General features: G+C 43.6%; 4 protein-coding genes and 1 long non-coding RNA gene across 9 annotated transcripts in view; 2 read left to right on the top strand and 3 right to left on the bottom strand.

The window, feature by feature from the left end:
* Positions 1–23,812, bottom strand: part of EBF4 (EBF family member 4) — a 63,028-nt gene extending 39,216 nt beyond the window's left edge. For 3 of the 4 annotated variants that reach the window (XM_081290185.1, XM_081290184.1, XM_081290186.1), the window contains exons 1-7: positions 23,469–23,812; positions 22,838–22,959; positions 12,023–12,179; positions 11,701–11,764; positions 11,473–11,528; positions 9,648–9,721; positions 8,506–8,574 (exon numbers count right to left, since the gene is read on the bottom strand). In XM_081290185.1, the coding sequence (XP_081146311.1) occupies positions 8,506–8,574; positions 9,648–9,721; positions 11,473–11,528; positions 11,701–11,764; positions 12,023–12,179; positions 22,838–22,959; positions 23,469–23,777 (851 nt within the window). In that variant the 5' untranslated portion in view covers positions 23,778–23,812. Of the gene's footprint in view, positions 1–8,505; positions 8,575–9,647; positions 9,722–11,472; positions 11,529–11,700; positions 11,765–12,022; positions 12,197–22,837; positions 22,960–23,468 lie in introns of those variants that run through there. The other variant, XM_081290187.1, reaches the window with a different exon arrangement.
* A 19,636-nt stretch (positions 23,813–43,448) lies between these two features.
* On the top strand, positions 43,449–48,240 carry IDH3B (isocitrate dehydrogenase (NAD(+)) 3 non-catalytic subunit beta). 2 transcript variants are annotated; one of them, XM_081291732.1, is made up of 12 exons: positions 43,449–43,524; positions 43,667–43,747; positions 43,902–44,000; positions 44,112–44,232; positions 45,743–45,803; positions 45,880–46,012; positions 46,121–46,254; positions 46,340–46,442; positions 46,540–46,686; positions 46,887–46,981; positions 47,091–47,151; positions 48,111–48,240. In XM_081291732.1, exons 1-12 carry the CDS (start codon positions 43,489–43,491, stop codon positions 48,189–48,191), a joined length of 1,152 nt encoding a protein of 383 aa, XP_081147858.1. In that variant the 5' UTR covers positions 43,449–43,488; the 3' UTR covers positions 48,192–48,240. The 2 variants fall into 2 exon arrangements, with proteins under 2 accessions (XP_081147858.1, XP_081147857.1); XM_081291731.1 differs by lacking the exon at positions 48,111–48,240 and adding an exon at positions 47,798–48,059.
* NOP56 (NOP56 ribonucleoprotein) lies at positions 48,239–53,435 on the bottom strand (the record flags this gene model as incomplete). The annotated part of the gene is made up of 12 exons (XM_081292829.1): positions 48,239–48,697; positions 49,369–49,506; positions 49,699–49,820; positions 50,053–50,207; positions 50,556–50,656; positions 50,842–50,993; positions 51,073–51,260; positions 51,629–51,827; positions 51,928–52,089; positions 52,725–52,839; positions 53,192–53,281; positions 53,409–53,435. The coding sequence occupies 12 exons, from the start codon at positions 53,433–53,435 to the stop codon at positions 48,329–48,331; spliced, it is 1,818 nt and encodes a 605-aa protein (XP_081148955.1). The 3' UTR covers positions 48,239–48,328.
* A 154-nt stretch (positions 53,436–53,589) lies between these two features.
* On the top strand, positions 53,590–55,306 carry LOC308647304. Its single transcript, XR_014021617.1, has 3 exons — positions 53,590–53,713; positions 54,177–54,305; positions 54,841–55,306. It is a non-coding gene; the product is annotated as an uncharacterized lncRNA (long non-coding RNA).
* Positions 55,307–62,258: 6,952 nt separating this feature from the next.
* On the bottom strand, positions 62,259–131,882 carry TMC2 (transmembrane channel like 2; the record flags this gene model as incomplete). Its single annotated transcript, XM_081292828.1, has 20 exons — positions 62,259–62,476; positions 64,133–64,250; positions 65,159–65,237; positions 74,580–74,705; positions 84,704–84,943; positions 85,698–85,765; positions 89,106–89,234; positions 90,028–90,177; positions 91,929–92,108; positions 98,408–98,596; positions 100,363–100,510; positions 102,504–102,646; positions 104,581–104,679; positions 106,961–107,067; positions 107,408–107,489; positions 113,757–113,847; positions 116,423–116,575; positions 119,647–119,959; positions 131,199–131,240; positions 131,849–131,882. The coding sequence occupies 20 exons, from the start codon at positions 131,880–131,882 to the stop codon at positions 62,259–62,261; spliced, it is 2,709 nt and encodes a 902-aa protein (XP_081148954.1).
* Positions 131,883–143,842: the final 11,960 nt, after the last annotated feature.

Raw genomic sequence — 143,842 nt, 5'->3', positions numbered from 1 at the left:
CCCATTAGAATGGCTAAAATTAAAAAGCAATCATTCCAAATGTTGAATAAGGACAAACTACAGTGCTCCTACACTGCTGGTAGGATGTAAAATAGTACAATCATTATAGAAAACAGGTTGTTTCTTATAAGTTAAACATGTACTTACCCTAAGATTGAACCCTTCTGCTCACAGGTATTTTATCCAAGAGAAAAGAAAGTATTTGTCCACACAAAGACTTGTACATGAATGCTTATAAAGTCTGATTTGTTACAGCCCCAAATTGGAAATAACTCGAATGAATAAAGCTGTGTGCAGTGGTGGACACCTGGCATGTAATCCTAGGTACATAGAGGCTGAGACAGGAGGACTGCAAATTAGAAACCAGCCCAGACATCACAGCAAGACCCTGTCTCAAAATTTTAGAAATTTTTAAAAAGGGTTCTGCAAGTATAACATAGTGGTAGAGCACCCCTGGACTCAATCCCCAATACTTGAGGGAAGAGAGGGAGAGAGAGAGAGAGAGAGAGAGAGGAGAGAGAGAGAGAGAGAGAGAGAGAGAAGAAGAAGAAGAAGAAGAAGGAGGAGGAGGAGGAGGAGGAGGAGGAGGGAGGAGGGAGGAGGGAGGAGGGAGGAGGAGGAGGGGAAGAAAGGGGAGGAGAGGGGATGAGTGGACAAACATAATTTGCCATATTCATACAATGGAATACTACTCAACAACATGAAGAACTTAATTATTGCTGCATGAAATAACAGACAAAACTCAAAAAGAAACAGTGATTAGTAAAAGAAGCTAGACGGAAAAGGAGTACATGCCAGGTAGCACGGTGCATACCTGTAATTCCAGCTACTCAGAAGCTGAAGCAGGAGAATCACAAATTCAAGGTCAGCCTCAGCAACTTAGCAAGACCCTGTCTCAAAGTAAAATAAGAAGGGAGTTGGGTGTGTTGGCACATGCTTGTATTCCCAGCAGTTTAGGAGGCTGAGGCAGGAGGACTGTGAATTCAAAGCCAGCCTCAACAACTTAATGAGGCCTGAGCAACTTAGTCAGATCCTTTCTCAAAATGAAATATAAAAAGGGCTGAGGAATGTAGCTCAGTGCTTAAGTGTCCTTGAGTTCAATCTCTAGTATAATAATAATAACAACAACAACAACTACTACTACATCTCCCATTTATTTATTTTAGACTGGCAAACCATTAATTATCAAAATCACACAAGGTCATTATAAGAAAAGAAAATTTCAAAAAATCACTGATGGAAATAAAAGCAAAAATGTTACACACATTATTGACAAAGCAAATATTGCAGTAAAGACAGGAAATCATCCTCAAGTTATCTTTATACTATGAGAAATTCAGTATTAGAAAATCTATTAATGTAGTTCATTAATAAATTAAAGAAGAAAAACTATATGATCAACTCAATACATGTAGAGAAAAGCAGCATGTGAAATTCAACATCATGACTTTAAAAAAATCCATCTTTGAGGAAACATAGCCACAAAATAGTTACAGTTAACAACATACTTAGTGGTGAAACTAAGTATAAGACAAGGATGTCCATTATTACTGTTTACATTCAAGGCTATACTTGGAATCCTAAAATGTGCAATAAAGCAAGAAAAAGAAAGAAAATACAAAAGGACTGGATAGTTAAAATAGGTGTTGTTTGCATAAGATGACTATATATGTAGAAAAATTTTTAAAAAGCAAATATAAAGACAAAGATCACATGCAAAAAAGTTGCATTTCTCTACACTATCAGTATAACAACAAGATATCATTTACCATGGCAATAAAATGTAAATGGTTCAGAGAAATAAATTACCCATACATCTGAATGATTCACCCTTTCATGCCTTAAAGTTCCTCCTCAATCTCCACCTTCCCAATTTGGCCTACTGTGACCACTACATTTAAAATTGCAGCAGCTCCTCCTGATTACTTTCATTTCTCTATTTTTTCCATTTATTACTTTCTAATTATTCTCATTATAATTCTAACTAATTCTTCTAATTATTGTTATTGTTCAACTCCCCTGTGTCTTTTCCCTCCATGAGAACAGGTAATTTTGTTCTTGGTTTACTCTTTTATACCTAAGGCCTAGAACCTGATATGTGTACTAGGTACCCAGTGCCTGGCATGTGGTAACTGATCAACAGGTATTTTTGAATAAATGAATGAATAAAAACCATAAGTATACATGACCTTTATTGGAAAAATGATACAACTTTATTGAAAGGCATGAAAGAAGAGCTACATAAATGGAGAGTTGAATCATATTCATGGACAGAAAGACTCAGTGGTACAAAGATGTAAACTGACATGTATGTTCATTGTAATAATGCTTGAAACATTAAGAGGGTGTGTGTGTGGGGGGTGGGGGTGGGTGTGCATCTTAATCAGTGGATTATAAAATTTATATGAAAATGCAAAAGACTAAAATATTCAATATTCTTTTGAAGAATGTTTAGGAAAATAAGACTTGTTTTACACCCTTTTACTACGTCAGTTTATAAAATTATAGTCCTTAAGATTATATAATATTAGCACAGGGATTATCATATTGACCAAAGGGATAAAATAGAGAGTCTAGAAACAGGCCTGGCAAGTAGAAGGAAACTTGATTTAGGACTCAGCAAACACTATCACTCAGTGAGAAAGGAGAAGCTACTTCATAAATGGTACTGGAATAATCAGTGATTTGTAAGTAGAAAATAATTACATCAATTCCTAAATCACACCACACCTTCAAATTAGTTCCACATAGATTTACAAATGTAACGTGAAAGGGAAAACTGTGAAAACTTTGGAAGAAAATATATATTTTTAAAAAATCCTCATGATTCCAGCAGAGGAAAATATTCGCTAAATAAAGCACAGAGTAAAAACCATGAGGAAAATAGTGACAAATCCAACTATATTAAGATACTTGCAATATACTACCCTGAGAGAGGATCTATAAAGGATCACTAAAACCCAAACAATTAAAAAAAATGGGGGACTGGGGTTGTAACTTAGTGGCAGAGCACTTGCCTAGCTTGTGTGAGGCACTGGGTTCCATTCTCAGCACTGCATAAAAATAAATAAAGATATTGTGTCTATCTACAACTAAAAATATATATATTTACCAAAAAAAAATGGGTAAAAGACTTTAGCATACACTTAACAGAAGCAATCAGCTTCATTAGTAACTAGGAAAATGCAAATTAAGGCCATCAGAAACTCCCTCCACACCCCCAAATTGGTAAACAATAAGAAGTTTGACATTATAAAGTGTTGGTGAGAGCGTGGAGCAACAGGAATGCAACACTGAGGTGGGGAGGGTTACTTAGTACACCCACCTTGGGAAACAGTTTGGCCTTAACTTAAGCTTTTACTCTTTTTACTTGTAAAGCTGATCAGGTGCATATTACATGACCTGGCAGTTCTAGACCAGGTTTATATCCTAAACAACCTCTTGTATCTTTTCAAATTAGGAGCTACAAACAAGAAAATTCCTAGCAGGTTTGCTTATAATAGCAAAAACTAAATATGACAATGTATAGCTTCAATATACAACATAGATAAATTTTAGAAATGTAATGGTGAATTTAAAAAGAGCATTGCAAAAGAACACTATAGCATGGTATCATTTTATAAAGTTAAACACAAGCACAACTACACAACATGTTATTGGGGGATTATATAATCTGCGATAAATTATTTTTAAAAGGCAAAGTCATGCACAACACAAAACTCAGATTATCTTTGGGAGAGGGATAAGCAGTGATCTAACACTGGGAAGAACTGGCTTTAGTGGTTTTTTAATGTTCTAATTGTGAGCTTGTCTGTAGGTTCACAAGTATATGTTAATTATGATGCTTCATGATTTCTATTTTGTTATATTTTTCTTTTACACGTAACACATAGGACATAGAAACTTAATTTTTTCCCCAAATGGATCAAATATTTAAATTTAAGCAGCAAAATGACCAAAGTACTGTAAGAAACTATATGATAATTTAAAAAAAATAACTGTGGGAGCTGGGGGTGTAGTTCACGGGTATACTGCTTGCCTAGCATATATAAGACTCTGAGTTGGATCCCTAGTAGCTTAAGAATAAAACAAAGTAAAATAATTTTGGAATGATGAAGCTTTTCTAAAAATAACAACGACGACAATAACAAACACAAATCTAAAAAGATTGAGAGATTGGGCAAATTTAACCATAAGCAAAGTTAAAATACAACTACCAACTAGGAAAAAAATGTGTGTAATTCATGAAAAAAGGACTAATTTCTTTCATATATACACTCCTACAAATCCCTAAGAAAAATGAATCCTTTATAGAAATATAAGCATAGGGTATGAGCAGACAGTTCCCAGAGAAGGACACACAAATAGCTTTCAAGAGAGTGTGCTCAACCTCATTCAGAGGTAGAGGACTGGAAGTCCCTGGGGAAACATTCTTCAGTTACATGGTGAAAGAAGAGTAGGGGTGTGGGGGGGGGGGATTATGGCCACCACCACTTGTTGAAGTCATTTATCAACCCTGAGATCACTTGTCTTCACTCCTTGAAGCTTTTACTCTTGAACCACTGTATCATTCTCAATCACTGGTCCTGAGATAATTCTTGGTGATTTCAGTATCGACACAGATAATTCTAACACCATTTCCTCTCCACTGATCTTGTCCCTACCTTCCCTTGGCCACATATTCCCAATAAATATGAACTCTGAATAATCCCACCTATAGGAAACTCACTCTCCAACTACCTTCCAGCATCCAGCTCAACCCCTGCCTAGTCCCTCAACCCCAACAAATTTTCAGCCCCCCTCAGAATCTATGTTTACTTTCCAATTTCCCTCTCCTTAACTAGCTTCAATCCCTTGTTTCATTTATGCTAATTCCCCCTGGCAGATTCTTTTCACTCTCTTGCCCTCTGAGGTTTCAAATCCCTAAATCTGGCAAATCCCTAAGTCTAGTTTTATGTAACCACCCACCTGTTCTGCACCTGCACCTGCACCTGTGTACCCCAACGTGGCCAGAGAGATTTCTCGCTAAACTATGACCACAAACCTCAGGCAGGTCCTTAGTGCTGCTGGACAGTCACATGACATTTCCCCGGTTTATTCATCCTCCTGGACAACTAAGTCATGCCCTCTAGTGTCTCCCTCTCCATCTTCATCCTCAGTTTCCTATTTCATGAGAAAATAGAACAATCAGGAGCTGGGAGCTGTAGCGCACCCTGTAATCCCAGTGGCTCAGGAGGCTAAGACAGGAGGATCCGGAGTTCAAAGCCAGCCTCAGCAACAGCGAGGCACTAAGCAACTCAGTGAGACCCTGTCTTTAAATAAAATACAAAATAGGGCTGGGGATGTGGCTCAGTGGTGAGTGCCCCTGAGTTCAATACCTGGTACCCACCCACCTACCCCCCCACACAAAAAAAGAAAAAAAGAATTTTTTTTCTCACCCTTGCATTGTGCTCCAGCCACAACCCTCTAAAGAGTTTTACTCTAAACGGATCCTGTGTTTGTTGTTTGTAATCTCTCTTCTCCCATTCTATCAAACTCTTGCTCCACTCCCCGACTCCACTGAACTGCTTCTGTTGACAGGCCTAGTACTCTCCAGGTTGCTAAACCTAATGGTCAATTCTTAGTCATTTTATCTTATCCACAAGCAGCATTTGATGTAGTTGCCTACCGCCTCCTTTTTTGGAATATTTTCTTTTCTTTTCTTTTTTTATTTTTTTATTTTTATTTTTTATTTTTATTTTTTTTGGAATATTTTCTTATCGAGGCTCCAAGACATGACACTGCCCTGATTTTCCTCTTATCTCACTGGCAACTTCTTCCCATTCTCCTCTGCTAATAATTCTGCATCTTCATAACTTCTAACTGGACACCCCAGCACTCGGTTCTTAGACCTCTCCTATTTTCTACCAACACTCATTCTCTTGCTTTTTATCTGCAATCTGAATCTTTTCCTTGGAATTCAGACTCGGGTTTTCAGCTTCTTTCTCAACACCCCCACCCGAATGTTTAGTAAGCATCTGAAACATTACATGGTTAAAACCAAACTGCCAGTTTTTCTGCCTGCAAACTTGCTCTGTTCAATATTGTCTCTGTAAACTCCAACCTTCTGAATTGATCAGATCTGAAATTTTTGACTTTGATACCGCTCTTCTTCATCTCCCTCCTTCCATAACAAAATCCAAATACTTTTTTTTTTCTTTTTGCAGTACTGGAGATTGAACTCAGGTCCTCATGGATGCCAGGCAAGCACTATACCACTGAGTTACAACCCAGCTTCCCCTGACCCCCTCCCCTGCTTTTTAAAATTCTGAGACAAAGGTCTAAGTTGCCCAGGCTGGCCTTGAACTTGCTTCCTGTTTCAGCCTCCTGAGCAGCTAGCTGGGATTATAAGAGTGCACCATCATGCTCAGCTCCAAATACTTCTTTCACCCTCCTCTATAACATCCTAGTTTCAGCCTCTGTTCTTTCTCACTTGTGTTATTGTAGTGGCTTCTTGGGCTTCCTAAATCATCTCCCTGACTCCTACAGGTCATCATCAGCAGAGCAGGTAGAGTGGTCTTGCTAAAATGTATATCATTCTTCTCAAAACCCCCTTATGGCTTCCATGTCCTCCAAAATAAAAGCCAAAGTTCTTGCAGTGTCCTACAAGCACGGCCCACATGCAGCCTACAAGTCCTGCAGGGTCCAGCCTTTCCTCCTGCCACACCCATTACTTCAAACACCTCCTCCATCTATCTATCCCTCTGACTCCAGCCACCTGGGCCTCTTTGCTGTTCCTTAAACATACCCTCCCCTAGATCCACACATGCTTTCTCTTTTATTTCCTCAGGACTTGGCTACAATGTCATCTTTTCAGGCAGCATTAGATACTCTAAAATTGTAATGTTCCTTTCCTAGGCACATTTTGATTTTTCTTTCATTTTTCTCCTTGTGTTATGACCATCTAACATGCTATATGTTTTATTCATTTAGTTAGCTTATGTCTATCCTCCCTTATCAGATTAGAAATCCATGACCCCTAAGCTTTCTTAGGGGGTCAAGCCACAGTACATACAAGAGACCCTAGCACAGAGGAGATGCTCAAAAATTACTGAACAAATAAACAAAATACTTAATTGGCCAGAGAGTGTGGAACGAGCATTCTCAGAATATGGGTGTGAATCCAAGTATTTTAACCTCTACAGAGGACAAATTGGCAATAACTATCAAAATTACAAGCAACTCAATGAGACCCTGTCTCTAAATAAAATACAAAAAAGAGCTAGGGATTTGGCTCAGTGGTTAAGTGTCCCTGGGTTCATCCCCAGTGCAAAAAAAAAAAAAAAAAAAAAAAAAAAAAAAAAAAAAAAAAGAAAGAAAAGAAAAATTATAAATGCACCTATCTTTTGACCCAGCAATTCTCTCTTTTTTAAAAATATCCTTTTATAAATTTACATATGTGTGAAATGACACAAGGACAACATAATTCAGTAGTGTATTTTTTATCACTAAAACAGTTCAAATGTTCAGCAAGAGCTGACCATTTAAAGAAATTATGGTGTATTCGTCAATGGAATCTTTTGTAGCAGGAAAAAAAAAAAAAGGAATAAGGAGACTTCTTGTGTCCTGATACAAATTCCCTGATTTTTTTTTTTCAGAGAAAAAGAAGGTCCTGCAAAATGTGTTTAGTATGTCATCATTTTTGTAACAAAAGTAAAGGTATAAAAAGGATAGAGAGGATAGAGTGCATAACTGTATTTTCTTGTGGGTTTACAGCATATTTCAGGAAGGATACATAAGAAACTGGTAACAATGGTTGCTTATTTAGAAGGGAATGGATGGGTAAGTGGGAGAGTGGAAGACATTTCCTGTAAACCCTTTTAAACATCTTGAATTTTTGCATCTTGTGAATGTTTTATCTATTAAAAGGAGAATAAGGTATGGCTTATGTTCCCATATGGGATGATATTTAAGATATATTGTTAAAAAAAGGTGCAAATGGGTGTGAACAGTATGTTATACAAGCAGAGGGCAGACTTAACTTTTCATTATGCTTTGTACCTTTTGGATTTTGTACCTTATCTATGCATTTCCTACTCAAAAAGAAATAAAATAACTTAAAGATGAAAATCGTGGAGAGAGAATGCATTTTCACATACGTCACCTAAGATCATCAGGTCTTAGGACTGAAACCTGCCAAGGATTCCCCACTTTTCCATGGGGGAAGCAGGTATTGAGAGAAGTCAAGTCAAACAGTGCAGAGGTGGACCAGGGACTCTCCCATGCCCCTCCTCCACCCTCTGCAGCCTCTCCCTGGGTGCTGGTTCACAGCTCCAGGAAGCTTGCCATCCGGGACTTCACTCAGGAGGCCAGGGATGGCAGGCCTCCCTGGTCCCTGGCAACTTCTCCCTGGGGTCAGAGCCACCTGTGTGGTGTTCTCGGGAGCTGCTGTGCTCTTCCCTCAAGCCCCTGTATTCTGAGGTTGAAACCAGCCCCGTAGCTCCAGGCCCCTCCCCCAGCTTGTACCTGTCAATAATGACTGGGTCTGAGGGTGTCTCATTCCTGTTGCCACAGCTCTTCCGGTCACAGCACCGACTGGAGGAAAGATGAGGAGGGAGGGGAGGAAGAAGCAGTGAAAGAGGGGAGAGAACAGTGTGCATGGGCGGGTAGGTACGGGCAGACCTTGGTGAGGGTGCCGATGTCCAGTCTCTGGGTATGGAATCCCTGGGTGCAGGGGCCCACTCCCAGGGTCCTGGGGGAGATATGCAGTGGGGGACCTGACAGGGACCCTGACAACTGAGTCCTGAGGAGAAGATTGGCTGTGAAGCCTTTGTCCCTAAAGTGCATTGCTCCTGGAGGACCTAGGACAGGGTGGGCAGCAGGCCACCTACAGGGTGTGTGATGTGTGTGTGTGTGTGTGCGCGCACGCGCGCGGGTGTGCACTGTTATAGAAACACCATTTCCACATAGAAAAGGGTTTGAATTGCATGCACGCAGCTCATAAATGATCACAAAGTGAAGCTGTTCATGTAACCAGCATACAGATCAGGAGTACCAGATCAGCACGCTCTAAGACCCTTGTTACTCCTCTTCACAAAGGTGGCCACCATCCCAATGACAGATTTTGGAACATGATTCTCTTTTCCACGCATCAGGAGCTTCCTGGGAAGAACCTGTGCAACTGGCCCCTGGGGCGATCTTGCTGGAAATGCCAAGTTCTGGGGTAACGGAGCCAAGAGCTGTGTTCTCACCCCGACCCTGTGGTCAGACAGCTGTCCCCAGATTCATGCAGAGGCAGCAAAGTTTCCTACCTCCAGTCTCAGAGCTAATCCCTGAGGCCTCTGGGCTGGCTGGCCCAGGCCCTGCCCCCCATCTCCCCAGAGCCCCTCCCCTGAGCTTTATTAGTTCAGCTTCCAGTGGCGGCAGGAGGCCTCTCTTACAAAAACACTTGGAGAAGCCACATAAACAGGCCAGGCTAATGGGGCCTCAAGGACCCTCTCCTCATCCAGCACTGTGCCCAGGGGCCTCACTCCTCTCACCCCTCCCCTCACCAAGCTCCCAGGGGTACTGTGAAGGGGGGGACGGCAAGCTCAGGGGGCAGGGACTGGCGGAGGCCTTGGCAACATTCTGGCAAAGGGGCGCGAGGCAAGCGACACAGCCCGTCTCACCTGCACATGATCTCGTGGGTGAGCAGCACTCGGCACATTTCAGGATTCTTGTCCTGCCCTTCATAGATGATGGCCTGGGGGAGGGGGAGCACACAGGCTGGAGAGGAAGGAGGCTCCTCTCAAGTCCAGGGGGAGTGCAAAGGTGGGCTGTGGGTCTACACTGGCATCTCCCAAGCCCAGGCTGAGGAGAGTCCCTGCCCCCCGAGAAGATCATGCCCTCCACCTTGCTCTGAGGGAGCCCAGGGGTGCAAAGCAGGAGGCTGGAGCCTGGCTGGCCCAGTGCAGAGCCTCCTACCCCCAGAACAGGGCCACCACCAGGGTAGCAAAAATGGCATGAGCTCGACAGATTGTGTTTATCTGCAGGAAGCTCTTTCTAAAGGTAGCTCTTCTTGGGGTCTGTGGTGATGGGGGTGTCTCCACTAGGACCAAGGCCAGGCTGCCGATGGGACAGACATGCTCCTATCCTCACCCTGCATCATATTCCTCCTCCATGCAGGTTGTTCCCACACTCCTAGTGGACCTCTGACTCTGCTCATGAATGTTGTCCCTCTTAGTTACCCTGCTAACTTATCAGATCCAAGGGCTGCACAGCTGCCTCTTCCCCCATCCTATCACCTCCCTAGGCCAGGCCAGTGTGTCTGGCTCAGACTCTTGGATCAGCATCTTCCCCAGCTTCCCCAGCCTGCATCTGCCCTGAGCAAGGGGTGAACTTCCAAGACTGCAAATCTGGCTTCCCTGTCTATAGCCCTCTGGGCCTCCCAGGCTTCCTCCTCTGTGGGGTCTCTTTCTCTCTGAATGTCTTTGAACTCCTTCCTCACTTATCTTCAACAAAGCCCCAATTTGTTGCTGCCTGACCTTCTTCTCCCACCACAGCGACCAAAGATTTCTGGATACAAACTATTTCTTCCTCTGCCCTGGGACTGGATGGAGGCTGCTAGAAGCCGCTGCCCATGCAGGACAGTTCAAGTGTCTACCTTGCATTCCAGGCCACTGATCTGGCCTGTTTGCAACTTGAGCCACTCCTGACCAGCAAGCAGTGTCTTTGAGAAGCCCCTAGACTTGGGGCTCTGCCTCACACAATCCATCAGGGCTTCACTCAGGTTTCATTTTCTCCAAGCTGCTTATGTTGGCCTCTGACCCTCCTTCCTGTGACTGTCACATCAGCAAGGAGCTGAGAATCTGCAGTGGAAGCTCCTGGGGCCTCACCCAGATCCCTTTACAGGACCAGAGCACCCAGCCCCCACTGCAGAGGGGCTGCAGAGGGCTTTCTCTGGAGAACTGCTCCCCAGAGACAGAGCTGCCTCTCCTGCATCCACTTCCCTTAGGAGGAGTCCCCAAACAATGACTGACTGATACACGGTGCAAAATCTTGGCCTCCTCGATTCAGGCTGGGCCAACACTGGTGCCATTTCTTCTCCAGTGCTCTCTGTGGATCAGTCTGTGGCCATCTCCTAGCTGTGCATCTTCCTGCCCTGCTCTCCTCCCTCCCCTTCTCCCCAGCCTCCCCCGACTCACCCCCGGGCCATATCCCCAACAAACTACTTGCACCTGAATTCTCCTCTTAGGCTGAGCTGCCAGGGGACATGACCTAAGCCAGAGGCTCACATAAATATCGTCATTTCTGACTAGAGGGAAAGTGCCCAATGGTCCTAGCTCCTACCCCAAGCAGGGGTGGGGACTGGAAGAGTGAGACTGGTGTGGATAAAAGGCACAGGGGTGGGGAGGTGGACAAGGACAGGGACTGGGATGAGGAGCTCACTCAGAGAGGAGGGAGCCAGGTCCAAGAAGAAGGTGGGACAGGCCTCGCATCCCCTGGCTGGCTCACCTGCTTAGACATGGAGTCGATGAGTCGCACATAGAGGTCTTGCTCTGTCCGAAGTCCTAAGGTGGGAAGGTGGAGAGGGTTGCTGTCAGGGTGTACCTGGGGCCTCTGATGACTGGATCACACCCCCACCCTCCCCACCACTGGCAAGGGGCATTGTATGTCACACAGTGCTGCGGTACTCAGGCTTCTTCTGGGTCGGGGCTGAGCAAGGTACTGGCCTTTGCTTACCATTGTTATACACCAGCCGCAGGCGGTAATGGATCCCGTTGTTTGTTTTCTCTGCCCCAGGCTCCTAAGGGACAAGAGGAGGAAGGTTGCCAAGGTACTCAGGGACCCTCGAGCCTCCTGTACCCATACCCTCTTCTCTAAGCCCACTCTCCTCCCTTTTAGCCATCCACCCCCTCTCTATTCATCCAACATCTATCCATCCATTTGCCCCAGTGTGTGTGTGAGTGTGTGTGTATGTGTGCATGTGTTGCAGGGTCGGGGGTCCCTTAAGTCCTCCCGTCCCTCCCAGTGCTGGTCCCAGGCCAGCCCACGAGCCTCTCACTCGGTCCTTCTCCACGAAGTCGATGAAGGCTGTACGCTCCACCTCCACGGGCTGCCCCTGCCGGTCATACATGGCCAGCACGAAGTGGAAGAAGTTGGATTTCCTGAGGTTGGAAGGGGGCTGCTTCTCAAAATGTGCTCGTGCCAGGCCCACGCCACTGCAGGAGGAAAGGAGCTGGAAAACCGCCGGAAGGACCCTCCAGTGAGAAAGACCCCCATGTCTCTGGCCAGGACCCGGCTCCAAGATGTCAAGAGTTTGGGCAAGAAATCAGACTACATGGGCTCTTCCACCGTGGTCTGGGCTCTCTTGGTCCCTGAATGAGGCCTCTCAGCACCAGGATCACCTGGTCTCCTGCCTTGGAAGCAAAGGGTACCTGCATGGGTGTCGCCTGGAGGCCTCTTGTCAGGCCCCCTCTCAGGCTTTTCCCTCAGCTCCACATTTTGAAAATCTGATCTCAGAAGCCAGAAGTACAAACCAACCCATCTTATTGACCACAGGCTCCTGGGACTGCCTGTTAGGGCAATTAAGGGGCACTTGGAAGGTTCTGGAACAAATTTCCCATTGAATCCTAGCCCACAGCTGAGGCTTCTATGAGCCTGTAGTATGGCCTAGGAAATGATGTCCCTCAAATTATCAGAGACATCAAACTGGCTTCAGGCCACAAGTCTGCTCAGTCTGGACCCTGGTATATGGCTGAAGATGGGGAATATCTTCCCCAGGTGTACAGAGATCTGTCTCCAGCCCAAAGAAAGACAACCATGGCTCCCTGGGGCAGGAGAACCTTCTAGTCTGACCTTGCCAAGCATTTTCTCCTGGCTCATCAGAAGCCATTCCCAGAAGCAAGGCCAGGGCAAGAGCAGAAAGAAGAGAAGAATCAAGATCCTGCTTGTCAAATACTTCCTGAATTCCAGTGGTGTACCAAGGTCTGGTGTACCAACAAATGGGACTGGAGTGAAATGCCTTGAAGGAGAGGCATTTCTTTCTTTTGTTCTTTCACAGAGAAGTGGAACATAGGACAAAGTGGTAGGCATTTCCCAAAAGATGTCACCATGTATAAAACTAAGAAATGCTAAAAAAAAGAAAAAAAATCGATTCTTTTTGTGGGAGAGGAGGGGAAAACTTCACGGACATGGTGGCTTTTCCTCTGGATTTGAGGAGTAAATAGGAGCTCAATAAGTGGAGGAGGCAACAAAACAGAACCAACAGCCTGAGAAATGGCTGGGCATGTGAGGGTTAGTGTCACTGGATCAGATTTCAAAAACTGAAGTGGAGGTTGAATGTGGCGGTGCATGCCTATAGTCCTGGCTATATATGGTAGGCTAGGGTGAATCACTTGAGTTCATGACTTTGAGACCAGTCTGGGTAACACAGTAGATAGACCCCCATCTCAAAAAAAGAAAGAAAAAGAAAGAAAGAAAGAAAGAAAGAAAGAAAGAAAGAAAGAAAGAAAGAAAGAAAGAAAGAAAATAAAAGAAAGAAGAAAAAGTGAAGTGAGGAGAGAAAAATTTGCATGGGAAGTCCTGCCAGAATGTGCAGGGTACCCAAACACTAGGAGAAGGAGTTTAGACTTTCTTCTCTGGGCTGTGGTCTTCCAAAGCATGTTCCTTAGATGTTTTGTGGCTCCAGATTCTCCCTTTAGAATGGGTTCTGTGGTCACAGTTGCTGGGAAATGCAGTTTCATGGCTCCCTGGGAGTCTTTGGGGGGGCCTTGAGATATCCTCCAGATTCTACTTGAGTTGGCACAGGCCAGTGTTCCCTCCAAAATGGTTCCTAATGATCCATGCCCTTGTGGAGTCTCCTCTCATATTGGGTTGGGATTGGTCTGTGCTGCCAATAGAATATGGCACAAATGATAGCATATAATTTCCAAGGCTAGATCATAAAAGCATTGCAGCTTCTGCCTTGTGCTCTCAGACTGTCACTCCAAGGAAGCCAGCTGCCATGTTGCGAGGACTCAAACTTCTCTTATGGAGAGGTCCACGTGGAGAAGAACTGAGGCCTCCTGCCAACAGCCAAGCACCAACTTGTCAATTTGAGCTACCTTGAATGCAGATCCATCAGGCTCAGTCAAGCCTTTGGATAATGGCAGCCCCAGCCGCCATCTTGACCACAGCCTCAGGACAAGCCCTGAGCCAAAACCGCCCAGCTAAGCTGCTCCTTGATTTCTCATTCACAGAAACTGTGTGAAATAAATGTTGGTTTTAAGCTGCTGAGTTTGGAGTAACTATTTTATGCAGTAACAGACAATTAATGCATCATGCTTATTCTTACTTGATAGGTACTTTTACTGGGGAGTGTAGTTTGGGAAACATGACTAAGGGTCACCAGAAAGTTCTGAAGGCAGGCAGAACTTAGAAGATGCTACAGGGGAGGACACAGTGTGGTGGACCAATGGGAGGCTGCTGTAGGGAGAGAATGAACTGCCCCAAGAGCCACGAAGACCAGCATCCCAGATGCCCACCAGAGGCATGCCACTGGGATAATGGCTGCCAAATCCATTCCTGCTGAACGTTTTTTACCATATAATTCCTCCCTCCCTCCCTCCCTCCCTCCCTTCCTTCCTTCCTTCCTTCCTTCCTTCCTTCCTTCCTTCCTTCCTTCCTTCCCCCCTCTCTCTCTTTTTTTCTTTCCCTTCCTCCCTTCCTCTCTCTTTCTTTCTTTCATACTAGGGATTAAACCTAGGAGCAATTATCACTAAACTACATCTCCAGCCCTTTTTATTTTTAATTTTTAAATTTTATTTTGAGAAGGCTCTCACTAACTTGCCTAGGGCCTAAATTGCTGAGGCTGGCCTCAAACTTGTGATCCTCCTGCCTTAGCCTCCCAACCTGCTGGGATTACAGGTGTGTGTCACCACACCTGGAATCTCCATATAGTTTAAAATCAATTAACTCTTTTCTATTCTAAGTCATAGTATCTGAGATGCCATGGGCCGGAGGGGCTTGTGTTTTTACCCATACAGATTACACCTAAATAATATAATGAACATTGTTCCTCCCCCCTGAGAGGGTGCTTGGGAGCCATATGAAGTGGTGATACAGGAGGCAGAAATGATGAGACCTCTCCTCCCCTGCTCAAGATGAGGGGGAGGGGCCAAAGGTTTCTTTCTCCAGGGATGTCCTGCTCCCTGCATTCTTCTCCATTCCCTTCCCCTTGGACTGTAGCCCTTTCAAGAGGAGGCCTTGACCAGCCCCTCCACCCACTTCCCTAACCAGCTGAGAGGCAGGGAAGCCCTAAGAGGGCTTTCAATCACAGCAGGTTCCTGATTATTGTTGATGAATATGCTAATGAGGTGCCAACCCTGAGCTCCTCCTTCCTGCTCCCAGCGCCAGCTTAGTTTGAGCTCACTAAGGGGAAGGTTCCAGGACTACCTAGTGGGAGAGAAGGCCAGAGGGGGTGGCATTGTGAAGCCATCCCAGGTCACTGCTGCCCCTTATTCTGACTTTTCAGCCTGGAAGTCTCCTGGGTAGTGGGGAAGGAGAGGTCAGAGAAAGAAAGACTTTGGTTGAGGAGGGGTGTATGCTGAGAGCCAACAGAATCCCCTTGGCCGCTCAACACACTCCTTCTACACAGAGGCCCTTGCACTACACACGCCAAATTCCAAATGGGTACAGAGTCTATCCTCTCCCTGCCCCCTATCTTTGGCAAATATCAGTCAGTCCTGGGTCCTGCCTGCTCCCAGCTCCTGCTAGGCCCCTGAGAACCAGACCAAGGAAGTCTGGTCTAAGCCCCAAGCCAAACTCCCTTCACTGGGCTTGGTCTCTCCATGGGAGGGGATTACTGGGGGTGAGGGAGTATAGGGACTAGGGGAGGGGAAGAAAGCAGGCTCCCCTGGATCTGTGGACCAGTATCCAGTATTGCAGGCCGGGGGCACAGTTCACTTGCCTGTGCTCTGCTCCACAGCAGGTCCTGCTCAGCTGCACTTCCCCTGAGGCAGCCCAGAACATCAACCTGACTTCCCTGCACTGCTCTTGGATCTGAAGCCCAATCATCCTCCCAGGCTCACAGGCATCCGCGTCTGGTCCGTGGGGCAGCATTAACTAGTTTTCATCTTTGAGATAGGATCATTATCATGGACGAGCACAGAATAGTATGAATGACAGCTCTAACCCACTCTGGACCTTGGGAGAACTACAGAGCGGGCAAGACATTTGCGGGCACAAGGCTGCTCTTGTCTGGCAAGTCTCCAGCTTACTTCCTTCATACCCCTGCCTGAGATCTCCTGAGATCAAAGTAAAAGGAGAGAACGTTTTGCTCTAAAGACATTCTAGTATTTCCTTTGGATAGGAGATAGAATGGCACAAGGAGCAGCCTGTGGGGAGGAACAGGAACTGGGAGAAAACAGGCAAGCTGGACGGTGCCTTCCTTCCCTGATTGTCCCCAAGACCCCTTCACCCTCAACCGTAGTAGGTGATGTATCCACATCTGTTGAATGCAATTACAAGCCCCAAAGGGACAGTCCTGGGAGAGGGAAGGTGAGTAGCAGATGCTCTTGTAATGAGAAAACAAATCAAGATTAAAAACCAGAAAGAAAGAAACAGAGATCACTCAAACAACTCAGGGGAGCCCATTGTTCTGAGGCCCCTGATAGGTACATCCTGGGTGCATGTTATGGGATAATGAGGTAAGGCACTTCAGCTCTAAGACTAAGAAACAGGGAATATGGATAAAGGCCAAGGTCTTTGATTCTGTGGTCTTCAAAATGGAGCTGCCCAGACAACCACTGGTGCATGGAAAGAAACTTCAAGATGTCTATTGATTTATACTCTTTATCTAAAAGAAAGAATGATGGAGGGAAGGGAGACTAGAGACCCCAAAGCCTGGAGAGGCGAGTCATTCCTTTGGCTTCCCCTAGAAGCAGACCCTGAGGCAACGATTCAAATACAAAGTTTATTTGGGCAGCAATTCCAGGAGTCATTGGGGTGAGCATGGGGTGAGGTGGTAGGGGAGACAAGATGAGAAGATAAAGAGTGCATTTACTGTTTTTTTTTTAGTTGTACATGGACACAATATCTTTGTTTTATTTATTTATTTTTTTATGTGGTGCTGAGGATCCAACCCAGTGCCTCACCCATGCGAGGCAAACATTCAACTACTGAGCTACAACCTCAGCCCTAAAGAGTACATTTTCAACAAGCTACTCCTTTGGGCAACTGGAACTCAATCCCATGGGGGAACTCTGGAAACACATAGAATACGTACACCCAGAGCCATGGCTGGGTGAGCTGGTGCATTTGTCAGGCAACTTCAGTCATTGATGGCTCCCAGGGCTGTTATTTATCTGGCACTTCCGGCCTGCCATGCAAATGGACAGAATGGGTTCTGCCTTCCTGTACAAATCCTCAAGCAAAGTGAAGCAGACGCTAGGAGGAGAAGCAGGCCTTTTACCAAGGGTCCTGAGGGGATATGGGTGGGAGACGGCCTACCAGCCATCCAGAGCGCTGGGTTATGAAGAAAGTCAGCAAAACTCCAGCCCTGAAGGCCTGTGTGCAGCCTGGCAGATCCCAGTTTATGACAACTGTAAGTACGCACTGCCCTTTAGCATACCCCATTGCTGGATCCCATGATTCAGAGACATTTCCTTTACTTAGTATCATTAGTGAACAAAGCACACCACATAAGCACCTTTCTCAGATAAATGCAGCACCGAGTGACAAAAAACAGCTACATTAACCACTTCTGTAAAGAATTACGGATTTCCTCACTTTCTTAAAAAGACTGTTTTAAACATGATGTTCAAAATGCTTTCCTTTCAACTCCAGGGACTACTGAGGTTGAAGGGCACTTGCTCCTGTACTAGATTGGGAGGAGAAAGCATTCACTTCTGTATTTCTCCCACACCCCATTTCACTCTCTTTCCATCTCCTGTTCCTAGCTAGTTCCAAAATCAGAGACTGTGTCACCAAAAAGATTTATTTTGCACACATACTTTTTGATCAGAGGAAACCTGCCTTGTACCAAACCATGGGTGTGCCTGGGCTTCCTGAGCACTGCCAAGTGACACAAGGCTTCACAGCCTTCGCCACTCAGCTGGTCAGATTAATAATACCCCAGAGTACACAGGGAGGCATGTGAGGAAATGGTGGGAGCTACAGAATATCTGGCTGCTATCGATGGGACCATTCACAGGTCCCTGGAGATGCTCTCTTTGCAAGGCTTAACAGGATTTCCTAGGGCTCTTCTCAGGGCAGCCTAGACCCTGCCAGGTCCCTCTAGTATAGATAAAGCCCCCCTTTTGTAGTCTCTGTTCTCTATCCACAAACCACTAGTGGCTCTTTATATCCTTGACCACATGCTTATTACAAATATGAGCAATTTAATGACAGCCATCCCAACCACCCCTCCCCCCCAGAAGACACATGACCTAGGCTGGAGCCCTGATCTTCTGCCTTCTTTCCCCCACCCCATCTTAGCTCATGCCCACCCTGTCAGCCCAAGGCTCAGAGAGGTGGCTCAGCCCAAGGCTTGAGCCTGATCCATCTTCAAGTCTGGGATGCTGGGGTAACTGTGACAAGCCCTGGGATCAACAGCAATGGAAGGCGACCTTTTGTTGGCCATCCTCCCCCCTCCATCAAGAGGGAGGAACAAAAAGTACAGGTCTCCTGCATTCCAGCCCTGGTCTAAGATTTCCCTAAAGTCCCTCTCTAAATACAGCTTTTTCTCTTTCCCATCCTGACATGACTTCATAAGTCCCCTGTTCCTTTCCTCCACATTCTGCCTTTCTCTAAGCACCCCATTGGCACCCACTCCTCTCCCAAAGGCATCCTCTGAACCCCTGGGACTGCCAATGATGATCATGCTGAGCCTGGTATTCCTGCCCCAGCCAAGATATATTGGCCTGGTCCTGCTCACCCCTCGACATGCCCAGTGCCACAAACCAGGGAAGATAAAAGCAGTAGCTCACAGGGTCACCCACTTCAGCAATGCAGGCAGAGGGAAGGCCTGGTGGCTAGAGGCAGCTGCCCACAACCTGTGTGCAGATGGTCCTGCTGGAGAGGAGGTTTGGGGCTGCAAAGGCTCCAGATCCCCTCTTCCCACTGCCTAGCAGATGTTCTGCTCACTTGCCCCAGGAAGCTGGTTCAGTAACCCAGGTCCCTGAAGGAGGTGGGGTGCAAGGGGAAAGAAGGCTCTCACTCTCTCCTTCTAGCCCTCAGTTCTACCTACAGACTGCCCACCCTGCCTCTCTTCTGCCCACCCTCTCTTCACCACCCACCCGCAGGCCTGCTTGCCAGGTCCCAGGCAGAGGAGCAGCTATTAATTATTAAAGCAAACAAAAGCATTTCCTAGCAGGGAGGCTGGCCTGCAGCTGCTTACAGGAAAGGCAGCCCCAGCTGGCTTCCCTCTCCGAGGCCCTGCTCATGGGCTAGGACAGGCTCATGGGAGAAAGCTGGCCTGGGTCCTCCAGGGGTCTCATCGGGGGAAAGGACTGGTCTGGGCCTTCCAGAGGTCTCCCCAGCCTTGGAAGCACAAGTCAAGGAGGAGGGAGCTGCCCCTGTGCTGATCCCGCCAGCAGAAGAATGTGGGTCTGCAGGGGAGGCAGGGAGAGTGGGCTGGGGCTGTGCATGTGGTTTCAGAGATAAAGTCCTATTGGTTCAGGTCAGGAGCAGTCACAGCAATGGCCAGGGGTCCTTGTGCAGACTTCCCTGGTAGGAAGATACCAGCAGGGAGAGAGAAGCCCTCTCTACTGGCACCTTCTTCACCTGCCTTGCCCTTGTCTCCTGCCTCCAAGTGATGGGTACGCAGTTCCTCTTCTCTCCCTACCTCTCTTGCTCAGAACTTTCCTTCCTGTGGGCACAGCCACTCTTATTGGCCTTGGGAAGCCTTCTGGGCCCTCTCTTCCTCACCCACCTTCTATAAAACCTTGGCATTTTGTAAAGGCCAAGTTCTAAAATGGGGGAAGGAATAGCTTCTCCAGTACCAGGTTCCTGGAGGCCACCAAGGTGAAGAGGGGAACCCAACAGAAAGGGATTTGGGAGTCTTCTCAGATTCACTCTGCTATTTTCAGCAGATACTCATTATCCCTTTGCAGACTGATTGAGCCTGTCTTGGGTGACGTGGACACAAGAATGAATGAGCCACCATCCTGGCCCTAGAGGAAGGCCCCAGCTGGCAGGGCCAGGAAGATAAAGACAGGCAGAGAGAACAGCAAACTCTGGCCTGTGGTAAGCATCCTGAGGGATGGGGAGGATGGGAGGGGACAGATAGAGCAGATGCTGGTGTGGGGGAGGGGTCTTGAAGGCTGCTGAGACTTTATTTAGGAGTATGTGGACACTGAGTGCAGGGGACTATTTTAAGAGAAGGTAGGACTTACTGGCAGTCCTGTTAATTTTCCACATTGTATGCCAAGTGTCATACACTGTGGAAGGAAGGCTGGGATCAGATTTTGATGGGCCGTGAATACAGGTTATCCAGGAGGACGTAGGGACAGGTAGAGGAAGCTCTCTGGCCTATGGTAAGCATCCTTAGATGGTACTAACTACCATTCCCCTGGGTAGGATGGGAGGGCACAGAGCAAGTGCACAGTGGGGTGGGTCACTTTATTTTTAATCAGGTCAGAGACATGATCAGAAAAAAAGTGGAAATAATGCTTTGGTCTGTGGTGCATGAAAGATGGTTTTGAGGGAGCAGTAAGAGGTGGAGGCAGGGAACCAGACCAGAAGGCTGAGCTGGCAAACCAGGGCACAGGTATCCTTCAACCCAGGGAGGGATGGGGTCAAGAGCGAGGAGGTATCATTGTTAAAAGTGGTGACTGTGGGATGGAGATTGGGACTGGGACACAGAAGGAAACATCCATAAGCCTTGACAACCAGGTGGCTTTAGGGTGAAGGAAAGGAAGACATCAGTGACAACTCTTCACTTCCAAACTGCCTTGGGGAAGCCAGCAGAGGCTGAAGAGGTAGGTGGGGACAGGAAAGGAATGTCCCTTTTTGCTGTTTTGGGATGGGAAGACCAGAGTAGAGAACTGACTAAAGAATAAAGTATCAATGGAGAGATGGCAGGACATGAGGAAGGATGAGGAGCAAGGATTAGCCTCTCCTTCTGAAAGTGGAGAAGAGATTCAACTAAATGTGTGGGGCTCTCATTCCGGGTCCTGAGACTTGGAAGTTTCTGAACTTGGAAGCAAGCAGCCTGAAGATGCCCCTCCCTGTTCAAATTGATGAAGGTTTCTGAGTCCTAGTGATGTGGCCCTGGGTAGTCAGATTGGACACTTCAACCCCACTCAAGAACCCTCCTGCTCAGACATCACTACCGATGATCCAGTCCTGGGCATGGGGCTCATCCCCACACTTTCTGCAACTTTCAGGATACAAAGCTGCTGTCTTCTTTGCATGTTTCCCTTTCAGCCAACCTACAACCTCTGGGCAGGGACAGAGGGAAAGATGAGGGAGAAAGAGGAACCTTGGATCTCAGAAACTCCACTGCAACTCCCCACCAGTTCTTGCAAAGAACTCTCGCTGCACAGCTAGTGATAGGGATAAGGATAGGCCCAGGTAAAGAAACTGAGCATCTCAAGTTAAAGAAAAAGCCAAAATAAACAGAAAAATAGGCAGGACACATATTTCTAATCATAGCATACATTAACAAACAAACAAACAAACAAAAACCAGTTAGTGGAGAAAAAGAAGGGAAAGAAATACACTAAAATGCTGACAATATTTGATACAGAGGCCAGATTGTGTGTGTGTGTGTGTGTGTGTTCCAGTTTTTCTAGAATATAGTTATGTCACTCATAAAACTTAAGGGAATTGATTCATCAGCAAGATGCTTTGTCCTTCTGAAGAGATCAGCTCTAGCCAGAGGCCACAGTGCTCCCTCCTGATGGCCCTGAAAGGATAGGCTGGCAGAAACACTGCTTGGGTTTGCACATGAAGTGATGTGTATGTGCGTTACTGGGTAAGGTTGGGGTGGATTATGAGTGGTGGTCCCTGGACAGGACTGGGGATGTGATCGTGGGCAGGTGTGCCAGGCCTGGTCTGCCCTGGGAACTCCCTATCAGACTCGTTTCAAGCGGCTGGACAGCCCAAAGCCCAGAGCCCACCCTGCTCCAGCTGTTTGCAGAGTCAGCCTCTCCCCATTCACAACTGGGGTTACTAAAAGTTCGGTGTTCCAGGTGCTGAAGGAAGCTAGTCAATAAGCCAAATCCTGGAGTCCATCCTCATCTAGGTCCCCACCCAGACCCCTGTAAGAGTCAGGAGAGATAGGCTTGGGCTCTGCGTTCCCAAGGGCCCCCTGCCTCCCGCAGGATCTAACGGAAAAACACCTGATGAAGAGGCAGGGCCCGGCCCATTCCCTGATCAGTGATCAGTGCATCCAGGCCCAATGCTCTCCTAATCCATTCACCACTCTTCGGCCCCTCAGCAGCATCTCTGGCCCTGTAACTCTGATGAGTGTGGGAAAGGAGAAAGTGGGCAGAGTCTCTTGTCTTGGCAGAAGACCGCGGAATTGGACAAGCAGAGGCACTGGGACTGCCTAAGAGGGGGTTGGAGGTTCCTAGACGGCTGGTGGCTTTGGGTGATGGCTTAGGGACTGCGGGAAAAGAGATTGCCTCCTCCTTTAGAGCCCTGAACCTCCGTGAGCAACCTTCAGAAATCAGAGTTCCGACAGCCCCGAGAGTGAAAGCAGAAGCCCCGCCCCGGCCCGCCCCATAACCTCTGGAGGAAGCCTAGGCGCTCGGGACAGGGGAAGCACGAGAACTCAAGGAGACCGTCCAGAGTTAGGGCTCCCTCCACCCCTGGCTCCAGCAACTAAGACAGCGGAGCGAAAGCGGCGCAGAACGGTCCAACCTGAGCGCGCTGGGTCTGGTAGAGCGCTTACCTCTGCGCTGCTGTGCTGGAGTCCAGGATGCCCGCCCCCTGCATCCAGGAGCGCACTGAGCCAAGGCCAGCGGGCAGCAGCGGCTCCTCCTTCAGGTTCAGCCCGCTGCGGGGCAGAGCGTCCTGCGCAGGGAACATAAGGGCGCGCGGTCTGTGGGCGCCTCCGTCGCCGGGGATCCGGTCCCGCCGAGGCTGTGGGCGTCGCAGTTCAGGCGGACCCGACGGCACCAGGCGCCTCCAAGAGTGCAGCGCAGCGCGGAGTCCGGGTGGCTCAGTGCGCGCTTGCTTCTTGGGCGCTCCCTCGGAGAAAGCGGGTCCGCGGGCGCTGGCGCTGTCCCCTCCCCTCCCGGGGCGCGGGGCGGGGAGATGGAGGGATTCCCCCGCGGCCTGAGCACTGGCGGGCGGACTGCGAATTGGGCGGGGAGGGCGGGGAACGGAGCCCGCACCCGGTCCGCACGGAGGCGCCCCAGAGGCGCGCCCTGGCGGCTGCCCGGGGCCGCGGTCGTCGGAGGGGGGGCCCGAGCGCCCCGGAGCTGCCTCCGGCAAGGAGGGGGCGCGGGGCTGCCCGCCCTTTCCCCCTCGTCGCCCCCACCTCCCGCCCGCCCGCGGCGCCGGCGCGGGGCGCTGATTACCATCCGGGAGGCGGAGGCTGCGGGTGCAGAGCTCGGCGGCGGTGGCGACAGTGGTGGCAGTGGCGGCAGGAGCAGCAGCAGCCGAGCGTCCCGGGGAAAGGCAGGGGCAACACCGGGCCAGCAGACGCCGCCACCGCCGGCGCCCCGAGTGCCCCGGCGTCCGGGCCCTGCCGCAGCCCCGGGCGGCAGCACCTGGAGCAGCAGCAGCAGCAGCCCAGCAGACTCCCCCCGGGGCCCGGTTCCCGCGCCGCCCCGCCGCGGCCGCCGCCGTCCGCCGCTCCCCGGGGCCTGGCCGCGGGCCCGGGCCATCCCGCCGCCGCCGCCGCTCCCGGGGGAGCGGGAGCCGAAGGGAGGGAGCGCGGGCGGGAGGAGGGATGTCGGGAGCGGGCGGGCCCAGGGGACTGGGGGCCGGGGGAGACGGGGGCGGGGCGGCGCGGCCGGCCGAGGGGCGGCCAGGGACGTGACATCATCGGGGGAGGAGCGGCCGGGCTCGGGCCGCGGCGGCGGGGCGGACCCTGGCGAGTCGGTCGCCGGGGTTGGGGGCTGCGGCCTGCGGAAGGCCGCGAGAGGGAACAGGTGGGACCGGTGGGGGCCAGAGGAGCCAAGGCAGGGAAGGTCTGGGTCTGCGCGGCTAGGGAGCCTGGCCCAAGGCGAGGAGCGTTCCTCGCCGCACTGGGGAACACCCACTGCCTCTAGGTCGCCTCCGGACGAAGCTCCAGCATCCTCACTGTCTCTTCGCTCTCCCCCAAGTACGCGTCGTACTCTTCACGTCCGACGTCTTGTTCCTGGACTTGCTCCTTTTTTGACACCTCTAGCTCTACTCTTCTCGTTCTCCATCCGCCCGGGCTGTCCTCCCAGCAATTCCCCCAGCGAACCTGACCTCGGTTTAACCTCGGCCAAGGACTTAAACATCTCTCTCTCTCTCTCTCTCTCTCTCTCTCTCTCTCTCTCTCTCTCTCTCTCTCTCTCTCTCTCTCCCCCCTCCTTAGGTTGGGGCCCAGACAAGCTGAGCGGTTTCCCTACACCTCCCATCCCTATTCTCCTCCCTGGGTTGCCTGATCATAAAGCGTTTTCGTAGCCCACCTGTGCCTTTCAGAAACCTCTTGATTTCTGATTGTAAATTGGACCTGTAGGTCTGTAAGGGCTCAGAGTCCAGCCTCACCTCTTCTTTCTCCCTAGCTGCCTCTCTTTGCAAAATCCATTCCTCTCTTATTAGTGCCTGGCACAGAATTCATCTGGCCCTTGACCCAGGAGCAGAGCCATTTCTGCCCCTCTCCCCACATTCTGGCCTGGTGTGTTCTGGCCAGGCTGTGTACAGGTCTGGAATGAGTCCAGCACTGTCCTGCAGAACAGCATGGTGGTGGCCTGCCTTTGCTGCTGCTGGCACTAACAGAAACCCCTGAAAATTATCTACCTGTCCCAACTGACTCCCATCCTCTTGTGAGGAGCCCCCAAGTGTGCAATCAGTATTCTGCCCCATTCTGACCCAGATGAAATGTCCCAGGGGACACTGTTCGGCCTCCCCCTACCCCAGAAGTTCCCCTAGGCCCTTTTCTGATCTCTCTTTACCATCCCTTCTGCTTCCTGCCTCACTGTCCATCCCTTGCAGGGGCTTCCACTTCTACCTCCATGTCTCCGCTTCTGGGCTTTTACCCTAGATAATGTTATCAAAGGATGGTTTCTTAACTCAATTCCTATCTTCATCTCTTTAGCCCACTCTCTAAACCTACTCTTCAGTGTGGCCTCTGGACCAGCAGCACTGACATCACCTAGGAGCTTGTTAGAAACATAGAATCTTACCCAGACCTGCAAAATCAGAACCTGCATACAAATGACATCCGAGGTGATTTATACATATTACATTTGAGAAGCAGGGCTCTCAAAATCTCCCCAAAGCTGTTCCATACTTGCTGCACTCCCTTCTTCAACCTTCTTACTTATCCCTGGCTCTCCTAATTTCCAGCAGGTACCTACCTCTCACCTAGTGAAGGGGATTCAGACAACCTTGCAGAAGCCTGCCAGCTCTCTCAGTGATTCACACTCATCCATGTTTCTCAGTCTCTTCCCATTCTTTCCTCTCCTCCCTCTCCAGAGATGGATGTGGAATCTCTTTCTAAGTCCCATTTCTGCTCTTCCTGAGATGACCTTTTAGGATCTTGATCTTCCCTCTTTTCTCTATTCAGATCTCTCCAGTTTTTTTTCTTTTTCTTCTTCCTTTCTTTTGCTCTTAGTCCTGCAGATTGAATCTAGGATCTTGCTCACACTAAGCAAGTTCTCTATCACTATGCTATATCCTCAGCCCCTTAAAAACATTTTATTGTGAATAGGTCTTGCTAAGTTGCCCAGTGCCTCAAACTTCCAATTCTCCTACCTCAGCCTCCCCAGTAGCTGAGATTATAGGAGTGTATCACGACCCTTCCCCTTTTTGGTACTGGGGATTGAACTCAGGGGCATTTAACCACTGAACCACATCCCCAGCCCCCCCCCCTTTTAAAGACAGGGTCTCACTGAGTTGCTTAGGGCCTTGCTAAATTACTGAAGCTGGCTTTAAACTTGAGATCCTCCTGTCTCAGCCTCCCAAGCCCCTGGGGTTACAGGTGTGCACCACTGCGCCTGGATCAGATCACCCCATTCTTAAAAGAATTTCTTTTGTTCCCATCTCTTTCTTCAGAATATGGGGAGAGGGGCAGAAATGGCTCTGCTCCTGGGTCAAGGGCCAGATGAATTCTGTGCTAGGAACTAATAAGAGAGGAATGGATTTTGCAAAGAGAGACAGCTAGGGAACTTTCTGAGAAAGTTCACAGGAGCACTCCTCCAAGGATGCAGCCCTAGCAAGCCCCTCCTGGAGCCCAGCTGCTTACTTGCTTCTGCTTTCAGACTCAGTGATCTCTCTGGTGCTCCAGGTCCTCTGACCTCCTGAAGCATGGGCTCACCATACCTCCTCCTCCTCCACCTCCCCCTCCTCCTCCCATGATCCTGGGGAAGCCATCCTGATGATCAGAGCACTGGCTGCTTCTTCTCCTACTCCCTAAGCATTCCAGGGCTGCTGCACTTGTTCCCTTCTCTTTTTCTCCTCTCAGAGGAGTGCTCTGTGCTTGCACAGTCTTAGAGACTCTTTTTGGAGAAATGATCTCCTAGCATTGGGCCTCTGTCATGCTTCTGTGTGTGCTGACCATCAACTGAGGACAGAGCTGGGCTAGTCCATGGCACAGGAGAAGAGTATCCACTTACAGGAAGTGTCTCTATCACATGTGGCTCTACATGTTGGCCTTGGTGGAGCTGTTTGGTATCCACACACTCATTTCCTAAAAACCAGTGCTTCCCTGTGCATGTCTCATATCACCTCCTCCTGCTCTGCACCAGGGTTGGGACTTGAATTATTTTTAATACTTTTCTGTCCCCTGTTTGTCAGGTTTTAAGTATTCTCTCTTCCATGTCCCTCTCCCTGACCCAGTGCTCACAGAGAATATTTTTTGGGTACCAGGGATTGGACCCAGAGGTGCTTAAATACTGAGTCACATCCTCAGCCCTTTTAAATTTTTTTTTTTTATTTTGTGACAAGATCTTGCTAAGTTGCTTAGGACCTCACTAAGCTGCTGAGGCTGGCCTCAAACTTGGGATTCTCCTGCTTCAGCCTCCAGAAATGTACTTCTCCAGTGGACTCCACCCTGGCTTGGAGGAGATATATGCCCTGTCCAGTCATAGCCTCCTCATCTATCTCCCCGTCAGCTGCTCACTCCCCAAACATCCTCCATCCTCCATCCTCCTGCTTGAATTGGGCCATCACCTGCTGAAGAATTGTTAAGAAGTGTCTTTCAGGGCTCCCCAAAAAGACATTTAGCAATTCAGCTTAGGGAAATTCTAGGTCCTTTGATGACTGATCCAGTTTCTCTTGCCAGCCAACTTTCCCTCTCTTCCCTTACGAGAGTTCCTTGTCCATCTAACATCTAACATGGAAATGCTCATCATTGCTCAAACTCAGTTCCCACACTCCCAGCTCCAAGTGAGTTTGTTTTACTGTCCCGTGCAGCAGGAATGCCGTCACTTAGGCAACATCTTTGTGCCAAGAGGCAACAGGGTCCCTATGTCTTTAGTAGTGTTGCATCATGTTTCCAGAAAATTCTTCCCAAGGTAGTTTTAGCAGACAGATACTCAGAATTAGGCTGTGACAGAAAGGAAATCAGTCATAAGTTGGGGCAGGCTCTTGACTTGCATGGGTTTTGATTCTGTCCCGACCCCATGGAATAGAAAGGAGCTGGCCAGGATGGCATAAGAAGGTTCCCAGAACCTGCAGCCCCAGAGAAGGGTTTCTGGGTTAGAGCTATAGATCTAAGGAGCAAAGCCTGTGAGTGATGAGGGCCCCAGATAGAGAGGCCAGTGCACGAATTCAGGGTTGGTCCTTGGGATCAGAGATGAGGATCTTGGCCTTAGATCCAGTTGAAAGTCCATTTCTTGGAATTCCATATGTTTTTATTTTGCATTATTTATCTCAGTTCCTTTGGCAGATTCCCCATTTCTACCTGCTGCAACTGCTTCATAGTCAGGAATTTGGGGGGCCTGCTGTGACTGTGAATACAGAATTGGAGGGGTGGTAGTGACAGAAGAGACTAGATCAAAGCCTACTGAGAATGTCACTCCCTTTTTTAGGCCTGGGTTCACCCTCAAAACCCAGGCTGGAGCCTCTGACCTCACCCTTCCCCTTCATGATATTTATGCTCTTGTCATGTGTTCAGTGCTAGAAAATAAGTGAAGAATAAAATGAGCCCTGTCCTTATGGAGCTCAAGGCCTGGTGGTGGGAGCCTGGAAAGCACTCAATATCACTCCAGAGTACTCGGGAGGCAGAGGCAGGGACAAATGCAGAAGAAGAGCCTTAGCCTGAGACAGGAGAAGGGCTTCTGGGGCAGAAGGATCAGCCTACAAAATGACAAGCTGAGATGAACCAGTGAATTTGCTGCACTCCCTTTCAAAGGTGAAGGGCTTTTAGCATCATGCTGGTGCCTGGCATGCCACACTAAGGGGCTTGGAATTAGTCTGACCGTAGAACAACATTTTTTAAGTCAAAAGGGGGGGGCTTCCCCCCTTTTTTGTTGTTGTTTGTTTTTCACCTGATGTACGGTTCAAACCATAGAAAACAGATTTAAGGTGGTGTATTAAGCTGAGCTACCCTTGCCCAGGATGTATGTTGTGCAGAAGCGCCCCCTGGAGGTCCCAGAATGTCAGTCTGGCACTTGGATTTACTTCCTGTTAATTACCTTGATGGGAATTAAAATGGAAGAATAGGAAAATTAAAGTATGCACTAGTTATGGCAACTCATGGAGTTCCACAGAGAAAACAAAAAAAGATGAGGGCCATTCCAGAAGGTTTCCTGCAAACTGTACTCCAACTCTCTGTTGACTCCTGAAGTTTCCTCAATTATTTCAGAAAACAAAAAAACAAAAAAAAACCACACCACAAGTGTTAGTCTTCCCTTCGGATCCACCCCACTCATGGCATCCAGGCTGAGTTATTTAATCTTGAATAATAACACAACGGCATCGATAATGGTAGACCCCTGGGCTGGAGAGTTGAGTTCCTATTTCTGATTTCTGGGCTGGAGCAAAGTCTGGATATGATCCCTCCTTATTCCTGGCTGTCCACACCCCTGCCAATCACAACCTCAAAGACTATCCGTCTCAGTCCTCACTGTGGAGTAGGAAGGGACTTTCTCTGTGCAACAAGAGAGGCCCACTCCATGGTATTTTGCAGAGCCCTGCTGTCCCCTTTTGTTCATTCTCTGGCTTGCAGAGAGGCTCCAGGGCCTATGGCTTTCTAACTTTACACCAGAACAGTACCCATCACTATCCAGGGCTGGCTACCCCTTAGGTATTCATAAGCAGTGGGAAAAAAAAATCTTCAACCAAAAGTCCACATATATGTATTTTACTGATGGAACAAGATCAAACACTTTCTCAGATTGCTCATGGGTGGGTGGGGCAGCAGGCAACAGGAAAGGAAGCCATCACCCCTGAAGTAGAGCAGGGCAAGGTAAAGGGTGAGGGGAGTGTCAGGGGATGGGTAGGACGGGCCTATTCCTCTTCTTTTTTTAAATATTTTTTTAGTTGTTGATAGATCTTTATTTTATTTATTTATACGTGGTACTGAGAATCGAACCCAGTGCCTCACACATGCCATGCAATGCGCTACTACTTAGCCATAGCCCCAGGCCCTGTTCCTCTTCTTTTCCTGGGTAAAGTGGGGAGAGGGCCTGGCAGAGGCTGATTCTTCATGAGGTTTAGTCTTCAGGATCTCATCCACACTTGCTCCTTCCAAGATGCCTTCAGGGTTTCTTGTGATGGTTATATGTAATTTTGCATTCACAATTCTGTATTCTTCTTAAGGACCTGAGCCCTCCAATTTATAGATTTCAGGCAAAACTTATATCTTCTAGTGGTATCTGGAGTTGGGTAGGAACAATTCAGGTAAGAAAGAGCAAAAATCTAAATTAGGACATGGCCAATGGGACATTTAAGGATGTTCAGGGCCAATGGTAGCTTGTCTCTAACAGTTGGCACCACATATTCTTGGCTAAACTTGAATATTCACACCAATATGTCACTCCATTCATCACTCCAATTAATATGATCAAGAGGCTGGGCCCACATCTGTTCAATTTGTTTCATATGGAATTTAGGGCTACTATCAAGAGAACTTCAGATAGTAAGATGAAGCCAATCTTCAGTATTAGCTTCAATCACGCCAACCCAAGGTTTCAGTCCCGGTCACCTATGAATATATTCCAAGGGACCTTTAGATCTTATTTTAGACAGCCAGGATATAGTCTAAGTCCAGGACATTATCCATTACAACATGCACAAATGATTTTTAGCTTATCTTTGATGTCACTACAATAATTATAGGAAGGAATAATGAGCCAAAAGTCAGTCCCCATGGCTAATAGAGAGACAATCCACACCCCCACATACAAACATACAACCCCAAAGAGTGACATGTCACTTCAGTTCAGGATTGGTAGCTGAATTTGATTTGGATCACCATGAAACTAGTTTGGTTCAGCCACATAGGATATGTCACCAAATAGCTGCAGCTTTGGTCACTATACATGAACTAAGGCCACTTGGGTTGCAGGAAAAGCACATGCATTTGTACCAGATTGAAACAAGGTTGTGCTGAATGTTGTTGTATATGCGTCATGGAGGAGCTTCCATATTCAGGAACTGCCATAACAGGGCACAACTGAATAATTGAGAACTGGCTTTGCCCAGATGCATTTCTCTGTTTTCATATCACCTGAGCAGCATGATCAATTTAGAGGGCGTTGGGTTGTTAGCTGAAGCTGCTGCTCATCTCAGATGGACCAGATGATGGTTTTGCGAGGCTGCAGTGCTGAATCTAGGGAACAAGGGGCACATTAATCCCTCCCCACTCTCTGTACCTTCCTGTGTCTGAAGGTGTCTTTTTACTAGGCCTCAATGGCTCTGAAAACAGTGTATGCCATTCCAGTAGCTATAACTTCATCTTTTTTCTAATCTTTCCCTAATCATACCTAGACCTTTTGGATGGGCTGGGCATGAGAAGGACTAAAGCCTTTTTAAATGAAATGTTCAGAGACTTGTTTTTTTCTCCCAACTTGGCCTGTGTGGGCTGGTGTGGGAGGCTTGGCACATGGTGTGCTCAGCCAAGTGGCCATTACCTTTGTGATCTAGGTCCACATTAATCCATCAAGAGAATCTAGGTGCTAAATCAGAATGAGAATTATGTTTGCCAGACTGACACCTGGAGTATTTACCAACCCGGCTGGCCTGGGGTTGCTGTTACAGAAAAAAAGGGGGAAAAAAAAGAAAAGAAAAGGAAAGGAAAAGGAAAAGCACCATTGTCAAGAATGATCAGATCCCAACCTTCAGAATAGCTCTATGCAATCTTTTATCCCTTTGTCCTGATAATTACCCAGCAAGAGGCCAAGAGGAGGTGATCCTAGCCTGGCAAGAAGTCGTGGCTTCTGCATCAGAACCTAAGAGCTCTTTGCATTGCACCTAGCCTATGGTGGTGCATGAGCTGCCATGTCTGGTTTGATGATGGATCCCGGCAATGATGGTGACGGTATGGGTTGGTCTTATTCCAGAAGGACCCTTACCATGGGCATCTCCATCAATGACCCAGGCTGTCTGATGGGCATCTGCTTCTGTTTCCACAATTTGTGGGCTCCAATCTTGTGAACAAGACATCTAAGCCATTAGAAATAGCAGAAGATGGTGGCAATGCGAGGCTCATCATGGGCTGTGTTGTTCAGGACTATCAGCATTGCCTTGAGTTCTGTCAGCAGCTCTGTGGGTCTGTTAGCTCATGCAGGATAGAAATTAAACTCAGCTAACAAAAGAGGTTAGTAAGAATTATATGTTGCATTGATTCACATAGCAGGGTGGCATAATGGCAAGGCAAGGTGTCTGCTTCATAGAATAGCAAGAAAATATGATTGTTCTATTGGCAGAGTGGTGAGGAAAGGTAGGTACCTCTTAGGTGGAATGGCAAGAAAATTAAGAGGTGAACAGCAGTGTATGTTTGAGGACTAGAAATTAGCATATTCATAAGTTACATTGCAATCTTTCATTGCAACTGTACCAATGCACACAGTTAAAAAGGTACCTAAAATTGTGTTAGGTCTCCTCCCCTGGACATATCTTTTAACATGTAGATGCATTTAAATGACAGCCTCAGTTACTTTGGGGCCAGCAGTTGTGTCAGATCTGTCGGCACTTGTTTAATGCTGTCCTGTTGTTTCTCCTGAAAAATGAGTGGTAGGGGAAGGTCCTCCTGCCATGTATTTCAAGCACAGAGCATGCCTTTTTTTTTCTTTTTTAATATTTTTTTAGACATTGATGGACCTTTATTTAGTTCATTTATTTATACATGGTGCTGAAAACTGAACCCAGTGCCTCACACATGCTAGACAAGCGCTCCCTCCACTGAACCACAACCCCAGCGCTGCAGTTTTTTTTTCTGACTCAACTCTGTACTTACCCCTGTACTTCTTCCTCACAGCCACTGAGCAGAGTGACTATGCCCCCTTTTGATTCTGCATAGTTGGCAGTAGGTTGAACATGGACACCATAAGGCATCAGCTTAGCCAAACCACCAGCATGCCAGACCAGGCACTGAGGGAACCCTCAGTGACTTGAGCTTTACTTCAGGTGGTGAAGTATGGAAAAAAATTTCCCCCACAGGGATTTTTGCTGCTACTTTTTCATGAAAAATCCATATAATGCTAGAGCCAGGGCAACTGTGCTTGCTCTTGAATGTAACATTTCTATTTGACAAGTAAGGATTTTTGTGCCCTTCTTTTAATAATCACAGGATCTCAGTTAACACATCTCAAGATGGGGGCTTCAGTATGGACAGTGACAGGACCTCAGGATCAGTAATAAGAGTAGTTTCCTTTTTAAAAAGGGGGAAAATGTGCTTGGTGACTATGTCCAGCAGGGGGCGCTGTTTCACCGAAAAATGACCTATCAGTAATCTGAGAGTCACTGAATGATAATGCTCTGATTTCCTTTCTCTTCTACACCGTTTCTTCTGGACCATCCAAAAAGGCTCAGGAAACACCTTTGCACCTGCAGCATTCTCTGAGTGAGACCGCTTTGATTCTTACAGGCAATCAGTGCAAGCCTGCACAACATCACTACCAGCGATACATTCAGCACTGAAATACATTCAGCAGTGGAAGCATTGAATTGAGCCAAAGTCCCAATAGTCCATATTACTTTAATTTGCCTTCTCTACTGCAAACTTTATTCAAACCCCATTAGTTGAACTTGGGTGATTTTTTTTCCATTAAGGGCAAACAAACCAAGGAGCTTAGTGTTGGTGCTACTAGTTGCAGATCATACAATTCCAGCTTGGAGAGCAGGAAATACAGGGTAGGTGGGCAACTCATAGTGGGCAGCTGGGAGGCTTTTATTTGTCCTTGGCCTCTAGTTTCAGAGTTGTCATTGCTGCTACTTCTCTCCCTGTGGACCTCTAGATCTGTCCAGAGGGTGCTTGAGCCCAGGGAACACTTTCATTTTTGCCCACCCTTCATTGCAGTCCTTGGTGCCTTCAACCATCCCTGCATGCATCCACATGGCTAGGTAAGATGGTGGCCCAGGACCTTGGGCTCAAGAGAGCTGTAAGTTTTGAGGTCCTTACCACCACGAAGCTCCTAGCACACTCAGCTTTTTCATTTAGGCAGCTGGGTAAACTGAAGAGGGAAGAGAGGGACCAGGGAGAGAACAAGACTGCCAGTAAGCAAGGCTTTGTGTTCACTTTTGGATGTGGGTGGCCACCTGTGGGGCTCAACCAAATAAATTTGTGGGGTTTTGATTCACCTAAAGCTCCATGTTAAACATCATGGTTGACACCATTTATTTCAGCTTTGGGTACTCTTTGATTCATATTGCCAGCCACGTTCATATTGCCTTTTGGGTGGGGCTTCAGGGCTTGCTCCCTAAATGGCATGACGTCACTTCCTCCCTCAGCATGAGGGAGCATGAGCAAGAACCAAGGCAGCATTCAAGTGACTACCTCTCACTTTGTGATTTCATTAAAAGGTAGGACAGTGTAAGACTCTTACACTTTCATCCTGTGACCCACTAGGGTGAGAAAAATTCACCAACATATTCCAGGAAGTTTTTTCGTATTCCCTAATCTGGTCCACAGGGTCCTTTCCTTCCTCTTCCAGAAAACCATGTGTATTTTAGCATCCCATCCTTGTTGCAAATGTCAGCATCTGGCATTTGAATTTACTCTGCTGATAAGTTAGTAATTAGCCTTTTACTGGTTCATGGATGCTGGCAAAGAAGACTCCTGGATCAGAGATGAAGGACTTTATTATGTGAAGAAGCCTGACAGTAGATGGGGCAGAGAGAGAAGAAGGGAGGGGAGGGGGGATAGGAAGGGGATAGGAAAGGCAGCAAAATACAACAGACACTAGTATGGCAGTATGTATAAACGTGGATGTGTAATCAATGTGATTCTTCAATCTGTACACGTGGTAAAAATGGGAGTTCATAACCCACTTGAATCAAATGTATGAAATATATGTCAAGAGCATTGTAATGTTTTGAACAACCAATGAAAAAAAAAGAAGCCTGATAGATATTGCATATGCAGTGGGTTTGTGTGGCATTGGAGGAACACCAAGCTTAGGGAACCCACCTGTTTTATAGTAGGATAAGCAAGCCTATACTTTATCCTGGAGGGAGATATTACCTCATTTCTCAAGGTTGTTCACTACAAAAATAAGCAATAGTATACTTAAAGAATAAATATATAATATGATATCCAGAAGTGACTGGTATAATTGAGAAAATAGGGCTGAGTGAGATGATAGATATTAGCAGTTTCATGTTGTTTGACCTAATATGTATATAGTAATTTAGTATAGATGGTTCCTGATTTATGATGTTGGGAATTAAGATCTTTTGACTTTACCCCAGTGCGAAAGCATATCTGTACAATCATTCTGGTTTTCACTTTCTGTACACTGTTCAATGTTACATGAGCTATTCATCACTTTATTATAAAACAAGTTTTGTGTTAGACGATTTTGCTCAACTGTAGGTTGGTGCATGCATTCTGAGCACATTTAGGGTAGGCGAGGCTAGGTTAAGTTATGATGCTTGGTAGATTAGTTGTTAAGAGCATTTTTTAAGGGGCTGGGGATGTGGCTCAAGCGGTAGCGCGCTCGCCTGGCGTGCGTGCGGCCCGGGTTCGATCCTCAGCACCACATACAAACAAAAGATGTTGTGTCCGCGGAGAATTAAGAAAAAATAAATAAATATTAAAAATTCTCTCTCTCTCTCTCTCTGTCCCCCCTCTCACTCTCTCTTAAAAAAAAAAGAGCATTTTTTAAAAATAATGAGAATCAAAGCCAGGGGTATCTACCACTGAACTATATCCTCAGACCTTTTCTTATTTTTTATTTTAAGATAGGGTCTCGCTAAATTGCTGAGGCTGGCCTCAAATTTGTGATCTTTCTGCCTCAGCCATCTGAGTCACTGAGATTATAGGCATGCACCACCATGTCCAGCATAAAAGTATTTTTTGACTTAACAATATTTTCAATTTATAATGGGTGTATTGGGATGTAATCCCATTGTAAGTTAAGGAACATCTGTTTTTCTATTTTCACCATTAATTTATTTTTCTTCCTTTTTTGTCTTTTTAGAGCTTTATAGTTATACATAGTAGTTGGATTTGTCCCTACAAACTCATATATGCATGAAATTTGATTTCAGTTCACAATTTCCCTTGTTCCTTCCCCTTTTTCCCTCTTGTCTTCCCTCCTTCCCTTATCCTTCTTTACTCTCTCTTCTAGACTTCCTTTCACCAGTCTATTAATTTGTATTCGATTGGTTCCTTATATAATCTTATCCTTCCCTCCCTCCTTTCCATATTTTACTCTAGCTTCTGTATATAAGAGAAAATTTTTGACCTTTGAGTTTCTGAGTTTGGCTAATTTCACTTGGTATGATATTTTCCACTTCCATCCATTTACCAGCAAATTCCATAATTTCATTGATTTTAATAGCTGAGTAGAACTCCATTGAATGAATATATATATATATATATATATATATATATATATATATATATATATAATCCATTCATGTATTGACAGGCATCTGGTTGATCCCATAATTTAGCTATTGTGAATTGTGCTACTATAAATATTGATAAGTCTATGTCACTGTAGTATGACGATTTTAGATCTTTTGATAAAATACCTAGGAGTGGGATAATTGTGTCATATGGTGGTTTCATCCTTAGTTTTGTTGAGAAATCTTCAAAGTACTTTCCAAAGTGGTTGTATTAGTCTGCAGTCCCACCAACAACATACGAGTGTTCCTTTCTCCCCACAACCTTGCCAGTATTTATTGTTGTCTGTATTCTTGATCATTTCCATTCTGACTGGAGTGAGATGAAAATTTAGTGTAGTTTTGATTTGCATTTCCCTGATTGCTAGGATGTTGAACATTTTTTTTCATGTATTTATTGGCCTTTGTGTTTCTTCTATTGAGAAGTTTCTGTTTAGTTTTTTTTTTTTTTTTGCCCATTTTTTTGATTGGGTTGTTTGTTTGGTGCCAAGTTTTTTGAGTTCTTCTTATATTCTAGGTATTAATCCCCTATCAGAGGAGTATCTGACCAAGATTTTCTCCCATTCTCTAGGCTCTTACTTCACATTCTCAATCTTTTACTTAACTGTTCAAAACTTTTTATTTTAATGTCATCCCCCTTATTGATTCTTGGTTCTATTTCTTGTGCTTTGGGAGGTCTTGTTAAGGAAGTCTGTGCTAGCACCTATATGATGGAGTGTTGGCCCTACGTCTTCTTCTAGAAATTGTAAGTTTTCTGTCTAATTCCTAAGCCTTTGATCCATTTTGATTTGTATTTTGTTCAGGGTAAACGATAGGGGTCTAATTTCATTTTTTTCTACATATAACTATCAGTTTTCCCAGCACCATTTGTTAAAAGACTCTCTTTAAAAAAAAACAAACAAACATGTTTTGGGCATCTTTGTCAAATATCAGACAGCTTTAGGTTTGTTGGTTTCTGTTTCTTATATTCCATTCCATTTGTATTCATGTCTATTTTGGTGCCAATACCATGCTGCTTTTGGTACTACAGCTCTATAGTATAGTTTCAGATCAGATATTGTGATGCCTCCTGCTTCACTTTTCTTACTTTGGCTATTCTTTGTGTCTTATTCTTCCAAATGAACCTAAGAATTGTTTCTTTCTAATTCTGTGAAGAATTTCATTGGTATTTTAATGGGGCTTGCATTGAATCTGTATATTGTTTTGGTAGTAAGGCCATTTTGACAATATTAATTCTGCCTATTCAAGAACATGGGATGTCTTTCCATATTCTAAAATCTTTTTTCAGTTGCTTTCTTCACTGAAACATCTGTATTTTATATGGTAAAAATTCTTACCTGGAGGAATGATACTGAAGCAATTAGCTAAACTTTTTGGAGTGAGAAAAAGAAACCTAAGTCTTTATCTCTGACTTTTTACAAAACTAAATTTCATATAGATTAATGACCTTAACTACACAAAACCATAACAGCATTAGAAAAAATATTTGAGAACACATTTATCTTAAAGTCAAGGAGGCCTTCTGAAGTAAAATTTATAATTTTGAGGGAAAAGATGGACACATTTCTGTATTATGTGAGATGCAGGTGTAAATAACACGAGCAAGCTTTAGGACGTATCATGAAGGGGCTGTAGGCCTCTTCTTCCCTTCCTTATTCCTGCTGATTGGAATGCTGGAATTAGAATATATCTTGGATCTGGAATAACTTTGGGAATGAAGGTCATGCAAAGTGGACTAGCAAGATAACAAGTCTGTGCCACTGGCATTGTAAAGGATCATTTCTGCCTTGGATCATCTATTGGTGAACTCCGTTGTGAGTGAAAATTAAACCCCCCTCTTGTTTAGGCTATGGGTATGTTGTATGTTATTTTTTTTTTTTTGAGGCAGGGTTATGCTAAGTTGCTTTGGGTCTCATGGAATTTCTGAGGCTGGCCTCTAACTTGTAAGCCTTTTGCCTCAGTCTCCCCAGTTACTGGATCACAGGAATGTAGAACCATGCCCTGCTCATAACTTAAATATTTTAAAAATTTACCTAGTGTCTAACTAACTAAAAACACTCTAGCAGAGCTGAGGTTGTGTCTCAGTGGTAGAGTGCTCACCTAGCATTCATGAAGCCCTGGGTTCAATCCTCAGCACCACATAAAAAAATAAAATAAAATAAAGATATGTATCCACCTAAAACTAAAACATAAATATTAAGAAATAATCTAGCAAATTTTTATATTAAAACTATTAGAAAATTGGGGGGGGGGTCTTCCCTGTCATTGATATCATCTCACTCATTCTTTGCCATCTCTGACCTCCTGGTCTTTCCCACTTATCAAGATATGACACTTGGACTCCTTCCAGAAGGCCATCCCCTTGCCTTGGTGAAAGTCACTATGCTGGTTCACTCCCATGATGACAAGACTAGGCCATCTAATATTATGGGTCTGAGTTCCATCTGCAGGGTCTCCTCAAGCTCTCCTTGACACATATTCCCATATTCCCATCTGCTCCACCTACAAAGTATGAGTGGAATAGGCTCCTCTCTTATCTTGCTTGCTCAATGACTCCCACAAGTACTACTCTTTGAATACGTTGGGATCTTTAAATTTTTTTTCTTACTTGCTTACTGATTAGATCTCTTCGGTCATCATTTACCTCCTGATTCCATTTTACCAGCAGTTATACAACTCAACTCCCTGTACCTCTCTCTGGCAGAATACCACTTTTGGATGAATCAAAGTTCTTGCTTTCTCCATGGAAACCACACACAACTGTACCACAATAAATTTTACAGTCACCAGCCTCAACAGGATCTCTCGTATTGCTCATAAATCTCCCTCCATTTCTTCTGGCCTTAGAATTTGCACCAATATTACTCTACTCCTCGCTATATACACTCCATCTTCTCACACATCTGCCCCTCTCCTTGTTCACCATGTTCATTCTCAACTCTACAACGTAACAGCTTCCTTCCAACCCCTCAACTGCTTCAGACATTAGTTATTAATTGCTTACAACCTCCTCCTTCTCTGGAGTGTTTTCCCTGATCCATCCAGGCTGAAGCAGAGTTATTAAACCTTGTCTCAAATTGGGACAACTTTGAGATATTATTCATGCTTCAGAGCTCCCCAGGAGAGCAGACTGAGGTCAACTCCAGCTGAGGCCACATCTTGCTTGGCATTTTCCCCTTTACTCTGCATACTCACATTTCTCCTGAGAACACTTATTCAATAAGTCACTTGCATCACAAGCCTAGTCTTGGGCTCTGCTTAGATGAACCTAAAACATAGCTTTTGCTTACATTCCCACTTTCCCCTGGAGTGTAGTTACTTCTCTTCTGTAATCCTGTTTGTCTTTCAATCATACATTAAATCATCCCTCTTCCAAAATTCGTTCTCAGATTGCAATCTTCAAGGAAGTGTCATTTATTATATAGTGCTTTTATGATTGCTCATGGTTGTAGAAAAAGACTCAGTAGATCTAACAGCACTGAAATTCTGAATGCTTTGTGTGTCACAGACCTCTTTGGAAGTCTGTTGAAGCCTGTGTATTCCTTCTTAGGGAAGGCCTTTTAATGGTTACAAAGAAAGCCTATTATGTTGGTCTATAGTAAAAAAAGCTACCGTGTAATATAGTAGTATATGTGCTGTTTTATTAATACATTAAATAGCATGATCTACCATTGGGTCAAATACTGTCAAAGTAGGGATGAGAGTAAATTATATTTTAAGATATTTGTCACAACTGAAATGGGTATGAAATATAATTTCTATCAGTTATAAATTCAAGGGCATTACAGATAGCACTATGATCTGAGACCTACATTCAAAATGAAAGGAAATGCTAAATTTCACTTAAGAGGTTGCTAAAAATTAGGATATGATTTTTGGATTTTCACCATTTAGATTCACCCAAGGACAAAGGACAAATGGAGCTTTATGGACTCCAGGTCAGGACCCCTGTATTGGAGGACTTGTAGCTCTAGGAAACTGACACTTAATTTACTCAGTCTCACACTGAACTCATATATGGGCAGATTATTCATTATTATGGCCTCTGGTGCTAAGTGGGGGACGTTTCATAACAGAAGGGGAAAAGATGGTATCACCTTCCTTCCCTGACTCAAGAGATTGGTTAAGGAACTTCTTTCAAAGGTCCTGACTGGATTCCCCCATTACTAGGCAGAACTGGTGAAAGATGCCTTTGTGGGGACTCAAGGCCTGAAGAACTTACTGCACTCACAAGGGCCTTTTAGTCATCTCCTTGACCTAGGTCAATTGGTAATCTCCATCCATCCTCTTTACCCTGGTGACAGACATATAGTGTTATATCAGCAAATATTTTTTGAGTGTAAATTGGGTTCAGATCATGCAGAATTTAGAGATGGAAATGAGTTCACAGTTATCCTTAAGAAAATTAATTAGATTATTAGCAGAGATTGGATAAAAATGGCATATGTTCTTTCCCACATTAAATGCTCTGAAGTAAATGAAAATGTAGTTTTATTTTCAAAAGAGTAAATCTTCCACTTTATATTCATCAGGGATTGGATAAAAATGGAACTTCTCTCTTCTCTCCTACTCTTAATGTCCTGAAGTAAATAAAAATGTTTTATTTGTAAAAAGGTAAATTTTCCACTTTTTTTTTTCATCACACATTGATCTGGAGAAGAAAAATGGTGGTAAACAGCAAGACCAATGTGAAAATTGGGAATCTACAGGGACAATGTGGTGGTGTTCTCTTGCTTATTTTATGGGGTATATGAGTGGAGGTGGAGGAGTATGTTATATTAATACATTATATTAACTCTAATAATAATCAACCTTATATTTACATAGTACTTTTCATTGGACCCAAACTTTTACACATTACCTACTATCATCTTCTCATCTTACTACTACAGAGAATATCCCTCCTCATGGAATTCAGATAAGGTCAAATAAAACTTGTGCAAGGTCCCTTATTAGGACCACTGCATCCTCTTCCTTGCACTGGGGAACACCCCGCTATCTGCTTGGTTGGATGAGGTACTTAACACCCAGAGAACCTCTCTAGTGGTTCTTAAACTTCACTGTATATCATCTGGATAAGCTGTTAAATATGGGAGTGTAGTTCCATAATAAGTGTATGTTCTTAGCCTATGTGAGGCCCTGGGGTTCCAACCCCGAGATTTGGATTCAGCAAGTCTGCATTTTAAACCAATACTCCTGGTCCACTTGGACAGGTGATTCAAATCCACACTTCCAGGATACTGGGTTAGGCATATCTTCGGATGCACTTTGTTTTTAGGCATAGCCACTTGAAAATAACACATGACTGGAGTCTCAAAAATCATACATCATAGTGAGGGGTAAGGGAAGAATAATACAAGTGGAAGAAATGATTTACAGTAGAGGGGGTAGAGAGAGAAGAGGGGAGGGGAGGGGAGGGGAGGGGGGATAGTAGAGGATAGGAAAGGCAGCAGAATACAACAGACACATTCTAGTGCACATTCTAGGCAATGTGTAAATCAATGGAAGTGTAAATGATGTGATTCAGCAATCTGTATACGGGGTAAAAATGGGAGTTCATAACTCACTTGAATCAAACTGTGAAATATGATGTATCAAGAACTATGTAATGTTTTGAACGACCAACAATAAAAAAAATCATACATCATCATCCCCTTTCGTCTCACATGTTCTGGCACCAAATATGGGCCTGCTTTGGGGAGTGCAAGTACTAGAACACAGTATTAGGGAAACAACTGCCCAGGGCAAAAGAAAAAGACTCTATAGGAAAAAACAAAGAGGAAAACTATTAACAAGGCAACTGGTGATATGGCCCACACATGTTGAAGTATAACATTAGAGAAACACCCCGAAGCAAGCATATAAAGCAGGGACTACTTAAAAAAGGGTAACATAGACTTTTCCCCAGAGGGAGATGGGGGCCGTAGCTGGTATCCTGGTATCGAAAGAAGCCAGGGTGTTTTGCCTTTTTATATGTCCTAGGCTTCCTTTGTTCTCCTGCTCTTTTCCCTTATCTTTCTTCTTCCTGCATACTGACTAGGCTCAGGACATGCTCAGAGTTGCTCGGAGGATGCCCAAAAGGTGAGAAGCAGATGAGAAACTGATGTGACTCCATTTTTGAGAAACCAGCCTCTACCTCAGAGCAAAGCCTGTCCAAGGAAGGGGGCATGTCCTTGGAAAAACCCACGGAGCACTCCTAAGCCCATACCCACCCTGCTAAGTTGTTTGTCTGCAAATAACAGGAGAGATCTGCTGCGCCAGGTGTCCCTGACTCAGGCTAGGTGAGGACCCATAGCAACCCCCTAGCAACCACCAATCTGCATGAGACAGGGAAAATACCTGGATGCCAGATAACCTCCTAGTAGTTTATGGTGGTTGATATCATGTTAGGAAACCATGTAGTTTAGCACATATACCCATCGTGGCTTAAACCAATCAGTTCAAAGGAATCCCCCTCTTGTACTAACCAATCACCCCTACCCAACTTGTTCCCGCCAGTGAATGTGCTAATAATGTTAAGAGTTGTTGTTTGATTTTCCCGCGGTATGGAATGATTTGCTGTGTGTTGTTGGGACGCATAGAGTATCCCCCCAAACCTATAAAATCTCACTGAACAAAGGACCAGGACTCACTCCTTGGGACCGCTAAGTCAGGAACGGTTGAGTCCAGGCTCCAGCATGCAATGAAGACTCTTGTGTGATTGCATTGGATTCGGCTCCTGGAGGTCTATTAGGGTCCCACGATAAGACCCGGGAAGGCCTGGATGGAGCAGCCCAAGACACATTAATTAATAACTTTTACAACTCCCTGTAGGGAGGGGCAATTACTGAGACAGGTTACCTTAGCAACAGGTTGGAACAGGGGCAGGTTCTTGATAAGGGTGGAGGAAGAGCTCTGAAGGAATTAACATTCCAATCCCCCCAGTCTCTGGATCTGACCCTTGCCTAATTCTGGCCTCACTGGCAGGTTATGAGATGGAAGGAGATACACATCCTCTCCCACGTGCTGTGTGGCGGTCCCTTAGTGACGCTAGGGCCTGACATAAGTATTCAGTGAGTACTGGTTAAAAAAATAACGAACATATATACACAAAAAAGATAATTTCCCAGCTTCATTAAACGCAGGTCCTCATCCGACAAGCACGGAGTCGCATATTCTCCTTTAAGGTTATTTGGAAATTTTGACATAAATTAAATATGGCGACTGGAAATAAAGCAATTGGCAAAATGCTTGGGTGTCCCGTGACCCTCCTCACAAAAGGGAAAGTGGGCAGGTGGCGCTGGTTCCCAGGAGACGGAGAACCACCAAGCTCTCCTGAGCACGCCGGAAGTCAGGGCCAGGGCCGCGCAGGCTTCTGCGTCACGTCCTGCGCGCCTTCCGGCAGCCAACATGGCCGCGCTGAGCTATGTCCGCTGGCTGACCCGAGTGAGCCCGAGGGCAGGGCGGGCCGGCTTGGGTGGGGGGTCGGAGGGTTCGCCCCAGGGTTTTCTGGAGAAGGCAAGGTCGTCGCAGTGTTTGGGGTCTGGGGGTCCCAGATTGCCCTCTTAGGCTTGTATGTCTGTTGTAGGCAGTGGTCTCCGCCCGAAACCCTGGGACATGGCGAGGTCTGAGTACCTCCGCTGCTGCTCACGCCGCTTCGCCAAGCCAGGTATGCGCGAGTTCCGCTCCGGTCTCGCCCACACCTCTCTCTATTCCCTGCTCGCAGCTCCCCAGGCTTCCCCCGCACCCGCGTCCTCCCTTGCCCCCCGCGTTCTCCCCTTCTCTCCCCACCTCAGCTCTGACTCTGCTGGCTGCTCTGATAGGCCGAAGATGTGAGGGTGGAGGGAGCTTTTCCAGTGACCATGCTGCCGGGAGACGGCGTGGGACCTGAGCTCATGCACGCTGTCAAGGAGGTGTTCAAGGTGAGTGTCCTTGAACATGACTGCAACAAGAGGTTGCAGAGAAGATGCGGGGTGTTAAAAAGAACTTGTTCGACTTTCACCTTGCACTTTTTTTGGGACCTGTCCCTGAAGGCTGCCGCTGTTCCCGTGGAGTTCCAGGAGCATCACCTGAGTGAGGTGCAGAATATGGCCTCTGAGGAGAAGCTGGAGCAAGTGCTGAGTTCCATGAAGGAGAACAAGGTGGCTATCATTGGTACGTGTGCCCCCTTGCCAGCCTGCCCATGTGTCATTTAAAGTCAAAAGAGCAATGTTCATTAAGTCCCTGACCCCATTCCCAGAGCTCCCACCACTGATACTTGGATTTTGTTCCTTCCCATTGGGAACCCAGGAGCCATGTAAATTGTCTCTGTAGGAAGTCCTCAAGGGTTTGGTGTCCATCCTGAGACTACATCATCTATCAAGTCTTATTTGTTGTGGTTCTAGAATGCCACTTCTAATGGCTCCTTTTCTTCTGTCTTCCCTTCCTCTGCTCTATTTTATTCACTTCATTAGATTTTTCGGCCCCCAGTTCTTCCCCTTTCTTTTGTAACAGATGTAACAGGTTTAGAAACAATGCTATGGTATTTCCTTCTTTCTTTTTAACATCATTTTCCTTGGAAAGATCAGCCTGACTTTTTCAAGCCCAACCTCTTAGCATAAGAAAGTAAGTTCTTTATATTGCTGGTCCTCAGCTTTTGTACCTTGGTTTCCACACTGCTTGTTTTGTGCCTTTTGACTGCCCTAAACTCTGTTAGTTTCTGAATGTATGTGTTGCCCTGATGAATGTAGTTCCCTGTGCCCAGAATGTTCTTCCTTTGATTCCACTTGTCATAATCCTCGCTTTCTCATGGCTTTAGTTTCCTAAAGTTACCATAAGAAACTACCACAAACTTGGTAATGAAAAATAACAGAAATTTACTCTCCATTCTACAAAGACTGAAATTTAGGTGATGGCACTCTGTTTGAAGGCTTAGGGGAGAATCCTTTATTGCTGCTTCTTGTTCCTTAGCTTAGGATGCAATTCTCCTGTCTCTCTGGTTTCATAAGGCTTTCTTCCCTCTGTATCTCTGTGTCTTTATTCTTTCTTTGCTCTGTAAAGATTTATCTTTGGGTTTAGGGCTTACCTGAATCTAGAACAGTTTCATCTCAAGATTTTTATTACGTTTGCCAAGATCCTTTTCCCAAATCAGGTCACATTCACAGATTCTGGGAATTAGGGCATGGACATAGCATAGGGTATGGACAATCTTCTTGAATGCATTGTGTGATCCTTGAAGGCAGGGGTCGTGTGGTTTTTTTTTTTTTTTTTTTAATTGATACCTTTATTGCCTGACATATAGTTGATTTGCAGTAAGTGATGACTGAGAAAATGTCAAATAAGTTGACATAGAATCATAAAGGAAGAATACCATACCATTGTTTCTAAACCTGTTACACCCAGGCTCGTTGAGGGAAAAAAAAAATCTGTTCTCCTTTTAGGTCATTTTGTAGTTTCAAACATAAGTATGGTGACTAAAAATAAAGTACTGGACTAAATTTTTCTTATTTTAACTGTATTATTCTTTGCTTCTTGCCTCCACAGGCAATTAAGGTCATGGATTTGGGAGTAGGAGTGGAAGTTGGGGGTCTGGGTTGCATTATATCCCTAGGGGGATTGGACACTGGTCTCTGCTCGCTTGGACTTACCCTTTGACTAACATTCTTCCTCCACTTTGTTTGTACAGGAAAGATCCATACCCCAATGGAGTATAAGGGGGAACTAGCTTCCTATGATATGAGACTGAGGTAAGTGGGTGGAAGGGCATGGGTCGGAGGGGTACTAGATACCAAGCACAGGGCTGATGGCTATGTCTGCCCTCAGGCGTAAGTTGGACTTGTTTGCCAATGTAGTCCATGTGAAGTCACTTCCTGGGTACAAGACCCGGCACAACAATCTAGACCTGGTGATCATTCGTGAGCAGACAGAAGGAGAGTATAGCTCTCTGGAACATGAGGTGAGGCCCCAGGAACTGGGGAGGGCCAGAACGGATGTAGGAGAGAGGTAGATCTCCTCTTCATCCTTTTTTCCCATATCACCCAGCTGCTTTTCTCTTCTCATTCAGAGTGCGAGGGGTGTGATTGAATGCTTGAAGATTGTCACTCGAACCAAGTCTCAGAGGATTGCAAAGTTTGCCTTTGACTATGCCACCAAGAAGGGGCGGGGCAAGGTCACAGCTGTCCACAAGGCTAACATCATGTGAGGGGCATATCTTTTCATGGGATAAGTTCCTGGGAGGTAGTCTGATTCTTGGCTGATTCTGTTCACTTTGACCCATGAGCAGGAAACTTGGGGATGGATTGTTCCTGCAGTGCTGTGAAGAAGTCGCTGAATTGTACCCCAAAATCAAGTTTGAGACAATGATCATAGACAATTGCTGCATGCAGGTAAGTCCCTCTCCCCATGTCTCTACTCTCATGATGCTGAGAAAGGGCAAGGAGTAGAATTCACTTCTCTTCTTCATGCCCACATCTCACTTCGTAGCTGGTGCAGAATCCCTACCAGTTTGATGTGCTTGTGATGCCCAATCTCTATGGCAACATTATTGACAATCTGGCTGCTGGCCTGGTTGGGGGAGCTGGTGTGGTCCCTGGTGAGAGCTACAGTGCAGAGTATGTAGTTTTTGAGACGGTGAGTGAGGTCACTTTCTCCTTTTGTCATTTATACCTGTCCTTTCTCCTACTTCAGGTCTCCTCTCATTTCTACCCATGTAATGATTCCCACTTCTCAGTGACCCTGGCCTGCCTTCCCTCTTTCCCATCATACTCTTTCTCAGCCTCGGCATATGCCTGCTTCCTCCCAGTAACTCTGGCCTGCCCCTCTCTCCATAGGGTGCCCGGCACCCATTTGCTCAGGCAGTGGGCAGGAATATAGCCAACCCCACAGCCATGCTGCTGTCAGCTTCCAACATGTTACGGCATCTCAAGTAGGTCATGGAGGCAGCGGGTGGAGGCTGGTTGTTGTAAGGGGAGCATAGGTGGGAAAACAGGTGACAGTGTTGTGGGCAATCTTAAGTTTCTTGTCTACATTGACAGCCTTGAGTATCACTCCAGCATGATTGCAGATGCAGTGAAGAAGGTGATCAAAGTTGGCAAGGTGAGTTTAGAAAGGTGCTGGTTCAAGGTTTTGTTACTGCTCTCTGGGGAACCTGCAAGGAGTCTCCTTTCTCTCCAGGTCCCCAGAACATCTTTTGCTCTGTGACCTCCTCAGGGCTGTTCTTACCCCCATTCTCTGGGCTGTTTCATCCTTTTGGTCTTTTCTGCCTCTTTTAGTTCCCATCTGCTGTTCCCTCTTTGCTGCCCCATCCATTGCCCTTTTCATGGTCATCTGAATGCGGAACTTGCAGTTCTCTCTCTGGGGGTGGAGCAATGGAGGGAGAGGCAGTCAGGATGAGGCACCAGCTTCATCTTGTCCATGCCTGGGAGCCCAGTCTTCATCTCCATTTCTCCTACCTGGTCTGTCTCCTTATTTCCTCCAAGGTAACCTCATCCTGATGTGCACTTCCCCATCTCACTTCCTGCTCAGCCTTCCATCCTACCTTGCAGCAGTTTTCCTAGTGGCTCAGAAGAGTGGGCAATATGCTCCTCACCTGGCTACCTCATTTCATCCCTGCTGCATTGCATCTTCTTTTTGGCCATCTGTTTTCTTGGGTTCCATCTCCTTGACTATGTATGCTGCCCTTATCTCCCTTCATGGGCTCTCTTCTCTTCTTCCCCACGGCTATTGCTGATGGTGGCTGTAGGTGCGGACTCGAGACATGGGCGGCTACAGCACCACAACCGACTTCATCAAGTCTGTCATCGGCCACCTGCATCCCCATGGGGTCTAGAGCTCTTTATTCCCTCCAACCTCACAAGGACCATACTGTCTACACATCCCTTCAGTACAATGGACCAGGGAAGACACCTTGAACCTCTAGACAGTGGACCATAATTGATTTCTGGGCAGAGCCTAGGTTGTCCTGGGGCTGGCTTCCTTAGGGAACTTATACTAGGCAGTGGGGGTTTTAAGGGGTGGGACCTAGGTCACAGGATGATGACACTTCTCCCCCACAGGTTCGAACCTCTGACATGGGTGGCTATGCCACTTGCAACGACTTCACTGAGGCTGTCATTGCTGCCCTACCCCACCCGTAGGTCCTGCCTATATTCATGTAAGGTGTTTCCCAATAAAACATGCATATCAGCTTTTGTGAATTTGTTTTTATTGGGGTTTGGGACATGGGGTGGGAAGTCACCTTGGGGTATGCCCCTCCCCCCAAGGAATGTCCGTTTTAATCTTGTGATGCTTTGTGCAATTTTTTCTTTTTCTTGGTGCTGGTTTTGCTGCTAGCAGCCTCTTCAGGGCCGCTGCTGACTGGCTCCTCCTTGGAAAAGAATCTCCTCTTTTTCTTGGAGACACTCCTGCTCACCTCCTCAGGCTCGCTAGCTGTTTCTTCCTTGGGTGAAGACTTCTTCCTCTTTGGAAGACTTGTGCTGCCACCAGCTGTCTCTTCAAGATCACTACTAACTAATTCCTCCTTGGAAAAAGATCTCTTTTTCTTGGGCTTGGTGTAAGAGACAGATGGCTCCTCCATTCCATTCTCCTGAGGAACCTCCTGGGGCTTTTGTTTTTTCTTCTTTTTGGGTTTTTCATTCATCTCCTAAAGGGGGAAAGGGGCAAACAGGCATAAGGACAGTGTTATCTATGGTATGTGCAATTCCCCCCCCCCATTAAGATGCAGCAGAAAACCAACTGCCCAGTGCTTTTGGGATGGTTGTTTAATGGTGTGGGTCTAACTTTGGACATCTACTGTCAGAAGTCAGAACTGGAAGGCTTGTAAAAAATTTTCTAAATAAATATGTGTAAGTAACCTATAGGAAACCATGCTGGTTACACTAGAGTGATCATGTAAGTTCCAGAGAAGAGACTGAAATGGTCACAAAAGGCACTAAAAACGAAAACAGGAAATGATTCTAACCTGGTGCATTGAAGAGCTAGCTCCTTTGTCCCCACCCCCACTGTGAACACAAACTTCTGGACACACATCTGAGAACAAGAGCAGGCATTGATACTACCCCCGGTTGAGGACTCCTGGGAGGCTGCGGAGGACAGAGCACACTTGCCCAGGAAACAGGTGTGTGCTACAGCCAGCTCTGGGCTCTTGAGCAAGTTCTCTCAGCACCTATCTCCTTCCTACAGAATCAAGAGGTAGTTAAAGAGATTTGGTCCAAAAGCCTGGACACCAGACCATGGCTTGACATGGCACATCCTTTGTTCTGTTGGGAGAATCCAACCTAAAAACTTCTGTGAGAGTGGATCTGGTGGACTGACCTCACACTCCTCTGGAGTGCTACTGCTATTTCCTGAAGATGCCAGGGCAAGTGCAGCCAATCGCTTTTTTTCCTTCTTTAAGCGCTTCTTCTCCTGTTTCTCCAGTTTCCTGGCAATCTCAGCAGCCGCTTCCTCTGCCTGGCAAAAAAGAAGTTCTGAGAAGGCCTGAAGATCTTGGCTTACCATAGTCACCTCTTTCTTTATTGGATCAGGCTCATTAAATCAGTTTTTGTTTTTGCCTCCACTTCACAAGGTCAGGCCAAGCAAGATGGTTCATCATCTCCAACAGCTACTTAGAGTTCTCTACCACCCTACAAAGCCCAAACTGACCTGAACCATTGCTTCCTTCATGACATCCAGATTCTTCCGTGGAATCTCTCCAGTCTCATAGAAGGACAGGCGCTCTTCAACTTGTTCTCGAAGCTTCTCCCCAAATACACTTGTAGGAACCTCTGGATGTGTATGTGTAAGTAAACAAAGCCTGTCAGCCCTCAAAGGGACAAACTATCCCCACCCCCATTCCCAGTATTCCCTCTACCCTCAGCTTTACTCAGACCCAGAGTTATCAACACTCACTAGGTGAACTGCTGTTGACGAAAAATATTAACCATCATTGTAGAAGCTGCTAGGGTAGTTTGCCTCCCCGGTTCCCAGCCCCTCACCCATAAGTGCCAACCTCCTCACCCATACCAGAGAAGCAATCGATTCGTGAGGCAATACTGCATTTGTTTGCCAGGTATCGGGAGATGCGGCCTTTGTTCTTGGCAGCTGCTCGGCCAATGAAGGTAGAATGGAAAATGAGTCCATATTTTGGTGTGTTACCCCTTGTCTTCAGGGCTCTGAGAATATTCAGCAGAGAGTTTAAGATCAGAAATTTCAACCCCATTAGCAGCTCCTCCCATCCCCTCCCCTCCAAGTCTCCAGAGTGTGCTTCAGGCTGGGCTAGACCCCAACACAAGCTAACCCATAGCTCCCAGAGGCAGAGGGAAGGCAAACAATGTCGCTGACCTGGAAACTTGGTCCCTTTGCTGGGCCCTAGGAATCACTCAGACACCAGGACTGGCCATCACCCCCATAGCAGAGGCCTGTATAGGTCAGGGAGCCCCGGTTAGCCATCACTGTGATCCCCAAACAAGTAGAGGGCACCAGAAGTGGCACCTGATATGGGCAGGTGCCCTCACTGGTACCTGAATAGGGCCTTTTCAGCCCCAAGGATCTGCACTGTGGATGCTGGATACTTGGCCAGGTTGGTGAGGCTGCCAGCATGAGCAATGAGACGTGCACCTACCTGGAAAAAGATTCAAGGAAGAATTCAGAAGTGGGAATTGCTGACTTGTCATTCAAATAACCCCTGCTTTCTACCCCCCATCAGGCACAACTGGGGAATATATATATGGTGGGTCAGTCAGGAAGTATAGCAGTGCAGAATGGTAACAATCCTAATCCCCCACTTTTGTATTCCCCATGACGCACCGCTTCCCCAATTAGGGCTGACAGGCTGGGGGCTACTTGGCTCATCTTGGAGCGCAGGTAAGTGTGTAGGCTCTGGCGGTATTCTGACAAAGACACCACACGACTGGAGAAGCTCTCGATGTTTATCAAGTCGATGGCAGATATGTCCATGCCTAGGAAACACCTAGTGTGAACAGAGGGGCCAGACATTCAGTCCCATACCTTATGCTAGCTGCCGGGCTCTGCACTGACCCATGGAGGACCGTGAGGCATCCAGAATAGCTTTAGCTTTGGCCCCATCCATTGTCAGCTCCTCCAGCTTCTCCAACTTTTCCTCACTCAGTTCTTTTCGGTTTCCAATGAATTGGGCAAGGCGGCAGTATGTGGCATTGTCATTGATGATCTTCACCAGTTCTGGAAAGTGATACCCGTACCATTCCCTGCAAAAAGGTATAATCACTTCCTGACCTAGCTGCCATGTCTATATAAAGCTGTAGCTTTAGCCCTCTGCCTACTCTGCCTGGAAGAAATGGAACAAGTCAGACTCAAATCCCTCCAGCAATTCCATGTTTCCCCATTCACAATGCAGACCAGGCACAGGGCCTGGGCTGAGGTGTACATGGGGTATGCTTACTTTGCCTCCCCTTTCTATACAGTCAGTGTAAGAACACAGCCTGTGGTAAGCATCAGGAGGCCCAGCTCCAGCCTACTCAGTTCTTCTACCCACAAGATTGTCAGCCCCAATTTGAGGGCTGATAGTTGCCTAAACTATAGGCCAAAGACTCCACTATCAAGGGTGGCCCCTTACCTGACACGCATAGAGAAAGTATTGATGTCTTTATCCAGTTGGTCCAAGAGGCTAATGGACTGGATGATCATGTTGTCCACCCGGTTCACATTAAACTTAACTTTGGCACGAGAATAGCTGTGTCCCAGCCCTAGTTGGGCTTTACAGGCTGACAGGTCGGTCAGACCCTTCACCAGATTATGGAAGTGCAGACGAACTCCTAAGAGGGGAGCAGGACTGTGAGCAAGCAGGAAGCTGCAACCTCAAGCAAGTTTTTAGACCCCTCTTAAAGATGTCAAAAAATGGCAGGAGAGCCTCACCTCGCAGGATCTCGGCTACCACACCTCCAGTCTGGCAGTTGTACCCTAACTCCTCCTGTATAGCAGCACCAATCTTGGGATCCCCAACCCCCAAAAGCACTTTCTTCTTTTTGGATGGCAGGTGGGTCTCCAGGAGCAGGCGGAGGTCCTCATGAACAATGCCTCAAGGCAAAAAAAATAGTTCCCACTAAGATGGTGAAGGATGTTTGAATTGTAAAAGCTCAGCTGATCATGCTGGTCCCCTGGAAGCATGCTGGGATGACATGCCTAGACCTTTCCCATTCAGGCATTGCTCAGAGACATTGAGACATCAATGATCACACTCAGGGGATTGACAGATTTACAAGTCATCACTGCAAAGCCTGGACCAACCATGGGAGGAACTGGACTCAGGTCCAATAGCATATGTGTAAAATGCATACGTGTAAAATACATAACTGAAAAATACATATTACTACCTTATTAGCCTTCAGGGACCAAATCCCATTTGCTTACCTACATTTACCAAAATTTAACTTTCTAATCAATTGAAAGTTAGAGACCCAGACTAGTGTTTAAACTTAAGCATAGCCCTCTCACCCCCAATTTTTAGGAATCATTTTTCTCTACAGTGCCCACAAGTTCATAAAACCTACATCCTGGATTATGTGCTTTAAATTACATCCTTCAGGTCACAAATACTGTCTAGCACAAACAATCCAAATGTAGAAAAGCAAATACTATAAACCCTCCAATAGAGTATCAGCAGGAACCACATCTCACTATCTCCTTGAAAGATTTGGCTGCGGCCAACTCACCTTCAGACACCGCATTGGCATTTTCCAAGGCAACCTGGGATGAGGAAAAGGGATTAAAGGCCACAAGACGGACAATGTTGTGGAACTTGCCCAGGCTGAGCACACATTCCTCCACCTGTGGGGACAAAAGAGGATGTATGGTTTCCTTCCTTCACTCTAGCCTCTGCGGTGCAGCATAGTAGTAATTATCAGCCCTAGACATTATTAAAATATGCCGAAGCCTCACCCCCACATCTCGGGTTCAGCTTTAATCCATTCGAGGCGGAATCTGGAGGCTTATTTCTAAGTGCTTCTTAAGCGATTCCAACCGTGAGTCAGGGTAAAGACCCCCTGCTCCAGAGCTTGCTTTCCCTGTCTAGCCCTCCCTAACCCGCGCGGCCGGCCACGTGGGAGCGCGCGGTGCATGCTGGGGTTCGAAGGCCCCAGGGGCTGCAGTGCAGCCGGGCTAGCCCACCCATCTCACCCACCTGCGGCAGTAACAGGCTGATCTCCTCCACTTCCTTCAGCGCCAGCAGCGCGTAGCCTACCGCGTGCTCGAACAGCACGTGTAGCAAAACCTGGAACGAGAGTCGGGGCGCAAAAGTCAGCTAGGCCCACGAGTCCCGACCCCGCTCCCAGAGCAGGCCCTGGTTTAGGCCCTGGCTCAAACTCTAATCCAGACCTAAACCACGGCCTTCACATCACCCACAACCCACAACCACTCCTCACCATGGCGCCTGCTCCCTGCCCGGCTCGCAATGCGGCTAGCAGGCTCTGGCGCGCGGAACCAGGATCCAGAGGCCACGCCCTCTACCGATTAGCCAATCAGAGGCTAGGGAAGGCACCATTCTCCGACTTCAGAGGGGTCCGCTGGAGTGGTATGGCCGCGAGGGCGGGCGGAGGTGGTGCCAAGCGCAAGCCAGCGGGGCTTTTCTGGCCTCTGCGGCTGCGTGGGCGGGTGCGGTTGCCGGGGACGCGCGGAAGCCGTCTTGGCCTGCAGGCCCAAAACGGTTTGAAAAGGCTCTTTTCCCAGTAGTGGGATCACTCCTGTTTTATTGTATAAGTGGAGGGCGAGAGAGCTCTTTGAAGTCGGGGGGCGGGAGGCATCATCTGAGCCAAGGTGACCATTCCAGGCTGGAGCTTTGTAGAGCCGGCTTCCCGCCGCGCTGGTGACTTGGGACCCCAGACACTCTCCCACGCCCCGGCTGCAGGTGCCCTCCACCCCCACCCAGGGAACCCCGTGAACCCCGTGAACCCCGTGGTCCGCGCGCCCTCCCCTCTTGCCAGGGACCGGAGCCTGGCCTGGGGCGCTCTGACGCAGACCCTGCAGGAAACATGGCTTCTCGCGGCTTATTCTTGCTTTTACATTTTATTTAGTATTATTCAATCAAAAAATGATGATGTCTGGCAATGCCGTAGAAAGGAAAGGCGATCCCATATCTTCCCAGGCCGATTTCTTGCCTTGCTTCATAGGACCAGCCTCTTTTGCGGGCCACGTGTTGCGCACAGTCTGGAGAGCGGCCCTAAATTCGTGTCGCGTCCGGTAGCTCTGAGTGAATGGCAGCTGCTTTCTTGTCGTGTAGGGCGGCTTTTGGCACTCGGGTGACGATTTTAAAATTACTTTTGCTTTCAATAACTAATATTAAAATTATAAACGCAAAACCTGGTTATTCTTAAGTAGTATATACCCTGTTTTTTTTTTTTAACATTCTAAGGGGATTTTTAAGATAAGTTAAATTCTATAAACCACATTTACAACTTTAATGTATTTTTATTTTCTTCTTAAACGACTCAATGACTTGAAAAAATCCAAGAACTTAGTTCCACTGATATGTTAAATCTAAAAGTATGATTGTAAATCTTAAAAATCTCATAATCTCAATATTACTTAGAGGTGTGGTTAAATTGTTATATACATATCGATTTATAATCACTAGTCTGAATCAGTTACTGTATTTTCATTTTAAAAATGGAATTGCAAAATTTAACATATTACATATTAGTGTGTTTAGAGTCTCAAACATTACAAATGTTTAACATGCAAAATTAAATGGATGATTTCAGACTAATGGAAAATAATGCTATGACCTTGATTTACTTGTTTCAATAGTTAATCCTAATCTTTTTGGGATTACAGGTACTTATCCACTAAGGAAAGAATTTTCAAGAAAACAGAATCCATGAATGGATTGCAGAACAAGGGTGTGGTGGCACTCGCCTGTAATCCCAGGCCGAGGCAGGAGGATCACAAGTTCTAGGCTAGCCTGGGCAACTTAGTGAGATCCTGTCTCAAAATAAAATTTTAAAAAAGAACTGGAAATGTAGTATAGCACTTCTGGGTTCAATCCCCAGTACCACACACACAAAAATAACAACACTAGATTGCAGAAATAATTTGTTCATTCATGACCAGTAGTTTAAAAATCAGAATAAAGAGAATAAGAAGTAAGTGTATGTCAAATAGAGTAAGGAGTATGTTATTGTGAGATTTTTGTTTCAGCTATAAATCTATATATCTCTATATACAGTGTATATACACTGTTATACACATAAATTCATATTTTCATATTTATATTTATGTGTATATACTTGCACTTCTGTGTATTAATTCAGGATATAAAAATAACCTGATAATCATTCAGTGAGCCAAAAGATTACCTCAGTTATACTTTGGGCAGATTTGAGCCTGCTGGCTTCAAGGATGCTGCAATGAAGTAGTTTGCTGACTGAAGAAAAGTGTATACTTTAAAAAGTGAGATACAAATGCTTGTGATTGAATGGAGATATGGTGTAAATACTAAAATAAAGTATTTCTATGACTTCCTCTCCTCCATCTCTTCATTATGGTATCTCCTGCTGATACTTATAATCCTGACCCAGTGGGCACCTGCAGTGTGTGATGTAGGCTGTCCCTTCCTTCCCCTTAGGCTGTTTGATAGGCTCACTACCACCACCAGAGTGGACTTTTACAAAACCTTTGATTTCCCTCATTCAAGCTATCTTCTCTACTGCCAGAACAGTCTTTCTAAGGCAGATTATCCATTTGTGTTCTATTTGTGAGTGTTCATAGTGGCATGAGGTAATGGATGAATTATGGGCCATAATATCCCAGGAACACCTGTGGTAGCTAGTCTCAAAAAATGGCTACTAACGATCCATGCCTTGGTGTATCAGGTCCTGTATCATTCTTTGAATTGGGCTGGGTCTCTAACTTTAGCCAGTGGTATGTGGCAGGAGTTATTCTGTGTCAAGTAGGCTTTGTCCTGTTGGGAGCCTTGTAGTTGCCCCATAAGAGGTCTACCTACTTTGCTGGAGAGACAACCTCAGAGGCTGTGAGACTACATGCATGGAGAGGAAGAGAGGTGCAGTCTTTCAACTGCCCCTGCCAAGAAAGTAGACATGTGTTCCAACCCCTGCCACCATCTGACTTCAGCCACCTGAGACTCCAACCAAGACCAGAAAAACAGATGAAATTTTTTATTTTCCATGATATATTTTAGCTTTAAGCACCACAATATAGGAGCAACTTGTTATGCAACAGATTGAGAATAAGCAAACCTGGGTTCAAACCCCAGCTCTGCTCCTAAGCTTTCATTTCTTCTGCAGAATGAAGATTAAAGATTTATTCATCCCTGTAACAACCCTTTACTGAACATCTATTATAGGGCCACACGTGAAACAGGGAATGGGAACTCAAAATTCTATCATCTTGCTCTTTTGTCCCTTTCTCAATAAATAGCATGAGAGCATTTCTTATTACCTATTCTCAGTTGAGTCCCAGTTCTCTCATTGCCTCCCATAGAATCTATAACACTTCATTTTTCTATACACCCACCTACAGTGAGGTGTTTTGAAGTTGACATTTGTTTTCTTTTACAGATGAGGAATCAACATTAAACTCCTAGTACTTAAGAAGCTTCCAACTAGAGTCAGGCAATCAGTCCTTCCAGCCATTCATTTTTAATGAATGTCTGTGTGTCTGCTGCATGTGAGGTGTCTTGCAATATGCTAGTAAGCACAACCAAGTTCCTGCCACTGTGGAGTTTACATTCTGGCAAAGACAGATCATCAAGTCAACGTGTAGCACATCTGGTGTTGATAAATGTTAAGAAAGAGTGTGTTATTTTTTTAGAGACCCTGAGACTCTATGGAAATGAACCTTGCAGAGGTCCAGGAGAATAACAACAACAATGGTAACCATAACCCATGGCCTCTGAGATTTTATGGTCATGGGAGACTATTATCTAGGGCTAAATTGCAGTGATAAGGAGGCTGACTGGAAAGCAGTTTGCCTCAGTATGCCTGAGGTAGAATTCAGGGCTAGAAGGGACTTTAACTATTCATAGGACAACGTGTAGGTCAGTGAAAGCTGGAGGATGGAGAGAATGAAAGCAAAAGACAGAAATAAAAATATGCTAAAGGTGAAAAATTTAACTTGATCAGTAATTAGGACTAAAGGATCTAGAATCTAAAACTATAAGAAGCTTTGAATGAAAGCCAGTGATGAAATTTTTGATTTTCCATCAAGCAGTTCAATCAGAGATTAATTTGGAGGTGATTGATGTGCAAGGTAGATTGCCTGGTGAGTTCCTGCTAAGAAAATGTCCTGGCCTGGGCAGCAGTTCTGAGTAGGGGATGTGTGTTTCCCAGGTGCGCTTTAGTTCAAGTTTAAGGCCATGTGGCACCTGGCGCTTTTTTTTTTTTTAAGACTCTTCACCCACTGGGTAGATTCATACACTATATCACCTGACCTTTTGCACTTAGCCCAACCTTTAGCTGTGTTGATTAGATGTAAATTAGAGTTTTTACTTGGGGGCAGCATCAATGGGGAACCTACAGAAAATAGAATATGCAATTTAAAATCCAGGCAATAATAGGGAGAGCTTTGGAAAAGGAAATTACATGGAAACATCACAAGATGGCGACACTTCACACTCATCTCTGAGTGAGAAAAATCTTCACATTGAATTTGAAAAGGCCTCTAGCAATTCCTGGGCTGTTTTCTCCAATAAGGAAAGAAGCCCCACAGAGTTCTTTGGTGATGAATTACATATATATGTAACATTCCTTTACATAGACACAGAAGAGTGAGAAGCATCTTGGGAAGGTCTTTGTCCCAGTGGTCCTACTCTTCTTTAGCATTGAAAAGCAGGCAGCTTCTGAAACCCAGCGGTTGATTAGGATAACAGGGCAAATGCTTTGTTCAGTAGATTCTGTTTGTGAACCTGTGGATGTCTGATTTATCCATGCCCGTCATGATACCTGTTATGTATTGAGCACTTAGCCTAGTGTGTGGCAAATGCATTATTTTTACATGCATTATTTTGCATTATGAGAATTTGTATAGTTTTCATTGCTTTTTTCTTCTCTTGGAGGCCCTGTCAAACTAGGAACGCTCTGAATTAAAATTTCCATATAAATTTTTTTGAATGTATAGATAATGTGGAATTTAGATCCTTGGTGTGAAAGGGCTGTCTTGTCAATCTAACTTCTCAAGGGACATTTTTCTCTCTTTCTGCCAAGGTCAAGAGAGAAAAATATCCTTTTTTTCATGGCAAATTTCTTTAACTAAGTTTCTTGTAGAGCAGGAGTGTACATCATGCTTTGAAATTAACTTTTGTTTCTCTGTCACTGCAACTTATTTTAAAATTGACACGGTTTGGGCTGGGGATGTGGCTCAAGTGGTAGCGCGCTTGCCTGGCATGCGTGCCACCCGGGTTCAATCCTCAGCACCACATACCAACAAAGATGTTGTGTCCACCGAGAACTAAAAAATAAATATTAAAAAAAAATTGACACGGTTCTCCCCCAACCCCTTGTTCCCTGCCTCACCTCTCCCTAACCAAGGGGAGAGCAAGATAAACTTTCTTCTCATCCTAGGCTAAGTTGTCTTTTTTTTTTCCTTGTAGTTGTAGATGGGCAGCATGTCTTTATTTTATTTACTTTTATGTGGTGCTGAGGATTGAACCCAGTGCCTCACGTGTGCAAGGCAAGCTCTCTGCCAGTGATCTACAGCCCCAGCCTGGCTAAGCTGACTTTGGGCAAACATACACCATAGGAATGAAGTAACTTTAGACTTCATGGATGGTGCCAGAAGACCTAAGAAACTGCTATCTTTCAAGGTTACAAATGAATTATGACCCCTGACAGGGCACACCTAGAAGATAGCCTTTGAATCACCTCGTTTAAAACCCTGTTCCCCCTGACAGGCAGAATCACAGACTCTGGGACAGGAGCACCCTTATTTATCTTGCCAGCAAAGCACAAAAACCTTTTCCTTTTTTTCAAAACTGTGTCCTTATTGGGTTGGCATTGAGGACAAGGACTGAGTTTTGGTAACATGAGGAATTTGGTGCCTCAGCTTTGGGCAGGACTTGATAAATACTTCAGAGTGTGCCTGAAGTGCCTTTACAGTTGAGTCTTCAACATAGTGGGTGCTGTTGGTACCCTGTCCCAATCCCTTTACTGGCTGGTGCATTAGCCCCCAGTTTCTGTTAGTGTATAAGTCAAAGGGAGAACAGTTATTTCCTTGTATCTTCACTACAAATGTGTTCCTGCTTACATGATTCTATGTAAAATGGAGGTCATCATAGAAATTAAGGGTCCTGGGTACCACTATTAACTAATCTGGTGGATTTCTCTCAAACAAGCTTTAGAGTGTTCTTAACAGAGGTCTTGCTAGTATTTGAAACACTATCTTTGGGGCTGGGGTTGAAGCTCACTGGTAGAGTGCTTACCTAGCATGTGTGAAGCACTGCGTTAGATCCTCAGCACCACATAAAAATAAATAAATAAAATGAATGTATTATGTCCGTCTACAACTAAAAAATAAAAAATAAACACTTCTGTCAAAATATGTTCACAAATTTTTTGAGAACTCTCCTTTCAAGAGATAAAGCCTCTTCCCTTGAGTGTGAGCTTAGACTTAGTTCTAATGAACAGAAAGTAGTGGATTTCTGAGACTAGGTCATAAAAGGTACTGTGGCTTCCTCCTTGTTCTCCCTCTTGTTGGGTCACTTGCTCTGGAGGAAACCAGCTGCCATATTGTCTGTACACTCAAGCAGCTGTGAAAATGTATCAAACAAAATGGAGTCACTCCTGTCATACTTTGCTAAAATGGAGTAGAAGGGCCATGGGAAAGGAAGGGAAACACTCAAGTCATCAATGACTGCTTCAGGAACTCTCTCACAAAATCACTACATTGAAACAGCCTGTTCTATCTTTAAGACTTTTTTTACTTAGCAATTGATTGATGGTGGAACTGCCAACTAGACCTTAAGAGCAGTGTTACGTAGTAACTTAATGCTGCTTGCCAATCAAACCTTGCCACCTCCGGTGAGAACCAAATGTGCTAATGAACTTTCTTTCAAAATAAATTGCATAGACTTTCTGTCCTAACAAAACAACCAAACCTTCCTTTGTTTTCCAGGTCATTCTGGCTGTACACATTGTGTCCCAGATTGCATTCTTATTCTTTGTTTCCAAATAAAATTCCCTTTGTTGGAGATTTGCCTGCATATTTTTTATTTGACTTTGACACAGCCCTATGGAAAGGTCCACCAGGAGAGTAACCAAGATCTGTCAATAGCCAGTAAGGAACTGAAGCCTCTCACCAATAGCCATGTGTGTGAGACATTTTGGGAGCCTAATTTTCAGTTAAACCTTCCAATGATTGTAACCAGGCTGAGAATTTGCCTGTAATATCCCAAATCAGAACTGCCTAACTAGGCCACTCCCAAGTTCTTGACCCACAGAAACTATACAACAATAACAAATATTTTTATTATTTGATGCTGCCAAGTTTCAGAATAATTTGTTATACCACAATAGATAACAAATACACCTCCTCCCATAAATTGTGCTTCATCAGACAGATGATTTGTTTGTTGGTTGTGTATGTTTGAGTGTATCGGTAGCCATTGGATGTAGAACAATAATCACTAAGAGGCTGATGGTTCAAGAAGGTACACCTCTCATTCCCTTCCCCAGGGGCTGGCTTTATCCCCAAACAGGATAACAGGGAGTGGGGAGGTTAGTGTAGCGGCTATCTGTGGGCTGACCAGTGTTGACTACTTGGGTTAGACTGCCTGGATTCCTGTGTGAGGAAAGATAAGCTCATGGCCAGGATGTTTTTTCCTCAAAAGAAAGCATATGACACAGGCAGTTGGGGGCTGGCTGAGGTTTCCATGGAAATGAGGCATCACAATACTTCCTTTGCCTGGAGATGGGCAGAGGTGTAATAATTTATTGTGTTTGTCTTGGTCATTTGGTCCCATTTCCACTCCATCACAGGTTGTGTATGAAGTTTTGGCTCTAAATTGGGAAAGGAAAAGAATTGGGAGGGAAATTGGAGATTATTTTAATTGTTTAGCTTATGAAATCTCTCTAAGATCTCCTTTTTACCAAGACTTTGCCTGACATCTAGGGTGTGGGGGATTACTCTGAAAGCCCGAGGGGACCTGTTTGGGTTGTGGCTATAACAGTGGGGTTGGCTGACTGAGGGAGATGACTCCCTTTAGAGCACTTGGAGAGACAGGGTGAAATGTCCCCTTAGGTCCTGAAGCCACACTGCTCACAGAGTAAAGGAAAGACCTGTCTGCAAGATACCAGGGCTGTTGGAGAGTCCTCGCCTGTGACTTCTACCCTGCTAAGCCTTTGCCTCTGCTGGCAAAGCCCTCTTATTGGTCTAAACTCTCTGACTTATGCCTACTAGGACACATTATGCACAGAACCACAATACGACACGAAGTAGACATATCCCCAGAGACAAGGCTCTGCATTGTACCCTTTGTAAAACTCTTCAAAGAAGCCATCTCCAAGATTCCTTATATAGTAAGCAGGTTTTCAAATTCCTTTTAGAATTTGGTGTATGAAGAAGACTTTTCTGTCTTAAGCAGTCTTTACATTTCTTTCAATTAGATCAGAAGGACTGTGTTACTTACTCTCTTGCTCCTTTGCCTTGCTGGTAAGAAGTTCCAATGCATTCTTTGGTGCTTAGTTGGCATCAGCTTTCCCAGGCTATGTGCTGGGGTGTCACCAATCTCCCTGCTCATATCACTGGACTTTGGTTCATTTACCTTTATTTTCATTTGCTTCTCCATCCTTCAGAGAGAGGTGATGATCAGAAATGAAGGCCTCTTCGCATCCTCCTTCGGTTTAATGGATTTGAAGAAACCTAGGTCCCAACATTTGCACCATAGAAAAAGTCTATAAGGGAGGTCACTGACTCCCCCACTTTGTCCCCAAGCCTGGGTCAAGGAAAATCGCTGGAGTAGGAGGCCCAGGGCTGCTGTAACCAAGATATTGGAAAGGGAAGTGAGTGTAGGGAAGGCTTTTGCTCCCCTAAATGCAGAGGAAGCCATCGTCCTTCATTTTTGGTAGCCCACAAGGGTTTGAGACTAAGTAATCAAAGTTCCTGTGTTAAAAGAGAGATGAGAAAAATGCATGTTTGTGTGAGAGGAGAGCCGAAGAGAGAAGCCAGCTTGGTATGTGTGAAAGGCGGGGCAGGGGATTCAAGAATCAGTCCCAGAAGCAGGCTCCCATGAGTCCCAGCTGTCAGTGGGGAGTCCTCTGAGCACTCTTTCCAGAGGTTGACCTCCAGGGATGAGTGTGAGACTGCGGTTGACCAGAATCTGGTCTGACTCCTGGGGGCCGAGATCCAGGGAGGTGTCGGGGGCCAGGGAGCAGGGTACTGCTGGTGGAACTGGAGGTCACAGGGTCCTGCGCCTTCTTGTCCAGGGTTTGGCTTTGGCTGGTAGAGTGAGGGGTGGACTCTGGAAAATGAAGACAATGAGGATGTGTGAGGTCATGTACAGTTTGAATTGGAACTCTCTGGAGCCACCATGCAGCGATGGAGATTTTAGTCCCATTTGGTGAGGTGACAGCTGTCAGACTCCCCTGAGGGATCTGGGAACAACTTGACTTGGTGTTTGCATAAACGGCCCCATTGGAGGACTGTGGTTTACTGGCTAAGGAAATAGATTGTGAATTCTGGCCTTAGGCTAGACTCTCTTATCCTGGTTTTTTCTAGAATATTAAATTAAATTCTAGAGTATTAAATTATTACAGTAGTAACAGCAGCCTCCTAGCATGACTGTCAGGGTCTAATATGATGATGGAAAGGAAGAGACTGTGCAAACTATTTGGAATCAGATCCAATTTCCAGTTCTTCACTCATTGTTTTTCCCCTCTCTTCTAACAGGGAAAGCCTGCTTTAAGCCATACCCAGTTCCTCTTCTTCTGGGACACAGAAATGGATGTTTCCCTTGTAGATGGGTGTGCCTATGCCACAGTCATAGGGTTTGTTGTGTATCACTTCCTCTAGGTCCTCCACTTGTACTAACTTGATGCAGGCAGAGAACCTGGATGGAAAGAGTCAGGTCCCCCCATTTTTGCTTATGGCCATCAAGTGGAAATACTTAATTTGGACTCCAGTTGAGTAGGATATGAACTTTTATTGTGTTTGAGCCATTAGCAAGTAAGGCCCATTTGTTATAGCAGCTAGTATCATTCTAGCTAATTCTTAAAAATAATAATAATAAATAAATAAAAATGTAATTGCTGAGAAATTGGAATACTTGTAAAAAAAATTCTAGCTCCTAAACTATCAGCCATTTCTTGTGCATCTCATTCAGTTCTTAAATTCAAGGCCCTCTGTATACTGCCAATGTTCAGAGACAAACCTTGGAAAATGGAATCAGAGATGGTCTTTTTCAACTTGACCTTTCTTATTCTGATGCTGGAGCTGGTCTGTGATCACTCCCCTTTAAAGCCTTGACACACTTTTTGGGGGAACTTCTTTTTTTTAATGTTTATTCTTAAGTTTTAGGGGGATACAATATCTTCATTTTACCTTTATGTGGTGCTGAGGATCGAACCCAGTGCCTTGTGCATGCTAGGTGAGCACTCTACCACTGAGCCACAACACCAGCCCCCAGGGAACCTCTTATGTAACCTTTTCTCATCCTTTTATTCTAGATATTCCCAGTGCTGCTTTTTTTTTCTTTAAGAATATACAAACTACTATTACCAACTAGTATTCATGTATCTGTTCTATGTGCCAGGAATTCTGTGAAGCACTGTGTGTGCACGTTCCCTTTTCATCTTTATCATCCCATGAGGTAGGGGCTAAAACTCCTATATTGACTTGACCAACTACATGTAACTAATAACTGTCAGCGTCTGATTTCAATCCCAGATCAGTCTGACTTTACATCATAGACTCTTTACACTTCTCTATATGGCCTTGTAAAAAGTCATTATCAGGGCTGGGGACGTGGCTCAAGTTGTAGCACGCTAGCCTGGCATGCATGAGGCACTGGGTTCGATCCTCAGCACCACATAAAAATAAAATAAAGATTTTGTGTCCACCTAAAACTAAAAAATAAATATATTTTTTTAAAAAGTCATCATCATAGAAAGAAATTTACCTTCCTTGGTGAGCTGCAGCTGGGTAGCATTTTTGGAGTTGCTTTTAGGCATGTCCTCTGAATCTCTGGCTATGGCTCTGCCTTTGACTGATTTGTGGCTCTTCTCAACTTCACGGAGCTACAGGGAAAAGAAAAATGCACTGTTGGTAGTGTCTGGAGGCGTGGGTGTATAAGGCTCAGAGTGCGGATGGTGAGAGCTAGAGAGAAGAGTGCTTTCAGTTCTTGCTGATTACCTTCAATCGCCTCTTATTAGTTCTGACAATTGAAAAGAAGAGCCTGAGACTCAGATTTGCAGTGTTCAAGGGAATACCTAATGCTTCAGTCCTCTGTTTCAATGGTTTTCTGTACCTGGGCAGGAACCCAGTGAGGTTAACAAAAGTGTAGGTGGGGAAGCAAAAGTGGACAGATGAGATTAATTCAAGAAGAGGGGCAGAGGAAGCAAGGACAGGACCTAGAGATGGTTGGCTCTGACCTTTAGTGTGTGTGAGAGCAGTCACTCTGTCATTGTCAGCTGGGATGTTGGGAAAGGTTGCCGTGTGTGAAAGGAACTCAGAACGCCCCTTAGACTAAGGGGCGCCACAATATGTTGTTTTGATATTATTTTTGTTAGTATTCATACCATTTTAGTTTTTGTTTTTGTTTGTGCTAGAGATTGAACCCAGAGCCTCATGAATGCTAAGCATGTGCTCTCTCACTGAGCTACACCCTCATACTATTAGTTTTAACCTCTAGGAATTTTTGTGGTATGTACCAGCATTGGTTGAACCCATGGACTTTCTCCTGATCTTGAGCAACAACAACCTCTCAAAAAAAAAAAAAACTGTCATTATTATTGCATAACCCGAAACTCCTCATAATATAAATACATGTTGTTGAATCTTACAAGGCTACTTTCTATAACAGATATTTTTGGATTTAGTTTAGAAGAAAGTGATTGAATAATACAATTGAGATCACAGAGCAAATTAACAAAAAACAAAATCATGACATCTTTTTACCCTCCAGAGTTAAATTCCCCAGACTCACCACTTGAATTTTCTTCCTCAGGTGGGCATTAGCTCGGGAAAGGCTTTTGGAAACTGAGTTTAGGTAGTAGATAGCCAGGCTGCAAGAGAAAAGCATGACTCCTGTGGGCTTGGGAATCTTGGAAAATGATGACCAGAGCTGGGTGCCTTGCTTGGAAAATAAGGTAGAGTTCCTAGGACAAGTGCTGATGCAGGGTAGGGGAGATCCTACCATCCTAAATTCTCTTCTCAACACTGAGAAGGTCCTGGACATGCCTGCTGCTTCTCCATATTATTGAGCATGGGCATGACCTGCATATCTCTTGTTCTCAGAGTGCTCAATAAAGTTTAGCAAAGGAATAGCCCCCTCCCCAGGGAAACCTGAAGAGGCAGGGCAGGAGTGGCAGGATTTCTTGTCTGCAGAAGAAGTTGGTCATGTTTCCTGGATACCTACCCTGTGCCAGGTTTGATGCCATGTCTCTCCCCACCCTATCTCATTGGTTTTGATGAAAATTCTATAAGTGGAAAGGATGGTTCTATGTTTGTAGATCCATGCCCTGGGATTCCCAGAGATTAAATGATTTGCCCAATGTCACGCCACCTTTTAGTACTCCTTGGAGCCCACATTTGAAGCCAAAACTCTCTCTACAATCTTCATGTCCTGAGAGAAGAGAGATAGAGGTGCTTAGGGACCTGCTCCAAGTTTGCTTAGAAACACAACTGCAGATGTCCTGAAAGTCCCCTCCTCAGAGTACTACCTGGGGTGGAGGTAGGACAAGTGCTAATTGTGGGTTTTGAGTCCATCCTTATTAGTCATTATCGCCCATGAATTTCAAGCCTCAGCTGCTCCATTTGGTCTTCTGAGTCTTTCCCTCAGGGTTAGATCACCCACAGCTGCCCTAATAGAGTTATCTCCAGCCAGAGGAGAGAACCACATTATCCCTGGAGCACAGTGTGTGTCTGTGTATGTAATATGAGCCCCTTGAAGCAAGAACTCAGAGGTCTGTGGGTGAGGGGAGAAGAGAAGGAAGGACAGATGAAGGGACTAATATTTGTTTTGTAAGCCATCTAGTCTGTGCCAGTCCTCGCCATCTCTTCTAATTAACTAAGTTTTAGGAACCAGAGGTCAGAGGGGTGACTTGTCTTGCTGAAGATTGCACACCTAGCAAATAATGCATAAAATGCTCAAGGGTGGCTGTGTTCCTTCTGAGGTTGTTTCCAGATCTAGCAATTCTATTTCCTGTCTGAAAGGGTCACATTGATGTCTGGATTTCATAATTTCCTTAGGAGGTCACAGAGAAGCTCAGGTCATCACTGTCATGTCATTACCCTTATGTCAGGGTGTTTGAAATCATGAATGTAAAGTGACATGCACGTGTTCGCTGCTGGCAATGACAGTGTTCAGGACACAGGGCAGACCTTCAAAAACGAGTAGTACATGAATAAATGAACAAATGAAAGGGTCCTGCATCTATGCTGGCCCCATCTACAGTGCTGGAGTCACCGTGGGTCTGCACCCACCTCCAGAAAGCTACTGCGGGAGTGCTGAAGGAAACGGGACATCTCAGAGTGTGGAGCTCCAGTTCCCCTAGGCTGACAGCCTGGCAGGAGCAGCTGGGAAACTGACCACAGACTCAGGGAAGGCTGGCTCCATCAGACCATCCTGGAGTTCAAGGGAGCTAGGATGAGGAGCTGCAGTGGTCACTTCTTGAAATACTCTCTAGGAAATCATAAAATAGGCAGAGACAAAGAAACATGGCTAAGCAACAAAAAGGATGATACTCAGATCCTCCAAGGCTACATAAAGTTCAGTCCAGATGTCAGCAAAAATGCCATGGTAAGGACCCATCAAAGCAATAAGAGCAATGGCAAAAATTATCAGAAACAACTTTTTCAGAATTCTGAAAATTGAAGGTTTTCAGTGTCTTTTAAAGGAAAACAACTGAATCTCCAGTGAGACCAGTGAACTTTATGAATTAAGTTGCCTTATCTCTCCCTCCTCCACCTAATTCTGCAATAGGTTTGAAAACCAACAGTCCCAAATCATGGTGAAAACCAGTAACCCGGCAGTTACTGGAGGGGGTCAAGTGGGGTCTCATTACCAGAGAATTGTTACTATTTGATTTATCTAGTGGTTCCCTGGAAGATGCCACTCACAAAACTGTCTTTTTTTGACCTCAGAGACTGACCAATGTGAACAGACTTTTCTCTGAGAGTGTTTGTCAAAAACAATAGGAGGTGGCTGGGTGCAGTGGCACATGCCTGTAATACCAGAGGCTTAGGAGGCCGAGGCAGGAGGATCGCAGTTGAAAGCCAGCCTCAGCAAAAGCAAGGCGCTAAGCAACTCAGTGAGACCCAATCTCTAAATAAAATATAAAATAGGGCTAGGGATGTGGCCCAGTGGTCTCAGTGGTCTAGTGCCCTGGAGTTCAATCCCTAGTACCCGCCCCCCAAAAAAACAAAAAACAATAGGAGGCAATTGTTGAACATTTGGCTCTGTGAGGTGTTAGATAACCGGGCAAACAATGGGCTAACCACAAAGCTTAAAGAAGTTGGGAAATGTGATGCTCAATGGGGAACTTTACAAAACTTTGAAATATTCCTGGGAATCTAGAGGGCCCTGTGCATGATATTAAAACTCTGTGCATGTCCAGGGTTCTGAACATGTTCAAGCTCTCAACTCTGACTAACCTTGAGGCACAGCACAAGCAGGAAGTGAAAATTAAGATAGAGTCATAAAATGCTTGTTTGAGTGTTGAAGGCATACTCCAATACACACACAGAGAAAGTTGGTAAATACTGGGAGCCTTGATGGTTCCAGATACATAAGAAAATCTCTATCCAGCCATTACCTGACTACTACGTTAACTAAGCACAGACTTTAGTGGCTTCATACAATAAAGAATACAGACTGTAGAATTATTTCAGAAAAGTCACCAACCAAATAATAACAAAGAATTGCAACAACTTACAGACCTGAGAGGGGAGTAGAAGATGATTTGCAAAGTTGCCCTACGTCATTTTAAAAAATATCGAGCCTTTTAAAAATATCCAAGTTTTAAAAGCTAACGAGAAGTGCAAAGAAACAAGAAATTATGATTTCTACACAGAAGAAAAGGTAGTCAAGAGAAACTGTCCCTGAGGAAGCTATGTTAGGCAACTTTGTGTTACTGTAACAAACAACTGAGATAATAAATTTACAAAGAGAAAAGGTTAAACATTTTGGAGGTTGCAATCCATGATCCATTGGCCCCATTGCTTTTAAGTCTATTAGTCAACACATGATGGTTTGAAAGTTTGGCAGAGCAAAGTTGTTCATCTCATGGCCAGGATGCCAAGATGGAGAGAAAGAGGATGGGTTGGGGACCCATTATCTCCTTCAAGGACATAACCCCCATGACCCAAAAACCTCCCACAAGGCCCTACCTTTTAACATTTCCACCATCTTCCAATAGCAACAAAGTGGGGAAGGATCCTCTACCACATAGCTCTTTAGGGGACATTCCAGATCCAAATGATAAGCAAAGCTCAAATGTTAAACTTACTTAACAAAGTCGAATCAGTTATAGTAAATATATTCAAAGAGCTAAAGGGTGTTGTTTCTCAAGAACTAAAAGATGGTAGGAAAACAATGTCTTGTCAAATAAAGAAGACCAATGAAGAGTCAGAAATCAAAAATAAAAGAACCCAATAGAAATTCTGCTGTTGAAAAGTTTAACAACTAAAATGAAAAATTTTCTAAAGGTGTTCAGCAGTATGTATGTATTTGAATTGACATGCAAGACATCAGTGAACTTGAAGATAGATCAATTGAGATTATCCAGTGTGAGGAACAGAAAGAAAACACTGAGGTAAAACAACAGAGCCTGTGGGACAAACATCAATATATGCCCAGTGGGAATCCCAAAAGGAGAGGAAGGATCATACAGAATATTGGAATAAATGATAGTCGAAAATTCCCTAAAGGTAACAAAATATATTAATTTGTGCAAGAAGCTCAATAAATTCCAAGCAGGATAAACTCAAAAAAGACCTAAACCTAGACACATAGCAAACTGAAAAAAAAAAGAACCACAAAAAGAATCTGGAAAACAGCAAGAGAGAAGCAACTCATCAATCGCATACAAGGGATCTTCAAAAAGAATAGGAAGTCTTTTTTTTTTTTTAAATCAGAAATCATGAAGGCCACGTGGCAATGGGATCACAAATTGAAAGTACTAAAAGAAGAATACTGTCAACAAAATCATATCTAAAGAAAAACTGTCCTTAAAAAAATGAAGATTTTTTACAATTTTACAATTCCCATAAAGTAAAATAGAAACAGAGTTTACCAACAAAAGACATTTTTTTTTAAGAGCAAGCCTGGATTAGAAAGTCCAGATACAATCAAAATATACAAAAAAAAATACAAAAAAAAATTGTAGTTGTAGATGGATAGCATGCCTTTATTTTATTTATTTTTATGTGGTGCTGAAGACAGAACCCAGTGCTTCACGTGTGCAAGGCAAGTGCTCCGTCGCTGAGCTACAGCCCCAGACCTCAAAAACATTCTTTACAAGAAATATTAAGGAAATCCTTCGGGTTCAAATGAAAGGACACTAGATGGATGGTGATCAAATCTACATGAAGAAATAAAGAGCAGGGGTAAAGGTAACTACATAGGCAATTACAAAAGACATTAGTGCTTTTTGTAAGTCTTTTTCTCCTAGCTGATTTAGCTATCATTCAGTATATAAAGACGGAATTTTATGGCAACAACAGCACAAAGGAGCAGGGGAAAGAGAAAAGTTGTATAGGAGCCAGGTTTGTATACTATTATAACTAAGTTGGCATTAGTTTGAGAAGTTTGCTATGTTAATTGTAATCCCCAGGGTAATCACTAAGAAAATAACGAAAACAAACTATAGTAAAAGAACTGACAAGAAGGGGCTGGCGCTGTAGTTCAGATCCGTGGTAAAGCACTTGCCTAGCATGCATGAGCCCTAAAGTTCAATCCACAATACAAAACAAACAAACAAAAAGAAAACACAACTAGAATGGCTATACTAACATCAAGAAAAAAGATTATTATTAGAGACAAGGACATTTTATAATGTTAAAGGGTTACTTCAACAAGAAAATATAACAAGTATAAACATATGTCCACTTAACACAGCCTAAAAATATATGAAGCAAAACTAAAATTTAAGGGGAGATAGACAACTTAGCAATAATAGATGGAGAATCAACACTCCACTTTCAGCAATGGATAAAACTAGAGAGAAGATCGAGGCAAGAGAAGATTAAAAGTTCCACCCAATGTAATCAACTCCTTTTCCTGAGAGCTCATTTCCCTGGAAGCACCAAAATAAATTAAAGGCTCAAATGCAATATTTATTGTCTTCCAGAATCTGGACCTACTTTTTCTAAATGGCTTATTATTATTTATCATTATCTTAAAGTCTTGGTGACTACATGTTTCAAGTAAAACTCTCAACTCATTTTTGGAAGTATCACCTCATTATTTACCTCAGAGATCAGCAAATTTTTTTTCTTCAGAGGGCCAAGCAGTAAATATTTTAGGTGTTGCAGACAATACAGTCCTTCTCATGGCTATTCAACTCTGCCTTGGGAGAACAGAGCAGTCATAGATAGTAAGTGAATGAGCATGGCTGTGGTCCAGTAAAACTACAAAAACAAATGTGGGCTGGATTTAGATTGTGGACTTTAGTTTTCTGATCCCTAGTCTATGCCAAAAGATTCTGGAATAGATGATCATCGTGCAGGCTGATTTCTGCACAAAAGGCACCTGGCTCAGGGGCTGATTTGAGGCTGAAATCCAGCTATGTTCTGTTTGTCATATGAAACCCCCTGTGTGGCATATCTCTGCCTGTTTTGCATAAACCACTAATTTGCATAAATATTCTAATTGCATAAATCACTCTGTGGGCTAGTGCTGACTCTAAATTCACCACCATCTTTTGAGGTCACATTTTTTTTCTTCTATAAGAAATCAAAGAAGTCAAAAAATCTGCATAAAAATCATCCTCAAACCATTGGTTAAATCTTCAGTATTCCATGAAGCCCAGAAGAAAATGGCACCAGGAAAACTAGAGAACTGAGCAGAGAGTTCAACAGAAATAACAGTAGTACTAGAGAAAGAACAGCCAATCTGAGGAAGGGGAAATTGAGCTTCAAATCTTGCCAAAGTGCAGGAGTTGGTAAACACCTTAGGCTTTTCACTTTTTTGCTATTGCAAACTGTGCAAACTCTGCTCCAACAAGCGCCTTGCCTATGAGTCCTGTGTAATTATTGAGCCCCCCTGAAAGACCATGCTCAAGAGTAAGGGTCACATTCTAGAAGTAAAGTCAGTGCCTTGGGATTAGGGAGAAACTGAAATAAACTGGTCCTGCAAAGGCCCAGCACCAACAATGACAGTTTATTTTCCAAAGATGGCCATAATATCTCCCATCTTAAATGTGTCTAGAATCTTCCATTCACTCAGCAAGTGATGGAGTCTGTATTCCTCTTGAACTCAGAGGGCCTTCATGACTGCCTCCATAGAGTATGGCGGAAGCAATGGGATATGACTTCTGAGACTAGGTTATAAAAATGCCACATATATCCACCATGTTCTCTTGGAATACTTGCTCCCGGAACCCAGCCACAATGCTGTGTGGAAGTCCCAGAAGCTTATGGAGAGGAACTGAGGCCGCTAGTCCACAGCCTTGCTGAGTTCCCAGCTGAAGTCAGCACCTATAGGCCCATCATATGAGGGACCATCTTGAAATGGATCCTCCAGCCCCCACTTGATCTGCCCCAGCTGATGTTGAGGCGAGAAGAAAAGAACCATTCCTACTGAATCTCATAAATTATTGTGGTTTTTTCAGTTTTGGATTTTTAAAAATGAGATAATAGCTAGCAGAAATACCAACCCTTGAAAGAATTAAGTGATTTAGTACTCCATCTGCCTTTCAGAAGAAAAATCCATCCTTTTTTGGAGAAAAATAACATTTCCCATAACCTTTACAATTTTTTTTTAATCCACATGTTTGGAACCCAGGCAAAATTACATGCTGTTTAAAATGGGATCGAATGAATGATAAAGAAAAGGAAAGAAATGACCATAAAAATATATGCTCAGATGATCCAGATTGTAGAATATCAGACAAAAATTGAGAAAATAACTATGATTCAAGAAAATAAAGATGGAAAATTTCACCAGAGTTGGAATTTATTTTTTTTCAAAGGAGTCAAAGAAAAAACACCATTTTGGAGAGCCATTCGGCAATACTTAAAGGATTGAAGAAGCACATACTTATGATCCAGGGATTCCACTTCTAGATATCTACCTTGGCAAAACTTCCACAGTTGTACAAGGAGACATATGCAAGGTGTTTGTGGAGCAGTTTCCTATAGCAGAAGTGGAAACAACCCAACTATCCTTATGCAGAGTAGTAGATAAACTGTGGTTTATTCATAGTATGGAACACAGCAGAGCCACTGATGTGTGTGCTAATTTATCCATGTGGAGAAATCCCCCAAATGGGATATTTAGTGCAGAAAGGTATATAATATGAGGCATTCAAAGAAAGTTTTAAAACTCAATAAATGAGCCGGGTGTGGTGGTGCCCACCTGTAATTCCAATGACTTGGAGGGCTGAGACAGGAGGATCGCCAGTTCAAAGCCAGCCTCAGCAACTTAGTGAGGCTCTAAGCAACTTAGTGAGACCATGTCTCAAAATAAAAATTAGAAAGGGCTGGGGATGTAGCTCAGTCCCAAAACAACAACAACAGAACAACAACTAAGCAAATGATAGTATGTGTACACATGATGAAGGCACAAAAACATGCATGAAAATAATTAAAGCTAATCCAAATAGTGGTTACTTTTAGAGAAAGAGGAAAAAAAGAAGGATTGGGTAGAGCTCTTCAGGTGTAACATTTTTTACTTTTAAAAAGGCAGCAAGTATTGAAAAAAAAAGTTAACTTCTGTTTAATTTTGTGCCAGTTTACCTGGTTGTCTGTATTATTTATGCTGAGGTTATATCATATATATATATATGATATAATTGAACCCAGGAGTTCTCTGTCACTGAGCTAACATTTCTAGCCCTTTTTTATTTTGAGACAGGGTCTTGCTAAGTTGTTGAGGCTGACCTCAAACTTGTGATCCTCTTGCCATAGCCTCCCGAATTGCTGCCACTTCATTCAGCTGAGGATATTTCATATTTTTAAAAGGGGCTGGGGATGTGGCTCAAGCGGTAGCACGCTCGCCTGGCATGCGAGTAGCATGGGTTTGATCCTCAGCACCACGTACAAACAACGATGTTGTGTCCGCCGATAACTAAAAAATAAATATTAAAAATTCTCTCTCTAAAAAAAAAAAAAAAAGCATACCAAAAAGTGTCTTCTTTTTCCTTTGATACTGGGAGTTAACCAGGGCCTTAAACATGCTCTACTCCTGAGGTGTGACCTCAGATGCCAAATGTTTTTTTTTTTTTAATATTTATTTTTTAGTTATCGGCAGACACAACATCTTTCTTTGTATGTGGTGCTGAGGATCGAACCCGGTCTGCACGAATGCCAGGCGAGCGCGCTACCGCTTGAGCCACATTCCCAGCCCCTGCCAAGTGTTTTTGTAACATAAAAGTACCTATGTTTTCATCAGCTAATTTTTTTTTCTATCACAGAAATTCAAATTTAAGAATCTTATTTCCTGCCTGTCTTCATTTCTTTCTTCCCTAGTTTCTTCCTTTGATACCAAGATGGGCATTGGTCACTATAGGGAATACCTAGATCATCAACTCACCACCATCCTTTCACAATGTTTCAGGGGGTCAGTGATGAATGAACCAACTGTTCCTGTGCACCAGGAGCTTAGTGGAGTAGGGCTGTGAGCCTTCTACCGTCATGCCCAACCACCTCGTAAGCTTTCAGAGACGCTCAGAACCCAGAGTTCTTTGATATTTCCAGTGAACCTTGTAGAGGTTGTTGAGAATACTCTCAAGTTTCACCATATCCCTTGGATCCTATTTTTCAGTGTGTTCCCTAAAAGATTGGCAATTGGCTCTATGCCAGAGGACTCTCCTTCTCTCCCACTGCCACTCCCACCCCTTGAAGTTATTCTATCCCCAAATTTCCAGGGAATTAACCAACTTCAGTGAGTCTCAATCACTGGGAACCAATGGGAACTGATCCCTGACCTTCAGGGAGGGGCAACTCAGACACGTGTCTTCCTGAGTCCCCAGTAGGATTAAAGTCCTTTATCCCCAGAGGTAGTCATACCCTTCCTTTCCCTTCCCAGTCTCAGTTACTACTCAGCTACTTGCATTTGAATTCTTTTTCAGGGTCTGCTTCTGGGGAATCCAGACTAAAAGGATGAAAAGGAAGGATATGCTGGGGAAGTTTCAACTACAGAGGAGGTTTCCATAAGGTGGATCCACGGGCCCAGGCTAACTTACAACATCAGCAAGATGGCTGGAATGATCAGTCCTGGATTGGCGAGGAAAGCAAAGATCTTGCCCAGGAAGGTCGGGAAATCATTTTCAATGGTCTCTTGGAGGACGTCATACATTCTGTTTTTCCCACTGGAAAGAGGAGAGGACACATTGCTCACATGGCACATACAACTGGGTCTAAGCCCCATGGCTCCAAAGCTGCTGCTTGCCACTGCTTTCCTGGAAGAACAAGAACCCTGCTTCAAATGGACTGCAAGTGACAAATGTCTTCCTTCAGGGGCTGCCATTTGGCCTAGAGGGTATAGCTGCTCTGCACTGTTCTTGCCCTTGTACCTCACAACCTCTCAAACTATATGGGTCTTCTCAGAAAGAAAAAATGGATTGTCTCATATATTCTAATTTGAGAAAATTGTGTGTGTTATAGCTCCAACATGGAGCTTCCTCTGAGTTCCCTGGCATAGGAAATACTCTCCAGGGGCCGACTTGATGGAAACTTCATGGTGCCTCTCAAACATACCCACAATTAGTCTTCATATATAATTCCAAGAAGTTGGATTGCCCAAGATAGGCTTCTGCACTATTCACAACTTTAATTTCAGTTTTCGTCCAATTCCTAATAATTAATATTCAGATTGACTCTACAAATGCCTGCCAGAGAATCCTGGGAGCTGATGGTTCTTGATTGGTAATTTCAGTGCTAAGAAGTGGATTGAGGGGTTTCAGTTCCTGCTTCAAGTTCTTGCTTTCCCCTTTATAAGCTATAGGACTAATTTCTTTCTTTCTTTCTTTCTTCTTTTAATACCTGCATTTATACCCTTGCTCTCCCTACTGGAGTTATATAATCAATTGTGGCTATCAAAAATGATATAAAAAATTAGGGGGGCTGGGATTGTGGCTCAGCAGTAGAGTGTTTGTCTAGCATGTGTGAGGCACTGGGTTAGATCCTCAGCACCACATATTTATAAATAAGTAAATAAAATAAAGATCCATGAATAACTAATAAAAATGTTTTTAAAAAATTAGGATGAAATAAAATTTAAAATTCTGTTTTTTAAACATAAATTCAATAACCCAATAATCCTGTGACTAAATTATATTAGAAGAGCAAATATGGAATGTTTTCACCATTATAGAAATATGTGATGGAAACTTGATTGTGCTGAAGTTTGATATCTTGAGAAAGATACTGAAAATTTCTCTGCCCTAGTCTATCTATCCACAACACATAAAAGTAGATATATGTATGTATGAATATACATATGTATGCATATAATACATGCATACACACATGCATATACATATGTATTAAATATCGTATAATACTAATATAATGTAATATGGTATTATAAGTGTAATAACAGTATTTGACTCAGAAGATTATTTAGAGAATATAGACAAGAATTCATATAAAATACTGAATGTGTTGCTGTTAAGTTGTAAGTGCACTCCAAAATGTTGCAGCTAGCAGCCTTATTGTTTTTTCCTTGTGTTAAATATAGATCAGGGTTGACAGACAATGGCCCATGGACAAATTCAACATGTCACCTATTTTTATATGGCTTACGATCTGAGAAAGGTTTTACCCTTTAAGTGGTTAGGAGGAAAAAAGATTAAAGAACCATGTTATTTTGTTACACATAAAAACTGAAATATGAAGTTCAAATTTCATTTTCCATAAATAAAGTTTAATCAGAACACAGCCCTGCTCATTCACTCATGTACTGTTGATGGCTGATTTTGTGCTGTTATGGTGGACATGAGCAGCTGCACCAGAGGCTGACTGTGGCTATCTCATTGCTCAGCACTCTTGTTCAGTTCACTGTAAATCACAGTGATGCTATTGTATTATAATCTGACAGCATTTGAAGTGTCATGTCTGTCACCATGTCCTAATGTTTGTTATTTTTATTATGTATTTTCATCATTATTATAGTTATTAACATTATTACCATAGTAATTGTTCAAATTAATGGGATTCACTGTGATTTTCTATATGTGCATACATAATGCATTGATCATAACTATCCACCCTCTCTATTCATGACCCTTCCTCTCTCACTCTTTCTCCCAGCACCCTTCTTAGTCCCTGAAAGTCCCTCTTAATTTCCTTTTGTGCCCATACCTCTTCCCTTTCCCCATTTCTAGTGAACACTATTCCATTCCATACTTCTCATATCATGACATTTAATTTATTTTTCACTATGAGTGCAGATCCAGCATATAAAAACAAGAAAAGTGAACTTCAGATTTTATGCTTTAAGTCAAAGTTGAGTGGATTACTTTACCATTGAAATAGATATTATTTTAGTTTCCAAGAGCTGCTCTGACAGGTTACCATAGTGGTATCTTAAAATGATAAAGCAGAAGTCTGAGATTGTTTCACAGGGTTAAAACCAGGATGTTGGCAGGTTTGCATTCCCTCCAGAGGGTGCGTATCTGTTTCCTTGCTTACCCAGCTTCTGGAGCTACATTCCATGTATTCCTTGGCTCATGTCCCCCTCTTCCATCTTCAAAATCAGTATAGAATCTTCGACTATCTCTGTGTTTCATGGTCCCATCACCTTCTACTCTTTCATAATCAAGTCTCTCTCTGCCTCCTTTTCATAAGGACACTTGAGATTTAACATTTACCTGGATGATCCACAATAATCTCTCCATCTCAAGATCCTTAACTCAATACATTGGCAAAGATCCTTTTGTTATATAAGCTAAGATTCATAGTTTCCAGGAATTAGGACCTGGATTTCTTTGGAAATCTGTATTAATCTTACCCAACTCCACTTTTTCCTCCTTACCCCCTGCTTTCCCATCCTTGCCAAATTAAATTCATCTTACTCACAAAATATATTCACTTCATCTCTCCAATTCCAAAAGAAATAGATGGAGGAAGGAAGGAATCACCATCCTGAGCTATTTTGAAATCCAACCAGCCAAATCCAGTAGATTGAAAAGGCCTGAGAATAATCCTTTGAATCCTTGGCTCCATCCTCTTTGTCTACAGATCCACCCTCCAGGACTGCAGTCCTGCCTTTGGAAATTATCCTTTCTTTTCCTTGAAGGGTAGTTCATACTGTAGCTGAGTGGATTTTTTATTTTTTATTTTAGATATACATGACAGGGCTGGGGATGTGGCTCAGGGGTAGAGTGTTTGTCTAGCATTTACAAGATGTGGGGTTCAATCTCAGCATGACACACACACACAAAAGATTGCTATATAAATGATAGTAGAGTGTATTTTGACATACATACATACATACATTGTGTATAACTTCCCATCCTTGTTGTTTTATATGATGTGGAGTTACACTGGTCATGTATTCATGTGTATTCATGTGTATGAACATAAGAAAGTTATGTCTGATTCATTCTACTGTCTTTCCTATTCCCATCCCCCAGCCCTTCCTTTCCCTTCATTCCCCTTTGTCTAATTCAAATAACTTCTATCCCTCCCACCATTGTATGTTAGCATCCACATATCAGAGAGGACATTCAGCCTTTTTTTTCCCAGGGGGGGGGGATTGGCTTATTTCACTTAGCATGATAGTCTCCAGTTCCATCCATTTACCAGCAAATGCTATAATTTCATTCTTTTTTATGGATGAGTAATATGCCATTGTGTACATGTACCAAATTTTCTTTATCCACTCATTTATTGATGGGTACCTAGGTTGGTTTCATAGTTTAGCTATTGTGAATTGAGCTGGTATAAGCACTGATATGGCTGTATCACTAAGGTATGATGATTTTAAGTCCTTTGGGTATAAACTGAGGAGTGAGATAGCTGGGTCAAATGGTGGTTCCATCCAGAGGAATTTTCACACTGCTTTCCAGAATGATTTCACCAACTTGTAGTCTCTCAAGCAAGGTATGAGTGTATCTTTCCCCCCATATCCTGGTCAACATTTATTGGTACTTGTATTCTTGATAATTGCCACTCTGACTGGAGTGAAATGAAATCTCAGTGTAGTTTTAATTTGCATTTCTTTAATTGCTAAAGGTGTTGAATGTTGAACACTTTTTCATATATTTGCTGACCGCTCATATTTCTATTTCAGTGAGCTGCCCATTCAGTTCCTTTGCTCATCTATTGATTGGGTAATTTTTTTTTTTTTTTTTTTTGGTGTTAAGTGTTTTGAGTTCTTTGTACATCCTGGAGATAAATGCTCTATCTGAGGTGCAGGTGGCAAAGATTTTCTCCTATTCTGTAGACTCTCTATTTACATTCTTGATTGCTTTATTTGCTTGAAGAAGCTTTTCAGTTTTGATACCATCCCATTTATTAATTCTTGATTTTACTTCTTGAACTTTAGGAGTCTTGTTTAGGAAGTTAGTTCCTAAGCCAACATGATGGAGAGTTGGGCCTACATTTTCTTCCAGTAGGTGCAGGGTCTCTGATCTAATTTCTAGGTCCTTGATCCACCTTGAGTTGAGTTTTGTGCCAGGTGAGAGATAGAGGTTCAATTTCATTTGGCTACATATAGATTTCCAGTTTTCCCAGCACCATTTTTTGAAGAGGTTATTTTTTTCTCTGGTGTATGTTTATGGTGCCTTTGTCTGTTACAAGATGACTGAATTTATGTGGGTTTGAATCTGTGTCTTCTATTCTGTTCCACTGGTGTTCATATATGTTTTTGTGCCAATACTATGCCACTTTTGTTACTAGAGCTCTGTAGTAGAATTTAAGATCTGGTTTTGTGATGCCTCCTGCTCCACTCTTGTTACTAAGGATTAGTTTGGCTATTCTGGGCCTCTTATTTTTCCAAATGAATTTCATGACTGCTTTTCTATTTCTATGAAGAACATCATTGGGATTTTAATAGAAGTTGCATTAAATCTGCATCCAGCTTAGTAGATTTTTATCAGCCTGTTTTCTGCCTATAAATTCTGGGAGGTCAAAGCTTTCCTCTACCTTGTCTTCACTTTGGCCCTTTTAGTCCAAGCTGGTAGCATTTCTCCTGTTATAACATTCTTAAAACCCTTACAGGTCTTCCATGTATGTCATGGGAATTCCCTCTATTAGACAAAAGGGTTTTATAATGTAAAATAATGTAAAATCTTTACTGGATACCCCTGCTTTATTCCTGGCTTCTGCTGGGATGATTGAGGGGGTCTATGAGTCACATGCTTATTCTTTGTGAATGAATATTCAGTTATTCAATACTACAGAAGCACTAGCAGAAGGTTATCCAGCTTCACGTTTCGCTTTCTTTTTAGAGAAGTCTTCCATCACAGTGAATCTAAGCATCTTTTGCAATGTGGATAGAGTGAGAATTTCTAAAAATCATCATCAGGTCCTGGTTTTTTTTTTGCCTATCAGCTCTTACCTCAATTTATCTCTTCCTTCTCATACTTTACCCTAAGCAGCATGATAGATCTTAAATATCCTCAGCTAAATATCCAAAGTCATTGCCCATAAGTTCAACTTTCCATACAACTGTAGGACACAATTCAGCTGAGTTTTCTGTTGCTGTATAACAAGGATCATCCTTCCTCCAGCTTCTAAAATCATATTCCTCATTTACCAGTTGTGTGTTTGATTGCAGGAGTTGAAGGAATATAACCAGAGAAAACAAACTTGTGTAAGACATTTATAATATACAGCAACAGCAATGTGCTTGAAGAATGGAGATCATTGAGAACAATAGCCCATTTAAAAATACATAATTTCAAGTGGTTTTTTCCTTGACTTTTGATGAGTTGCTGATACTGCTCAGTTGTTTGTTTGAGGATTCAATGCCAAGTTTGAAGTGACTGAGAAATGAACCTCTGAATATCCTGTGTGGTACAAATATGGACGAGAATATTTTCAAAGAAATTGCAAAGGCACCAATTCAATACAACCTGAGGGGGAATCTACTATGGTGTGCAAATACATGTGATAATGTTCAGATTATGTGCGGAGCAGGAAAAAAACCTTAGGTGGACAAATTTGCAAAGCTTACAAAATTTTAGGTATTTACAGCCTATGTTTATTCATTGTACTGTTCATCGGCAGGGAATTTTTAGGAAACATTTTAATCTATTATCTGCAATTGAATCAGTTGTGTCAATGGTGAACTTCATTTGTTCTTGTGCTTGTTTCTAATTTGTAAATTTTTGTCAGAAATAAAAACTGAACATCTTGACTTATTCTATTACAGAGCAGTTCAACAGCTCAGCAGTAACTTTGAACCTCTATTATGTAAACATTATCACCTTCCCCCAAAGAATTACATTTTTCTCATTGGCAGATTTTATTACAAAAATGATACATTATTATTATTATTACCAAATTTTGGATTTTGTCAATAAAAAACTTTATAGACATTTATTTCTCTCTTGTTGTATAAATAGCTATATAATATTCTTGGTTTTGCCCTTTGGCCTCAGTCTTACTCTGCTTTCTGTTGCTATAACAGAATTCCCAAGATTGGAAAATTTGTAAAGAATAGAGGTTTATTTTTGCTCACAGTTCTGGAGGCTGAGAGTTCCAGGATAGGTCATCTGCATCTGAAGAGGACCTCATGCTGCTTCAACTCTTGGTAGAAATGGAAGAGCCAGCAGGTGCATTTGGAAGAGACAAAACAGAAGGGACAGACGTACTTTACAGCAACCCTCTCTTGTAGTGACTGATCCAATCCTGCAAGTGTGAGAATGAACTTGCTCCCATGAAAATTAACCCAGTCTCATGAGAGAATGGCATTAATTCACTTTAATGACCTAATCACCTCTTAAAGTCCCAACCTCCAACAAACAACACTTAACCTTAGCAACTTGCAAAACCTAAGATATGTACAATTGGGCCTTTACAGAAAAATTAGTTGATCCTTGGTATAGATGATGCTTTCTCACCTCACGGTGTTGTTATAAGGATTAAATAAATGCCTCATGCAATGCCTGTAGCAAAGTAGATATTCCAAATACCTTGGCTACCCTCTTCGCTGGTAAGTGTTTTGTCACTTTGGGGATTATCAGGGTCCTTGGCACCTTACTTTGGAATTGTCAATGTCCTTGTTTCATTTCTTTGTCTTTCCCTTCTTCCTTCTGGCTAAATTAGCGAGGAGTTTTGTTAGAATATCAACAAATCCAGAGAGAAAGAAAAGCAAATTAAAATTATACCCTATCTATCTTAGATATTAAAAAAAAAAAAGATCTGGGTTACAAATAGACTGAAGTGAGTCTGGAGATACATCAGTAGCTATAATCCACAGCACCTCTCCTGTTAGATGTATTGAGGGACTAGAATCTATTGCCCTTCCTTATATTCCATGTTTCCTGGGATTGCTCCTCCTTTTCTTAAAAAAAAAAAAAATGAGTTAATTAATGAGTGAGGAATTTAAAATAGACATAGTGCTTAATGCTTCCACTTGTGTGAAAGTAATCAATATGCTTGTGTGCACCAAATGTAATAGAAGACTTCTCTAAATTGGCTTCAGATGTCTACTAGTTCTTGGTTCAGTGGCCACAGGAAAAGCTGAGCCCATGGTTAAGCCTCTCCCACTACCACCTTACTGTGATTTTGGCCAGACACCACAGATCTGCATACCTAGCCACATTCACACCTGAACAGGCTCTTCTGGGAGGAAACACGGGTGAAATGCTGGCCAAGGTGGAGCCTGTGCAGATTTGTTCTGTGGGCTGGTACAGTGTTTTTTTTTTTTAACTTGAATTAATTGCTGTAATAAAATAGAGAATTTCAAATAAGCATTCAGATTTCTGTGAAGATCTGGAAAGTCTGGTAATATCAGACTCATGTTTCTGATAGTAACTATTGACTGGAGATAAGCACCAGCTGCCCTTGACATGGTCAGGGCTCATGCTTAACAAACTCACAGATACATCTTACTGTAAAGTAAGCACTTCACAAATAAAAGCACACTAAATATTAATAACAACCCTGAAGTAAACACTAGCAGTATTTCCATCTTACATGCAATGAACCTGCAGAGCTAAATAACTTCCTCAAGATCACCCAGCTGGTAAATGACAGAGCTGGCTCTAGATTCTATTCTCAAAATCAGAGGGCTGGCAAATATTTTCTGAAGAGGGCAGGGTAATAAAAATGTTTGGCTTTGTGGGACAGATAGTTTTTGCAGTAATGACTCAATTCTGCTATTTTATTGAGAAAACAAACATAGGCTAAATGTAAGCAAATGAACGTAGCTGTGTTCCAATAAAACTTTATTTATAAAAACAAGTGGTGATCTGGATTTGGTCCATAGGCTACAATTTACCAACCCCTCAGCTATGCAGTGCTGCCCACCTCATTCATTTATGTCACCTGCCTGACCCTTGTAGACATTTGATCTGGTCCAAACCCTAAGTCCCTCCCTGTATAGCTGGATTTCTGTGAAGTAATGGTCTAGTTTGAGCATTGACTATAAACTACATATTCTCCTCCACACACTGGGTATAAAGCCGACAGAAAGGAAACAAAAAACATGCCTTCATGGGGCTTATGCCCTGGTAGGGAGAAGGCAATCCACAAGATAAATAAGCAAAAGGTGTGTTAGAGGGTAATAAGAGATAAAATAAGCCAAAGCAATGTGTGTGTGTGTGTGTGTGTGTGTGTGTGTGTGTGTGTGTGTGTTTATGAGACACTTTAGTTAGGAGCTCCAGGAAAGGGCTCATTGAGAACATGACCTTTGAGTCAAGACCTAAAGCAAATAAAAGATGGTTATGAAAATATCTTTGAGAAGACCATTCCAGCCATTGGTGGGTTTTGATTGGAAGAGTGAGAGGAAGAAGATGGTGGTCATGTTTCCTTCGAGTGCCATTTTCAGGTCACTTCCCTGGTGATCAGGATATAGGCTGTCAGAGATTCTCAAGGCAGCAGATGAAGCAAAAGGGGCCCAGGTGGTGTGGGACAGGGATAGCACAGGATTACTCACTGGCACAGGTGGGCAGCCTGTGAATCCCTGGTATTCATGTCCAGGCCCAGCCCTCCTACTCTTGCTCAGGAAGAGGTCAACTGAGGTGGTGGGGAAGGTGGTTGTTCCTTCAGCCTGGCATTACCGCCTTCTCTAGTTCACTGAGTGCCTTCTGTTCTAGAATGACACACCTTCCTTCTTGTGAACCCCTGTTTGACCAGATCACGCTCTGCTAGAACATTCCTGCAAACACGTTTTTTGGGCTCCCCCAACCATAGGCCCTTATCTAAGTGAGTCCCTTATAAACAGAGAAGTCCCAGATTGGCCTTTCTCAACGTGTGTTTTTTTAATAAGTTGGTAGTCAGGGCTGACACCGGAGTGAGGTGTGTGAGGCCCCAGGATGCACAATTTGAGGAGATACTTTCTGTCAGGGTTGCATCAGTGTAGTGCAGGGCCCCACTCACCTGTATCACCCTGCTTTCAGCTTGGGGTGACTGTTCATTGAGTGGGAGCAATAGCTACTATGTTATCATATGGCATAATTCCTGAGGAGTGCACATTGAGCATTTCTAAGTGAGAAGGTGGCAGACAGAAGGGGCAAAGTGTTCCAAACTGCTTTAATCCCAGAGCCCCTTTTTACAGAGTAGAGAGAGCCCTTTGTTTTCAGAGGGTCACACAGTTGGAAACACAGCAGTAGATGCACACTATTTCTCTATCTACCTCCTTCTACAACTATTGATCTTTTAACACAATATTCAGTCTCCTAAACTAGTTTGACTCATACCCGAACCCACAGTGCTGGCCAGTGCTCTTCAGACTGGGGGTGCCCAGTCAAGAGTCTCAATCAAGATCAATTGCCACTGCTTCACATCTGGATAGCACTTACACATTTATAGTCATTTCATCTTCTGAATATGCCCCATTACTTTTCTTATGGTAGAGTAATCCCAGGTGGTAGATTATTCAGTGTTAAAAAGTTGCCACGGTCCCATCCATATGGTAGTCATTAGCCACATGTGTTTATTTAAATTACAATTAATTACAATGAAATAAAATTAGAAATTCGGTTTCCCAGTTCCTCATTTCAAGCACTCAACAATCATGGGTGGCTGGTGGCTACCATATTGGATAGCACAGACATAGAACATGTCTATCTTTATGGAAAACTCTAGGGAAAAGCCCTGATGATTTGCCCAAAGCTCCATGGCCTTTTGCAAATGGACCTGAAACCAGAACCTGAATGCTGAGCCAGACCCTGCCTGGGGAGGGGAGCTGCACCTGAATGGGCCGCAGTCAAAGGAGGGTGGGAGGGACATGATGGTGTAGGCCACGGGCAGGAGGCTGAGGAAGAGCACCAGCAGCAGCAGGCCCATGTAGAAGTTGTTGGATCGGGAGGCTTTGAACACACGTTCATGAGGGACATTGCTGCTCATCACTGCCCAGCACTGGAAGTACATGGAGGTCAGCAGCCGCAGGACATTAATGCCCACCAGTCCCGGTGCATAGAAGGAGCCCATCCTGGAAGGGCAAAAACCAGACACCTGGTTGGCCTGGTAGCAGGAAAGGCTGATAGAGGAAATGGGATGGAAGGGTTAGGGGCATGAGGCCAAGCTGTTTCCCTGCAGGTTACAACTGTCCCATCCAGTATGGTGGTCCCAGTGGCAGGGGCTTCCCATTTAATGAGGGCATTTATCACCAAGCCATAGCCACCCTGTCCACAGGAAAGGGAAGACACTCTGAGCATTGCTGGCTTGGGCTCTGATCAGAACTGGACCACTGCCTCTCCACCAAGCATCCTGTCACCAAGGTCTCCATTAACAGCATTGCTATAGGACAATGGTTTGCAGGGAGCCCTTAGCACCTCCAAAAGCCTTTGGCTGAAGTTATGTAGCCTCCTCTCACTTTCTTTCCAGAGGAAAGTTCTTATTTCATTTACCTCCTCCCTCCTATCCTTCTTCCTTCTCCCTCCCTTTTTCTCCTCCTTCCTTTCCTCTTTTCTTTCTCCTTTATCCCTTCCTTTTCTCTCTCCCTCTCTCCTCTTTCTCTCCACCTGTGCTTTCATGGTAGCACTTGGATGAGCCAGAAACCTATCCTTGTTCTCATCCCGTCCTATCCTCTATTTTTCATGTGAAAGAAGGAAGCTCAGAGAGCTAAGATGACTTGTCCATCTTCCCCCAAGTTAGCTGTGTGACAAAGCCTGGGATTCTAGTGTTTTTTTTTTTTTTTTTGGCTTCCCAAATTAGGTGATCCTCAGATGAAATGAATAACTTACCAGATCATTCCCTGGTTGAAGATCAAACCCAGTACATTTCCACTAATATCAAACTCAGCATATGACGGCTAGAGAGAGAGAGAGAAAAACATGTTAGATGTTAGATGGTATCAGCCAGATGCTATTATCAGCCAACTGATGAAACCAAAATCACTCCATCTCACAGAACCAGCTTTGGTAACAGGAGAAGAAACTTAGGTTTAGGACTCTGTTTCATTAACATGTTTCAAACTTTTAAAAAAAAGTTTTGAAGTTTCTCTAAGCTGAAACATTTTTTTTCAATTAAAAATATGATAGTTTCTGCCTTTTAGGCTGACACTGTGTTCTTGGAAGGATTGTAGCCCCTGAAAGAACATTTTATCAAAGCTTTAACCAGAAATTTACCTTGATGTTGTAATCAAATGTAAATGTTACCAGTAATGAGATACAAATAATTAATTGAGGATTCAAATAAAAAGATGGCTTTAAAACAATCAAAAGGGCTGGGGATGTGGCTCAAGCGGTAGCGCGCTCGCCTGGCATGCGTGCAGCCCGGGTTCGATCCTCAGCACCACATACCAACAAAGATGTTGTGTCCGCCGAAAACTAAAAAATAAATATTAAAATTCTCTCTCTCTCTCTCTCTCTTAAAAAAATAAAAAAATAAAATAAAACAATCAAAAACCAAAAAAAAAAAAAAAAAGAAAAAGAAAAAGAAAAAATGTTCTTCTAACTCTCCTTTCTCCTCATTTTCTTCCAGGCTGAAAGAAGTTTGTAGGAACAAAAAGCTTGGACTAATGAGGTTTTCAGGTTGACTGATTTCCAGAATTTTGGTGATTTTTCTAGTATTTGGAAGACCCAGAAGTTATTGAGCACTTAGGAGACAGGAGTCCTCAGGAAGCATACTTTTACCCATGTCCCAATTTTTCTTCCAGAAACGAAAATTAAAAGGACAAGAATGAGAAAAGAAAGAATGAGAAGTTAGAAAAGAGATAAGAAAGTTCAGGAAATCATGGATCAGAAGAGGAAAGATTCATAACCCAAATACCTGAGGGTTAAATCTTTAGAATTTAAATTTCAATATTTTAAAATATTTTTAAACTTATCTACTGGGCTTTGTGCCCTGCTTCAGAAAATCTTCTGTACCCCCAAGATTATAAGTGAATATATGCTTTCTTTTAGAAATCTACAACTTCATTTTTTTGATGTTTAAAACTTTTATTCACTTCAATTATTTTATCTAGGTAAAATGAGTAAGAGATATAGTCCTCTGCCCACCCCTAGTTCAATTTTATATAATCCTTCTTTATCCCACTGATTTGAAAGACTCTCTTAACCTCAACAAAAGCCCCACAGAGAGTATATTTTTCTCGACTTTCTATTCTGTTTCATCAATAAGTGAGTCTATTCCCTGATACCCAGTTTTAGTTATTATAGCTTCATACTATATTTTAATATAATGGTAGGTCCAGTTCCTTTTATTCTGCATTCCAAAAATTTTTCCTAGATATTCCCACATATTTATTTTTTGAAGAAACTTGAGTATAACTTTGGGTCTTATTGAATTTTTAAATTAATATGAAGACATCTGGGCAATATTTTATCTTCCTATCAAAGAGATCATCTTCTTGGAGGATGAAGTCTTTTCATCCTGTTCTCAGACAAGATTGTGAAATTTTCCTTACCACTGAGGGGGGAGTTGAATAAACTTGTTTAAAACAATATATAACAAATTAAAATAAACTAAAAAAAGAAACAATGAAACTAACCTCTCAACAAACCCATCATTAACATAAAAAATAAAATAATGAAAATTTTAAAACAAACAAATAAAAAAACTGGTGGGAAAGCCAGGCACACCCATAATCCCAGCAGCTCAAGGCTGAGGCAGGAGGACCACAAGTTCAAATCCAGCCTCAGCAAATAGCCGAGGCTCTAAACAACTTGGAGAGAACCTGTCTCAAAATAAAAAAATTTTAAAAGGACTAGGGATGTGGCTCAGTGGTTCAATTCCTGGTACCAAAAACAATGATAAATAAATTAAACCAGCAGTGGACTAAAATAAAAAAAAAATGTGATAGATGGACTGGGATTATGGCTCAGCGGTAGAGTGCTCGCCTAGCACCGGGGGGACCCAGGTTCGATCCTCAGCACCACATAAAAATAAAGGCATTGGGTTGTGTTCATCTACACCTAAAAAGTAAATATTTTAAAAAATATGATAGAAATCTGCACCCTTACCCCTACTAGGCACCCTGCTGCAAACCAGGATGAAGGTTACACAGGTAATCAGGATATGGAGACTCTCACAGAGCTCAATTAAGGGAGAGCCCCGCTCCCAACACCAGTGAGTAATGGGTGGGCTAATGAGGTGTGGAAGAGACATACACAGGAAAAGTGAGCAGGCCAGAGGTTCTGCCAGACCAGAGAAGGTCACTGTGGAGGGGAGACGGCACATGTTTAGAATGAGCAGTTTGCCAGGTAAGTGGGGAAGAGGAGAATCCTAGGTGGAAGGAATGAGTCACAAGAGGTTTCTCAAAGCATAATCCAGATGGTTATTGAGTTTTTGGTGTGTTCTAGGATTTTGTAAAACATTAATATCCATCCTAGGATTTCAGTCTCCCTAAGAGTTGACACTGTGGGCATTTATTTCCTCCTTCCCTCCCTTCCTTCCTTCCTTCCTTCCTCCCCACCCCCCATTTGTTTTTATAATGAAGCTGAAAATTTATTGCCTAGTGGTGTCATAACCATCCTCACATGCTGGTATGAAAAACTCACGGTGCAGGTATTTCTTAACCAATCATCTGCACAGCACTGAAGTGTAAGGCCCACCTTTTCCCAAGGCAGAATGCCTCCCTTTCCTGGATAAGATCATGTTGGGAAAGAGCAGAGTTGCTTCTATGAAGGCAAAAAGGACCCTTAAAAGAGACACAGATCGTGGGGCTGGGGTTGTGGCTCATAGAATGCTTGTGTAGCATGTGCGAGGCGCTGGGTTTGATCCTCAGCACCAGAAAAATAAATACATAAAATAAAGGTATTGTATCCAACTACAACTAAAAAGAAATTACGAGAGAGAGAGAGAGAGAGAGAGAGAGAGAGAGAGAGAGAGGGAGGGAGGGAGGGAGGGGCTGTAGCTCAGCGGCAGGGCACTTGCCTAGCTTGCGTGAAGTGCTGGGTTCGATCCTCAGCATTTTTGTCTATAAAAATAGACAAAATAAAGGGGTTCCATCTATCCACAACTACAAAAAAAATAATTTTTAAAAAAGATCAAATACTACACCACTTCACAGAGCAGAGACTTCACAGAGAAGACACTTAGATTAAGCAAAGAAAGAAATGAAATGCACAAGAATGTATCTGGCTGTAAGTGCCAAAGAGGACAATGGTTGAAGCACCTTTATGTGGAGTGTCTATAAAATAGTAACCTACAAATCCAGCCTCCAGATCCCAGCACCAGCAGTAATTCATAAACCGGACAAAACAAGCCCGTAGGAAGTCCCCCAGCAGGATGGTGATGTATGTTACCAGCATGTCAGACACTGTCAGCCTCATGAATTCCTGCAAGAAGGAACACAGAAAAGGGGAGTGGCCAGGGTTTGACCTTGCCCTCCCCTCCCAATCAACCATAGCCATACAAACTCACCCCTACCCATCAGAATTCACCTCTGTGGTCTTCTGATTCTTCATGGTAGAGAGGTGGTGCAGAGAAAGGACCTCATGCTCTAGAGATTGCTTAATTTTCATCCCAGCTCTATAAATGACCAGTTGTATGACTTTGGAATAATCTTGAAACCCCTTGAACTTGATCATGATAACACTCTTGCAGGGAGGCTTGCTGACTGTGTGCATATTGCCTGGTACATGGACAATACCTCGTGCGCCATAATTATCATCAGTAAAACCTGAAGGCTCCTGACTTGTTTCCCCCATCTGCTCTGAGATGCCAGCTGTCCCCACTAGGACTAAACATGCCCATCAATCACCAGGAAAAGGAGCTGAATTTTTTTTCCATTTCCTACTATTTTTTTTTTTGTTGTTGTTGGTTTTTGGAGAAAATAAAATGAAGAGGAACCAAAAGCAAAAGAATTAAGCTTTCTCTACTTTTGTTGGGTATACGTCATTTACTTTTTTTTTTTTGAAAAATTGAAAGGATCCACCCCAACACAATGTTTAAGATAGCAAGTAGATTTGGAGTTCTTGGGGTGCAGAGGTCTACCCTCCAAATGATTAAGGAATTCCTGCTGGATGGACAGTGGATGTGTTTTCAGGGTTTTTCCTCAAATGGAAACATCAAGGAAGGAACAACAAAGAATTGAGAATAGTTGCCTTTTCAGAGAGCATAACTACTCACAATGCCCACAGCTGTCTCCCAGCAAGAACCCCGGGGCACATCTGCAGGGTGCAGGGGTGGCCGGAGGACACTGTCATTCCAACCCGAGGAGTTGTAGTAGTTAAACAGAGTCCAGTGAGTGATGTTCTTTATTATCTCTTCATTAGAAAGCTAGAACACAAGATGGAGATATGGGGCTGGAAGGAGCCAGGGATGGTCCAACTGTTTCTGCAGGAATCACACATAAAGCCAGCAGATGCCACAACCCTTGCCAACTAATCCCTGAGGGCCTTTGCAGAAATTCTCTCCCCAGCCCTTCAATCTACCCAGGAAAGGGAGCAATTGGCTGAAGTCCTCAGGTCTTCTCCTCTGAGGTTGCATCCATCTGTCCATCCATCTATTCATGAATCCATTCATTCTTTTTTGAGAATAATTTATTCAGGGTCGATTCTTGGTATACAAGATAGTGATGACAGGAATGACCAAGACAGACAGGTCTTCCCTCTGAAAGTTTACAGTCTAGTAAATGACAGAGGACAATGATGAGACACAGAAGACTTCCTGGAGACAGTGTCATCAGGGACTAACTAATTCAGAGAGAGGCAAGAGAGCATTGTGCCCGTGGAGACAAGGTGAGGTTCAGGAGGGAGGGGCAGTCTTCTGGGTCGGGAAGGAACCCAGAGATGAGGGTACAGGGACAGATAAGGGCCAGAGCCGGTCATTACCATGCTTAGAACCTTTCAGCAGTTTACCATTAGCCTCAGGTGGAAGAAGGGTAAAAGGGGTACCATTTACCACGTGGCCCTCTCTCGGCTCCCACTCTAATTTTTTTTTTTACTTCTTTCTCTCTACTCATTGTTTAGCCATCCTTCAGTTCCCTGTTGCCACTGGCTCCTCCTCTGTTTTACCCAATGTTTGCTACGATTTGACTGATGGAGATGCTCCTTGGGACCCAGAGAAAGTTTTCCACAGCTTATATCACTCTGTTCTGTAATTGTCCCTTCATCTGTTATTATTACAAGACTGTACTTTCTGAGGGGAGCCCTGTTTTTATTGTCCATTTCTCTGTCGCTATTACCTCCTATGCCCAGAATAAACCGTGAGTAAATTATTCTCCAAAATAAATAAATAAATAAATGGGAGCTGGGGTTGTAGCTCAGTGGTAGAGTGCTTGCTTCACATGTGTGAGGCCTGGGCTGGATCCTCAGCACCACATAAAAATAAACAAGTAAAAGTAAAGATATTGTGTCCATCTACAACTAAAAAATAATAGTAATAAAAGAATGAATGTGGGCTGGGGTTGTAACTCAGTGGTAGAGTACTTGCCTTGCATGCATGAGACCCTGGGTTCAATCCCCATCACCATACAAAACTAATTAAACAAAATAAAGGTATTGTATCCATCCTCAACTAAAAATATTTTTTAAAAAAGAATGAATGTACAGATGGCTGGATGGAGCCCTCCTCTGTGTGCACTGTCATGCTTCTCTGGCTTTGAAGTACATCCCCTAGCATGCTGTAATGGATGAGCTGTCTCCTGGCCCAGAACATGAATGCACTTAGAACAGGACTGCTTCTTGCTCTCTGCCGTGCCCCAGGGCCTCACACACTGGTAAGCATTGATGAGCGGTTCAGTTAACCATGCCATATCATTGTAACGGACAGTGACTTGGCTATGGATCACTGTGGAAGCCAGAAAGCAACATGGGAAGGGATACAGATAAAACACTAAAGGTATTATGAAAATGACAGTAGTAAAATGTTAATAATCACAGTCCTTGAGTCATAGCCTGGGTAGACATTTTTCTTCATTTTCTGTTTTTAAACTTCCAACATTTAACTAATGTAAATTATGCATCATGAAAGTACTGTATTAAAAAAGGAAATGTGGTGGATTCCTGATATTGGGGGAGTTCGTTTACCTTGAGGTGGACGTCATCCATCAGGGCCAAGAGAAATGTGTAGAGGTTCCCCAGGAAGAGGGCAAAGATGCGTCCCAGCTGCCACTTCAGTCCAATGCGTGGGTGGTAATTCTCCAGGGCAGCGATGGTTTCAAACAGAGGGGGACAAAACATCCCAAGCAAGGACATCACAATCTCTACCTGAGAAATCGGGAGAGTGAGTCTGGGTTACAGTGTCATCAACATGACTTTCTTGGCCACCATACTTGCCCCTCCATGGCCTTCCCATCTCCCTGCTGTACCCGCTCTGCACCTGGGGATTTCCTGGTGTATCTATGAATTTCTGTATGACCCTGAGCCGTCAGCATATACCTGCACATCATAACTGACCCTTAGTTGGTTGCTGTAATGATTGTCACTGTTTATCAATAAAAAACAAGATTTCTTGAAGGAGAAAATATCCCACTGAACCCCACTAATAGGTACAATTAATACAAGTTAATCAAAACCAAACCAATATTATTAGCCATCAGACAAATTCAAGTCAAAACTGCAATGTGATATCCTCTCACCCCATTTAGAATGGCTGTTATTAAAAAAAAATGCTGGTGAGAATGTGGAAAGAAAGACACTCATAAATTGTTGGTGAGAATGTAAATGAATACAGTCATTATGGAAACAATATGTAAGTTTCCTCCCAAACTAAAAGAAGATCTACCATATGATCCAGTAATCCCACTTTGGGGTATATACCAAACAAATGAAATCAGCACACCCAAGAGATGCCTGCATACCCAGCATTTACTGTTACACTTCATAATAGCTAAAATATGGAATCACCCTAGATGCCCATCAGTGAATGAATGGATAAAGAAAATCACACACACACACATACACACACACACACCCTCTCAGCTTGAAGAAGAATGAAATTCTGTTATTTCCAGGAAAATGAATGGAACTGAAAAACATTAAGTGAAATAAACCGGACCCAGAAAGATAAGTACCAATGTTTTCTGTCATATGTGGAAACTAAAAAACACCAACCTAAATGTAGACTAGTGATTACTAGCATTTGGGAAGGGGAGGGGTTGGGAGGACTGATAAAGGTGGGCTGGGTTGGACCAGTGCATGCCGTACGCATGTGTTGAAATACTCCCATGAACCCCACTAGTGTGTGCCATTGTTATGGTTTGGATGTGAAGTGTCCCCAAAAGCTTGTGTGTGAGACAGTGAAAGAAGGTTTAGAAGACAAATGATTGGGTTATGATAGCCTTAACCCAATCAGTGAATTAATTCCCTGATGGGATTAACTGAGTGACGACTGAAGGCAGGAAGGATGTGGCTGGAGGAGGTGGGCATTGAGGGGGTCGTGCCTTTGGGGTATACATTTTATATCTGGCAAGTGGAATTTCTCTCTGCTTCCTGATCATCTTGTGAGCCACTTCCCTCCGCCACGCCCTTCTGCCATGATGTTCTGCCTCACCTTGAGCCCCGAGGAATGGAGCTGGCCTTCTATGGACTGAGACCTGTGAAACCGTGAGCTCTAAATAAACTTTTCCTCCCCTAAAATTGTTCTTGTCAGGTCTTTTAGTCAAAGCAGAAAAAAAAAACTGACTAAAACAACAATTAAGGGTATTTCTTTTTCCTGATCCCTTCTTTTCATTCTCTGTCTCTCTGTCTCTCTTTCTCTCTCTGTCTCTCTTTCTCTCTCTCCCCCTCTCTCCCTCTCTCTCTGCTTCCTGGCTGTCATGAGTCAAGCAGCTCACTTTTGGGTGTCTATACAAAGGAACTGAGATCATCACACCAAAGGATACTTGCTTCCTGAAGGAGCAAATGAGTTCTGCTGGGTGGTGCCTGATGTTCTGCACAGGTTGGGGGTTGGGCAGGCGTCACCATGGGGCCCTCATCTCAAGAGCATCAAAGACAGGAAACTCAGATCACATAAGAGAACTGACGTGGAGGCCAAGAGTACAGTTAATGTGGCATTTGGAGTTAGCCTTCTGGTTTCCAGCCCCAGTTGTTTATTATTTGCTGGCTTCATAACTTAGCAAAAGTTTCAAAACTTACCTTGTTTCTTCAAGCATAAAATGATGATGGCAGTTCTTGTGAGAATCATGAGATGATGTATGTAAATCTGCCACCCCAGAGGCTGGTAAATACTCAATTTTGGCTCTAATTTAGGGAGGATCCTGACTAGTATAACTAGATCTGAGCACAGTGGGACATTCTTTTTGCAACTAAAACTCTTTACACAGTGGGAACAGTTCATCCAAGAACGGTTGACAAAATGCAGGTTGGTCAACTCTTCTGGGATGTTCCTCACTCTTCCCCTCCGTGTTCACGCTGACCCGTGGCTTGGCTTCTCATCCCCTCCACACCTCATACCTGTTCCCGAAATTCTTCTCCCCTGGAGAGCCCTCACTGCACCACTGCCCTCTGTACATGTTCCCCTAATGCTCAGCCAAATTCCTGCCTTTGCACAAGATCCACCCCACCTCTTCTGCTCTCACAGATATTTCCACTTAGGACACAAGTGTCACGCAAGCTATCTCACTGGATCACATCAATCCTGCCCGCTGTTCTTTGTGCTTTGGTTTATTCTTGGTAGGCCTCCTTCCTAAGGAAACTGCAATTCCCTTCAAGGCAGACTTTGCCATAGCTAAGTGATCCAGTGACAGCTTCATAGAAGGGATATTACCCCCCTCTGATTCTAATCCTTAGCTCTCTCTCTCTTCCTACAGAAGGGCCTCCAGAGTTCTTGCCTTTCCCATCCTCTAAATCCTTTCTGGTCAGACATAGCTTGCAACCCCCAATCCACTGTCAGGAATGCTCAGATTGATATCTGGTTACATGATTCATGGTGGATTTGAAGTAAGTTTATACACTCAGGAATGAGCTATCATAGAAAGACTTGGGGTCCAACAGACTCTAGGTCCAAATCCTGATTCCTTTATTAACAGGCTGTGTGTCTTAACCTTTCTGAACCTCAGATAGTTCATGCAAAAACCAGGAATAATAATAGCTATCCTGCCAATATGCCATAAGGCAAAAATAAAATGATATACGTATAGTGTTAGGCCCATTGTGAGTATTCTATCAAAAGTTTTCTCCTTTGTCCTTCTTCCGTCTCTCGTTTACTGAGCATGTACTATGCGGGAATCACATTGCTTAACCTGAATATACAACAAAGGATAAAAAAGTCACACTATCCCAAAAGGGCTTGAGGCAGATGTAAATAATTATGTGACTAGTTAATTATTACAAAAATAAAAAATGTTCCAAAGGGCATGTACATAAAGTACACAATGCATAACATAAGCTCGAACCTGAAATTATTCAAGTGAAATGAGAGTGTGAGGAAGAGGTGTTTGGGTAGAACAAAAGGAACAACAGTGCAGTTGCTGCTTAGTGAAGGGGGGTGATCAGGGGTGGCTGGGGAAGTAAGTCAGAGAAAGCCATTTAGGACATTTTTCCTGATAATCAATGACAGTTTTAATAGAAATATATATATATTTTCATATTAAAAATGATAACTTGGAGTTATGGGAAAATAATGATAGCCACAACATGACCTTTTAATCTTCCTGAATTCCTATATGAAAGAGGACAAAGCAGATAATAACAATCAAAAACCCAGAAGCAACAAAAGTAGTTGACAGAGTGTTGCCATGAATCCTGAGGCACAAGTAGGTGTGAATGAACAGCTAATAGCCACAGAATCCGATGGGATGCTGGTGTCGGCATGAGAGGAAGCCAGGAGAAGCAAAGGGGCGGCCAAAAGGTTGGGATGGGAGGATGTTAGAAGAGCCAATAGGCACTCCATGAAACCAGGGTGGAAAAACCTGAGAACAGAAATTGAAGCCATGAGGAACCAACCCAGCTCGATCCAATGAGGGATGAGGGCAAGGTCAATTTTGGTTAATTTGGAAAAAGGCCACTTGAACTCTTGCAATTGACCAAACTCCCCTACAGGACAGAGCCCAACATTAAGGAAAGCCTTCTGGGTATGGAACTGAAATACAACGGGCAGGGGAAAATAGGGAGAAAGAAAAGGGAGGGCAGAGACAAAAAAAAAATGGGGATAGAGTCTGGAATTCAATCCACACAAACAATGGGAGGGGAAACTCTGTTATGCTAGAAAAGTTATCATGAACCATGTCTCACTAATAGCTCAGGGAAACTAATTTTATATAAAAACAAACAGTAGAAAAATATTTTGAGGTCAAAGGCCATGCAAAGTGGTAAGAAAAAAAGAGAAGTTAACACACCATTAGGCATGAAAGCGCACCAAAAAGTTATTTGTTCAAAACAGTTTAAATTATACTCTAGCATTTAAAAACAAGCTGAAAGATGTTAAGAAGAGATACAGGTCATGAAATAATAACATAAATAAAAATCAGAAAAAAACAAGAATTAACAAAGAATTAGAAATGAAGGGAAAGGTCATGTTAAAAGTGAAGAATATAACTAAAAATCACAATAAATACATATAATAATAATGACATGGAATCAAAATATGAAAATAAGAAGAATTTTAAAAATTAAAAAAAAACAATAAAGAATTTAAAAGAACTTGAGAGAAAATGATATATATTGGAGATAGACAAAGAAAATCCCAAATAAACACAAAAGGAGTTCTCGAAGAAAATCCAAACAAGAGGACAGAACAAATTTTTAAAACCATAGTTCAATTACTTGTTCCTTAAACTGAAAACAAGATATGATCACTCAAAAATTTTTATGGTTTTTACTGGTGCATTATTATTATATATAATAGTGGGGTTTATTGTGACATATTCATACATGCTCATAATTTGATCAATAACATTCATCAATAGCATACCTCCCTCCCTCTTGATTTCCTCCCTGTATTCTATTGGTCTTTTTTCTATTTTCATGATATTCTCTTTTTATTCCTGTTTTTCTCTCTAGCTTCTGCATATGAGAGAAAACATTTGATCCTTGTCTTTCTTATTTCACTTAGTATGATTCTTTTCGGTTCCATCCATTTACCAGTAAATGACAAAATTTCATCCTCATTTATGGCTGAGTACAATTTCATTGTGTATATATACATATTGCCTTCCATTCATCTGTTGATGGACACCTAGGTTGGTTCCATAACTTGGCTATGGAATTGTGCTGCTATAGACATACTATATTGATAAGTATCAATATAGTATGGTGATTTTAGTTCTACCAAAGAGTGGGATAGCTGGGTCAAAAAGTGATCTCACCTATTTTTAATTTGAAAAGAAAACACTATCAATTCAGAATAAATAACACAAAGATATAATCTAGTAAAATTAATGGACTTTAAAGAATAAAAATAAAATCCTCTGGGTGTATAGATAAGGGGAGGAAGTAATATAAAGGAAAGAAAATTAGAATATTATCAGAATTCTTTTTTACAGAAGTGCTTTTTGCCATAAGAATATGGAATTACACATTTAAGACATTCAAGAAAATGTGATCCATGAATTTCCTATCCAACAAAATTGGCTTTTAAGTAAAAAGAGCTCAGACAATTATGAATGTGCAGAACTCAGGAAATGCTGTCTGCATGAATGTTTCCTGAGGATCTATTTAAGAACAACCATTGTAATAATAAAGGGTTACCAGGGAGATGCAGATCAGTTTGGTGAGGGTAGCCTACAAGGTTCTCCCTTCCCCTCTAGCTCTTGATAAGTCCCAGTGCAGAAACCTTGTCTCTTCAGCCTCTCTGGCCTGAGCTGTCTCCACTCCCCTAGTTCATATGTTGAAGCTCTAACTCCCAATGTGATAATGTTTGGAGACAGGTCTTTTAAGTAGGTAATTAAGGTTTAACATTGTGAAGGACTATGGGCACAGGGGTAGGAAGACACTGTAGCTTTTTCAAACTACCACAGATGTCAAATTCTCAAAAGAGATTTATGAATTCCATATAAACCCAATAAAACCTTAATGTCTTTTATTGTGACTCTCCATGAGAGAACTCATTCTACTTCCTCCCTTTGTCTATACACTCAGAGGATTTTATTTTTATTCTTTAAAGTCCATTAATTTTACTAGATTATAGAACTCACTCTACTCATTTGCCTTAGATATCAAGGCAAACTAAAAACTCAGTATAGTATGTCAGTAGGTTCTCAGTATAGAAAAGAGCCCAGAATCACATTCATATGTTAATACACACTTGATTTATGAAGTGTAGCACTGTAGAGCTGTGAGCAAAGGATCGTCTTTTTCATAATTGGTGTTAGTACAACTGGCTATCCAGTTGATTGACATGATAATTAGAATCCACCTTTATCTAGTTACAGAGGTCAGTTCCCAAAGCCTAAAAGCAGGTGATTCTTTGCTTAAGATGTCTGTGCTACTTCTGGAAAGTGATATAATTTCACTTCTTAAAACAAGTTCTATAATCCAGACTTCTAGTAATTCTGCTGAAGAATGTAGGAATCAGTGATTCAAGTATTTGCCTTCAATATTCACTTCATTAGTAATGTCCTTCTTACCTCATTCCTTTCATACCAGCTGACATTCTGCATTTTGGAGAATTCCTGGGATCGTTTCACCACAAAGTAAATGAGGTACCCACTTCCACACAAACAGCAGATGATGAGGAAGTTGGCCAGGACACGAAGAAATCTTGTCAAATGGATATTTTCTTCTTTGTTACTCTCTTGTTCATCCACTATTGATTCCTTAGTTGTATGAAAATGAGATATGAATAAGGTCAGGCCAGGAACCATGGTTGTTGAGTTCCTGAGAAAACCAATTTTTGTATTTCCAAAAATAAATATAAATAATACAGGGGAATGATGTAATCCCCTGTGTCCTAAGTAGAATTAGTTATTTTCTTTATGAAAACATATTTTAGCCAGGTGTGGTGGCACATGCCTATAATCCTAGTAGCTGGGGAGGCTGAGGCAGCTACTAGGCTACTAGGCAGCTACTCATCTATGCCATTATAGCATAAAAGCAACCACAGACAGTGTACAAATAAATGGGCATGGATATGTCTCAACAAAAGAATTTTTTTTTCAAAAGTATACAGCAGCTTGGATATGGCTCCCAAGTCATAGTTTTCCACTCTAGTTTTTATCCATGAATATGGTATGTTTCTCCAATTTTTTTAGGGTTTCTTAATTTCTTCAATAGTTTTGTACCTTTTTGGTGAATTGTGTGTTGTGCGTTGAGGTAAATTTATTCTTCGGTATTTTAAGTTTTGGATACTAATGCAAATAGAATCTTTAAAAATATTTACTAGTGGGGCATGATGGTACATGCCTGTAATCTCAGTGACTCAGGAGGCTGGAGACAGAGGATTACAAGTCCAAGTCAGCCTCAGCAACTCAGTGAGGCCCTAAGCAACTTAGCAAGACCCTGTCTCAAAATAAAAAAATAAAAAGGGCTGGGGATGTGTCTCATTGGTTAAGTGCCCCTGGGTTCAGTCCCTGATAACCTCCACACCAAATATCTTCTAATTGTCCTCTGTTAGTATTTAAAAATACAATTGATATTTGTTTTCTAACCTTGTGTCATGTAACAGTAACTCTCTATGAAGATACAACTAGTAAGTGGTAAACCTAGAAGGGAAAATGAGTTTCTCCCAGACACCAAAGCCTCCTTTGTAGGAGACTTCCTACCAATTATCAGTGTCTGGTTTGTCACTTTATATGAACCATCATTCTGTAGCCCAACCCAAATCTGTTCTGTGAACAAATTAGTGAGATCATTTTGTGTGGACTGTAAGAAACATAGGGTTGATTCCTTGATTCCCACATCCTTAAACCAGAGTTCTCAACTCTTCCTGGGTGTTCTAATGACTTACAGAGATATTTTTCAAAAAAATGAATGCCAAGCCCATGCACAGTGGCACATGACTATAATCCCAGCAGCTCTAGAGGCTGTGGCAGGAGTACATGAGTTCAAAGCCAGCCTCAGCAACTTGGCAAGGCCCTATGCAATTTAGCGAGAACCTATTTTAAAGTAAAACATGAGTGGAGGGTGGGTGGATTGTGGGGAGGGCTGGGATGTGGCTTGGTTAAGTACTCCTGGGTTCAACCCTTGGTAGCAACAAAACAAAACAAAATGAATGCCAGGACCCCCTCCCAGGCTAATTGCATCAGAATCTTGGAGGTGGGAGCAGTTCCTTAAGTGACTATAGCAAGCAGAAAAATGTTGACAAGTGTTGCCCCAATGAATACTTCCATTTTCTCCAGCAGAAAGCAGTTTCCCATGGAAACAGGCAGGACCAGATCCCAGCATCCATGATTTTCTACCATGTGAGAAATGGGTGGTGGGTACCTGCCCCAGCCGTCCTGCAAGCTGGGCTTATGCTACAGGTACAGCTCTTGCCATGGATTATTTGTGGGATCTTATTTCCAATGTCCTAGATGGGACAAGTCTTTTAAGACTGAAGGACCCGGAGGTTTCTAGGAAGTAGTAACTGCCCTGGGGTAATTACCTTGAAGCTGGTGGTGATGGAGGCATATTTGTTATCAGCTGTTTCTGAATTCCCAATCAGGTAGTCCCAGCTGGTGAACATCTTGAAGCTGAATGTGAAATTGTCACTCTCCCCGTCGATTGTGCTCCCCTGGGTATTGGTGGCCATCCTGTGGGGTGCACATCACTGTTCTTATGCCTGCCCTGTTTCTGCTCTGTTACCCCAAGGGGACCTTGGCCTGAGTCAGTCTTGGCACAGGTAGCAAACAAACAGGTAACAGACACCCAAAGAGGGAACAAGCTAGGCAGGGACTTGAACCCAGGCAGCTTTAATGACAGCCAGGGCACCTTCCCCTCCTCAAATTCAGAGTCCCCTGTAAGCACATATGGTGTCAATTGGGTAACAGGCAGCCTGCAGGATGCAGGACATCTGACTATTTTTCTACCCTTGTGCTTGATTTCCTCTGGCTTGACTTGCCTGCAAATGCAATCTAAGAATAAAAGTCCCCTTTATGGGGACTTTATCCTCAAAGAGAAACACACTCTGTAAATCATCTATTTTCTCCGATAGAACATATACCTTTTTGCCTGATATAAATCCCAGTGACCCCTGAGGAAGTTGGTATGGCTATCAGGTAATTTTTTCCTTAAGCAAGTTGGTATGGCTATCAGGTCATTTTTTCCTTAAGCAAGCTTGGCTGAAAGTAGCTTAGACCTTCCTTGTGGCCCACATGGTTCAGCCCTTTTTCAGCCTCTCTGTGCTCCCTGGTGTTCAGCCCTGTGGGAATCACAGAATTCCAAGCAGGGGCTCCACTGGATAGTAGGGGGACTTTGTGCTTCTTCCTAATTCTATCTCACGTGTTGGCTTTTGGGATTTGACCTGCCACGGGAGTTAACTTTTGGGTTCATCACAGAGACATTCCATATCTCTATACTTTTCTGGGATAGAAACAGTCAAAAAGTTATAGCATGAAAGCTAAGAATAAAACGGAGTTGGTCTCCTTGTTTTGTCCCTTTTGTTTGATAGATGCGGGCGGCCACATGTCATCCAGTGGTCACTGTCAAGTGCTGGGCAGGGCCTATGAGCAGAAGCACTTTCCCCTGAGATGAGGCAATAGGAAGCCAAGCCAGGCTCCCCCGTGACCCTCAGGAGTTCTCACCAGGCTCTGCAGTACTCTACAACTGTCTCTCAGACACAGCTCCACATTCTCCTGGGAGAAACCACCCCTTGTGGCTCTGCTGAGGGGGATGTGGGCCCTGGTGGTCGGGTCTGTGTAGGAGAGTGTGCCTCCCACCCCACACCCCCAGCATGGCTAATGGGTTCCCCAACTACTAAGAAAGCAATTCACAGGACGGGGCAAATGTTTTCTTCAGAGAATCTGAATTAAAAGGCACAGACATTAAAAAGCCATCTCTTGCCAGGCATGGTGGCACACACCCATAATCCCAGCGGCTGGGGAGGCTGAGGCAGGAGGATGGCAAGTTTAGAGCCAGCCGTAGAAAAAGTGAGGTGCTAAGCAACTCAGCGAGACCCTGTCTCTAAATAAAATACAAAATAGGGCTGGGGATGTGGCTCAGTGGTTGAGTGTCCCTGAGTTTAATCTCCTGTACCAAAGGGGGAAAAAAAAAAGCCATTTCTGACTACAGAGAGGTAGAGCCGGGGCCAGACAGGTTGCCATGGTGAATCACAACTGCATTTGTTTTTTGGTTTATTGGTTATATCTTTACATATTCAGCTTTTCTGAAGAAGCTGAGTTCTGGAGGAAAGCAGAAACAAGCCTTGCAAACCTCAGGCATCACCTTACCAAATGACACGCTTCCTCTCAAGCCATACTGATCTTTTGGCAATCTCGGAACATGCTAGATTATTTGCTGCCTCTGGGCATTTTCAAGTGCCATTTCCTTTGTCTAAAATTTTGCACCTCAGACTTTCAGCATGGCTGGCAGTTCTATGCCTTATCTAAAGGAGTTTCTATCCCATATCCCAGAACTCCCCATATTACCTGGTTTATGTCTTTTATACCACGTTATAATTTGCCTATGTTTTGTGTATGTGTTTCCTTGTTTTCTCCGTAAGAAAGTGAGTAGGCATAAAGAGACTCAGGGAGTGAGTTTTTTGTGTAAAGAGATGTAAAAATATGTCAGTGAGACGATCATACTTACGATCTAATGACAATCATCAGGCTGTAGCCAAACACACTGATCCCCACCATAAAGTAAGCCATGGGCAGCCTGTACCTCAGCCACCCAATGGTCCTCTGGTTGTTGTAGTAGCCGTAGAAGAGAGCAGAATACTTGATGTAACCCTGCGGGACAGCAAGGCCGATGCTGTGGGGTTTGCAAGCTCAGAGAAGACAGCTGTCAGATACTTCCATTCTACCAGGGACTTGGGTCTCAGTTTTCACTGGGGTCGAAGGGTTAAAGAAGAGTTCTGGAAGCTCTTGTTCTTCCTTCCACCTCCCCACTGTGGCTCCAGGGTCCACCCAGGTGTTCTCCTCTTTCCCTTCTTTATTCCCTTTTTCTCCCCATGATACAGAGTGAATAGAGACAAGGAGAGGAGAACATTGTCAACTTTGAGGATCAATCAGGGACAAGGGGCATGCATAAGTGTGTGGCCCACCCCTGCACCCACAGGCACACACAGCTCAGGGTTATTTTTCCCTATTCCTGGGGTTTGGGGTTTTTTGTTTGTTTGTTTGTTTGTTTGGTTGGTTGGTTGGTTGGTTGGTTTGGTTTTGGTTTTTGGTACCGGGGATTGGACCCAGGGGTACTTAACCACAGAGCCACATTCCCAGCCCTTTTTATTATTTTTTAAAAATTTGTGGAGATAGAGTCTCACCAAGTTGCTTAGGGCCTCACTAAGTTGCTGAGGCTGGCTTTGAACTTGTGATCCTCCTGCCTCTGCCTCCTGAGCTGCTGGAATTACAGGCGTTTGCCACCGCCCCCAGCCTTCCTGGAGTCTTAATGCTCTAAAAGTAGATGGGCGTTTGTGAGCTTTCTCAATATTTAACAGCTTCTAAAGAAAACTACACATGATAAAGCCCACAGATGAACTGAATTTCAAATGTTGTTTTGTTTTATTTTTGACTTGGGAGTTTTGACTTGGGGCTGTTGGTGTAATAGTACAATTTTGGGTGTAATGATTTAGCTATAATATAAACTCAGATTTTTAGCCTCTTTTTATGTCTTTGCTAAATATAAAGCAAGCAATCTTTGTGAAATATATTCAGTTTGTTTTTGGCAGATAGAATATCTCAACTGGGATCCTTGATGACATAAAGAATAAGGGAAATCCCCAGTAGCAGTATAGTTGGGTATCCTTGTTCCAAATCACTTGGAAAATTACTCCAACTCACTTTCACACATTTCTGAAGGGATTCAACCTGACTTTGAGAGTAAAGGATGGCAGCAGCAATGACCTGTTGTGGGTGTCAGCATGGCTGTGGCCAGCCTTCGGAACCCACCCCTTGGAGCTGCAGGCTAAGGCCTGGAAAAGTGTGGACTCCAAAAGTCAGGGAGAGCCGGGTGTGGTGGCGCATGCCTGTAAACCCAGTGGCTCAGGAGGTTGAAGCAGGAGGATCGTGAGTTCAAAGCCAGTCTCAGCAACAGCAAGGTGCTAAGCAACTCAGTGAGACCCTGTCTCTAAATAAAACACAAAAGAGGGCTGGGGATGAGGCTCAGTGGTCAAGTGCCTCTGAGTTCAATCCCTGGTACCAAAAGAAAAAAAGGCGGGAAGAATGTTTCAGGCAAAGGATATGAGCCAGAGGACCATGAGCCAGAGCATGGTGTGGCATGCATTCAGGGACTTCCTTGAAACTTGGTAGTGGTGGGGCACTGAGGTGGGAGGTATTAGACAAACCCAGGACCAGCTAGGGAACAGCCAGGTTGTGAACAGTTCCCTTGTATATCCTATGAGGAACAATGATCTAATTCCATTTTGGCAATGACTATCTGAGGTCAGATCTGCAGTTTAGAAAGTTCACTCTGGTGCAGAGGAAATGGAGATTTAGGAGCCACACTGTGCAAGGGGGAGAGGGAGACTGTTTCAGTGGCAGACCTAGGAAAATGAAGGCAGTAGTCAAAGCAGACATAAGAAGGATGAGAAAAGCATTTTGCCTGATGATGGCTTCCTATTTGATGAACAGGCAGACTTTTCAATAATTAAATGCAATGTTTTACACCATTCCTGTGACCTTTCACCTTACAATCACAAAATGGAAGTGCACGTTGGCCACAGTACCTCAAAATCCCAAAGGACGGAAAAGTCCATGGCTTTCTCTTCCTCGGCGCGAGGCACAGTCTTTCTGGGAATACTTCCATAGGGCATGCCCATCAGCACCTGTCGCAGGGACAGAGTGACATGGTGTAAATGGAGAAAATACGAACACACAGAGACAAGTGTAGGCTGGATTAAAAATTTCCCTCTCAGAGGAGGAGACACTCATTAAATAGCACCAATCTTTAAATAACATCAATCACTTTCCTGACTTAAAAGTTTTTGTTTTTGGTACCAGGGACAGAACCCAGGAGCGCTTAACCACTGAGCTACATCCCCAGCCCTTTTCTTATTTTTTTATTTAGAAACAGGGTCTCATTAAGTTGCTTAAGGCCTCGCTTTTGCTGAGGCTGGCTTTGAACTTACAATCCTCCTGCCTCAGCCTCCCAAGCTGCTGGGATTACAGGTGTGTGCCATCTCACCTGGCGCTGTACTTTCCTGATTTTAAAACTAACACACACTCATAGAAAAAGTGGGAAAGTATAGAAGAACATTTTAAATATTATGCATCACCTTCTACCAACTCTATTCAATATGCTAGATAATCACATATTTCCTTTTAATTATTTCTGAGTTCTCTATACATTTTAGTCTGGTTATTGAGCTTAATATTCTTTTATGATCAATTCCTTCTGTCATAAGCTATTTCCCCAAATAAAGTGAATTTGGGGTAATGTTGGGCTGGGGATGTGGCCCAATGGCAGAGCACTTGCCCCATACATGTGAAGCACTGGGTTCATTCCTCAGCACCACTTAAAAATAAATAAACAAAATAAAGATATTGTGTCCATCTATAAATAAAAAATTGAAAAAAAAATTTAATGTTGTGCATGTACCAAAAACTTACTTTATGAATTCCCTGTTGTGGAGTACATCTAGTTCTTTGTGTGTACATATTTCTTAGTATCCTTATCCATATGCCCTATTCACATCTTTAAGTATTTTTAAAAAATCAGAATGAAATTACATTTACATATTGATTTAAGATGGATGGACTTTTGGCTGGGTGCAGTGCTCCACACCTGTAATCCCAGGAGCTCGGGAGGCTGAGGCAGGAGGATCGTGAGTTCAAACCCAGCATTAGCAATTTAGCAAGGTTCTAAGCAACTTAGCAAGACCCTGTCTCTAAAAAAAATATTAAAAAGGACTGGGGATATGGTTGTGGCTGAGTGCCCCTGAATTCAATCCCTAGTATGAAAAAAAAAAAAGATGGATTGACTCTTTTATGATATCGAGTTGTATCCCTTCTAAGAATGTATCCTTTCATTTGTTATCTTACTTTTGTCCAGTAATACTTGATAGTGTATTTAGGAATCTTCTTATTTGATACATTTTCACTAGTTATTTTATAGACTTATTGCTGTTGCAAGTGTCAGAATGTTGAATTCTATTTTAAACTGCATGTTAGAAGTATAGAAAATTACTGAAGTTGTTTTTCTATTTAAATTTACTTCAGACATGTCAATATACTCTTTATTAATTTCTAGTCGTTTTTGATTGAGGGGTCTGCGATCAGATGACCTCCAAAATAAAATAATAGAGTTTTTTGAGTACAAAAATGCATCAGATAGATTCTCAATTTTCCAGGCTAACTGAATGAGGGAGAAATTTCAAAATAATATTGAAAAGTAATGAGGGTAGGGATATACCATGTCACTCTTGATGTTTGTAGCACAAGCTTCATCCACTCTTCCTACTTCAGATTTGTGCCACTTTTAATATTTCACTACTTTGTTTTGTTAATTTATAGGCTCATCATTTCATGTAATTTTCTTCTGTTTCTTTTCATTTTTAATTTATATTCTTATTTGGAAATAAGTTGCATAAAAAGTAGCATATATAGTACATGTGTATAGTTGATTGTAATAAAAAGAAAATTAACTATTGTGCATTCACAAAAGTGAAAAAAATAGCTTAACAAACAGAAAATCACCAAGACTTTATAATACCCTGGGTAAGAGCCTCCAGAAGCATATCCCTCTTCTACCCCAAGGTGCAGCCAAGATGTAGTTCATATTATGATAACCATTTCCTTTCTTTTCCTCACATTTTACTCACTCATTGTTTAGCTATGCCTATCTCTCTATTTTTTAGGTAAAAGGAAAAAAATCACTGAGATATTAATTCTATACTGATCTTAGGGTCAAAGATAAAAAACACGTAGTATCCATTTCTTGATTCAAAATCACAAGTTTCCATTCTTTGTTCTGAACTATTTGGGCAATTAATGAGAATATAGAATTTAAAAATGAACGACTGACTCTTCTTCAAACAGAGTATTTGGGTAATATAAAGCCTCAACACTATACAAAGATACAGAAATTTTTGTTGTTTGTTTGTTTACCTCTGGGATTATGACTAGACCAAATATTAAGCCAAAAAGGACAAGGTTAACTCCGTACATCCATCGGAGAAAGATGAAATACGAAGCCACTGAAGAACCAAAGTGACCTAGAGGGAGCAAAAAGATGGTGGATTTAAGTGTGCAGACAAAGGAAATTGACACTACTGAGTATTTTGTGTGTGTGATAGACTCAATTTTCACATCAGTCTATGGAACAAACATCTCGTCTCCATTTCCTTTTTCCAGATAAATAACCTGAGTCGCCAGGAGGTTAACTGAGCTGCCCAAGCACTTGCAAGTGAAAAGTGAAGAAGCTGAACTTAAATCTTGGTCCTACTTTTAAAAATACAACAGAATCTGTGAAACAATCTAATCAGAAGTTCAAGAACACAATCCAAACGCTGGGAAGACTCTTCAACTGAAAAACAGTGATTCCAAAATACTCACTTTCAATATCCTTGATCTTCATTTCCCAGGGAATACACTGAGTCTTGAAATTATCAAAGTCTCTCTTAAACTTGATCCATTTCTGAAATGGAATAGATAAACCCTCAGCTATTAAATGTTGTCCTGGAGCACATTGGGGCACATTGAGAGACATTTTGATGTTGCCATGACAATGTGAGGTTGACATGTGGGTGAGGTTGCCATCTTGGAATGCTCACTTCTGCATCCCTGAGCTCAGGCTACCAGAGGTGAATATTTAAACCATATTTGCTTTCCCAAAGTCAGGTGCGGAGTGAAAGAGAAGTCAGGGGACCATCAATACATAGCATTTGTCTACAGTGCTGATAATATCTCAGGGTTGGACAGTTTAAATAAGAACTTAGAAATTTTGAGTACAACTTATGAGCACAACCAAATTGGGTTAGTCATCTTTTATGCAATATTTTCTATCTTCAAATAGAAATTCAAGGGGAAAAGAAACCTCACAATTTTCATAGTTACCCTTGGCAGACAGCCAAGGATCTAAATCTAATAGGAATTGTTAAACTAGGAGACTGGTGGGATTGGAAAAAAAAAAATCCTCAACACATGGCTGCCCATTCTTCTTTGGGAAAAAAAATGATCCTGAGTTTCTGAAAGGAGTTAGGAAGGTATTTTCCTCCCTCCAATAGTGATGTAATTTGAATCTGGAATGTCCCCAAGACCTATGTGCTGAAGGCTCCTTCCTCAGAGTGGCATTATTGGGAGATTGTGGAATATTTAAGACATAGGACCTAGAAGGAGGTCTTCCGGTCATTGGTGGTAAGTCCTGTAAGGTGATAGTGGCACCCTAGCCCCTTTCTTCTTTCTCCCTTCTTTTGCCAGCAATGAAGTGAGCAGATTTGATCTGCCACGTGATCTTGACATAATGTGCTGCCTCGCTACAGGCCCAGAGCAATGAGGCTAACCACTCGTGGACTGAAACTTCCAAAACTGTGGGCCCATTTTTTTCTCTTTATAAGTTATTTCAGGTATTTTGTTACAATGATGTAAAGTTGACTAACACAAATATGGATTTGATTCCAGCTCAACACCCAGAGTTTGTATCAACTGGAAACCAGAGAAGATGTCTGTCTGATGGGTAGATGCTATTTTGTCGATTCAAAGGGTTTTCTCCCCACCAACCTCAATCTCTAGAAATAAAGCCATTTAGAAACATAAAAAAGACTTATAGAAAAATAGCAGGCTAAGAATGAGGTACTAAAGAACAGATGCTATTAGTTTCTATTATTAAAAATTCTCCTAAAAACTAGTCCATGAAGGAAATGAGATGTTACTTTGTAAAGTCACCCAAGGATGAAAGGTTTATGCAAAGGAATCAGGCAAGTTCCAGATCCGATTTTCTAAATATGGTTTTGACAATATTCTGATGGAATGATTATTTTTTTTAAAGAGAGAGAGAGGGAGAATTTTAAATTTTTTTTTTTTTTTTTTAGTTTTCGGCCGACACAACATCTTTGTTTGTGTGTGGTGCTGAGGATCGAACCCGGGGCCACATGCAGGCCAGGCGAGCACGCTACCGCTTGAGCCACATCCCCAGCCCCTGGAATGATTATTATAGAAAGAAGAAAACCACCTGTCTGAAGAGAGAAATGGTCAGAGATGCAAAAGAGAAGAGGGACCCATACGCAGAGGTGTGGTTGACCAGACTGGCACAGATCTGGGGAAGATAGATGCTAGATGCTAGCTGCTCTGGCCCCATGGCTTCATGCACTCTGTCTACTTCAGATTCTGTGCTGACAAATAATCTTTGATTCATTTGGCTTCCTATGTAGATCTGTTTATAAGAAGAGCACCTGCTAGTCACTGGGGCTGTATATATTTTGGTTTCTCTGGCGGTAACTTTCATTGTAAATTAATAGACTGAAATCAGAATGAAGGTTTAGCTTCCCATACAACTAGCTTGACTTCCAAAATAGAAGGGACTGTCGAAGTGGACTTTGAGTTTTCCAGTTCTTGCATCATTAATTTCTCCTTTTAAATTAATAATCCAGCATCTGGTTTTATATATCAGTCTCACAAGCTTTATTAATGTGAGTCTTCCTCCGAGAGATGGATCTCCTGTTCAGAGTGCTGATAAAATCAGCATAAAACGCAGGCTCGCAAGGCTGGAGATGGGGAGAGGTAATTAATGTGGCCAAGTGAGGCCCAGGCTACTGGCGGGTACCTTGGCAACCACCTGGTGGAGGCTGTGGACACCTTCATTAGTTTGCAGAGTCAGAAAACCAGACTGGGTGTGGGCAGAGGATCCCCAGCCCCTTCCTCAGCACTGTGGGAGCTGCTGGCTGCCGGACTGGGTCATTGTCATGTCATCTGGCTCCCCAGCTACTGATAAGAAAATGGCTCCAAGTAGGGATCAAACAAGATCCAGGCAAGTGACACATCCTGTCTGTGGATGAAATTGGGATCTAGTGACTAAAATGAAAGCAACCAGTGAGGCCTGAGAAACAGTACTGCTGAATAAGTAAAAAGAGACACCTATTCTTTGAAATTTGTGGAAAACATTCCTTAGGATATATAAATAAGTTCTAGGAAGCAGTTTGTCATTCTCAGTAGATTGCAAAAAATCCGTCTTCTAAAAGATGGCAATTTAAGATTTTAAAAAGAATATGGCACATGCTTGTAATCCCAGTGGCTCGGGAGGCTGAGGCAGGAGGATCGCGAGTGCAAAGCCAGCCTCAGCAACAGAGAGGGACTAAGCAACTCAGTGAGACCCTGTCTCTAAATAAAATACAAAAAAAGGGCTGGGGATGAGGCTCAGTAGTCGAGTGCCCCTGAGTTCAATCCCTGGTACCCCACCTCGAAAAAAAAAAAAAAAGAATGTGAGGTATAGAATGACTACAGGAAGCTAAAGGTTCTATAATGAAATGAAAAAAAAAAAACATTTGACATAGTAAGAACAGTAACTGACACAGAGGAAAATGGATTCCATGGTGTTAAGAATATGCCTGAGAATTCCTAAGACTGCAAAGAGAGAGGAAAACAAAGAATTAAAAACAGCGAGGGCAGGTAACAAAGGAAGGTCAGCGATCATCCTCTCCCTATGGAGGAAGTTGGATCTACTTGACAGAAATGTGACTGAACAGACTCATTTATCAAAGACATATCTGACTAGAGATCTGCTGTACAACATTGTGCGTGTATTTAACAATACTGTATTGAGCATTTAAAATTTTGTTGAGAAGGTAGATCTCAATTAAGTGTTCTACAATTTAAAAAATAGTGAATACAATTTAAAGAGGAACAACAACCTATTTTTTCTGTTGTTGTTCATTCATTTGAGTTTGAGTTGCTACAAACTGGGAACAATAATTTGGAAATGTGCTTTAAAATTTAAAATATGATGGGGCTGGGGATGTGGCTCAAGCGGTAGGGCGCTCGCCTGGCATGCGTGCGGCCCGGGTTCGATCCTCAGCACCACATACAAACAAAGATGTTGTGTCTGCCGAAAACTAAGAAATAAATATTAAAAATTCTCTCTCTCTCTCTCTCTCTCTCTCTCTCTCTCTCTCTCTCTCTCTGTTTAATAAATAAATAAATAAAATATGCATGCTTTTGAACCAGCCATATTATTTGGGGGACTGTGTTTTGTTGGATTTACAATAAGTGTTACAAAATTGTTTGTTGCAAGCTTGTTACAGCAAAATCTAGAACAACAACAACAAAAAAGGTGTATTGAAAAGCACATTCCTCAAATGGAAAAAAAAAGAAGATCTGAGTGTGCAGTTATCAAATATTAAATAGTTATTCAACAAAATTAATAAAATGAGGGGCTGGGAATGTGGCTCAAGCGGTGGCGCGCTCGCCTGGCATGCGTGCGGCTCGGGTTCGATCCTCAGCACCACATGCCAACAGAGATGTTGTGTCCGCCGAGAACTAAAAAATAAATATTGAAAATTCTCTCTCTCTCTCTCCTCTCTCACTCTCTCTTTAAAAAAAAAATTAATAAAATGACCCAGAAATAATTGCCAGGTGTTTATAACTGATAAAGGAGAAAAAAATACTAGGAATAAACAGTTTCAAACCCAGCAGATATAAAGAAAATGGCAAAAATTATGGCGCATATGCCACTTTCTGTTAATGCAGATGAAAATTTTATTGAAATGATCAAGTTTGGGGAAGAATATGAATTATCAGGAGGGCTCTAAAAAAAAGCTAAAACTTGAATACACCAATCAACAAGGAACACATGAAAAAAATATCAAGGTATTCTATAAAGATGGAATTCACACAAACAAAAAAAAATTCATGCTCCATAAAAAATGATTTACAGCATAAGGAGGAGATGATGCTATTTGTTCACTATTATAAAGCAAGTATATTCCTAGTGCATCCCTGTGCATATGTGCGACACAAATTCAGATCAATCTTATGAAATGTCTGTAGTACATATAAATAAAATACTATCAAGTCATGTGTGTCTGAGGAGTTAAAAATAATGTGCCATGACTGAGATTATCCCAGAAATAAAAGGAAGTTTAATAGCTAAAAGACAAAGGTGCTTAATAAAATCTAATATCTATTTCCAATAAAATGGAAATCTTAACCTATAACTACAGGGTAATTTCTTATTATGGGAAAGTCTATTTTGAGCTGACAAGTCCCATAAACTTAATGTGAAACACTAAAGTCATTCTCATTAAAATGATGAAAAGACAGAGATCTATGGTTATCATTGTCAACTGAAATTGTTCTGAAATTACTAACTTATACTTTAGGGGTAGAAATTACAGATCACGTTAGAAGAACCAAAAAAAAAAAACCCTTTTTATGTGCCTAATCAGATGAAAATTATTAGAATGAATAAAATTAATAAGAGAAGCCAAGACTGGGGCTGTTGCTCAGTGGTAGAGGGCTTGCCTATTGCATGAATGCCTCTCTTTGATCCACTGTGCAGAAACAAACAAACAAACAAACAATAGTACAATAAGAGACCACATATAAAATTAACACACAAAAGTGTAATTTTCTATATACCACTGAAAGCTAGTTATTAGATTAGTCCATTCACAAAAGGAACTAGAATATAAACTACATGAAATAAATTTAAGACATGGAAAAGATCTATGTGAAGAAATTGAAAAACTTTGCTCAAAGAGGCAAGATAAGGCTTGAGGAACATGCAGTCTTCTTTGATGCAAAGACTAAATATTAAATATAAGAAGCCTGCACAAATAAAATGGAAGATTTTTAAAAATATTGATCAAAATCTCAATGGGCTATATTAGAGTTTTGCAAAGTGATTTTTAAAAAGAGCTTATGGATGGCTGGGAGTGGTGGAGCATACCTGTCATTTCAGTAGCTGGGGAGGCTGAGGCAGGAGGATTGCAAGTTCAAAACCAGCCTCAGCAACTTAGTGTGGCCCAAAGTAACTTAGTGAGACTCTGCCTCAAAATAAAATATAAAAAGGGCTGGGGATGTGTCTCAGTGGTTAAAAACCCCTGGTTTCAATCCCGGTTCAAAAAAAAATGCATATGGAAATAGTACATTTCACAGGCAGGGCAAGCCTAGGGAAACAAAGAAAAAGAAGAAGCTGGAAGTATTAGGCATCAAAACTGAGAGCTGAAGCAACTACATCCACACTCAAGCCCTGAAACAGGCTCTCTGCAAGAATGAAGTGGATGCGAATGGTAGTTTTTCAAATCTGTGAGTACTTCAGTCCCCTCAAGGAAGGAAATTTCAATAAGTCCCAGGTTAAATGTCCCACCTCAGACCATTACCCTTGGATCTGATGACCAGGGGATGACATAACAGAGCAGAGCTGCCAGCTGCCTCAGGGAACATCACTGTTTATCATCCGACCCTGATTATACCACAGCCTTTTTGGGTCTCCACCAAATCAACATGATTTGGGATTTGGAAAAATAAAAACCCCAGTGTGTGTGTGTGTGTGTGTGTGTGTGTGTGTGTTTAGTTTTTTAGGTGGACATAATATTTTTATTTTATTTTTTATGTGGTGCTGAGGATCGAACCCAGTGCCTTGCAGTAGTAGTGAGCGCACTACCACTTGAGCCACAACCCTAGCCACCCCCCCCCCAGTGGTTTTAACGCCATTCATTCTGTGAGTTCATTTGCTGGTGAGGAAACAGATGTTACGTATATGGAAGCCTCCACAGAATCAGCATAGAGGAACTAGGAGGACACAGTTGATTTCCATCACTGGAGGAAGGAGGATGGTCTACTGGGCCTCACTCTCAGGATTCTGGGGGTAACTGACACATGGTGGTGGGGGGGAAGGTGAGGCTGGGGTCCTCCATGTTCCCAAGCAGAGCAGACCCTCCCAGCAGGCTGGCTGTCCCCCGTCACGCACCTTGGCCATTATCATCCTACAGGCGTAGAGTCGTTTGCCCTTCCCCTTTCCCAAGGCTCCTTCGTACTTCTCCACAAAGGCTTGGGCCTCCCTGGTCAGGAGAAAAAAGTTTGGGGTGGGTGGGAATTCCATTAACACCCAATGAAAGGAAATCTAAATGATGAGGGGTTATGGGGCTGAAAGCCTGTGTGCTTTTATGCCCCTGGTTACAATATGAATTCCATAAAGGCAGGGCATTTTGTCTGTCTTGTCCATTGAAACTTCCCAAATTCCTAGAATAATGCTTGGCATACACTAGACACTTGTGATAGGCAGAGTTTGCCCCCCAAACCCCCGCATGACTTTTGCCCTTTGGTGTCATACCTGTGAATAAACTGTTAAATGGCAAAAGGGACTCTGTGGGATTGAGATTACTGACTCTAAAATAGGGAGATTATCATAGTTATCTGGACGGGTTGGATGTAGTCACGTAAAGTCTTAAAAATCTATGTGGAAGGCAGAAGAGTCTGAGAAGAGTGTGGAGAAAGGAAAAGTTCCAGAAATTAGAAGCAGCTAAGGACCTCCAGATCAAAGGGATGACAGGGCATTGGGTTCCCTGGCTTTTCTTTTTGTCTTCTGGATCCTAGACTGAATATTGGCAAAGCCTGCAACCCAGAGATCCTGCCAACCCTGCCAGCAGCAGGGACTCTGGCCCTCAGAGGCGGGAAGAGATGGCAGATTTCTCCTCTAAGCAGGATTTTGCAGCCTGCTGGAGAGCTCATTTCTGCAAGCATCCAGGTTGTTTTTTTTTTTTTCCACCATTAATAAAAGATGTGTTCCAGGCAACACCTGTTGGGGGTGAGTTTCTGTGAGAGTGACAGGTGGTTATTCAGTCTTGCTGATAAAAGGAAGAACCCATCCTGGAAGAAGCAAAGAGAAGGGACTCAGAAAAAGGAGCCTGGGAAGAAGCCAGCCAGCTGTCCAGAGCTGAACACACTATCCAAATCGTAGCCACTAGGCGCACGTGGCTACTTGAAATTTCAAGTTATTTTTTATTTTACTGTTTTAACTGACAAAAATGTAAATATTATAATATTTGTAGAATGGCAAAATCATGCCCAAATCACTGGTGAGGAAGGTGAATCTTCCTTCCTTTTTCACTTTGCATTTTTTTTGCAGTGAGAATCCTTAATATCTACTCATTGCCATTTTAAATATGCAATGCATTGCTATTAACTATTGTCATTTTTTAAAAATTTAAATTAAAAAATTTTCAGTTTCCCAGTTGCACTAAGTGCATGTCAAGTGCTGGTTAGGGGCTACTGGGTTAGATGGTGCAGCTTCAGGAGATTTCCATTGTTACAGAAAGTTCTATTGGTCAGTGCTAGCCCATGGCAGGGGCCTGAGGCACTGCAGGGAGGCATTTCTTCTTGAAGCTGCACAGAAGGTCATGCAATAATCTGCACGGTAATGGGGTAAACTCTACATGTCAGAAAACCTGACAAGTTCTGCACTGTGTTGGTGTGGTCAAAATCTTTGCTGTGTTAAAACATGACTGCCTAACGGTTCTCCTAAATAACATGAGTTTGAGTTGAGCATGAGCAAACTTGGGTGTGAGAGGAGCCAGGGAAATGGGCTTTACACAGATGAAAGAGGAGAGTGAGTGTCGCCACCAGGGATGTGGTGGAAAGACAGAAGGGGATTTTCTAGTGGAAAACCAGAAGCCATGCAGTGTGGATTGAAAATCAGAGCAGAGATGCAAGAATCAAAAAAAAAAAAAAAAGATTGGTGGGCCGACTTTCCTAGGGAAACCAGAGAACTAGCTGAGTCTAAAACAAAAGTCAAGTGGCATGGGCAGAAGGCCCAGTCTCTTTTCCAGAACCATAGTCAAAGAGCACCACTCCCTGCATGGCCTTGCGTTAGGATTTGGGGATGTGTGGGTAATTAAGTCCACATTCCTACTCCTTGTACAGGTAAGTCACTGCAAGTGAGAGCCACACGGGGAGGGATGTTGGGGGCTTAACCATTTTTTGAAGATTTCAATGATATTAACACAAGCACATTAAAATAAGTTGGAAATCATACTCTAGAGCTTATATGCCCTTTATAGATATGTTCATATACACATGAAATATATACATATTTCCAAATGCTCTATTCATTCCCCCCAGCACTTTTCTCAAAAGAATAGGCCTCTAAAAACATAATAATTATTTCAAAGTTACCGTAGTGGTAATTTGTTGCTCAATTTAAATTTTTACAGTTCCACATCTGGGACGATGGGACAACCCGTGTTAAAGAACACAAGAGAGAGCTGATCTTGTTGGGAAGGGGCATCCTGGACAGCTTCCCTGGGGAAATCCTTCCTGTACTGGGTCAGAAGAGAGGCACAGAACCACCAGATGAGCTGGGGCATGGGAGAGAAGATGGGCAGGCAATGGAAGGGCTGGGTACAGTTCTTCCATCTCTCCTCCTCTAGGACCTGCTAGGTGCTGGCAAACTTCAAGTCCTGCAGGGCTGTGATGGTGTCCCTGAGTGCTGCACTCAGCCTGGGGAGGTGAGGAAGGTGAATCTTCCTTCTTGTCTAGTCCCTATGGGGCCAGGAGAAGGAGGGGCCTCCCATTCCCATCAGAAGGCGCTGAGGCTTGTGGATCTCAAGAAGCTTGGTTGACCCACAGCCTACCCACCTGAGCTCAGTCAGCTTCTTTGCCATGGGCCAGGGCTTGTTCCTCATGGTGGCAATGAGCTTCTTTTTTTCTTCCACCTGCTCCAGGATGTGGGCCAGTTCCTCCTCAGACAGGGACTCCCCACCAGAGTTACTGGAGGCCAAGGAAGATGATCTAGGGGCAGAGCCGGGGCAAATGGAGAAGAGAGCTGGAAAGGAAGTAGATGTGGAGCAGCCCACAGGCAAGATGGCCAGGCATGATCCCGGATCACACCCACTCCTGCTCAGATGCTTCCAGTGACTCCCACTGCTGTCAGAGGAGGCCAGAATGACAACCTGTAGCTCAACCTACCACACAGCTGCCTCCCCAAACTCTATTTCTCTGAGTGTTCCCCCTCCCCCTACAGACAATCCCGTGGAGTGCTGACCAGTAGAAATAGCCATTTGTAATTTAAATGTTTCTAGTAGCCACATTAAAGTGGTGAAAAACGAATACAATTAATAACACATTTCATTTAATTTAACCTAACAAACATTATAATTTTAACATATAGTTAAAATATGAAAATTAGTGAGATAGTCTTTTTTTTTTCTACTATCTTCAAAGTCTGGTGTTTGCATTTCACTCCCAGTGGAGAGCACTTCAAACACTAAATTTCCATCAGACATACTTGATCTGTATTTGGATTTCATAAAGTTATAGCTGAAAAAGTAGATTCAAGTACCCTGATTGTTTACCTAAAAGTTTCCCAGTAACAGAATCAAGTGCAAAATAGTATTTTTCTTTGATATTTGCATCCTCATTAACAAAACTACTTGGCCATTTTGTAAAAGAAATGCATTGAGCCAAGCGTGATGGTGCCTGCCTATAATCCCAGCAGTTCAGGAGGCTGAGGCAGGAGGATCTTGAGTTCAAAGCCAGCCTCAGGAATAGCAAGGAGCTAAGCAACTCAGTGAGACCCTGTCTCTAAATAAAATACGAAATAGGGCTGGGAATGTGGCTAAGTGTTCAAGTGCCCCTGAGTTTAATCCCCAGTACCCTCCCTCCAAAAATTACACCCCCCCCCAAAAAAAAACCCAAAACTTTAAAAAGAAATGCTTTGGCTTCAAAATCATATCAACTAGTTTCAAAGGTACACCTATGTCAGATTCACAAACTCTTAAGTCAATGGTATTAACATTGAATTAAAATTATGTTCAGTTAGATTAAATTGGGAATTCAGTTCCTTAGTCACACTGTGTTTGGATTTCAAATGCCCACCAGCCACATGTGGGTAGTGGCATATTGAACAGCACAGGTGTAGACAAGCTCCCGTGAGAAATCCCCAAATATCGACCCTCCCCATCTCTCAGATAATATTATGTGCTCAGTTATGTGCAATTTATTGTGTGTGCTCTGTACAGCCTCACTGAAAATATGTGACCCTCAGCTGAGTGAGAGAGCAGGTGACAGGGTTGAAGGAGAAAGCCAGAGAAGGGTTAGGCCCACCCAGCCAGTAGGTTTCATAAACAGAAGAATCTGAATGTGAACTTGGGCTAGATTTTTAAAACCCATTTGTGGCAGCCTCTGTGAGTTTTAGCTTCTGAATAACACCTAAGGAGCAAAGGAGAAGAAGTCTGAGCATGCCCTTGAACATTGGAAAGCCGAGATCAGAAGGTCTTTTGGCTGGACTTCATACACATCTCATGATAGCTGTCTTTGAGTTTTTGCTTAGCGAGTTCCTTCCGTCTGGGGAGTTGGGCATTCAGTCATTGCTTGTTTGAATTCCACCTGTTCTTCTGTCACTTTCTGAAATGCTTACCTTCTTCACAGAGGAAACCTGATGCCCCAGCACCCGGGCAGTACAGGACTCTATCAAAGCCCTTCTTGTGTACACATGGCTTTCTGCCTTGTCTTAATTGATGCCTGTGTCTCATCTTCCCTGCTAGCCTGCCTGTACCTGGGGGGCTGGGACTGAGTCTTTTTCATTTCTCAGTGCCCTGTCATGGCATCAGGAGAAAATGCCATGAGTCCTTGTGTGTATACCTTACTTTGCATTTGTCATTTAGGATCTTACAGGATCCCTCTAAAGTTCAGGATTCTCAGGGTCCATTAACAAAGCATTCAAATTCTAAGTTGACCCTTTAGTAGCTTATCATTAGGAACAAACAGCAAAGGTCCTAACAAGGGATGGCTGGTATGGGTGACAGAAGCAGTCAGTAGCCTCTTTAGAGGGTCTCATTTTGCCCTCCTTTGTGCATACCTTTAGTCAGTAGACCACCTGACTAAAGGTATGCACAAAAGAGGTTTGTAGAACCCAGAGAAGGAACACCAACGCTGCCATAATCCTAAAACCCTTTCAAAAGCCTCCCAGCCATTATCTCAGGGGATGCTTAAAACATCCTGAGAGCTGGACACAGTGGTGCATGCCTGTTAGCTACCTCAGTAGCTACGGAGGCTGAGGCAGGAGGATCATGAGTTCAAAGCCAGCCTCAGCAACTTAGTGAGGCCCCAAGCAATTCAGTGAGACCCTGTCTCTAAAATGTAAAAAAAAAAAAAAAAAAAAAAAAAAGGCTGGGGATGTGACTCAGTGATTAAGCGCCCCTGGGTTCAATTTCCAGTACCAAAACAAACAACAAACAACAATAACCTGATCTCCAGTGAATGACAAAGGGAGCAGAGCAGAGACATCCATCAAAACTGGTCCCAAAGAAATGGAACAAAAAGTCCGATCTGCTCATTTCAGTGACCTGGCTCTGTCCACTAACCTACGAGTGCTGGTGCTAATGGAACAAAGGAGAGGAAACAAATAATTCAAATCCTCAAATCTTAAAATTTCAGAGCTAACAGAACTCTTGGAGTTCTAGACAGAAATCCATTTTTCTAGAAAACAGTCCAGTTAAGGAAGGAGTGTGCTTAAGCCCTGTGATGATTCCTGAATCCAATACTGTTCACTTTTCTCAGTTCCTTAAGAGCCAAGGCGAGTCACCTGGTGACACCTGAGGTCTCGTCCCACCCAGCCGTGATGCAGCATTAAGAGATTCTCCTGCGCTGGGGCGCACGGGTGGCTGGGCGAGGGGCCCAGGGGCCATCCCACCTGTCACCGTGCGATCCTCATCCTGGCTCTGCCCAGACATTGAGCCCTTGGCAGTGGCAAAGGCGGGGCAAAGTGAAGGGGCAGCGGGGGAGCAGGAGCCAGCAGGACACCAGCCCCTCCCAGGGGAGGGGAAGGGACGCTGAGCCGAGGGACGCGCCGCGACACACACCTGTGTTTCTTCGGCATCTTCCTCGTCTCCTCTTTCCTCGGAGCGTCCTTTTCCTTCTGTGGGGGTGCCCTCTGCTCCTTGAGGGAGGCCCTCCGGTCCCTCTTTTTACCCCCCTCGCTGGTCCTCTCTGCGGCGCTCCGCTCCTGTCCCTGCAGCCCGCGGCGGCCCGGGCGTTCCGTCGCCTTCCTCGGGGGAGACCCGGGTCTGGGGCTGCCCCGGGCCGGCTCCTTCAGCCCAGGCTGGGCTCCGCGCCTGCCAGGGGGACCCTCGGCTTTGGGAGCCTGCTTCCTTGCCGATTTCCCCGACGTGTCACCTGCAGAGTCAGGAAATGGACAGTGCAGGTCTCAGCCCAGGCAAGTGCCCCAGGCGAGAGGAATCTACCGTCCAAGATGCCCCCGGGAGCTCAACAGCTCTGCTGGGGCGCACCACATGACACCCCAGAATAACACAGGACCTCCTTGGTTTACCGTAAATCCTCCTCAAAAGGTGGTGTTTGAACTAGGTGTTGGGGAAAGTTGGCCTCTGTGTTCATAAATAAGTCACTTACCTTTTCTGCACCTCACTTTCTTCATTTATAATTGGTTCAAGTAGCCCCAATGTCCTGGCATGGTTGAAAGGGTTAATTAAAAACGGGTAAGGTCCCTGCACATGGAGGTATTCATTAGAGGTCAGCATATGCGAACGCTCATTTAAAGGCACCATCCATGCCATCAGCACACACGTGGTAAAGCACCCACATTGCTATTTGCTTGTAGTTTTCCTTTAGGCTTTAGAGGTTCAGTCCATGGTCAGCTGACTCCATTGCTGTGGGCCTGAGGTGAGAGAGAACATTGTGGTGGAAAGGCATAGCAGAGAGGTGCTGCTCTGTTCATGGCAGCCAAGAAAGCAGAGAGAACTTGGGGACTGTTTCTTATCCCCACCCCTACCTACTTCTTGGCCACCAAGATGTTCTGCCTCACCACAGTCCCAGAAACAATGGCTGCAGAAAAACACCAACTGAAACCATGAGCCAAATTCACCGAATTCAATCTTTCCTCCTTTAGGTTGTTTTTCTCAGGTATTTTGTCACAGTAATGAAAAGTTGACTAATACAGAAACCCTTCATGGAACCAGTCTGGTAGTATTTCAAGAAGCAGCTGGGACTGTTTTAATCAGGCGTGGCAAGAGGCACAGACATGGAAGTGACTTTTACGAAGGAAGAAGCTTATTATACTCACAGATCCCTAGAATGGCAGCATGCTGTGCTGTGCAGGGCCATACAGGGAAACACTGAGGTGGGTCAGGAGACAGAGAGAATGGGGGAGGAAATGTAGACATGGGTCTTTATTATGACTTCCACGGGAAGGAATGAATGAATCAGGGTGAGCAGGTTTAGAATTGTCTAGTTGAACAATTTCAGTGGATTTGGGGGCTATGAACTTTACCTAGTTGTCTGGCCCTGGGGTGATTAGGGCAGGTGGGTGGTGGCCCAGAAGGAGAACCTGGTCAAAGGAGTCCTTGAGGGTAAGAGCTCTGAGTTGGCTGATTTGCAGATGAAAGGGCCCCTTGCTTCATTCTTTGCTTTCTCTAGAAACTAGCTAAAACCAGGAGGGTTAATCCCTCCAGGATCAGCAAGTTCCCAATATGTCAAAATATCAGACTATAGGTAGGAACATTTAAGTTGCAATTGATGAATTGCTGGAGTTCAACATGGCTAAGCTTTAGAGTTAAAAACTATAGGAAATAAGTGTTGATGGGGGCATTCTTTCAGGAATTTTTACCTCCAGGAGTACTACCATGTTCTTGCTGTGAAAACTGCAGGAAAATCCTCTGGTGCTTCCAGCAGAGGGAGGGAAAAGTAATCATTTTGAAATATGTCCATAGTATTCTGATGTCCTCAACAAAGTTCTGCCCTTAAGGGAAATTGTTTTGTCACAATGAGTCTTAATGCACTCAGTGTAAAGTTCCTTCTACTAAGGGAGGGAAAAGCTGAGGAGTACTTGTGAAGGTCACAGCCCAGAGGCAAAGGCTTACAAGAAGACAGACATAATTGTACTATAAAACACTTCCTCCTTCCCTCACACCTTACCACCACAGCAATAGGGCTCCTGCATAAAAACAGGGAATACAACACCTAAAGCATGATCCATGGGGGAAATAGTTGGAAAATTGTTCTTCACTAAAATTAAAAACTTCTAGGCTGACATGGTGGCACATACCTGTAACCCCAGCAATTTGGGAGGCTGAAAGAGGAGGACTGCAAATTTGAGGCAAGCCTCAACAACTTAGGAAGGCCTTAAGCTAGACCATGTCTTGCTTAGTGTGACTTCGAGAGGCCATGTCTCAAAATAAAAAATAAAAAGGACAGAGAAGTAGTTCCATGGTAGAAAACCTCTGGGTTCAATCCCCAGTACCAAACAACAACAATAACAACAAACAAACAATAATAAGTGTTGGCGAGGATGTGGGGAAAAAGGTAAACTCATACATTGCTGGTGGGACTGCAAATTGGTGCAACAACTTTGGAAAGTAGTGTGGAGATTCCTCAGAAAACTTGGAATGGAACCACCATTTGACCCAGCTATCCCACTCCTTGGTCCATACTCAAAGGACTTAAAATCAGCCTACAATAGTTACATAGCCACACCAATGTTTATAGCAGCTCCATTCATAATTGCTAAAGTATGGAACAATCCTAGTGCCCTTCAATAGATGAATGGAAACTGTAGTATACATACACAATGGAATATTACTTAGCATTAAAAGGGAATTAAATTATGGCGTTTGCAGGTAAATGGATGGAGTTGAAGAATATTGTGCTAAGTGAAGTAAGCCAATCCCAAAAAACTACCGAATGTTTTCTCTGATTAGTGGATGCTGATCTACAATGGAGAGGGCATGGGAAGAATGGAAGAACTTTGGACTGGGCAAAGGGGAGAGTGGAGAGGGCTTATGAGGGCAGGAAAGATGGTGGAATGAGATGGACATCATTACCTAGGTACATGTATGATTACACGAATGGTGTGTCTCTACACTGTGTACAACCAGAGAATCAAACTGTTGTGCTCCATTTGTGTTTGATGAATTGAAATGCATTCTGCTGTCATTTACAACTAAGTAGAATAAATAAAAAATAAATTAATTAATTTAAAAGAATTTAAAACTTCTCTGCAAAAGACACTGTTGAGAGAATGAAAACAAATCAAAGACTATGAGAAAATATTTGTAAAACATATCTGACAAAGGACTTGTATACAAAATATACAAAGACCTCTTAAAGTTCAAGAATAAGAAAACAAACAATTTAATTTAAAAACTGGTGCAGAAAGTAACAATAAGAGAGGTAAGTAGGGAGCCTACATCCTGGGAACAAATCTTTACTCCTCACACTTCAGATAGAGCCCTAATATCCAGAGTATACAAACAACTCAAAAAATTAAACAATAAGAAAACAAATAACCCAATCAACAAATGGGCCAAGGACCTGAACAGACACTTCTCAGAGGAGGACATACAATCAATCAACAAGTACATGAAAAAATGCTCACCATCGCTAGCAGTCAGAGAAATGCAAATCAAAACCACCCTAAGATACCATCTCACTCCAGTAAGATTGGCAGCCATTAGGAAGTCAAACAACAACAAGTGCTGGCAAGGATGTGGGGAAAAGGGTACTCTTGTACATTGCTGGTGGGACTGCAAATTGGCGCGGCCAGTTTGGGGCAGTATGGAGATTTCTTGGAAAGCTGGGAATGGAACCACCATTTGACCCAGCTATTCCCCTTCTCGGTCTATTCCCTAAAGACCTAAAAAGAGCATACTACAGGGACACGGCTATATCAATGTTCATAGCAGCACAATTCACAATAGCAAGACTGTGGAACCAACCTAGATGCCCTTCAATAGACGAATGGATTAAAAAAAATGTGGCATTTATACACAATGGAGTATTACTCTGCATTAAAAAATGACAAAATCATAGAATTTGCAGGGAAATGGATGGCATTAGAGCAGATTATGCTAAGTGAAGCTAGCCAATCCCTAAAAAACAAATGCCAAATGTCTTCTTTGATATAAGGAGAGTAACTAAGAACAGAGTAGGGAGGAAGAGCATGAGAAGAAGATTAACATTAAACAGGGAAGAGAGGTGGGAGGGAAAGGGAGAGAGAAGGGAAATTGCATGGAAATGGAAGGAGACCCTCAGGGTTATACAAAATTACATACAAGAGGAAGTGAGGGGAAAGGGAAAAAAACAAGGGGGAGAAATGAATTACAGTAGATGGGGTAGAGAGAGAAGAGGGGAGGGGAGGGGAGGGGGGATAGTAGAGGATAGGAAAGGCAGCAGAATACAACAGACACTAGTATGGCAATATGTAAAACAGTGGATGTGTAACCGATGTGATTCTGCAATCTGTATACGGGGTAAAAATGGGAGTTCATAACCCACTTGAATCAAAGTGTGAAATATGATATGTCAAGAACTATGTAATGTTTTGAACAACCAACAATAAAAATTAAAAAAAAAAAAACAACAAAAAACTGGTGCAGGCTGTTGTGGAGCATGCCTGTAATCCCAGTGACTGGGAAGGCTGAGGTAGGAGGATCACAAGTTCAAAGCCAGCCTCAGCGACTTAACAAGACCATAAGCAACATAGCAAGACCCTGTCTCAAAATAAAAAAATAAAAAAGGCTAAGGATGTGGCTTAGTGGTTGAGCATCTCTGGGTTCAATCCCCAGTACAAAAAAAAAAAAAAAAAAAAGAAAGAAAGAAAAAGAAAAGAAAGGAAAAAAGGATTGAGGATATGACTCAGTGGTAGAGCACTTGCCTAGCATGCATGAGGCCCTCGGTTGGATCCTCAGCACAGCAATAAATACATAAATAAAAATAAAGTAAAATGGGGAAAATATCTGAACAGACAGCTCACCAAAGGAATTATACAGATGACAAATGAACATATGAAAGATACATGTCATTAGGGAACTGTGAATCAAAACACCAAAGAGGTACTACTACACACCTACTGCTAACACCAAATGCTGCCAAGAACGTGAAGCAACAGCAGTTCTCATTTATTGCTAAAATGGTTACAGTCACTTTGAAAATGGTTCATCACATATTGAGCAATCGTTCTCCTATGTGTTTACCCCAGTAAGTTGAGAATTTATGTCCACATAAGAACCTGAACACAAATACTTGGCCTTATTCATAATTGAAGAATCTCAGAAGCAACCAACATGTCCTTCAATAGGTGAATGCATAACCAAGCAGGAAGGGATACTTAGGAAGGGATGTGACTCAGTGACAAAATGAAATGAAAGCCTGGGTAATCTTGAAAGCATATTCCTTGATGAAAGCAGGCAGTCTGGAAAGGTAACATACTGAATGATTACTACTGTACAACATTCTGGAAAAGACCTAATTGGAGAGACAGTAAAATAATAAGTGATCGCCAGGGCTTCAGTGGAAAGAGAAGAAGCCTCAACAGGAGGACCACAGGACATTTTACTCTGCATGACACTGTGGATTATAGACACACAACATTATGCATTTATTGAAGCCCATAGAATGTATAACATAAAGAAAGTGAGCCCTATTATAAACTATGGGCTTTAGGTAATAGTAATGTATCAATATTGATTCAGCAGATACAACGAATGCAGTGTTCCAGGGCAAGATGCTATCCTGGAGGAAAAGGAGGAAAGAAGGTTGTATGTGAAAAAATTTCTGCAAAGTTTTTCTAAACTTTAGGTGTTTTTCTAAACACCTAAAACTGCTCTAAAAAATCAATTTTTCAAAAATTAAATAATTGATCAATGATACATTTCAAGTGAATAATCAAGACATTTTTATTAAAGACCAAAGGTGCTCATTCAATTGACTTAGAAGCTATAAATAAGTGCTTATAAAAATCAAACATTCCAAAAATTTCCCAGAAACTAGGTGAAAATTTGGTAAATGAACTTGTTTATTATGTTTATTTTATAAGAACAGCTATGTCTTCTTTGATTTATTAATATTAATTATAAAACAGTACCAGACATGGTGGCTCATGCCTGTAATCCCAGGGGCTCAGGAGGCCAATGCAGGAGAATTGATTTTGAGTTCAAAGCCAGGCTCAGCAACTTAGCAAGGTTCTAAGCAACTCAGTGGGACCCTCTGAATAAAATATAAGAAAGGGATGGGGATGTGGTTCAGTGGTTAAGCACCTGTGGGTTCAATCCCTGGCATTTTAGACTAGCAGAGATCATTCCTAGAAATGATATAAGAATCTAGGTCTAAGGACCTCCCTCAAGGCCTGCCCACCTAATAGTGCCATCCTGGGGACTGAGCCTTTAATGCACAAATATTTCAGGGGCACTCAACATCCAAACTATAGCAGATTCCTAGATCATTTCTAAGTAAGGGAGAATTCTGAAACACTGACTATTAAGCATAATTTTATTTTATTTTTAAAATTTTTTAAGCATGATTTTAAACTTGTATACTTTTGCTTCTAATTTTTATATGCTACAAAGAAATTGTACCTTCAAGTTCATTTTTGTATGACTTTGAAAAAACTATTATATGGGTTGTGTGTCTGTGCAAAGTTGTGTAATGTATAGTCATGGGCTCTGCTAGTCTAAAATGCCAATATGTGATAGTTGGTAGTTATCCTTACTGTACAATGGAAGTTTATTCTGTGAAACAAATGTTCTTTTGACTAAACATTATAATTAAATTAGAGTCTACTATGATCAACATTGATGAGGCCCAACTTTGTATGCAAAGTAATGAATGTGCTTTTGTCAAGAACAAAAGAATAGTCGTATCATAAAGTGAGATGATGGTTGTTCTACAGTAAGAAAGACAACTGTGTAGGACAAACCTGAATGGAAAATGGCAGAAGTTTTGCAGAAAAGGAGTTTTATTGGTCTTGGGTTGTAGACGTGCAAGTAATGAGCTTGAAAAACTATAAAATGTGTTATAATCTTGTCAAAGTTTACTCAATTTGATGAATTTGTCTTTGCTTCTGTTTATTACTATTTTTTTGCCTTCACCTACCATATAAAGATTTTTATAGTGTAATCCACCTATGTAGCAAAAATTCTGCATCTTCCCACAATAATCTCTTGTGTTTTATGCTGGTTTTATTATGGTCTTGATGGTTTAAGAGAACAAAGCTTATGAAAGCTTTGTAGGCAATCATGTTATCTTCCTTGTGGGTAATCCTATTATCTTCTGTGCGTGTTTTTAAATGTTTTATTGCCATTTTCAAATGAGTAGCCTAATGTAGTTGTGATTGTTGGAAATGCTTCGCAAAGAACTGATGTTTAGGAAAGAGATTCAGTAGAGGAAAAAGACCAAGGAGAGGAAGAGGGCAGGAAAGAGGAAATACTGGGGAATTATACTAGCCAAATTATATGGTTATAGTGTGTGCATGTATGGATATGTAACAATGAATTCCACCATTGTGTACAATTATAATTCACCAAGAAAAAATATAGATTAATAAAATAAAAAGGGGTTCTGGACTTCTGGGTAGGAGCAAGTTATGGAAGGCCACTAGGAAATGTGTATGATAAATAAGCATTGTTTAATAAGGTTTGCTATGCAGGTCAGTGTATTCTCAAGTACTTAAAATGGTCTCCAGAGTAGTTCTCTGTCTGGCATAGGAGAGGGAGACATCTATACAGATGAAAATTTATATCCTGTTTTTCGAATAAAAGAGGAAGGCTAAAAGATTAAGTAATTCCCCTTTATTTGCAGCACACATGTTTCTTGAAATCACAGATAGTGCCAAACTATCTACTTTGTTTTTCCTATATGCTAGTAAAAATGTCCTTTTCTGTTTAAGCCCTGGTGCCTCCTTTGCATCACTATTCTTGCACTTTGGCTCCATAATTATGTAAAATAAGGATTGTCTGAACACAAGCACTGTGATACCAAGACAATGGATCCAGTAACTGAGATGGCTACTAAGTGACTAACGGGTGGGTAGCATATACAACGTGGATACACTGGACAAAGGAATGATTCAAGTCCTGGGCAGGATAGAGTTGGACAGAGCAAGATTTTTTAGGTTTACTCAGAATAGCATACAATTTAAAACTTATAAATTGTTTACTTCTGGAATTTTCCATTTAATATTTTCAGACAACATTTGACCCCAGGTAACTGAATCTGTGAAAAGCAAAACCACAGACAAGGGGAGGACTACTATCATTGTCTTCAGCTCAAAATAATCCTTTTGCCAAAGGACATATTTTAGAATGAGAATGTGACACTGGAACAGGTTTTGTAGGGTGAGGTCAGCATCAAAGGATCATGCTAGAAGCATGGAAAGAGGGTCTTGTGGAGAGGGGATGGACTCTGGTCTCCAGTTGTAGTAGAGAATGTTCTGTGAGCATGTTTCCTCTGGTTGCTTCTCTTACTGTGAATGCAAGAAGAAGCATCCAACATGGATCTGACTCCACCATTAACAATCCCCATGCCTTTGGGACTTGATTTCCAATTGCTGAGGGTATTGCAGGGATCTATGAGATAACTGGTGTAGGTACATTGAAGAACACTGAGTGCTATTTACAGATTCAAAAATAGATAATTATAGGTGTGACAGGACAGGTTCCTATCCTAACATTTTTCTTTCCCTCCTCCCTTCCTGTGGGAAGAGTCTTTGGTTGAAGCATGCAAAGAAAGTCTATTTAGCTTTGATAATAACTCATGTCAGTTAGGAAGCTGGGTAGTATTAACCTGTAAGAGGTGTGTTTGCCCTGAAAATTCCCTGGAAGGCTTCCATCCCTTCTTGTGAAAAACCAGCCTCTACCTCAGAGCAAAGCCTGTTCAAGGAAGGGGGAGTGACCCTTGTCCTTGGAAAGACCCACAGAGCACTCCTAGGCACATACCCACCCTGCTGAGTTGTTTATCTACAAATAACAGGAAAGATCTGCTGCACCAGGTGTCCCTGACTCAGTCAGGCTAGGTGAGGACCCATAGCAACCCCCTAGCAACCACCAATCATCATGAGACAGGGAATATACCTGGGATGCCAGTTGACCCTCCCAGTAGTTTATGGTGCTTGATAACATGTTGGGAAACCATGTAGTTCTGCACGTACACTCCTCGTGGCCTAAACCAATCAGTTCAAAGGAATTTCCCTCTTGTACTAACCAATCACCCCTACTCAACCTGTTTCCGCCAGTGAATGTGCTAATCATATTTTAGAGTTGTTTTATGATTTTCCTGCAGTGTGTGATGATTTGCTAAGAGATGCTATGATGTATGTGAAGTCCCTGCCTTCCCCAAAGAGTGTATAAAACTGCTGCAAACCCTGGGCTCGGGGCCTCTCAGCGTCACCAGTTGCTGTGTGCGCTCGGAGGACCGAGCTCGCAATAAACACCTCTTTGCTGCTTACATTGATCTTGGTCTCTGGTGGTCTTTTGGGGATACCGAATTTGAGCATAACACTTGGAGGAGGGATGGAGTGACACAGTGAGACTCCTAGTAGAACCCTAGGACTGAACACACACTTGGAGAAAAGCAGGGATTGAGACAAGGGGTCCAGGAGAAAAGTCAAAAAGACTAGCTCCCTATTACTCGAAAGGACTAGATTAAAAAGCAGAAAGCCCCAGTGAAGGAGGTGATTCTGGGACCAGCTTCTCCACATCTGGCTGGTGAGGGTAGGGGTAGCATGGGTCCCTCCCCCTGGGGATGGAGTGGAGGGATTTCTTCCAACCCCCCAAATGTCTGTCACTTCTCAAGATTCGCATCTCCTTCTACACCCTCTGCATCCTAAGGAGCTAACAAAATGTTTTTCATTTTGGCAATGAATGGTTCCAAGTGCTCTTCCAAGCATCACAGATATAACTTGGTCGTTTGCAAATTTTCTTCCCAGCTGTAATTCCTGTCATAACCTGGTTTCCCAACTGAACAAAATTCACAGGGAACGTGGAAAACAAGCAAGAATTTGCCCCTTAGTGGTATCCAAACGTCTTCTACACAGAAGATAGGCTTCTCTTTTCCCCTTTAACGGTCAGTTTTTCAATGGACTCCACTTAATACATAATTTAGGGTCTCAAAAAGCAGCTGTCTTGCTAGGAAGCCCAGGCTCAGCATGTGCGCCCTTGAAAGTAACAGGCCTCCTCCTGCTTCTTTATGCACCTGACTTTGGTCCGAGAGTTTATACAGTACAGTACAGGCTGAGAAGCTGGAAAAGCCCAGGTCCCTGATATAAAAATCTGACCTATTTCCCCGTTTTCCATGGTTGAGGGAAATTGCAGTGGTAGGAGAGGGGACATTTTTCAGTAAGAGAAGGTCTGTGTTTTAGGCAAAATGACCTTCCATTCAAAGGTGATTTATCCACAGGTGACTCCTGCAAACCCCAGTACATTTTGCTGGGGTGGAGGGAAGCCAGTTTGTATGCAGAAGGAGCAGCCACTGCAGGACAATGTGATGGGGAAAGAATGTGGAGAACCAGCCTGGAGTATCCCCATAGCAACTGCCACTGAAGGAGACGGCTGACCTCAGCCCCTCCTGTGAAGGGGGTTCTCCTCTGGCCCCACTGGGGCCACACGTGAATTGCAGTCACCCGCCTGTCTTTGAGAGCGGTGAGGAGCGATGAGGAAGGTGTTTGGGATGGGGAGGAGGATTAATGGCGAGGGGCTGCTGGGGAGCATGCCGGAAGGGTGTTGAGACATGAGGGGTGCTCTGGATCCCTCCCTCCCACCTAGCTCCTCTCTCTGTGCCTCTTGCTGGCTCTCTCGGCTTAATAGGAAGCTTCCTTGAGGTCTCAGGACCCAACAATTGGGGAGCCGTGGATGACAAAGGCAGAAAGTCCCAGTGGAGGAGGTGATTCCTGGGACCAGCTTCTCTTCATCTGGCTGATAAGGGCAGGGACAGGAGGGTCCCTTCCCCTGGGGATGGAGTGGAGGGATTTCTTCCAACCTCCCAGATGTCTATCACTCCTCTAGATTCTGTTCTTTCACCCACCAGTGGGGTGCAGCCTTGCCTGGGCTGTGAAGAAGAAAAAAACGGCACCACATCCATGAAGTTCTGTCACCTGAAACATAGGCCTGACTCCTGCCCTCTCATCATGCAGCACAGGGCTTCTCTCACACCTGTGGTTTTCTGGAGCTGTCCAGCTATTTCCAGAGTGAGTTGGTTCCCACACAGGCTCACAGAAGAGCTGGGATCATATTCCCAGTGAAACTGTGCCTGAGTACCCACTCCACAGGCCTCTTAGGAGGTGCAGAGCCTGCCCTCTGGATCAGGGGGCCTGGGTGTGAGTCCTGGCTGTACCACCCGCTGCAGCCTGGGCCTTGCTGTCCCACCCTTAGGTCTAGTGGCTTTCCAAGACTCAGCTCCAAGTGTCTGTAACTCTGGAAATGTCCCCCTGGTGCCCAGGGCTGAGCAGTAGGTCCTCTCTATGTAGTGCTCAGCCCCTTCCCTAATTAAATTGCCTGCCTCCTGGGAGGGATCAAGCATGCAGTTGAGAGGAAGGGGGGAGGGGAAGAAGATGAGGAGAAATGGGGTGGGCCGCTGGGCTGTGGAAGTGAGCCGGTGGGGTACACTCCCCAGGAACCCTCATGTCTCTCACCTGTGCGTGGGGAGCTGCTCCGGGCCTGCCTCCTCGCTCCACCTGTAAGGGAGAGGAGCAGGGGTGAAAGGCTGCCCCTGGGCAAAGGGCCTCCACCTAATCCCCTCAGTTAGTTCCCAGGCTGGAACCTTGCTCTGGTTATTTGATTCTACAAACTCCAGAGTCCCCAGTCTGTAACATTTCTTAGACACTTTGGAAAAGTCATGCAGTTCCTAATATCAACTACAGGTTACCCCAGATAGATAAACAAATATGTGCTGAGGGGAGTGCTCTAGAAGGGCAACCCTAACTAAGACAACAGGAGGCTGAAAGGTCCTGGTGGGCTCTGGGGACCAAGCGACAGCTGTGATAGCCTCCACCACGAATGATAACACAAAGCCCAGGCACGGTCCATGCACAAAGGACTCAAAGCCCAAGCATGGTTTGTGCCTTTAATTCCTTCAACCAGTCCTGGAAGGAGGTGATGACTTCCTTCATCTCATGGAGGCAGAAAGAGACTGAACAACCAGATGGAGGAGGCTCTGTGCACGAGTGGCAGATCCTGAACTCAAACACAGGTTCTCCTGATGTCTCTTGAGACTACTGCCTGCGTCTCCACTCCTGCCCAGGAACCTGTGGGTAGACCCCATGAGGATAAGGACAGGACTCACCTTCCCCCTCCAAGCGCTTTAACTGGTGGCTCATGGTCAGCAGGGCTCTTGAGGTCCCCCTCTGGCTCACACAGCTTGCTCGTCCAAGTCCTCCTGCAGCCTGGGGTGCTTTTCTGCCCCCATGGTGAGCAACCTGCCTAACTGGACCCCAACAGCAGCCAAGGCTCCTTAGTTTTACATTGAATGTGGAGGTAGGTGAAGTTTGCAAGAGCTGTGAGGAAGAAGGCGGCCAGTTCCCAGCCCATCAATCCGGCCACACACTCCTCTGCTCGGGTTTCCCTGCCAAGAGCTGCGTGGGCCTCATGTTTCAGGCATGACTTATACATGAGGGGCGCTGGAGGGGCCAGGAGCTGCAGGCTCATCTCCTGGCAATGACACCACTTGCACTCCAGCCAGGGGAGGTGTGAGTTGCATCCCAGGGTTCTTTCCCAGCATCTTGAGCCATTGACGGGGACAGGCACCTGAGAAATTCCAGGATGCTTGTGTAAATTGCTTCTGTTTAAAATGCAGATTCCCCAGTGAACACTGGGCATGTGAATCAGTAGGTTCGCTTCTGGAGGCTAGGTCTCAGGAATTGGCACTCTGGACTTGAAGCAGCAGTCCTGAGCCCACTCTGAGGAATGTCCCCAATTAAGCCACCCGTTCAGCTCAGCAGTTTTTCCCACTGCTGCCTGCAATAGGGAGGGTGAATTTGGTTGTTTTGAAAACCATCAACAGAGTTTCAGAGGAACCCTCAGAGTATGGGATTCTTAATCTGGGGACCCTGAAATTCCCAGTTGTAGATGAAGTTTGTGGGTCTGTTAACAGTGATAGGAAAACCATGGCAACTTCATTTATCCTGTGCTTTAGCTGAAATTTAGCATTTCCCTCAATTATCAATGTAGACCCCCCCAAAAAAATGAGATTCTCTCCCAACAGAGGTAACATATTTTTATATCACATTAAGCAACTGGGAATTTCTTGGAACATAATGTATTCTTATTAATACTTTGAAATTATACTAAAGACCTGACACAAGATCTTTTTATTTAATTATTAGACAAGATGTTTAATATGATATCAATGTCTACTTCAGAATAATTGGTCTCCTTTATAATCCTAGTATTTCATTTTATGGATTTAAAAATCTATATTCTGAGAAGGCATCTATGGATCTTACTAGGATGCCAAAGAATTTTTGTCACACAATCAGGATTAAGCGCCTGCCCCAGGGCCAGTTTCACGTGGATGCCAGGATAGACCCAGCTCCTGGCCAGGCCTAGGTGCCTCTTTGTCTGCCTTATTTTGAAGGGAGTCAGGAGTAGAAGAGCCTGTCACCATAGACCCTGTGGAGGGAGAGTGCATAAGAATTGCCTCATTGGTGACACACCAAGCTTTACAACTCTGTCTTTGTCACCTCACTTTGGTCTCTGCAGTACCTCCCTAGCCCTCAAACACAAGGAGCTTTCAGTTGCATTCCCTGGTCTCCGTGCTGTAGGACATCAGCAGCTGGCCCTTCTTCTCCCCAGGGCTCTCCTCTGTCCACATGGAGGCAACTGACCATGTAGCAGCAGGGTGACTTGGCCCACAGGAATGAGGAGCAAGATCCCTGCTGGAGTGCAGTGGGCCCTCTCCTCTTAGGAGGGAGGACCCTGCTTTTCCTGATTCTCCACTGACTGAGGAGGAACGTTTTCTATGTTCCTTTCATTTCTAGAGGGAAAGTCCCTCATGTTGAAGCACCTGACTGTCTACACTATAGAATGCACCACTTTTGTCCTTTCCTGGGATAGGACAAGCACCTACGAGGTCCAGACCCCATTCTCAGCTCTGGGGGATTCAATAGTGAATGACCCTAGCCCCTGACTTCAGGGGCTGATGTGTTTGTGTCTCAGGTGACTAGACTGAGCCCTTGGTGTCTGAAGAGTTGATCTAGAGATTCACAAATTTCTTCTCTCTCACAACAAAGCCTGTTTTCCACAATCATTGACAGGGAGTCAAAATTCAAGTTTGGGAGTTAAGCACAGGCCTTTTACTTTACATTTATTACTTACATCAATTCCAGCACTCCCAGAGATCACACGCATCCAGGAAAGAGTTAAAAGGTCTCATATCAGAGAGTGTGAAAAAGAAAATGACAATGCTATTTTAAAACTGTTGTTACAGGGAGAAATCTAAACACCCCCACTAGCTTCACTTGCTCTTGGTTGATTTATCAGTCATTGATTTTGAGGTCTCATGGCTGAAGAATATATTGTTAGTCTCCTATTAGCTTTGCTGTAGATAACACCTCCGATGTGTGGGTTATAATGATAATGGTTGCCTAGGTTACTCTTCAGGAACCTGAAGGCCATTTTTGCTGAAACACTGACTTTTTTCAATTCAGCCTTGCAGATGGATTCGGCATCTCTGTCTTCCTATCGTGTCTGTCTCTCTTGCTACCTTAACCTTTGCGTCGGATTCTACTCAGCTCTGCATGTAGACATATTGATCATTTGAGAAGTGTTTTATCCAAAACTATAATATAGGTTTTACTAGATCTAGACTTGCCTAGTCTTCTCCCTGCTTCAAGGATAAACATACCTACCAGCTGTCATGATCAGAAACATGAAAGGAGGGAAAAGAGGTATTGTCAAAGTTCTTGGATGATCTGCACTTATTGCCAAAAAAGACATGAATATTCTTCCCCTTTATTTACCTATTTCTCTCCCACATTATTCCTATCCTATACTGTAATACTCAACCCCCTGGAATGGAGAAGCTGGCCTCCCTTTTCTTTACTCTTTGACCATTGAATGTAAACTTTCTTTCTCTCTAACACTTGCCTCTCTTTTTTCCCATGGGATGAGCTTCTGGAGCTGGCTTGCATGGCCCTCCTTCATTCAACAGGTATGGTGCACCCTGCGCTGGGTTTGGGTCCTGCTTAGGGAGCATCCGTGCTAGACCTCCCTATTCCTCACAATAGCCTGGTGAGACGGTGACATTTCCATGTTTCAGACAGAGAAACTGAAACAAACAAACTACACATCAGGCCCCTGGGTGGGTCTGTGACAGAGATTAATAGAGTCCCAGTCTGGAAGTCAATATATGTGGCTTTGACTTGGATTGGCTTTTAAATCTCTGCATGAGGGGCTGGGGATGTAGCTCAGTTGGTAGAGTGCTTGCCTTGCATGTATAAGACCATGGGTTCAATCCCCAGTGCCACAAAAATTTTTTTAAAAAGAACCATTGCAGTTATTTAAAAAAAAAAAAAAAAACCCAAACAGCTCTGAGTGACATTGGGAAGATCACTCTGACTCCATGCTGACTCTGGGCCTTGGGGTAGACTTTAGTGGACATTGCTGGTATCCTGTTCAGACTCCTTCTTGGGGTAAGTGTACCACCAACCAGGGATAAAGGCCCACAGCTGACCCCCTTCTATGAAGGAGAACCCCCTTGGCTGAGTAGGGAACTCTGATCCCTGAGATAACCCCTCCATCACTCCTGGGTCAGCACATAGCCACAGCTGACATGGAGGTCTCTGTCAAAAGGGGTGACAACTTCCTGGTGTCATTCATGCTCTAGAGCTTCCTGTGGGGTCAGGCTGAAGCCAGTGAACCTTGCTTATGCCCTTCCCCTCCCTCTCTCTTGCCTTCTGAGAGCCCTCCCCTAGTTCCATCTCAGGCTCTCTACGGGGGAACCAGAACTAATGTTGTCTTTTCTAGACTAGAGGGCCAGAGTCACAATCCTTCTGTTATAGGCTGGGGTGAGGACTAGGGGAGCTAAACAGGTGGGGGTGAAGGGAACCGGGGAGATGAGGACGGAGAGGAGGGTGTTCACTTGGACCAAGGGTAATGAGTCTGAGAAGAGGGCCTGAGCATCCCCTGCACTGGCTCACCTGCTTAGACATGGAGTCTAAGTATATCTCTGGACAATGATTCTAGAACATACCTGTCACTCTACCTTTCAAGGAATACTAGGACTCTACTGTACTCTCCTCAATCTTGAGTCTCTCCAGAGAGTTAATAATAAAAGCAACAGAGCTGGCCACATAATTTGCAAGACCCACTGGGAAATGAAACGATGTGTCCCCTTGTTCAAAAATCAGGAAAACAATGCAGTTAAAGGTACTAAATTATAAAGCTTTCCCTTTGCTATTTCATGTCATTCTAAGAGAGTTTAGAATTCTACTGTGTCAGACACTTGAATCACTGCCACCTGCCCTGGCAGGTGAGATACACAATGTCTTAGGCATACAGCCTCCCACGAGGTAGGTGGCATACGTCTTTCAGAGGACGAGGAGGCGGTGTACATGATACCATGCTGAGGATTTCTGTTAGAAGACAAGCTTTGTCCTTACTTGGGGGGAACTGTGGCATGGTATGTCAATGGCCCATCTCTGAGAATGAACCATATCCCTGAATAAATGTCAGGCAGTGGGGGCTGCTCAGTGGTAGAGCGCTTGCCTAACATGTGTGAGGGACTGGGTTCAATCCTCAAAAATGAATGAATAAAATAAAGGTCCACCAAAATAAAAAAAAAAAATAAATGTCAGGCAGGGTCTCTCTGGGGTCCAGCTTCCAAGCTCCGAGGAGAATCTTTCTCTGCCCTGCCCTTGAGTTCATCTAATCACGATCTCCCTTTTCTTTGAGGGTGATTTCAACATACCTGTAATGTGAAATTTCTTGATTTCACACATCGATAAGTTTTTTAAAAAAGGAATTTGGTTTGAGAACAGTGAAACCAAATTAGGTGGCATAAAAAAAATGCTTTTTAACCTTTCGTGAAATGTTCTTTTTCTTTGTTCTTAACATAAGGCTTTAGTTGGCCAGGTGTGGTGGCGCATACCTGTAATCCTGGCGACTCAGGAGTCTGAGGCAGCAGGATTGCAAGTTCAAAGCCAGCCTCAGCCAAAGTGAGGCACTAAGCAACTCAGTGAGACCCTAAATCTAAATAAAATACAAAAATAGGGCTGGGGATGTGCCTCAGTGATATAGTGCCCCTGGGTTCAATCCCAAGTACCAAAAATGTAAAAATAAAAATAAGGTTTTAGCTAATTGATATTTGAATTACATTTATTGGACATTTGACTCAACAGAAATAAACATTGCCCTGATAAATAACACTGGAGGGATGTGCTCTAATATTTCATTAGGAGGAACATGCCTATTGTTTGGCTAAGGATGATAAACTGTGTATTAATTCTCTTCCCTGAGTATGATTAGAGAAAATAGAACCTTAAAACCCAAAACTACAACAAAAGTAACATGTGCAATCTTAAAGGGTGCAGGGTGTCTGAATCTGATGGTGTTTTGTCATAAAAAAATCCTTGTCAACAGGAAGTTTCTTGAGCCATCTTGTGAATTTATCTCTCCAATTAAAAGTGTATATACATATATAATTAGCTATGGGTATCTGCTTACAAAACATCTAGTGTCGCTCACACAACCTTGTAAACCAGCACAATGGAGAGGATCCGGTTTCGTGCAGGTAACACCCCAGCTAGATAACGTGAGCTGGCACTATCACAAGGCCATTGCCCTCCACCTACTAACCCACACCAAGAGCTCATCGATGGGCAGTTTGTGGTGCAGGGCTGGAGGGAGGCCATGGAGATCTGGATGGTAGTGAGGTGTACTTGCAAGCTCTCAGGCAGGCGAGGACAATGAACAGTGTTTCTAAGACCTGCTTGTCTAGTTTCCCCTCCCTCCCTCCCCTCCCTCTTTGCCTGCCTCCCTCCCTCCCTCCCTCCCTTTCTTTCTTTCTTTGCCACATCTCCAGCCCTTTAAATATCTTATTTGGAGACAGGGTCTTGCTAAGTTGCTTAGGGTCTCTTTAAGTTGCTGAGTCTGGCTTCGAACTTGCAATTCTCCTGCCTCCTGCAATTCTCCTCTGGGATTACAGGTATCCATCTTCCTTAATTAGCACTGAGGGTGGAGAATTGGAGTCTTGTTTTCAAGGAACTGCTGAGGTTGTCTGCCATTTCAGGCTCTTAGGAAGTTGGACCCACACCCAGAACCTGAGGGAGCACCCTGTATTCCCAGCATATGGGTTAACCACTGCCAGGTATAAGAGATGTGTCCCACAGCCCACAAGGAAAACTGTAGCCAGGTGGTGACTAAGGGTCATGGTTTTTATTTGTCGGTTCCTTCCCCCACCACTTCAGGAGGCAAAGTCAGGGAAGGAGAGTAGAAGTCAAGATTCCTATTATGTCTGCTCACACAGGAGAAGGTCAATTCATAACTGGAACCCTCCTCAGAGCAAATGTTTTGCTGGGAGTGGTGGCTTTGACTATAATTTCAATAACTGGTTAGGCTGAGGCAGGAGGATCACAAGTTCCAGGCCATTCTGGGCAACTCACTAAGACCCTCAGCAACTTAGCAAGATCCTATTCCAACATTTTAAACATTTTTAAAAGGGCTGGGGTTGTAGCTCAGTGGTAAAACACCATTGATTCGATTCCTGGTACCAAAAAGAAAAAAAAAAAGAAAGGGAAAAAATAGGGGCCCCATCCCTCCTCATCCCTTGGACTATAAGCAAGATACTGAAATTTGATTGATTGATTGCTAGGGATTAAGCCCAGGGTGCTCTACCACTGAGCTACATCATCAGCCCTATTTATTTATTTAGTTAGTTAGTTTTAGATAGGTTCTCGCTAAGTAGCTTAGATCTAAATTGCTGAGGCTGGGGCTGGGGATGTGGCTCAAGCGGTAGAGCGCTTGCCTGGCATGCGTGTGGCCCGGGTTAGATCCTCAGCACCACATACCAACAAAGATGTTGTGTCCGCCGAGAACTAGAAAATAAATATTAAAAATTCTCTCTCTCTCTCTCTCTCTCTCTCTCTCTCTCTCTCTCTCTCTCTCTCTCTCCTCACTCTCTCTTTAAAAAAAATAAATAAATAAATTGCTGAGGCTGGCCTCAAAGTTGCAATCCTCCCACTTCAGCCTCCCCAAGTCACTGGGATTATAGGTGCGCACCACAGACGCCCCATGATGCTGAAGATTTCTCTGCTTCTTCCTTTTCACCTGTTAAATGGAGGCAATTCTGCTATGAATTTTTGAAGGATCCTTTGGGGATTGAGTGAGATAATGTGGCCATACCTGGAACACACCTGTTACAGTTTAATCTGGTCTGTTCCTTAAAAGTTCCTGTGCTGGAAATTTGGTCCCCAACGTAGTAGTATTGAGAGATGGTGAACGCTTTAAGAGGCAAGGGAGACTTATAGAAGTTGTGCCGCTGAGCCCATTCAGGGCGAGAAGTGCACTCTGTGGGTGTGGAGGGGAGAGGAAGGGAGGAAACTGGGGACTCATTGGCTGACAGCATCGGTGGGCACTCACTTCCCGAGAGAGATAGATCAAGGCCCATCCTCTGCAGTGACAGGCCTAGACTTGATCTGCTGAGCGCGAGCAGGGCACGGAGCCTTGGAGTGGCCACAGGGAGTCAGTCCCCAGAGGCATAAATCCTAACACTTGGTCTTCAGCAAGGCAGGTGGGACTTAGACCCTGGGTCAAACCTCCCATTTTCGGCTCCTGGGACGAAAATTTGGAAACTGCACGTCTTAAGGGAAGAGTGGGGCCTGACACCCAGAAGTAGAGGAGGGGGCCCAGGTCGACCCCGGAGTGAGGATCTCGTTTTCTGACTCAGAAGAGGGACCTGGGCCTCTGGTGTCGCAGGGCTCGGCCCCCTGCGGAAAGGCGGTGGGAAGCAGCAAGGGTGAGGAGCAGGTCCTCGCCAGCGGGACTCGGGCCGACCCTGCGCCGGGCGTTTTGCTCCTCGGAGGAGAACTCTGCACTGCGTAGACGTACCCGGGGCTCCAGGGTAAGGTCCCCGCGCTCTGGCACCGCTGGACCTGAGAAATTGGGCCTGAGAGCTCTTTCGCCCGCTGCATCCCCGCGGCTCGGTGGTGCGCCCTCTGTCGGCCAAACTTGGCTCGTCATTGCGGCAAAATGAATTTCGGGCACCACGAAGGGGCGAGTGGGGCGGGGCCAGAACCAGAAACCGTGGGGGAGGTGGGGACGCCGTGGACACTAACCAGTAAATTCAAACTAAGGCATCCTGACTCCCCCCCCCCTTAAATGTATCTAAAATATCTTTTTTCAGTTGTAGGTGGACACAATACCTTTTGTCTATTTCTATTTATTTATTTGTTTGTTTATTTATTTATTTATTTATTTTTATGCAGTGCTGAGGATGGAACCTGTTGCCTCACACCTGCCAGGCAAGTGCTCCACCGCTGAGCTGCAACCCCAGCCCCTGCCTCCTGACTTCTCATTGCTAACTAGAGCACATTAGCTCAAAAAGGCAAATTAACAAACTGGCTTTGTTATGGGGAGTCCCTCCAGAAAGCATTGTAAGTCCGAATTTCAAATCAAAAGAGAGCTTTATTTACCTGGCCAGGGACTGTCACGCATCCCAGAGACTCAAGCTCTGTGGGAGGACAGCAGCTTCCTGGTCCATCCAAAGTAATATAAGCACAAAACCCCAACTCAGTGACTTGCTTATCCATATGTAAGCTAGCCAATCATAGAAATTAAAACATGAATAAGTGGGATCTATGGGCTCTAGGCAGGACTGGAATTTTTCAGTCAGCAGCAAGTGATAAACAGAAGCTAAAAAAGCATTAGGTTTGAAGTTCAGTTGACCACAGTCCTGAGTTCAAGCAGGTGCTAGACAGTCACATCCTGAATTGGGGGGGGTGGGGGGTGCGCGTGTCAGAGGAGCAAGAATCTACTTCTAAGTCATGTAGGTCAACGAGGGCATTCAAACCCAGGATGTAGCTCACTGCATCCTGAGTAGGGTACAATTTGTGGGGTAGAAAGTACAGAAAAATAATTTTTTAAAATAAGAAAACAGCTTTCATTTCAGCTTCTCAGAAGCAGTTCTTGTAACAGTTTTTTACAGAAGGCAGCAAAATGGAGTCTGAGGCCTGTCTATGACAGTTCTTGATTTATAATTGTCTTATCTTGCGTATCAAAATCTTATATCTATAATCTATATTTTTTTACTAATCTATAACTTACTGATTGTATTTATCAGTTCACACCACAACAGCTGGGAAAATCCCATCTTGAACTAGGTATTGCATTTCTATTTTTATTTTTTAGTACCAGGGATTGTGCTCAGGAGTGCTTAACCACGGAGCCACATCCCCAGTCCTTTTTATTTTGCATTTTAAAACAGGGCTTCGCTAAATTGCTTGAGTCTGGCTTTGAATTTGTAATCCTTCTACCTCAGCCTCCTGAGCCCCTGGGACTACAGGTGTGTGCCACCACAATCTGCAAGGTTTGTATTTCGAGTTAGAGCAAATGATGATAAATCTAAGTAATATTCCTGGCCAGGCCCAACCAATGGCCTGTGCCTGTAATCCCAGTGGCTCAGGAGGCTGAGGCAGGAGAATCACAAGTTCAAAGCTAGCCTCAGATATTGATGAGGCCCTGAGCAACTTAGCGAGACCCTGTCTCAAAATAAAATATAGAAAAGGGTTGGGGATATGGCTCAGTGATTGAGTACCGTTGGATTCAATCTCCAGTACAAAAAACAAAACTAAGTATTATTGCTACACCCAGCCTCCTATGGATAATTAGAAAAAAAAAATCATGTCTACCTGAAAGCAAGCTTAAAAACACTCTTTTAAAATAAAATGGTGGCTCATACTTGTAATCCCAGCTACTCAAGAGGCTCAGGCAGGAGAAACACAAGTTCCAGGCCAGCCTTAGCAACTTAGTGAAATCCTCTCAAAAATATAAAGGATTGGGTGGGTAGCTCAGTAGAGAGTCCCAGATTCCATCAGTAGTACAAAAACAAAACAAACCTTATCGCAATTTATGTAAAATCAAGCTCAAAATCATTCATTGATTTCAAGTATAAGTTTTATAAGTACTATATAAATCTTACATGTGTAAACAAGCTCAGAAACATACCCCAAAGTATGATCTTACTATTAATTACAGCAAATTAAGTAGATTAAGCACAGTGTTGTATTTCATTTATATCTAAAGTAACTCAAAAGAACCTTTATTATTTTGAGTTAGTGAAAATGAATATGAAATTGAACTGGATATGTACAAATAAGTGGTATGTTTGTAAACAAGCTATGAAACAGACATTTCTCTTTAAGGAACTTTTTTTTTTTTTTTTTTTGTACCAGAGATTAAACCTAGTGGGGCTCAACCACTGAGCCACATCTCCAGCCCTTTTTTATATTTTATTTTGAGACAGGATCTTGCTAAGTTGCTTTGGGTCTCACCAAGCTGCTGAGGCTGGCTTTGAACTTGTGATCCTCTTGCCTTAGCCTGGGTAGCTGTGTGGGCCCTCTCTCATCCAGCAAGAAGGTCCATGGAACAGGGTAGAGGAGAGTGTGGCTGTGGAGTCACTAATAAAGACTTCCTGAGACTAAGCTGGAAGCAGGTCTGATTTTATTGCACAGTTACCATGTATACATACTCAGGCAGTAGCTAGGCAGATTATAGACAACCACCAATACACTTTCTTGCTAACTGTCTTTGCAGTGACCAATGGAGGAGTGGGCTATGGAGCAAGTGCAGGAACTGCAACACATGGCTTCATGCCCAGGGCTCTGCCTATGGGGTAAGTGGTCTGCTGCTCATGCACCTAGCACGAGGGGAGTGGCATGCTACTCAGACACCCTTAATGTATGGCATGTATGCAGTACTCCATGCACTTATCCCCACAGGTAGCTGCTGGGATTATAGGTGTACACAATCACACCCAGTTTAAGGAACTTTCTAATGGTAATAAAGTGTGAATAAAAATGAGTTAGAAGCAATTTAGGTACACCTAAGCAGTATTAAGGAGTATGTCATTATTCCTTAGTCCAGCTTGTTATGAAGAATGAGAGTAATTCTAGTCAATGTTAATCATTTTAGGTGAAATCAAACTCAAAATCACTCCATTTGAAAATTTCCAAATGAAATTTCTTATTGCTCAGAGAGAATTCATATGTAACTGTTGTACATTAGATTCAAGTGTAGGCTCAAACATTTGCAAAAAGACTTTCTTAAACTTAAGAGTGTAGCTGGGCACAGTGATGCATGCCTGTAATCCCAGAGGCAGGAGAATCACAAGGTCAGGGCCAGCCTCAGCAACTCAGTAAGACCCTGTCTCAAAATAGAAATTAAAAAGGGCTGGAGATGCAGCTCAGTAGAGGAGCACCCTGGGGTTGAAACCCCAGTACCAAAATAAAACAACTATACATTTTTTTAAGTGTATCTCAAGCTCAAATCAAACCTTATAAGCTTCATAATGGCTTTGTAAAGTTTACAAATGCAAATAAGCCAGAAACACATTCATGTCAAAAATGACATGCTCCCCTTGCTCACTAGGAAGAGCTCCTCAGGCTGGCCATAACAGTCTATCCTCCTCACTCTCTTCCCAACTACAGAACTGGTTTTGAGTAATACCACCAGCAACCATATCCCCCCTTTTTTCCCTCCAGAAACCAAGTGCAGATTTTTTGCTTTAAAAGCTAAATTTCCACTTCCTACACCAGAGAGACTTAGATGGTCTGTAAGATTCTTACTTAACATTTGGATGGCCATCTTAAGTGACCGCCACCATTTTAAGAAAAATTTTGCTTTCCCTTCCAAGGGTGTATCACCACTCCCTCATACCAACTCCACCCTTAATCACCTGCATTTAGGACCTGCCCCATGAAAGTCCTGAACCCCAATCCTGTTTTGCCTCTCTCTGTCTATGGAGAGATGTGCCTTTGTCAGCTCTAACAAATAAACTCTCTTGTGTATCTCTGCCTGTCTTTCATTTCTCGCTCCCCCATCTCCCAGTTCCTCGCTTTCCTTTCACTGTCCACTGGAGGCTAAGGTCCCACCACCTGCCCTATTATGGTGTTCTATACTTCCCCTTCAGAGGCTGAGTCCCAATTCTGGTTGCAGAGTTCACTTCTTCTTCTTTTTTTTTGGTGGGGGGGCGGGTGGGCACTAGGGATTGAACTCAGGAGCACTCGACCACTGAGCCACATCCCCAGCCCTATTTTGTATTTTATTTAGAGACAGGGTCTCACTG

This window comes from Spermophilus citellus (assembly GCF_964194105.1).
Source record: "Spermophilus citellus genome assembly, chromosome: 4".
NCBI lineage: Eukaryota > Metazoa > Chordata > Mammalia > Rodentia > Sciuridae > Spermophilus > Spermophilus citellus.
The sequence above is the reverse complement of the archived record's forward strand: the minus strand, read 5'-3'. Positions and strand labels throughout refer to the sequence as shown.

What these genes read in the sequence shown, in the direction of transcription:
- IDH3B (XM_081291731.1), top strand. Translation starts at nt 43,489, where the DNA reads ATGGCCGCGCTGAGCTATGTCCGCTGGCTGACCCGA. An exon ending in GAACAAGGTGGCTATCATTG is followed by an intron (nt 44,233 to 45,742) that starts GTACGTGTGCCC and finishes TTGTTTGTACAG; the next exon opens with GAAAGATCCATACCCCAATG. An exon ending in ATAGCTCTCTGGAACATGAG is followed by an intron (nt 46,013 to 46,120) that starts GTGAGGCCCCAG and finishes CTTCTCATTCAG; the next exon opens with AGTGCGAGGGGTGTGATTGA.